The sequence below is a fragment of the Petromyzon marinus genome, unplaced genomic scaffold (assembly GCF_048934315.1).
Source record: "Petromyzon marinus isolate PM22_M1 ecotype Great Lakes invasive population unplaced genomic scaffold, UKy_Petmar_22M1.pri1.0 PM_G_Scaffold_2, whole genome shotgun sequence".
Classification (NCBI taxonomy): Eukaryota; Metazoa; Chordata; class Hyperoartia; order Petromyzontiformes; family Petromyzontidae; genus Petromyzon; species Petromyzon marinus.
In genome coordinates, this window is record NW_027422761.1 from 3,431,613 (window position 1) to 3,575,791 (window position 144,179).

Consider the following 144,179-nt stretch of genomic DNA (forward strand, 5'->3'; position numbering starts at 1 on the left):
CTTATGTTAATGGTCGATAAGAGTGAAGTACAGTACGTCATAACCCACTCATTTCAAATGCTTGCCACATAATTCGTCGCTATTGGTCACATAAAGAACTTGGAATTGCTAATGATGTGCCACCTCAGGTTCTAAGGCAAAGTGAAATGTCTGCTCTGGGCCGGTCAAGGACACCATTTCTGGGATGAAACGATCACATTCACGACACGTGATAAAGCATTTAAGCAGTATGCACTGCTGTAACCTTAGCAGGTACCCACCACAGTCAGTATGCACTGTTGTAGTGAAAGCAGGTACCACCACAGTATGCCCTGATGTAATTATAGCAGGTACCACTAGTCAGTATACCTGCTGTAATTATAGCAGGTACCACTAGTCAGTATACCTGCTGTAATCATAGCAGGTACCACTAGCCAGTATGTACTGCTGTTATCATAGCAGGTACCACCACAGTATGCACTGATGTAATTATAGCAGGTACCTCTAGTCAGTATGCCTGCTGTTATCATAGCAGGTACCACCACAGTCAGTATACCTGCTGTATTCATAGCAGGTACCATTACGTTCAGTATGTACTGCTGTAGTGAAAGCAGGTATCACCACAGTATGTACTGCTGTAATCATATCAGGTACCACCACAGTCAGTATGTACTGCTGTTATCATAGCAGGTACCACCACAGTATACCTGCTGTAATCATAGCAGGTACCACCACAGTGAGTGTGCATTGCTGTTATCATAGCATAAAAAAATATAACGATACTATCATAGAATGTTAACTAAACGAGCATACATTTTTAAACTAATTTAGGATAAACATTAAACTTAATGAGTATGGATAAATAAACTACATTAGCATACAGATTAAAACTAATTAGCATACCAAAATTAGCATAGGACAACCGTTGACCACTCGCTGCGCACCACCGCCGGAGACGCGCCCAGGTTTGCCTCTCGACCAATCGGATCGTTGGCCCTCCCCCCTCCCCACTTTGGCACGCGGCGACCAATCAGATCGCGGGAGGACGCTACCATTTTTAATGTCCTACACGCTGAACGTCGCGCGCCCATGTGCGTGTGAGTGTTTAGTTTTGTTTTAATTATTTTAATCATTATAGTTCGCGAGTGTCAAGGTAAGCTACGTTGACTTTATTTTTCAAAGCATTTTCTCAAGAGAACCGTTGTTGCTGCTGCTGCTGCTGTTGTGAAAGGCCCGGTACACCCTGAGGCCTTGCCTAGACTAGGACAGCCTTGATGTCACGTGGGTCCACACTCTTTGCGTCTTTCGGTAAAGTCACGGAGGTAGAAAATGAAATTTATTTAATTCATGATTTGATTTAATTTAATTTTATACCTACGTTAAATTTGATTTTAATTTTTAATTAAGTTGATTGAAACTTATTTTATACCTACGTATTTTTTTATAAATGAATATTTTTTATAATTTAAATTAAATGTATTTTATGTTATACCTACGTTAAATTAAATTTAGATTTGTAATAAACTAAATTTTATTTAAATTTATTTTATTTCATACCTACGTTAAATTAAATAGAAATTTTTAATAAATTAAATGTATTTTATTTAAATTACATTTATTTTATTTAATACCTACGTTTAATTTTTTAATTAATTTTATTTTATAGCTACGTTAAATTACATTTTTAATAAATTAAATTTATTTTATTTAAATTAAATTTATTTTATTTCATACTTACACATGTACAGTCATTTTAACTGCTCTGACTGCTACAAGCTAAGTGCGGCCTGGAAGCGTATTATTAAGTAATACATTTTACAATTACAATTCCTTATAGAGGAACCCCATACTAATGAACTGACTACGTATCTATACAATTAAAAGACCGCACGCAGATACCGCAAAAGCGGACCCCGTTGTCAATGATATAATTTGATGTACGTACAGATGTACGTACAGCAGTCATCATGAATAGGGGTACAATGATTTTTATGACAATAGGAATGTGGTTTTGAATCAGAATCAGAATCAGAAAGGGTTTTATTCGCCATGTAAGTTCACACCGACACGGAATTTACTTTGGCAGGATGGTGCATACATTCAACATATAGGAATCTAAAATCTTAAATAAGTTTTAAACAAGTCTTACTATAATAAGGGTTAAAAGTCTAACACTAAGGGGCTGAAGTATATAAAATTAAATAAATATCGAATATAAAATAGCTTTAAGATATAATTTAAAAATACAAATAGGGAAACATAGTTAATATCAGCAACGTGTCGTTATGTAGATCAAATGTTAAAAACAGTGTTAGCCCTTGGCCTTGTTTAACAGGCCAGCAGCAGATGGGAAGAAACTGTTTTTATGGCGTGAGGTTTTGGTCCTGATGGACCGAAGCCTTCTGCCGGAGGGGAGTAGCTGAAACAGAGAGTGTCCAGGGTGGGAGAAATCGGCCATAATCTTCCTCGCTCGCCTCATAGACCTTGTCGTGTGCAGGTCCTCGAGGGTCGGTAGATTGCAGGCAATTACCTTCTCAGCAGTGTGGATGATACGCTGCAGTCTGCTCTTGTCCTTGGCAGTGGCAGCAGCGTACCAGACGGTTATGGAGGAGGTGAGGATGGATTCAATGATCGCTGTATAGAATTGCACCATCATTGTCTTTGGCAGGTTGAATTTCTTCAGCTGCCGTAGAAAGTACATCCTCTGTTGAGCTTTCTTGGTGAGGGAGCTGATGTTCAATTCCCACTTGAGGTCCCGGGAGAGAATAGTGCCCAGGAAGCGGAAGGACTCTACAATTTTTACTGGGGAGTCTAACAGGGTGATGGGGGTGAGTGGTGCTGTATTCTTCCTGAAGTCCACAACCATCTCAACTGTCTTTAGAGCATTTAGCTCTAAGTTGTTCTGGCTACACCAGGTCACCAGATTGTCAGCTTCCCACCTATAGTCAGACTCATCCCCACCAGAGATCAGCCCAATGAGGGTGGTGTCATCCGCAAACTTCAATAGTTTGACGGACAGATGATTGGAGGTGCAGCTGTTGGTATACAGGGAGAAGAGCAGAGGGGAAAGGACGCAGCCCTGAGGAGTTCCGGTGCTGATGGACCTGGAGCCAGAGACTTGTGTTCCCAGCTTAACGCACTGCTTCCTGTCAGACAGGAAGTCTGTGATCCATTTACAGGTGGTGTATGGCACGTTCAGCTGGAAGAGCTTGTCCTGAAGCAGGGCAGGGATGATGGTGTTGAAGGCAGAGCTGAAGTCCACAAACAGGATCCTGGCGTAGGATGCTGGGGCGTCCAGATGCTGTAGGGTGAAGTGGAGGGCCATGTTAACTGCATCGTCCACAGACCTGTTGGCTCTGTAGGCAAACTGAAGGGGGTCCAGGAGAGGGTCTGTGATGGCTTTGAGGTGTGCCAGGACCAGGCGCTCAAAAGACTTCATTACCACAGATGTAAGGGCGACCGGTCTGTAATCATTTAGTCCTGTTGGCCTTAGCTTTTTGGGCACAGGGATGATGGTGGAGGACTTGAGACAGGCTGGTACATGGCATGTCTCCAGGGAGGTGTTAAAGATGTTGGTGAACACCGGAGACAGCTGGTCAGCGCAGTGCCTGAGGGTGGCTGGAGAGACAGAGTCCGGCCCGGCTGCTTTGCGTGGATTCTGCCTCTTGAAAAGTCTATTAACTTCTCCCTCCTGAAAGGAGATAGTCGTCTCTGTAGTATTGGTGGGGGATGGGGCCTCTTGGGTTGGAAGGGGTGGTTCAGGACAGTCCAATTGTCTTTCAAATCTACAGTAGAACTCGTTCAGGTCGTTGGCTAGGCGGGAGTCGTTAGTGGTGTGGGGGGCTCTGGGTTTGTAGTTGGTGATCTGCCTGAGCCCTCTCCAGACAGAAGCAGCGTCGTTTGTAGAGAACTGGTGTTTTAGTCTCTCTGAGTACAGTCGTTTAGCCTCTCTCACCGCTTTGCTAAACCTGTTCTTCGACTCCTTGAATCTGTCTCTATCTCCACTCCTAAACGCTTCCTCCTTCTCCAACCTCAACCTTCTGAGCTTTGCTGAGAACCAGGGCTTATTGTTGTTAAAGTTCACCCTGGTACGTGTTGGGATACAGCAGTCCTCACAGAAGCTGATGTAGGACGTCACAGCCTCTGTGAGTTCATCTAGACTATTGGTAGCAGTCGTGAACATATCCCAGTCAGTACAGTCTAAGCACGCCCGCAAATCTTCCACAGCCTCACTGGTCCACTGTTTAGATGTCCTCACAGCAGGTTTACAGAGTTTTAGTTTCTGCCTGTATGCAGGAATCAGGTGGACCATGGCATGGTCAGAGTGTCCTAGTGCTGCTCGGGGGACGGCGTGGTAGGCTCTACTGACTGTAGTGTAACAGTGATCCAGAGTGTTCCCTTCTCTGGTTGGGCATTTAATGAATTGTATGTATTTGGGGAGTTCGTGGCTGAGATTACCTTTGTTAAAGTCGCCAAGTACGATAACCAACGAATCTGCACAGTTAACGCGATCAGCAGTTGCTGTACGTACATCATTAAAATTACACCGATTGCAATACGTCACCAAAGACAATTTTTATTTGACCCCCGGGTCTGATCGCGTTAACTGTGCAGGTGGCGGGGGTCGAGAGGTTACTTGCACGTGTGCAGCTTGTTGAATATTGACGTGCGATGACTTGTGGAGAGAAAGAATGATGATGGCGATGCAAGTCTTGAAGTCTGACGTTGTTCTCCGAGTCGTGTAGCCTACCGCGTGCTACTTTGGGGATTGCTGCGTAATGTCATTTTAGTTTCCTCTGTGGAACTTTTTATTTTGTTGATCATAACGATGTAACTAACGTACGGCGGGCTTGGGAGCGGCGTTGACGATTTGTTTTGGCGTTACACCAACCAGCACCTTTGCATTCAGAAGTTGGAGGTGCTTTGATTGTTACAGCGAGAGGTGGAATCGTCACCGCCATAGGTTTTAAGTGGGCACGGAGCCCGTCAACGGAATGGGTAGGTAGAGGAATGGGGTTGGAGAGTATACACAACTTGCATTTCTAGTAATTTCAACAATTTATGGGCATGCGCATCATTAACAGTATCCTGATTGATGAGCAAAACAAAATCGCAATTTAATCGTGAATCTATTGTCATGAATGAGTCCGAAATATCAATAGTCATGCTCAAAACCACATTCCTATTGTCATAAAAATCATTGTACCCCTATTCATGATGACAATTCCTATATGGTCATTATGATGCTCAGAATTACACTTATATTCTCAGAATCATGAACATTTATTAAACAGCAGTGTGCTCAAAATGTTCATTTAACAATTTCAACATGTACACAATCAATTCCAAGATTTTAATCAAAGCAAGTCCTATGTATCGTGGTGTTTTCATGCTTATACATTATTACGCGCCCCCCCCAAAAAATATACAAAAGTGTATTTTTATAATGTTTGCACGGTGTACAGTCTGGAAATTACCCACATGGCAAATTTCAAGCTTGGTGCGTGTCGGGAAGTACGCTAAACATTTTGAACAGACACACATTCACAACTTTGCCTTTGGTATATATGTAGATTAGTAATAAATTGTTAATTTAACTACTTTCATGTTGACGGATTGGAACTACGAATAGTACTGGCTCACCACGGGGCTTATCGCGTGGTATCTGGGCACTTTATTTGAAACGTAAACCCCACAGTTTGTGGGTACAATTCCTCGCAAGTTGCGTCCACAGAGACAGACAGACAGACAATGACGTTTCTAGGTAAGAGTAAGAAATGAATCTACGTGTCGAGGAGAGACGAGAGAGCCAAGAGGTCACCTCGGGAGACGGGGTGGTGCGTCAACCTTAGTCACGTGACTGAAGGAGTGTGGGCGTGCCGTGCGTACGTGTGTGTGTACCGTGTGTGTGTACTGTGTGTGTGTGTACCGTGTGTGTGTACTGTGCGTGTGTGTGTACCGTGCGTGTGTCGTGTGTGTGTGTGTACCGTGTGTGTGTACTGTGCGTGTGTGTGTGTACTGTGCGTCTGTACTGTGCGTGTGTGTGTACCGTGTGTGTGTGTACCGTGCGTGTGTGTGTACCGTGCGTGTGTGTGTGTACCGTGCGTGTGTGTGTGTACTGTGCGTGCGTGTGTACTGTGTGTGTGTACTGTGCTTGTGTGTGTATTGTGTGTGTGTGTACCGTGTGTGTGTACACTGTGTGTGTGTGTACTGTGTGTGTGTAACGTGTGTGGCGGTAGTCTAGCGGTTAGTGCGCTGCTCTACAAACATGACGACCCGAGTTTGATTCCCGCTTACAGCCAACACCCAGTGACGATTCTTTAGGATATGTTCTTCAAACGAACGGTTGTTTGGGTTGCGTTGTGTTCATTAAAGTTACTTGCAATTCAAATACAGGTGTGTTGTTGGTGGTTGTGTTGCCAGACGATAACATTGTGAGGAGCAATGCCTGAAACCTTACCCTTGGGGTTCCTCTAGAAATGGGAAAAAGTCACTGAGAGTGGCTACGTGGAGGATAGGTTGCTACTCTGTACAGAGCTGGACCGGTACCGCCTGGATCTCTGTGGCATTCAGAAGATCCAGTGGACTGGCTCTGACTCCAATCATCATGAGGGGTGCAGAGTCCTCCACTCGGGGCAGGAGACTGCCAAACAACAAGGAGTGGCTCTTATTCTGAAAAAAAGAATGAAGGCGGCGTGGGAAGGTGGCGGCGAGGTGTGGGAAGCTGTAAGCCCCAGGCTACTTTGGGCTAGCCTCCTCATCAACAGGAGGCAGAGAATGGTGGTGGTGGTGGTGGCTGCTTACGCCCCCACCGAAGATGAACATCAGTGGAGGGATGCAGGCAAGCCTGAGGATTCAGATTCCTTCTATGACCTCCTGTCACAGGTGTTAGCTAAAAGTGGCCCCTCGGGATAGAGTCATCATGTTGGGTGACTTTAATGCCCGAGTTGGTGATGATGCTGGCACCTGGTCTGGAGAGATTGGAAGGCATGGGCCAGATCAACTCAATAACAACGGTAGGAGGCTGTTAGACTTCTGTGCAGCATTTGGGCTTGTCATTGCCAACACGCTGTTCTGGCATCTGTGCATCCAGACAGCATCATGGATTCACGCCGGGTCCAAGCAAGAACATCCGCTGGACTATATAGCAGTGGCCCAGCGAATGCAGGCCCATGTCCTTGACACCAGAACCTACAGTGCTGCTGACCTCACTGACCATTAGCTTTTCATATGTAAGATCTGTGGGCTGGGTAAATCTGTGAGCAGGAGCAAGAGATAATTAAGCTCCCAAGCATTCACTACGTTATAAACAACATATTTTCACTCATAAGTCGCTTGCCTAATTGCCTCAGCAACTCGGTGTTTCGTATCGAACCTCATCTCAAACAATCGAAGGGCGCCCCCTAGTGGCAGCTGCCCCTGTGTGGCACAAGGTGGCCCTGCACCGGCCTGCACGTGGACATGAGTCTGTCGGTAGGGGGCGATCATTGACGCGTCATCTCCGTTGTACAGTTTCCGGATAATGTCTGGAATTAACCACAATTTTGACCGTGACACCAACATGCAATGACCTGTGCGTTGTGAGTGACACAATACTCTGTTTGACATCCGCCGTGAAGCAGAACAGCGCATAATGTGGTGAATGTTACTGGGGTGGCCAGGTGTGCCTGTCGGATTTGAACTTTGAATCTCTGCAACAAATAGAGAATGCGCTACCATATTCCTGGTTCTTTCGGTAAAGTCACATAGAAAACAAAAAATGAACAAAATAAAAGATAAAAAAATGAAAAAATGTAATACAAATAACAAATAAAAATAATAAATTTTAAAAAATTAATTGATGATAAGATGCCATGGGTCGACTGACTCAGATGACTGGCCAATGCACCGCCTTTGCCCTCCATTACACACACACTGTGTGTGTGTAGTGGAGGGCAAAGGCGGTGCATTGTGTGTGTACATACACACACACTGTGTGTGTGTGTATGTACACACTGTGTGTGCATGTACGTACACTGTGTGTACGTACATACACAGTGTGTACACACAGTGTGTATGTACGTACACTGTGTGTGTGTACGTACACTGTGTGTACGGACACACACACAGTGTGTGCACACACACACTGTACACACAATAATGTCCACGTTGTTGTTGCTGAGTTCACGCACCCAAGTGAGGGGGCAATGGAAAATGAATCTAAATCAACTTAAAGTCCATCCCCGCTCTGTGACGTCACCACTCAGCATGACCTCATCGGCATGAAGTGCCAGCGGGAGGTGTACCTCGTTAGTGACGTCATGTCACCAAGGTATTCACACTCCCCCAACCCCGTTCACGGCGCTCTTGAGCGTGACGTCACCTCCGCTTGGGTCACTGCCGATATCAATCCAGTGCCAATCCTTATTTGGGCAAAGGTACGCCAAGTGACTGGCGGTTCATTAACATAATGTCTTCGTTGTAGCCATCGAGAGTTTATTGCGACGGGTTCAGCAGCCACGCCCCATTCCTCGACATATGGCTAGTACATTAACATAATTTATTCAGTTACAGAGCCGCTCATTGTGGGAGGGGCGTGTCTCTTACCCCGGAAGTGATGTCATGTTACCTGCTTACCCGCGTGACGTCGCGAGGTAACAGGAGGCTGCCGATCCGCGCTTGCACTGAAATCCGAGGTGAGAAATTCTCATGGTGGTCGTGGTCGTGGTGGTTGTTGTTTACCAAGGTAGAGCCTCTCTCGTAGGGATGTCAGTTGAGTAGCAGCGATCATGGGAATCGATGTCCAGGTTGGAACTTTACAACGCGGGGCCTAGCCACGCGGGGCCTTGCCTCCTGCCCTCGCCTGATTGCATTCACTTTAATTATCTCGCTTAAGTTTAATTTGTCTTCACCCGGCTCGCCACTTTGTAACTTTGTTTTATTGTAAATATTCACGCAGTTTTTTTCGTTCTTTTGTTACCAGGCCAAGCACGCTTGAGCTGCTATACCGCTCTTGTTATCAGAAGCGACCTGCCCACAACAACACAAGGTGAGGCTTTGTCAACGTGTGTGAATGTTTTGACTTAAAACTTTGGTGACTGCAGGAATTCATATTCTTGGTTCTTTCGGTAAAGTCACGTAAATAGAAAATAAAATAATAAAATTAAATGGAAAATAAAAAAATTGAAAATAAAGCAAAAAACCCACGACGTTTAGATCGCAGCACAAGTGGTCTTTATCTTGTTGAATTTAATCTGTTATTTTTATTTTCTATCTACGTGACTTTACCGAAAGAACCAACAATACGTGTGTCAATGTCTATCGGTCAAAGATGCTAAGCGCGTGCCGCTGTTGACTCTGAATGTGTGGAGGGGAACACCTTCACCACGGGGAGAGAGAGACAGAGACACGGATAGCCTCGGCTATGTTGATTGATCATAATAAAGGTTTTTGGGTTAGATCGCGATTATTTATAAATGTGTCGTAACCCTCCACCACCCGACACGGCCAATCAGCAAAAAAAGTGTCACGTTGACAAAAGACAAATAATGCACTACTTTAGCCCACCGGTGTGTTGAAGAGTGAATCCACATTTACAGTTTGAGTACGACGTTTCGCTGGTAAATACATCCAGCATCATCGGGCAATTCGCCAGAATGGTAAAGCCCTCGCTTGCTTCCGGTCTTAAATAGAGCAGCAGGGTGATGTCATCACTTAACTCATATCAGGTGCAGTGATTAGAGGCGGGGGGGGGGTATTGTAATTATATAATCGATTAGTAATCAGTCATTGGTTATGATTAGTAATGAGTTGTAGATTAGTAATTCTTTAAATCAAAATGTAATGTGTATTATTTACTAATAAGCTTACAGGCCGCACTAAGCCTGTAGCTGTCAGAGCGATTAAAGTTATTCTTATTCCTCTCAATTTCAATGGATTCTCTAATTAGTCTTTGCCAGTAATAATTAGTTTTACACAACACTGCAACATTGTCAAAATCAATTGAGTGTCCTTGTTGTGTGGTCACCACCTGGCTAGCTACACTAGTCACTTGATAACTAGTATACTAAACTATACACTACACTATACACTACACTATACACTACTATACACTACACTATAAACTACACTATACACTACAATAAACACAATTATACATTACACTATACACTACAGTACTATACACTACACTACTATACACTACACCAGGGGTGTCCAAAGTTTTTTTAGTGAGGGCCAAATACAGAAAAATAAACAAAAGGCCGGGCCACACACTAGAGGTGACATATTGACACATGAATACTGTGTGTATTTCTAACTCACCTATAATGTGAAGAACATTGCACTCAGTGGGAGCAGTGATGCTGTCCTTTGGATTGAAGGATGGCTGACATGTCTGGAGAAAGTTTGGTGGTTGAGACACGAAGGACTTCACAGAGATGGCTGTCAGTCATTCTGGTTCTCAGTCTGCTTTTGTTCTGATTTAACAGAGAAAATATTTGTTCACATATGTATGTTGAGCCGAACAGGCTCATCATTCTTTTTGCGTGGCGTCTCATCAGAGGAAACTTGGCATTATCCAAACTCTGATAGAAGTCAGGGAGGGAGAGAAGCTGATGTTGACTCTTCAGAGAATCATCACATTGCATTTCAATCGGTTCTAACTGCAGACTCTCTTCCACTTCTGCATCCACCAGGAAGGGGGTCGAGAACAGCTTGATTTGTTTTTCAATGACAGAAAAATCTTGGAAACGCTGGTTGAATTCTGTCACGAGAGATACAATCACAGACACATTTCTCCTTTTTAGCAGAAAGGTCGGCCTTTGGAAAAGCAGACTTGATTTCAGACAGCGCAGGGAAGTGTGCAGCATTAAAGCTTCGTAGTTGTCTCTCAAACAGGCGTAACTTTACACAGAAGGCTTTCATGTGCGCATACAGGTGTGGCACCAGCTGTTCTTTGCCTTGTAGGTTCTTGTTCAGTGTATTCAGATGATGAGTAAGATCAACTAAAAATGCCAGGTCTGCCAGCCACAGAGGGTCACTCAGTTCATGAAGAGGTCGGCCCTTCTCTTTCAAAAACTGGTCGATTTCTGATCTCAGCGAATAAAACCGCTGCAGCACAGAGCCGCGGCTGAGCCAGCGCACATCAGAGTGGTAGAGTACATCCCCGTATTCAGCATCCACATCAGATAGGAAAGCTTGAAATTCTCTGGTACAGTCCTCTAGCTCGAATTATGTTGACAGTTTTTACAACAGTGTTCATCACATCGCCCAGCTGGACAGTCTTGGCACGCAGTGCTTCTTGGTGGATTATACAGTGCATCCTAAAAGCCTCACCTACGCTCTCTTTTACCTTGGCGCACACCATCGATGCCATTCCTTTGCGCTCACCCGTCATGGCCGGAGCTCCATCCGTTGTTACTCCACAGAGCTTGTCCCATTTAAGCCCCATCTTTTCAACTGCCTCTGACACAGCTTCAAAAATATCTCTACCCGTCGTTGTGCCTTTTAGGCTCATCGTATCAAGCAGTTCCTCCATACAGCAAAAAATTATCATCTACTCCCCGCAAAAAAATTAACAGCTGCGCGGTGTCTGTGGCATCTGTGCTCTCGTCGCATGCTATCGAGTAAAAATCAAAAGCACAAGCTTTGTCTCTCAGCTGAAGTTTCAAGTTAGCTGACAAGTCCTCGATTCTCCGCATCACTGTATTTCTGGATTTGCTCACGCTGTTGAAATCCTGCACTTTTTCCGGGCACATTTCTGTGACTTTGATGAGGCACTGCTTTATGAAATCACCGGGGGGGGGGGGGGGAGGGGCTTGATCATATATTCGATTAATACAAATATGGTGTACATTTAGATGCATGTCTGGATTAGAGATTAAATATAATTAAGTCTGGCGATTATGTTTAATGCAATGGGCAGTTGGAATAAACATGTTGGTGCTGGTGGATTAATGAGTGATGGACGCACGCATGAGTGGGCAAACAAGCGAGTGAGTGGGCTTGAAGGCAACTGGCAGGGAAGTGATTGGATTGGTACAGTGAGTGGTCAAATATATAATAATTGAGAGGATCAGTGATTCAAAGTGTTGCTAAATCCGAGCGCTGTTCCAACCTCCCCAGACCATCCAACTTCAAACAGAATCTACTCCTTCGTAACAACATGGATGGACAAATCAAGTGGGCTGAGATCTTGGATGACTATGAGGGTAAGTTCCCTGATACCTGCATCACGTGGCTTATATGCAGAGAAGGAGGCTCCTTGATCAATTACTTTTAGTAGACATGGCTTGGTGGTGATGGGAAGACGTAATGATCGAGTGTGGCAGAGACAATGGGTTTAGATCTGAGTTTCAGCCATCCTTGTTTAAACATGTCTCAAGCTTATGCATTTAATAGTCTCAGCATGCCCACAAAAAAATGACTTGTAAAGTTTTACTGCTACGTGATGAATATTTCTCAATAGCAGGTCCTGTTGTGTGCTAAGAGGTAATTACAGGGATCTTAAAATTAGTTCTGTGAAACTCCATGTCCTTCGTTCTCTAATTTATTACTCGTCCTTTGAATGAATTTTCTGTTCTTCGTAGGCCGGGAGTCGTCTTGCCAGTCGACCTCATGGGGGGACATAATGGATAAAGTGGACCCTTTCCCAGGCCAAAGTTACAAGCATCGCTCCCCAAAGGTATGTATGGGGTTTGTGGGGTCAAACACAACATTCTCTCCAAAACTAGCACACTGTGTCATCACACCATCACACCAAAATATCACTGCACCATCTCTCCACATCACCTTTCTCATCACACCACACCACCACCATTTAAATACTCCATCATAGAGCCTCATCATGTCTCTATACCATCACAAGACACCATCTCTCTAGAACATTCCACTTCTTCACTTCTCCATAAAACAACACCATCTCCCGACACCATCACCCAATCTCTCGACCATCCCACTCATGCAAGCACTTGAAGTGGTCATTTATTAACAATGAAGACAGAATGATATAAATCAGTCACATTAATTATTTATGTTAGTTGATTGGAAGTTGCCATTCCAGTTGCCCACTATGGGCACTGCAGTGAAATTTGTCGTCATTATGGGCTTCCAGATTGTTAAACTGGAACATGTGGAAACTATTGCCAGTGATGATTGTTGCCAACATATATCAAATCTTCACAGTCGATCACAGCCTTAAGTGCATGTATGGGGTTTGTAAGAATATTTGAGCATGTAACATGGATTTTGATTCTGTAGGGGTTTGGGATATTTAGACGTTAGGGCTACACGTACAATGTGATCAAAGTATTGATGGATAAGGCCTTATGTTAACATCAGGTGATTGTGTATATTCATGTGTGTGCTAAGCAAGTTTAAATGAGTGAACGTGGATGTCTGCATCTGTACACAGATGTGTGAGTATGCATTTGTATTTGCATGTGCATGTCTGAATATTCCTGTGGTTATCTTTGCTTGAACAGAGGATAATTGGGGAGTTTAAAGACTTCCGCGGGGTGAAGCATCTCCAGGAGGAGAAGGACCTTGCAACGGAGAAACGCCTCATGGTAGAGGAGCGCCTATTTGAGGTGCAGCGGCTTGCCAGGGTGAAGTGCCGCACAGAGGAGAAGTGCTTCCGAGACGTGCTTCACGGATGCGAAGCGTCTTTGCGAAATGAAGCGTCTTGAAGAGAATCGTTTGGAGGAGGAGGAGAAGTGTCTCACCAACATGAAGAGCGTCAAAGAGGAGAAGCACCTCATAGAGGAAAAGCACCTTGAGGAGGAACAGTGCCACGTCAGGACTGCTACCACCACCGCCGCCACCAACACCACCGCCACCACTGCTGCCACCACCGCTGCCGCGACCGCTGACACCACCACCACCGCCACCACCACCGCCACCACTGCTATTGACACCACCGCCACTACCGCCACTACCGCCAGTGACATCACCACCACCGCCACTACCGCCATCACCGCCACCTCCACTGCCGCCACTGAAACCACTGCCACCATCACTGCCACCACCGCGGCAACCACCACTTCTGCTACCACCACCGCTACTGACACCACTGCCAACCCCACCACCACCACCACTGTCACCGATAGACCGACACTACCAACACAACCAACACCCCTGCCGCTACTGCCACCACAGCTGCCACCGCCACCACTGCAGCAACCACCAGCTCTGCCGCTACCACCGCAACTGACACTACCGCCACCTCTGCCACTGCCACCTCTGCCACCACCACCACCGCCATCACCGCCACCGCCGTGGCAAACACCACCACCGTGGCAAACACCACCACCACGGCTACCACCGCTATCACCTTCACCACCTCCGCCACCACTGCTGTCACCGCCACCACCGAGGACCAGGAGGTTGAGGAGGATGAGAAGGAGAGAATGGAGAAAACAGAGAAGGGGGAGAAGATGTTGGTGGAGGATGAAGAGGAGTTGGAGGAGGACGAGATAAAGGAGGAGATGGAGGAGGTGCAGATGGTGGAGGTGGTGATGCAATTAAAGAAGAGGAAGCGAGGGGGCCTCGCTCGCGTGGCACAACACTGCCACTCTACTCCACTGCGCCACTAATCCACTCATCCTCTGCCCCACTGCTCGACTGACCCATTGCCCCTCTGGCCCTTTGGCCAACTGCCCCTTTACTCCACTGCCCTACTGCCCTACTACACATTTAGCCCACTGCTCTTCTGCTCTGCTGTCCCACTGCCCCACTGCCACTTTGCCCCATTGACCCACTGCTCCTCAACTCCAATACTCCACTGTCCTGCTCCACTGCACCTCTGCACCACTGCACCTCTGACCCTCTGCCCCTCTACCTGTCTGCCCCACTGCCCATCTGTTGCCCTTCTGCCACAGCAGTTGAAACAAATGTTTGAGTTTCTTAAACCCCCCTGCCTCTGTTCACCAAGCAGTAGAAATGGGTACGCCACCATCGAGCAGCAAGGTGCGTGTGGTGTGTTAAAGTGTGCGTACTCCTTCCTCTTCTAAAACATCTGCCCAGTGTGGAAGAGTAGACCAAAACATCGTGTAAAGGGGCTCTCTAGAACTCGCTCTTGTAGAATGTTTTCCTGCCACCAGAGGTATGAGAAAGCAATTGGGGAATTGTGCCACCACTCCACAATTCAAATAATTTTGGCAGAGTATTCATAGAATGCTGCCGCTCACGATACAGGTTGCTACTTATGTATTTGACAGGGGGGGTGTTTAGAGGCGGCCCAGTGACCGAGAGGTCAGAGCACTGAAGTGGCACCACGGAGTACCTGGGTTTGAATCCAGGCACCCGCCTGTGATCAAAGTGGGCTCTCAAGTCAAGCAAGCTAATGATCTCAGCCTGGTCGTCATTGACTGTGAAAAATAAACCATCACATGGCTGTAATGTGGTTCTGTACTTAATTAGGTGTGAGGACGCCCTCATAAAACCATGGATTTACAAGGAGGTCTGCAATGTGCACGCAGCGTCACCCTGAGGATACGGCGAATCGGAGCGACCGCCCAGGGCCGCGAGCATTGGGAGGCCCTGCGCTTCAATGTTACGGGGGTGTCAGATGTAATGCTTCCAGTGGAATTTGAAGGCGGTGGGGGCCCACATGCGGGGATTTACCCCTGGGCTCGCACCCCTATGGACGGTCCTGTGTGTAAATTTTACTCGCCTTTGCCACACACAATAAGGACACTAAAATAAAACGCATAACAGAACTGTGAATTACATGGCATGTGAGCCCAGTACCTCTCCAAAGTGCTTGTGGGTTGAACCGCGTGTTGTTCGGCAGGAATTCAGTGTTTTTGAAGGGAGAATGAGGTGAGACAGTGAGACAGCCCCAGGTGATTATGTGTGGTAGAGAGGTGAGTGTGACAGTGAGACAGACCCAGGAGAGTGTGGGTAGAGGTGAGTGTGACAGTGAGACAGACCCAGGTGAGTGAGTGTGGGTAGAGGTGAGTGTGACAGTGAGACAGACCCAGGTGAGTCGGTGTCGGTAGAGGTGAGTGTGACAGTGAGACAGACCCAGGTGAGCCCGGTCGTCATTGATTGCAAAAAATAAACCATCACATGGCTGTCTTGTGGTTCTGTACTACTTTGGATAAATTCCATCGATTAGAAGAACATTGTTACGACCAACATTACTCCTACTTTATGAACAGGAGGGAGGGTCCTGCTCTTTACTATGTGGACCAGAGGGCACTTGAATTGTACTCAGAAGTAGCTCTGTGATATCAGCTTCATTGGGCCATTCTCTAACACAAGGCTTGCAATTGTCTGCTAGAGACACGAATTAATAATTGTTTCCATGGGAGGATGGCGAAATCCCAACCCAAGTTAAAATTGGTGAAAAATTAGAAAATGCGGGCTTTTGAATAAAATACGTTCCATTTGTGTTACCACTGCAGTGGCATTTCGGCATGAAGCATGGGGATAGGGTAGACGTGAAGTTTAACGTCATTGTGTAACTCGTCCTGTTTAACGACAAAGTAAATACTCAGAGTGAGCGTACATCCACTGTCGTTACAATCCACGTGTAGTGATACACTCAGCGACACTAGGAGTAGGAGGCAATCTTTATTATAGCCTGCACAGGGTACAAGGGGTAACTACACTTTCAGTCAAGACAGCTAACAGACTGCCTGACTGACAACGCCGAGAAGGTGAAGATGGCGACGAAGACTCCAGCAGCCCGACAGGATTCCACTCCAAGCAACAGCGATGAACCTTCGCTAGGGGTCCCCTTTTATCCTCCCAGCGTGGCCTCGCTCCGCTCACGGCCATGCCCCCCTACTAAAAACTACTCGCAGGTTCCTGGGCTTACCTCACATGCCCCCTCTATCACCTTTCCCCTACATCCCTCTGTCTGCCTATCACGTGACCTGCAGCGAGACTGGGCTGCTGCAACTGCAGATCCCCTTCTCTGTCAGCAACCCGCGCCATGCTACATAGTGACCCATTCCATGTCACTACACATGAACAGGACAGCTGACATGTTATCATGTAAAGCAACCATAAACACATGAAAATACCTAGGTTTACAATTTTTGAGGAAACCACTATAGACACACTATACATAGACGTCAAATGTTGGGAACAGGAGACAATCAGTTGTTTTAATTGTCATATTTGAATTCAGCACGTCAAAATCCATAACAAACAGCACATTTCATCTCTGAAATAAATGACGTCTAAAAAACAAGTGGACCAGTGTGATCATCAACACCCATCATCAGCATCAATACCCATCATCACAAACACCCATCACCAGTCTTCATCACCACCACCACCACCCAGCCATCATTACCACCACACATCATCATCACAGCCCACCAAAATCGCCACCCATCATAATACTCACCACCCATAATCACCACCACCCATTATCATTACCACCACCCATCACCATCATCACACACCATCACCCATCATCACCACCACTACCCAACCATCATAACCAAAATCCATTACTTGTGTAGTGGGTTCACGGAACACGGAGACGGTGGAGTAGAGGCAGCACTGTTTTATTCAACTTAACGGGTTTCACAGGAAGGGGTAACGGCCCCTTCACCCGTATACACTCGGGGACATCCCCTAGGCTATCTAGCCTAATTCCTATACTCCCAGTTCCTCCAGCTACAGGCGCTAGAGGAGGCTATCTGATCTGGCCCTGGTCAAGCAAGGTCACGGCACACCACCAACCAGACCGGACCCTAAAAGGGCTCTGGCTCTGAGGCTCTGGGGCCGCACCACTGGCTTTCCCTGCCAGCCCTCAAAAGGACAGCGATCAGGGAAGTCCCAGGGTCTATCTAGTCGGTCTTCCTTCTTCACTGGTTCTTCATTCTTGGCCCCAACACACTGCCCCGAGCTCTCTGGTTCCCCGCCCTTAATACCCATACACCACTGAGGGCGGGGCTATAGAGGACGTGGTTGTAGCCACCAATGTGTGGCTGTGTGTTACCTTCCCACACTGTGTGTTTCCTTCCCACAACACCCCTACATCTGCAAGTGCTGCCTGGGTTGATTCAATGTGCCGTGGCTCGGGTATGCGGTTTTCCAGATGTGTGTGTGGTGGTACAAGGACAAATATATAATGAGAGTCGTTTTGGGAAATGGTTCTTCTTCAGACCACATACAAATGTTGGAGAGACAAGATATTCAGGTGTTTTATTCTTAGCTCTTTCGGTAAAGTCACGTTGAAGGGAAACAATAAAATGATAAAATATATAAAACAGTAAAATTTCTCACGACGTTTCAACCATAATACAAACGGTCGTCATCAGGTATGTCGGTTCGCATTAAATTATATATTTTCAAACGGTGTATTTATTTATATATATAAAAGAAAAACGTCAGCGCCACGCCCAGCGATTTGGCAGTTTATTTAGAAGGACTAGTCCATCTATGTTCTGAAAAGAGGAGGGGGGAGACGAAAAATTAATGTATGCTGTCTGAAAGCCACCGTAAGCGTGAACAATCAATTAAGACCTGAAATGGTTTATCAAATATTTCCAATGATTGCTAAGCCAGAATCCATCTTCTCGGTTGAAATTGTCTCTGTGCTTGTATATGTGGATAGCCTCATGAACGAATCTCTCATGGTAGCCAGATGGCTTACAAAGAACCTCTGTCTTGGAAAAGTCAATGTCATGTGAGCCTACTGAATTATAACAATGATCTGCCACGGCCGAGGTGTTGGTCCTACCGTGTTTAAGGTCTGCTTTGTGTTCACGAATGCGGTCCGAGACATGGCGTTTGGTTTCTCCAATGTAACTACTACCACAGAGGCAACTTAGTTTGTAGACACCAGGGTACTGTATGTCCGGAATCACATCTTTTACAGACGGAACCAGATCACGGATTTTATGTAATGTGTTGAAACGGACCTGGATCTTGTGTTTATTCAAGATTTTGGAGATCTTTTTTGTGATCCCCACAATGTAGGGTAAAGTGATGGTTTTGAAAGGCTCCTCAAGAGGGTCCTTCTTCATGGTTTGAGTGATAGCTTTGCGGATTGTATAGTCGGAGTAACTATTAGCATTAAGAGCTTGGTGTACGTGCTTGAGTTCACTGCCTATGTGTTCCTGGTCGGATATGCATTGGGCTCTATGATACAGAGCCTTGATGAGAGAATTCTTCTGTGATGGATGGTGGTGGGAATCCGGTTTCAGATAAGCATCCGTATGGGTAGCTTTCCTGTAGACAGAGTGGCTCATTGAACCATCAGGTCTCTTTTTTATCAGGACATCCAAAAAAGGTAGTTTTTTCGACTTCCATGGTAAATCTGATGGCTGGGTGTATGGAATTGATGTGGTCGAAGAATTGGTCTAGAGCAGGTCGGCCATGTGGCCAGATGACAAAAGTGTCATCCACGTACCTCTTCCATAAAGTTGGGCACAGAGTGGCAGTCTGGATGGCGTCAGTCTCACATTTCTCCATGAAAATCTTAGCTATAACCGGAGATAGGGGGGAGCCCATTGGGGTGCCCTCAGTTTGTTTGTAGAAAGTTCCATTCCAAGTGAAGTATGTATTGGTTAAACTGTGTCTCACCAGGGGGGATACCTCAGTGTTTAGTCCTTGATGAACCAAGTCTTCAATGATTGTGATGGTGTCAGGTACAGGAACCTTGGTGAATAAGGAAACTACATCAAAACTGACAAGCAGGTCGTCTGGGGACAGGGAAATACCTTTGATTGTCGATACCAGGTGAGTAGAATTTTGTACCGCAGAGGTGGTTTTTCCAGTGAAAGGATGCAGGATTTCAGACAAAAAACGAGCCAGTTTGTAGGTGGGGGAGTTGATAGTAGAGACAATGGAACGAAGGGGTGTATCTACTTTATGTATTTTTGGTAAGCCGTATAATCTTGGTGAGCCACTCTGTCTACAGGAAAGCTACCCATACGGATGCCATATCTGAAACCGGATTCCCACCACCATCCATCACAGAAGAATTCTCTCATCAAGACTCTGTACCATAGAGCCCAATGCATATCCGACCAGGAACACATAGGTAGTGAACTCAAGCACGTACACCAAGCTCTTAAGGCTAATGGTTACTCCGACTATACAATCTGCAAAGCTATCACTCAAACCATGAAGAAGGACCCTCTTGAGGAGCCTTTCAAAACCATCACTTTACCCTACATTGCTGGGATCACAAAAAAGATCTCCAAAATCTTGAATAAACGCAAGATCCAGGTCCGTTTCAACACATTACATAAAATCCGTGATCTGGTTCCGTCTCTTAAAGATGTGATTCTGGACATACAGTACCCTGGTGTCTACAAACTAAGTTGCCTTTGTGGTAGTAGTTACATTGGAGAAACCAAACGCCATGTCTCGGACCGCATTCGTGAACACAAAGCAGACCTTAAACACGGTAGGACCAACACCTCGGCCGTGGCAGATCATTGTTATAATTCAGTAGGCTCACATGACATTGACTTTTCCAAGACAGAGGTTCTTTGTAAGCCATCTGGCTACCATGAGCGATTCGTTCATGAGGCTATCCACATTTACAAGCACAGAGACAATTTCAACCGAGAAGATGAATTCTGGCTTAGCAACCATTGGAAAGATTTGATAAACCATTTCAGGTCTTAATTGATTGTTCACGCTTACGGTGACTTTCAGACAGCATACATAAATTTTTCGTCTCCCCCTCCTCTTTTCAGAACATAGATGGACTAGTCCTTCTAAATAAACTGCCAAATTGCTGCGCGTGGCGCTGACGTTTTTTTATTTTTATAAATAAATACACCGTTAAAAATAAATAAATTAATGCAAACCGATACACCTGATGACGACCGTTTGTGTTATGGTCGAAACGTCGTGATAATTTTTATTGTTTTATAGATTTTTTATTATTTTATTGTTTCCCTTCAACGTGACTTTACCAAAAGAGCTAAGCATATGGATTACTGCAGTCACGAAAGCTTTAAATCAAAAGATATTCAGGTGATTTGCCTCCTTAACAACACTGCCATTCTACTCTACTGCCCCAATGATCCAGTGTGATCATCAACACCCATCATCAGGATCAATACCCATCTTCATCGCCAACCATCATGATCACCATCATCACCACCCATCATCAAAATCACTCATCACCAGCCTTCACCACCACAACCCATCACCAGTCATCATCACCACCACCCATCATCATTATGATCACCACCAATCAACATCATCACACATCATCACTCATCATCACCACCACCACCACCCAGCCATCATAACCACCATACATCATCACAACCCACCACAATCACCACCCATCATAATACTTACCACCACCCGTCACCATCATCACACACCATTACGCATCATCACCACCAATACCCAACCATCATAACCAACACCCATTACTAATCATCATCACCACTACCGCCCATCATAATCACCACCACCCATCATAATCACCACCACCCATCATCATCACAATCCCTCATAATCACCACCCATTACCATCATCACACACCATCACCCATCATCAACACCACCACCCACCAATCACCACCACCACCACCACCCACCACCACTACCCACCAACCACCCACCAACCACCACTAACAACAACCACCCACCAACCACCACCAACCAACCACCACCAACCACAAACACCACCCACCAAGCCCCACCACCCACCAACCACCATCACCTACCAACCACCACCACCCACCAACCACCACTACCCACCAACCACCACCAACAACCACTACCCACCAACCACCACCAACCACCACCACCAACCACTAACACCACCCACCAACCCCCACGACCCACCAACCACCACCATCCACAACCACCACCTACCAACCACCACCACCCACCAACCACCACTACTCACCAACCACCCACCAACCACCACCACCAGCAACCACCACCCACCAACCACCACCAGCCAACCACAGCCACTAACCACCAACACCACGCAGCAACCAACACCACTACCAACCACAAGCACCCACCAACCACCACCCACCAACCACTACCACCCCCCATCAACCAACAACCACCGCCCATCAACCACCACCGCCAACCAACCACAACCACCACCCACCACCACTATCTACCAACCACCACCATAACCAACCACCCCCACTACAACCAAAACCCGCCAACCAATCACCACCACCCACCAATCTCCACCACCCACCCAAAAGCCACCACCACCACCCAACAACCAACACCACCACCCACCATCCACCACCACCAACCAACCACCACCACTCATCACCACCCACCAACCAACAACAACACAAATCACCACCACCCACAAACCTCGACAACCACCCACAACCCACAAGCACCCACCAACCACCACCACTAACCACCAAGCACCACCACTAACCACCAACCACCACCCACTAACCCCCACCACCACCCACCCACCAAACATCCACCATCACCACCAACCACCACAACCCACCATCCACCACCGCCACCCACCAACTATCACCACCACCACCACCACTAACCAACCACCACCGATTATCACCCACTACCCACTAACCCCCACCACCAACCACAACCACCCAACAACCACCACAACCGACCAACCACCACCATCGCCCACCAACCACCACAACCACTACCACCCACCAACCACCACCACCCACCAACTGCCACCAACCCGAAACCAACCACCACCCACCACCAACACCACCACCTACCAACAAACACAAACCAAACACCATCACCCACCAACCACAACCAACCACAACTACCCACCAAGGACAACCACCCACCACAACCAACCAACCACCCCCACTACAACCAAAACCCGCCAAACAATCACCACCACCCACCAATCTCCACCACCCACCCAAAAACCACCACCCCCACCACCACCAAACAACCAACACCACCACCCATCACCACCCACCAACCAACAACAACACAAATCACCACCACCCACAAACCTCGACCACCACCCACAAACCACAAGCACCCACCAACCACCATCACTAACCACCAACCACCACCCACTAACCCCCACCAACACCCACCAACCCCCACCACCACCCACCAACCAAAAGCACCCACCAACCACCATCCACCATGCACCAACCACCACCACCCACCACCACCCACCACCACCCACTAACCAACACCAACCACAACCAATCAACCACCCACCAACGAACACCACCACCACCCACAAACCACCACCACCCACCAACCATCATCCACCAACGACCACCACCACAACCAACCACCACTCATCAACCACCACCAACCACCACACAACCACCCACAAACCACCACCCACTAACCACCACCACCACCCACAAACCACCACCACCAACCATTACCACCCAATAACCACGAACCATCACCCACCAACCCCCACCACCACCCACCAACCACCACCACCCAACAACCACCACCAACCACAACCACCACCAACCACAACCACCACCAACCACCCACCAACCAACAACAACACAAATCACCACCACCCACAAACCTCGATTGGAGGGCATGGGCCAGATCAGCTCAATAACAACGGTAGGAGGCTGTTAGATTTTTGTGCAGCCCATGGGCTTGTAATTACCAACACGCTGTTCCGGCATCGGCGCATCCACACAACATCATGGATGCATGCCGGGTCCAAGCAAGAACATCTGCTGGACTACATAGTGACGGACCAGCGGATGCAAGCCCATGTCCTTGACACCAGGACCTACCGTGGAGCTGATCTGCCCTCTGAATCATCGACTAGTCATCTGTAAGATGCGCCTGCCATTCTTCCACTCCGGTGGTGGGTGTACACCCAGGACACCATTCCAACCTAAAGTGGCCTGGTCTCAGTTATCTGATGAAAGTTGCAAGCGAGAATTTCATTATCGCTTGCGGCTGGGATTGGCATCGTCCCCGACTCCTCCTGATGTCGAGGGTAAATGGGCGAGGTTTAGGACTGTGACTCATGCAGCTGCAATGGCTGCTTTGGGTACGCGGTCCAGACCTCCCCAGAGACCCTGGCTGACAGAGGAGGTGTTCAGGATGGTTGAGAAAAAGCGACAGGCCCACTGTCATCGGCTACAGAATCCCACGTCAGAGAATGAGGAGGCTTACCGCAGCCTTCGCTCGGAGGTTCGGAGAGCCGTGAGGCGCTGCAAGGATGGGTGGTGGTCGCGGGTTGCTGAGGAGATGGAGTCTGCCTCAGTGGCCCGTGATCACAAATCTCTATTTAACTCCATCAAAAAAGTAACCTGAAGCGCCACACCTATTATCATCATTAGGGGAAAAACGGTGATCCAATCTCCGACCCCCAGGAACAGGTTTGCAGATTTGCTGAGCATTTCTGTGAGGTCCTGGGGGAGGGAAAATCGCTCAGCCAGGAAAACATCGTGGCACAAAGTGAGGATGACCCTGCTGAGGCTGCGGTGCCTCAAATATTGGAAGAAGTCACCCCCTGTGAGTGGCTGGCTGCGTTGCCTTCTGTTGAGGAAGTACTGAAGGCAATCTGGAGGCTGAGACCAGGAAAGGCAGCGGGCAGAGATGATCTCCCAAGCGAAATGCTGAGGGAGAGTGGCGTTTGTGTACAGACTGCCCTATATGACATCATAACAACGGTCTGGACCACTGGACGGGTTCCGCAGGATTGGAAGGATGCCCTGGTGGTCCCCCTTTTTAAGAAGGGGGACCACACAGACTGTAACAACTACAGGGGCATCTCACTCCTCAGTGTGCCGGGAAAGGTCCTGGCAAGGATTATTCAGCATCGCCTTGCCAGGCACGCTGAGGAGAGGCTTGCGGAGCCCCAATACGGTTTCAGAAAAGGGCGGTCCTGCACAGATGCCATATTTTCTGTCCGTCTGCTACAGCAGAGGTGTAGGGAATTCCAACAAGACCTACATCTCTGCTTTATTGACCTGGTCAAGGCCTATGATACCATCAGTAGGCCTGGGCTTTGGGTTGTTCTTCGTGCTTTTGGAGTACCTGACCCTCTGCTCACGATCATTAAGGACCTTCATGATGGTGAGCGGGCCCGGGTAAAACTACGTGGCCGGGAGTCAGAGCCATTCCCTGTACACCTTGGGGTGTGACAGGGATGTCCTCTGGCTCCCACATTGTTTAACATCTATTTTGACCATGTAGTTCGTGAAGCCTTCAATAGCTGTACCGGGGGAATCTCCATATGGTACAGATATAATGGGAGGCTGATCGATGCCCGGGTGCGGTCAAGGGATGGCTCCCTATTGCTCAACCACGTTATGTATGCTGATGATTTGGTAATAGCTGCTCATTCAGAGGAGGAGTTGGAGACGCTGCTGCTGAGACTGGAGCATGCCACTAAGAGGTGGAGCCTTACCATCAGCCCCACCAAAACTAAGCACCTGCCTGGGTATTTTGTACCAACGGACACTCCACCCCCACAACTCCCAATCGGTGATGGGGCAGTTGTGGAGAGAGTGGAGAGTTTCCCATACCTGGGCAGTGTGCTTATGACCGGCTCCAGGTTAACAGCAGAGGTCTCACTCCGAATCAGTCGAGCGGCAATCTTTTCATCGGTTGCGTAACGCTGTGTGGAAGCTACCTGGTCTGTCGCTCCGCACTAAGCTTCAGGTCTTCTCAGCCACGGTCATTCCCTCCCTTCTCTACGCTTGCGAAACGTGGACCCCCCTAATGGAACATCTTCGCCGGTTAGAAACATTTAGGCTGGCCTGCCTACGATCCATCCTGGGTTTAACCAGACTGGATTGTGTGAGGAGCTCACAAATCCTTGAAAGATCTGGGCAAGGTACCATCGGTGAGCTCCTCCGGCGGGCAAGGCTGCGTTGGCTGGGTCATGTAGCCCGCATGCCCAGCCACCGCGTGCCGAAACAGCTTTTTTTCGACCGGATTGAGGGGGCTAAGCGGGCGCGGCACAGGCTAGAGAAGAGATGGAGTGATGTGGTACAGGAGGACGTGGAGCTGAGTGGACTTGCCGATGACCGGTACCAGCGGTGTCAAGATCGGCCTCTGTGGAGGAGGCTCGTGAAGGACGCTACTGGGCAGTTGGAGGTAGTCGCCCTCCAACAACGGAGGGCGGAGGAGCGACGCTCACAACGAGCGGAGCGCCGGGTGGCTAAAGCACAGTAGGTTGGCACAGTAGGGGGCACAGGTGGTGCATCAGCCAGTCATCTCAGTCAGTCGACCCGTGGCACCTGGGTCTACCCCGTGACCTCCTGCCAGCGGGCGTTCAACACTTCACGTGGCCTCAGGGTGCACATAGCCTGGCACAAGCGTCGTGGTGACGTCACCGCCACTTAGTGGCGAATAGCGGTTGTTGTTGTTGTGTGGAAGCGTAACGCATTGTAGTGTAGCGGTTAGCGCTACGCTGCGCTACGAACCTGGCGACCCGAGTTCGATTCCCGCTCACGGCCCCCACCGGTGACGATTATTTCAACCGGTCCTGGGCCTCCCCTAGGTCGACTCAGCCTCAAACGAGTAACTGTTGTGGTGTGAACATCGGGAGACAAAGGCGGCCGGGTGTGGTGAATCCAAGTCCCGGGCGAAGCCGGGTAGTTAAAGGTCGTGCTGTTATATTCATAATCAGATGTTTTTTATTTCGACTCGAGGAAAATCGGTGAAATCGGAAGCCAACGATAGGCCCCAGTTGTGGGCCCTTCTTAACCTGGTAACAAAATATTATTCTTCGTCAGTGATGTCCTCACCTAAGCGTGTGAGACGAGACGCACAAGACTCTAGTCTCCCTTTGCTGTACATCACTCACAGAGCACCACAGCGCCCACCCCCCCCCCACCCCCCCGGGATCCACAACAGCGTTCGCCCCGCAAGACTCTGGCACCTTCTCCCTGCCTCAGCTGGACCATCAACAACGGCAACATTTGTGTCAACAACAGCAGCAACAGCTAACTTGGCGCCTTTATGATTACGTCTTCAGCACGGCAGCAGCAGCACGGAACAACTTCAGGGTATGACTCAGTCGCAACTCGCGTTTAAAATCGTCACGCAAGACGGCTCTCCGCGAGACGTCGCGGGCACACGGCGCGTTACTTTTCTCCCCCAATAAAACTCAGACAACGTGAATGCGTGGAAACGAAAAACGATGTCGGAACGCAACGGGGCATCGCAAATCGTGAAGCTTTTTGCGAGAGCGGGAAAGAAAAGCTTCCTTCTAGACGTCGCCGCCGCAGCGCCACGACTGCACCAGCGTGAGCAGAAGCGCCGTGGGCCAAGCGGCACCGGGACAGCAAGACGCCTTGCTGGTGGCGGACGCCCGCCCCGCTGACGTCGTCGCCGCTGATGTCGTCACCGCTGATGTCACCGCCGCTGACGTCGTCGCTGATGATGTCGTCGCTGCAAAGGGGCAAGCGGAGAAACGAGACGTCAGTCGCCATCGCTACGATGAGAGCGATGTACGAGTACCGGGGGGACTCTTACCCCCTCCGGCTCCTCCTCCATCTCCACCACCAACAACACCAACACCACCACCACCAACACCACCAACACCACCACCAACACCACCACCAACACCACCAACACCACCACCAACATCACCATCAACACCACCAAGACCACCAACATCACCAACATCACCAACATCACCACCAACACCACCAACACCACCAACACCACTAACACCACCACCACCAACACCACCAACACCAACACCACCAACACCACCAACACCACCACCAACACCACCAACACAACCAACACCACTAACACCACCAACACCACCAACACCACCACCACCACCACCAACACCACCAACACCACCACCGCCACCACCTCCTAAGGGATGGAAGATTTGTTGGAGGTTGTTGGTAGTTGAGACTGAAACCTCTTCCTCACTTGTTCACTCAGCCACTCACCCACCCACCCAATCACTCATTCAGAGAGACGATCCATCACTTTACGTTTAAAACTATTTGGTAAATTAAAACGCCGACTGTCACATCATCGACGTCGGGTGCCCGATTGTAACTCCTCTGCGGTGAGCGGTGTACCACCATCACCACCCCCCGCATGTCAACAACGCTCTTTGCCAAAACAGCAAACCCCTGCCCAGAGTTGCGATGCTGAGATTCTTTTTATTGTCAAATTGTTCTTTTATCTCCGTTTGACCGCAACTTTGTTGACTGCCCTCGATGTGTGCACCTCCGTGAGTCTATGGGAGCCTTTAACATTGAAGTCTATGGGAGCCTTTAACATTGAAGTATATGGGAGCCTTTTACATTGAAGTCTATGGGAGCCTTTAACATTGAAATCTATGGGAGCCATCTTCTTTGGTTCTTTCGGTAAAGTCACGTAGAATGAGAATAAAATACTAAATAGAAAAAATAAAATAACACAATAATATTCTCACGACGTTTCGGCCACAACACAAGCGGCCTTCATCAGGTGAAGGGGACGAGACTGGAGGACAGCGCTGGAGTGACTTTACCGAAAGAACCAAAGAAGATGAATCCTTGCAGTCACGAAAGCTTTAAATCGAAATCTATGGGAGCCTTTAACATTGAAGTCTATGGGAGCCTTTAACATTGAAGTCTATGGGAGCCTTTAACATTGAAGTCTATGGGAGCCTTTGACATTGAAGTCTATGGGAGCCTGTAACATTTAAGTCTATGGGAGCCTGTAACATTGAAGTCTATGGGAGCCTTTAACATTGAAGACTAGGAGCCTTTAACATTGAAGTCTATGGGAGCCTTTAACATTGAAGTCTATGGGAGCCTTTAACATTGAAGTATATGGGAGCCTTTTACATTGAAGTCTATGGGAGCCTTTTACATTGAAGTCTATGGGAGCCTTTAAAATTGAAGTCTATGGGAGACTTTAACATTGAAGTCTATGGGAGACTTTAACATTGAAGTCTATGGGAGCCTTTAACATTGAAGTCTATGGGAGCCTTTAACATTGAAGTCTATGGGAACCATCTTCTTTGGTTCTTTCGGTAAAGTCACGTAGAATGAGAATAAAACAATAAATAGAAAAAATAAAATAACACAATAATATTCTCACGACGTTTCGGCCACAACACAATCGGCCTTCATCAGGTGAAGGGGACGAGACTGGAGGACAGCGCTGGAGTGACTTTACCGAAAGAACCAAAGAAGATGAATCCTTGCAGTCACGAAAGCTTTAAATCGAAATCTATGGGAGCCTTTAACATTGAAGTCTATGGGAGCCTTTAACATTGAAGTCTATGGGAGCCTTTAACATTGAAGTCTAAGGGAGCCTTTGACATTGAAGTCTATGGGAGCCTGTAACATTTAAGTCTATGGGAGCCTGTAGCATTGAAGTCTATGGGAGCCTTTAACATTGAAGACTGGGAGCCTTTAACATTGAAGTCTATGGGAGCCTTTAACATTGAAGTCTATGGGAGCCTTTAACATTGAAGTCTGTGGGAGCCTTTAACATTGAAGTCTATGGGAGCCTTTAACATTGACGTCTATGGGAGCCTGTAACATTGAAGTCTATGGGAGCCTGTAACATTGAAGTCTATGGGAGCCTTTAACATTGAAGTCTATGGGAGCCTTTAACATTGAAGCCTATGGGAGCCTTTAACATTGAATCCAAGCATAAATGGAGCAAGCACTTGGGAACCCGAGCAGCCAATGGAGATTCACGGGGTGGCCGAAACCCAGGTTTTTTTAAACCCAGGACTTTCCGCGCCGCCGACCTCATTGGGCTGACCACGGCCATTTGCATCGTCAGGGTGGTCAGACGATCCAAGCCGCCGCCCTCCCGCGTACCTATAGAGGTAGCTAACAGCTCGTCGTCGTCATCCTCGCCCTCGTCAGCACCGCCGTCACGGCCGCTACCGGCGTTGGGGGCCGATGGCGAGGACGTAGAGGCCTCCTTGCCATCGTCCTGGCCCTCCTCCTCGTCCTCCTCCTCCTCGTCCTCCTCCTCGTCCTCCTTGTCCTCGTCCTCCTCCTCGTCCTCCTCCTCGTCCTCCCCGTCCTCGTCCTCCTCCTCACCGCCCGGCGCCACTGTGGGGGTGGTTGTGGGGGTGATGGTGGTGGTAGTTAATGGTGGCGGTGGTGGCGGCGGCAGGTGTAGCGGTCTACGCCGCGCTACACCGCGCTACGAACCCGGCCGAACCCGAGTTCGATTCCCGCTCACGGCCACCAACACGCGGTGACGATTATCTGAACCGGTCTTGGGCCTCCCCTAGGTCGACTCGGCCTCAAACGAGCACCCGGCGCGGTGTGTGGCGAACATCGCCAGCACCGGGGAGACAAAGGCGGTCGGGCGTGGCGCTGGCCACCCACCCCCTCGTGCGCCGTGCCGGCCTTCACAGGTGCTACTTGCTAACAGCGCTTGCCCCCGCGGCCTGTTGAGGCTACACCAGACGTGGGCAAAGTACGGCCCCCGGGCAGTATACGGCCCGTTGGGCTTTTTAATCTGGCCCGCCGAACTTGTCCAAATATTATTATTATTAAATTAAATTTTACCTTTCTCCTGTAATTGCCCCCATTTCCCCATTAGATGGCGATGTTTTCACGATGTTTGATCAGTCACGTTACGACATGTTTTTGTATTGTTCATGTTCGTGCAATTTGTTAAATTGCCTTGCAAATGAATGCTTTGCTACCTGTTAAAGGCCAAATCCTTTCACGTCATGATTTTTAACACGTCATTTATATTTAGTTCACACAAACACTCCATCCATCTGTTCCTGGCCCGGCCCCTCTGTCAAATTTTAGAATCCACTGTGGCCCGCGAGTAAAACATTTGCCCACCCCTGGGCTACACGGTGGGGGATCTTCGTCTTCGATGGCGGCGGTTGCGGTACGGCGGCGGTTAACGGCTCGGCGCCGGATCGGAGAGGGATTCCGGCTGACGGGTTTGTTGCCGGCGGCGACTTTGCTCACCTTCGACGGAGAGGTGCGCCCGCAGCTGGCCGGTGTTCAGGTTGTTGGTGGCGAAGCAGGTGTAAGTGTCCGAGTCCTCGCGCCGCAAGTCCACGATGTGAAGGGTGCCGTTCTCGAAGATCTGGAAGCGCTCGCCCTCAACATTCAAGCTCCGGTAGTTCCTGAACCTGGCGGTGCGCGGGAAAGCGTGGGGGGGGGGGCAGGCGGGGGGCGTGAACCGTTGAGGTTTGACGGCGATGCCGTCGGGGGATTTGAGATCCGGGGTCGGCGGCTTCGGGAGACGCGGAGGCGAACGTCCCGGGGGACGTTGGAGCGGCGAGGTTCACGCGGCCCTCCGCCGCGTTGAGTGCCCCTCTCTCGCTCTCTCGCTCTGAGCCACGTCCGCGTGGCGGCCATCGACAGTCGCCGTACCCCGCCCCCGCGCGCGCGAAATTATAAATGTTAGCCTATGGGAGCCTTTAACATTGAAGCCTATGGGAGCCTTTAACATTGAAGTCTATGGGAGTCTTTAACATTGAAGTCTATGGGAGCCTTTAACACTGAAGTCTATGGCAGCCTTTAACATTGAAGTCTATGGGAGCCTTTAACATTGAAGTCTATGGGAGCCTTTAACATTGAAGTCTATGGGAGCCTTTAACATTTAAGTCTACGGGAGCCTTCAACATTGAAGTCTATGGGAGCCCGTAACATTGAAGTCTATGGGAGCCTTTAACATTGAAGACTAGGAGCCTTTAACATTGAAGTCTATGGGAGCCTTTAACATTGAAGTCTATGGGAGCCTTTAACATTGAAGTATATGGGAGCCTTTTACATTGAAGTCTATGGGAGCCTTTTACATTGAAGTCTATGGGAGCCTTTAAAATTGAAGTCTATGGGAGACTTTAACATTGAAGTCTATGGGAGACTTTAACATTGAAGTCTATGGGAGCCTTTAACATTGAAGTCTATGGGAGCCTTTAACATTGAAGTCTATGGGAACCATCTTCTTTGGTTCTTTCGGTAAAGTCACGTAGAATGAGAATAAAACAATAAATAGAAAAAATAAAATAACACAATAATATTCTCACGACGTTTCGGCCACAACACAATCGGCCTTCATCAGGTGAAGGGGACGAGACTGGAGGACAGCGCTGGAGTGACTTTACCGAAAGAACCAAAGAAGATGAATCCTTGCAGTCACGAAAGCTTTAAATCAAAATCTATGGGAGCCTTTAACATTGAAGTCTATGGGAGCCTTTAACATTGAAGTCTATGGGAGCCTTTAACATTGAAGTCTATGGGAGCCTTTGACATTGAAGTCTATGGGAGCCTGTAACATTTAAGTCTATGGGAGCCTGTAGCATTGAAGTCTATGGGAGCCTTTAACATTGAAGACTGGGAGCCTTTAACATTGAAGTCTATGGGAGCCTTTAACATTGAAGTCTATGGGAGCCTTTAACATTGAAGTCTGTGGGAGCATTTAACATTGAAGTCTATGGGAGCCTTTAACATTGACGTCTATGGGAGCCTGTAACATTGAAGTCTATGGGAGCCTGTAACATTGAAGTCTATGGGAGCCTTTAACATTGAAGTCTATGGGAGCCTTTAACATTGAAGCCTATGGGAGCCTTTAATATTGAAGTCTATGGGAGCCTTTAACATTGAAGTCTATGGGAGCCTTTAACATTGAAGTCTATGGGAGTGTTCTATGTTGAACTTCTTTCGCTCCGCACGTGGCCAGCCATGCAAACCCGCTGGCGGCATTCACAAAACAGACTCAGCTCCCGTGCCTCTGATTAGCACGGTTGGCCACGTAGGGTGCGAAAGAAGTTAAGGGCACGTACACATACAGAGAGACCCACGGACACCCAGGTCCACGGAGGCACAGATTAGCACGGTTGGCCACGTAGGGTGCGAAAGAAGTTCAGGGCACGTACAGCCCTCACGACAGGGAGCGTCGAGGCGCGATGACGGCGTGCCGAATGAACGAGGAGCCTCTTCGTCGTCAGGGCCGTCGTTTGCGACATGGCCGGGTAGCTTCTGAAAAACAGCTGCACGGCTCGGTGGGCATCAGGCGGTGAAATAAACAAAAAGAGTCTCCAGCGAGCGGAGAGCGAGAGGAGAGGCGGAGAGGGACGGACGCTCTGGCGCGGCGTTCGGTCTCACCACAGGATGGTGGCGGGCGGCCACGCCAACACCGAGCACTCCATGTACACCGCCTCTCCCTCTCTCGCCCTGTATATCCTGTCTGGCTCCGACAGCATCTGCGGGGCGCTGGCTGTGTGAGGCGGTCGTCGGGGGGCTGCCGCGTCCCCCCCTACGAGTCGTAGAGGGGGGGGGGTCGTAGAAGGCGATTCGCACAAAGTGGGTTTTTAAAAAATATTAAAAAAATCGATTTTCAGAACCCTCTCTCTCTCTCTCCCTCTCGCCTGCGAGGTTCTGCGGCTCGGAGTGGTTGTTTCTCGCGTTGGCCTCTCGTCACCGTGGCGGTCGCGTGGATTTCTCCCTCCGGGTCCTTCCGGGCGTCTCTCCCCCCGCGCCGCGCTCAGAATCGACTACTCACAGAGAGACCCACAGACTACTCACACAGAGACCCACACACTGCTCACAGAGAGACCTACACACTACTCACAGAGAGACCCATACACTACTAACAGAGAGACCCACACACTACTCACACAGAGACCCACAGACTACTCACAGAGAGACCCACACACTACTCACACAGAGACCCACAGACTACTCACAGAGAGACCCATACACTACTAACAGAGAGACCCACACACTACTCACACAGAGACCCACACACTACTCACACAGAGACCCACACACTACTCACACAGAGACCCACACACTACTCACACAGAGACCCATACACTACTCACACAGAGACCCACAGACTATGTTAGGGTCGCCGGCCCCCGGGATCTCCCCTGCCTGCGACCCTGTCCGCGAAGTACCGACGCTCCCAGACTCTCCACTAGTGTGGGAGCTGCCGCCGCCGCACTCCTCCCCTGGCGGGGAAAGGTCGTCGCGCTCCTGTTCCCCCCCCGGTGCCGTCCCCCCCCGAGTCCGGGTCTGCTGCCGGTGGGACATCCCACTCGACCCCCCTGGGACCCGCTAGCGCTTCGCCGGCACCCAAACGCGACGCTCCCCGCCCGCGCAGTCCCACGCACCAATCACACGCGGGTAACAGGGGGTCAAAGGTCGGAGGGTAAGCGACGTCGTTCGTGCTCACTCCGACGCTTGGGGGGATTGGTTTAAACGGGTTTAAAGGGCTATGCGATGGGCATGCGTGCGAGACGGGTATCCGCTCGCAACGCAGGAGTCCGCAGCCGACGGTTCGTAGCGCACACAATCCACGCGGCGCCGCTCCACACACGCGGCGACCACCGAGAACAGCAAGCGAACCCACGCTTCCACTCTCTTTCCACACCCTCGCAAAAACCACCACACCAGCCTGTTATGTAACGACCACCGCGACAGCAAGCGCACCCACGCTTCCGCAATAACCACACCAGTCTGTTACGTAACGACCACCGCGACAGCAAGCGCACCCACGCTTCCACAAAAACCACACCAGTCCGTTATGTAACCGCCGACGATTTATTCCACCACGTCGGCGAGCCCTTATTTAACCGAGTCAGTCGGGATCAGCGGGGCAGGACCGATCTATCTCTCGATAGTCGGCACTACACTCTACCTGTCCTTCTCCCCTTTACCCTCTCCGGTTTTGCTCTTAAGCTAAGTCCCAACTCCCTCTCTCTCTTACTCACGGTTCGTCGTCACTGCTGTCTGGTCCTCGCGGCGCGTCGATACGTCCCACGGACGTTCGCGCGGCTGGACTCGGGAGTTCACGGGCCTGGGCTTGACTCGAGTAGCCAGAGACCCTTTTTCCTTCGCCCTGACCCGCTTTATTCTTTCTACATCAAAGGGGCTACCTGGTGCCGACTCGCGGGCCAATCAGCTCGCTGGGATCACCCGCCAATCGGTAGGCCCATCTGTATCCCAGCATCCCCTGGGCCGTTGCTTTCAGCGACGTCCGCATCTAAATTTACCTGCTCAGCGACCCTCCAGCCAGAGGGCGACCCTGCTTTCCCGCCGCTCGTGGCTCTGCCCTCCTACCTGCCTGCTGACCCGTGTGTGTTGTGTGTGCTGTCTACCCGCGGTGGCTCGGCAGCCCCGTCGCGACCATGTAATTACAACCAAAGTCACGGCGCCGCGGTGGGTGTTAGCGTCGGGGGAGACCGTCCAATTCCCTGGCTGCAGGAAACCGTGAAGATTATCCCTTTACGAGGGCTTCTGGGTGAAAACCTGTCGGCCAGGGTGTCTCCCCACGCGCTCTAATGGTGGGGGGGAGTGCGTGCGTGTGTGTTCCGGTGGGGGGGGGGGTGGGGAGGTGGTGGGGTGGAGCAATGTCGGCCTCGCCGCTCGGAGCGGCGAGATCGCAGGTGGGCCACCCGCCGATCGGCTCCGTGGCGGCGGCATCACATAGCCCCCCGAGGTGCCAGTCCCCGTCCCGGGTTGACTGGAGCACCTCGCCTGGGCCGCGCCCACGAGGTAGCGCTGCGGGGTCCGGGGGATCCGCCCGGATCTCGTGGCTGGCCTCGGGGGAGGTGGCTCCGTCCTCGGGGTTTCCTGCAGCGGTCTCCTTCTCCACTCCAGTGGCTCCTCCGATCCCTCGGCACCTGGGGGCTGGGGGACAAACTCCGCGGCAGCGGGGTTTAAGGGGCGGCGTCCCCGCCGTCCTCTGGCGGGGCCGGGACGCCTCGGGGCTGGGGGTACGGCGGGGCCCATGTAGTGCGCGAGGCCCCCGAGCACGGGTGGCGCAGGGGCACCGGGATTTCGCGGTACCCGGGCAGCGAGGTTCTCCCCCGCCGGGGCTGCCCTCCATGGTTTTAAGCGGCGGACGTTAACCACCGTTTCTCGGCCCCTCTCTCCACCCTGGATTAGTACCGTCCAGGGAGAGATCTGCCGTACCACGGTCCAGGGTCCCCGCCAGTAGGTGGTCAGCTTCCCCACCTGTCCGGCCCCGACGCGAGGGGTGTGTAGCCACACCTTGGTACCTGTCAAGAAAAGGGGGGGCTCCACGCGGGGTCGGGTGCTCTGTTCCTGTCGCCGATGCGCGGCCTCCCCTTGCGGGTAGGCCCGGTCCCGGACCCCTCGTAGGGTCTCCATCAGATGTTCCACGGGGCGACTTCCTTCCTCCGTTTGGGGCGGAGGAATGCCGAACAGCAAGTCTGCGGGTAGACGAGACTCACGACCGAACATCATTAGGAACGGGGTTTGGCCCGTCGATGTGTGCACCGTGGTGGCGTAGGCGAACAGGGCGTAGGGGAGGTGTTCGTCCCAATCCCGTTGGTTTGCGGCCGCCATACGCTTGAGCTTTCCGGCCAGAGTCTGATTCATACGTTCAACCATACCGTTCGCCTGGGGGTGGTACGCCGTGGTTCGGTCTTTCTGGATCCCGAACTCCCGGCACAGCGCCTGAAACAACTCGGCCTCGAACTCGCTACCCTGGTCGGTAAGGACTCGCTCCGGGATCCCGTGCTTAAGTACATAGTGCTCCACGAACGCCCGGGCTACTACCAGGGCCGTTTTATCGGGGATGGCCACCGCCACGGGGTAGCGGGTGAAGTATTCCACCGCTACGAGGATATAGCGGTTGCCCCGGTGGGATCGTGGGAATGGCCCCTGGAGATCGATGCCGACCAGCTGGTTAGTCCGACTGACGCGGAACGGCCTTAGGGGTACTTGGTATCGTGCCGGTTTCGGCCCGCACTGCTGACAAGCGCGGCAGCCCTGTACCCAGGCGGCCACATCTTGCGTCAATTTGGGCCAGAGATACTGGCGACGCAGAGTCTCCCGAGTGCGACGTTCCCCGTCATGGCCCCCGAGCGGGTGGTCGTGTACCAGCCGTAGCAGCTGGGGTCGCACCTGGGCGGGAACACAGATGCACCCCGGCTGGCCGGCCTCGGTTAACTCCCGTACCACCCCGTTCTGCATACACAACCGGGCATACAAACCGCTCCAGGGCCCTGGTAGGGTGCTTTTCCCCTCCCGCAGGGCCGCTTCCACCGCCGCCAGATCCGGATCCCGCTGCTGGGTCTGCCTCAGCTGCTCGTCGCTCAGGCCCGGGAAGGCGCAGCCGACGTCCTCCTGGATCCGTCCGATCGGGGCGGGGTGGTCAACGGGGTCCCGAGTCGTGGGCCCTGCGCTCGCCGGGCGGCCGACTGGGTCCGCGCCTCCACCTGTGGGGGTCTCTGTGGCGCATACCGCACTCTCTCTCGCCGGGGGGGGGTTAGGTTCAGCGGGTTCCCGGGGGTCCGTTGCCTGTCGGCAATGTCCCCCCGTGAAGCACGGGCAGGCCTCCTCCGCCCTCGTCTCGGCACACACCGCGGGTCGCCGTGATAATGCGTCCGCGTTTGCATGCGTCCGCCCCGCCCGGTATTCGATCTGCAGGTTGTACTCCTGCAGCTGCGCCAGCCATCGGGCCATCTGCCCCCGCGGTTCCTTGAAGGTGAGGAGGAACTGCAGAGCATAATGGTCCGTGCGCACTCGACATTTCCTGCCGTATAAATACGGCCGAAACTGTTTACACGCGAAGATCACAGCGTACAATTCCTGACGGGTCACACAGTAGTTCAGCTCGGCCCCGCTCAGGGTCCGGCTGGCGTACGCAATCACCCGTTCCACCCCTTCCTGCACCTGCGACAACACCGCACCCAGCCCGCTGCTGCAGGCGTCGGTGTCCAAAATAAAGTCGGTGGTAAAATCGGGGAAAGCCAGTGTGGGGGTGTGTGTGAGGTGGTCTTTGAGGGTGGTGAAGGCCGTCTGGCAGGCCTCCGTCCACTGATAGGGGTTCTTGGGGGAAGTGAGTTGGGTGAGGGGGCGTGCAATCTCGCTGAATCCCTTTACAAATCGACGGTAATAGGTGGCGAGCCCCAAGAATGACCTTATCTCCGACAGGTTTCTTGGCTGTGGCCAATCCACTACGGCGCGTACCTTGTCCGGATCGGTGCGCACCCCCGCCTCGCTGATGCGATGTCCGAGGTACCCCACCTCGCGCTGTGCGATGTAACACTTACGCGGCTTGAGCTTGAGATGAGCCGCTCGCAGTCGCTGGAACACCTCCCGTAACCTGGACCAGTGCTCAGACAGAGATCTACTGAACACGATCACATCATCCAGGTAAATCAGGCATTGCTCCCACTGCAAGCCCCGCATCACCAACTCCATCAGCCGCTGGAACGTCGCGGGCGCGTTGGTGAGCCCGAACGGGAGTACTCGAAACTCGAATAGCCCCATCGGGGTGGTGAATGCGGTTTTTGGCCGATCCTCCTCCGTCATCTCCACCTGCCAGTACCCGGACGCGAGATCGAGGGTGGAAAAATACCGCGCTCCGGCGAGGCTGTCAAAGGTGTCGTCGATGCGCGGTATGGGGAAGGCGTCGCCGAGGGTGACTGCGTTTAGTTTGCGGTAATCGACGCAAAACCGGGTCGACCCGTCCTTTTTTGTTACTAGCACCACCGGGGCAGACCAGGGGCTCGCCGAGGGCTGAATTATGTTATCGCGGAGCATGTCCCTGACCGCCTCTTTGATCTGGGCGCGTTCGGGTGCGCCCACGCGGTACGCGGGGAGTTTTATGGGTCGGGCGGCCCCGGTGTCGATTTGGTGCTTAACGAGATCTGTGCGACCCACGTCTGAATCGTGTTCGCTGAACACGTCGGCGTACTCCCGCAGTAACCCGCGTAGCTGATCGGCCTCTCCCTTGGGTAAATCTGCCCAAGGTACGTGTACCGCGTCAAGAAGGGGGACGACCTCGGCGTGGGGAGTCGGGCCGACTCGCCAGGCCAGGTCTTGTTGGTCCTCGGGGCGACCGGGGTCCTCCGCCCAGAGTACGAATACCGAGTCGCTGGAGTGGCGCGCGTGTAGGGGGTGCACGGTGGCTACTGTGGTGCGCCGTCGTAGTATTGCTGGGGTGCCGTGGGGGTTAAACACACGCATGAACAATCGGCCCCCATCGGCGTTTACCAACGTGGCTGACCCCACAACCCCGTATCGTTTTGCCAACTCCGGGTGAGGAGTTAGCATTACCTCCCCCGATGGTCGGTGCGCGGGGTCGGTGGAGGGTGTCGCCACAGGTACCAGCATCTCGGCGAGCGGCCCGATGGTGACGGCCGTCGTCAGGGTAGCGGCCACAGGTGTGAAGCGGGGGCGATTCGGCTCCCGTCCCAGGAATGGAATCCGTTCCCCGCTGCCTTCCACGGTGGCGCACCGCTGTCGGGGCTGCACGTTGAGCCCCAGCTTTTCCAGGAGGTCGGTACCTGCGATACACTCGTGGCACAGCACACTCGAGACGTAGAACTCCTGAGTGCACACCTGGTTTCCGAGACGGACCTCGAGGGAGATCCTTCCCAGCAACCCCATCCCGGCTCCGCTCGCCGTGTGCAGCGCGCAATCCGGGGCCGGCAGGCGGCTCACGTCAACCCCGAGCACGCTGCAGTGCGCGGCGCTCACGAGTGAGGCCACGGCCCCCGTGTCCAGTAGGATCCGGGTGCGCTGCCCGTTCACCTGTCCTTCCACCAGTGACGTGGCCCCCGTGATTCCTGCCACCAGCTCCCGTAGCCAGTCGCCCGTCCTCACCGCGTCCTTGGGTGTTGTGGCCGTGACCTGTGTGGGTGTCACTTGCTTACCATTATTATTATCGTCGTTTTGTTTCGGGACCTCGGTGATTGCACCCCTAGGTGGTCCACTCTCTAGGGGGCGTTGGCGTTTAACCCTTCGGTATATCTAGCGCGGGCGATCTGTGGGCAGTCTCTCATGAGATGCCCCTGACGGCCGCACATATAACACGCCCGGGGGGGGGTGGCGGCTCCATAGTGGGCACCCTGCCCGCTCCCTCTCCCCCCCGTGCGCCGCTGCCCAGACTCTGCTTCTAGTCGGGCTACCCTCCCAGCTAGCCCTCCCAACTCGGTCTGAATCGTCTCTACCGTAGTCTGCAGCGTAGTCACATGTGCCCGTACTTGGGTTACGTTGTTGTCCACTTGGGTTACTTTGTTGTCGATCCCCCCGATGCCCGCCTGTATCCCCGCTACCCATCCCGGGGTGGTCTCGCGGGATACCGGAGGCCCCCTTTCCCGACCCCCTACCATCCTGGTGAGCTCCTGTTCCTCCTCTTCCTCCTCGGTGGACAGACTTGCGATGGTGCGCTCCCGTCCCAGTCCTCGGAGCTGTGCGCGTTTGCTAGAAATTCTTTCACATTTGCGCGCGCGCTCGACAAGGGCATCAAAGGAGAGGCGCGTACAGTTCACGTCTGGCTGCCACCACGCCGTGCGCATTAAGTATCGCTGGATCTTCTCTGTGGCCAGCTCCTCAATCGCTTCCGTGGTGTGCCTCGGGCGTGCGATCTTTGTTAGCTCACGCACATCCTCGGCATAATCGCGCAGGTCCTCGCCGGGTTGGCGACGGCGTGCCTCTAAGGCCGCTTTTGCCTCCTCCTCATCGCGCGTACCGAAGCGCAGATCAAGTCGGCGCATCAGCTCCTCTAGCTGTGTCTGCGCGCTTGCGGGTAGGGCTTCCACAAAATCGGCTGCCCGCCCATCCAGATTCATATTAAGTTGACGTAGCGTCTGCGCGTCCGTCCACCCATTAATTTCCTTAGCCCCTAGGACGTTGCGGGCAAATGCTCTCCACGAAGGTGTACCCCGGCCAGTGAATATATGCCTTATTTTCGCGTGGGGTAACGCGGGGGTTCGTACCGCTTCTGACACCATATTGTTAGGGTCGCCGGCCCCCGGGATCTCCCCTGCCTGCGACCCTGTCCGCGAAGTACCGACGCTCCCAGACTCTCCACTAGTGTGGGAGCTGCCGCCGCCGCACTCCTCCCCTGGCGGGGAAAGGTCGTCGCGCTCCTGTTCCCCCCCCGGTGCCGTCCCCCCCCGAGTCCGGGTCTGCTGCCGGTGGGACATCCCACTCGACCCCCCTGGGACCCGCTAGCGCTTCGCCGGCACCCAAACGCGACGCTCCCCGCCCGCGCAGTCCCACGCACCAATCACACGCGGGTAACAGGGGGTCAAAGGTCGGAGGGTAAGCGACGTCGTTCGTGCTCACTCCGACGCTTGGGGGGATTGGTTTAAACGGGTTTAAAGGGCTATGCGATGGGCATGCGTGCGAGACGGGTATCCGCTCGCAACGCAGGAGTCCGCAGCCGACGGTTCGTAGCGCACACAATCCACGCGGCGCCGCTCCACACACGCGGCGACCACCGAGAACAGCAAGCGAACCCACGCTTCCACTCTCTTTCCACACCCTCGCAAAAACCACCACACCAGCCTGTTATGTAACGACCACCGCGACAGCAAGCGCACCCACGCTTCCGCAATAACCACACCAGTCTGTTACGTAACGACCACCGCGACAGCAAGCGCACCCACGCTTCCACAAAAACCACACCAGTCCGTTATGTAACCGCCGACGATTTATTCCACCACGTCGGCGAGCCCTTATTTAACCGAGTCAGTCGGGATCAGCGGGGCAGGACCGATCTATCTCTCGATAGTCGGCACTACACTCTACCTGTCCTTCTCCCCTTTACCCTCTCCGGTTTTGCTCTTAAGCTAAGTCCCAACTCCCTCTCTCTCTTACTCACGGTTCGTCGTCACTGCTGTCTGGTCCTCGCGGCGCGTCGATACGTCCCACGGACGTTCGCGCGGCTGGACTCGGGAGTTCACGGGCCTGGGCTTGACTCGAGTAGCCAGAGACCCTTTTTCCTTCGCCCTGACCCGCTTTATTCTTTCTACATCAAAGGGGCTACCTGGTGCCGACTCGCGGGCCAATCAGCTCGCTGGGATCACCCGCCAATCGGTAGGCCCATCTGTATCCCAGCATCCCCTGGGCCGTTGCTTTCAGCGACGTCCGCATCTAAATTTACCTGCTCAGCGACCCTCCAGCCAGAGGGCGACCCTGCTTTCCCGCCGCTCGTGGCTCTGCCCTCCTACCTGCCTGCTGACCCGTGTGTGTTGTGTGTGCTGTCTACCCGCGGTGGCTCGGCAGCCCCGTCGCGACCATGTAATTACAACCAAAGTCACGGCGCCGCGGTGGGTGTTAGCGTCGGGGGAGACCGTCCAATTCCCTGGCTGCAGGAAACCGTGAAGATTATCCCTTTACGAGGGCTTCTGGGTGAAAACCTGTCGGCCAGGGTGTCTCCCCACGCGCTCTAATGGTGGGGGGGAGTGCGTGCGTGTGTGTTCCGGTGGGGGGGGGGGTGGGGAGGTGGTGGGGTGGAGCAATGTCGGCCTCGCCGCTCGGAGCGGCGAGATCGCAGGTGGGCCACCCGCCGATCGGCTCCGTGGCGGCGGCATCACAACTACTCACACAGAGAGACCCACACACTACTCACACAGAGACCCACACACTACTCACACAGAGACCCACACACTACTCACACAGATACCCACACACTACTCACACAGATACCCACAAGTGTTTCGAGTACTCGGCCCCGCTTGAACGTCGAAGCTCAGTGGGCATTGCCTAGTGAAGTCAAAAGAGTCGAGTTTAGTCGATGGCCTTTAGTGGGAGTAGCGTTGAGAGGGGGCATCGTCTCAAGTGGGGTAGCGGCGCTGTTTGCTACTCACGGTCAAGGGGCAGGGCGAAGGGGTTGTGACGGTCGCCCAGCACAACGACCAGCAAGGCCACTAAACGGGTGGTGGTGTGGAAAGTCTCCATTGGGGGGGGGGGTGGCAGATGGTCGGCCTGGCGGCTTCCTTCACTTGGCTAGGAGGGGTGAAGGGGAGGGAGTAGGAGGAGCAGTGGGAATGATATTTATTTAGACTGCAAGAGGAGGAATCCAAAGCGCTACGAAGCTCTTTTTTTCACAGATGTCCAGTTGTGGCGCTGAGTCAGAACATGACAACAAACACAAAACAAAAACACGGCGTGAGTGCAGAGTTACAGGAAGAGTAAAACAAATCACTCAAAAAATATATATACTAATAAAACTAACCAATGTTTAATCTTGCCACGCGAAGCACACCACCGTGCTACATAGCTCTTTTTAAGAAGAGACATTGGCCCATAAACGGTGGGCTGATATCAAGTGGACATTCAGGGCAAAATACTCTAAACGTGTGGCGTTTATGAATGTGCAGGAGAAAAAACCGGAGGACTCTGGGAGAGAAATCCACGCGGCTGCGGGGCGCAAGAAACGTCAACTCCAAAGATAGAGCAGGGAGTGTCAGAGTCGGTATCAAACCCCACGACCTCCTGTACACCAGGTGACAACCATGCCGGGTTAAAGACCTCCTCCTTCACAACGGGACAATTGGATGCATGCCTAAGGCTCCCTCACTGATGGACACGTTCCTCCTGCGTTGAGCAAAATATTTAGGTTCTCATCGTTTCGCAGAGGCTGCATTTTTTGCCACCGCAGAAAACGAACGTTGGGGGAAACGCCTCCTCGCATTGGACTCTTTGTTTTTTTTTTGCTAAAGTCACGTAGGTAAAAAAATCTATAAAATAAATAAGTGGAAAAAAACTCAATTAAAATCACGACGTTTCGGAGGCAGCAGCACAAGCTTCCGTCTTGAGGTGGAAACCGTCACGGCAAAATTGCTGCATCAGGTGAAGAGAACTCTAAGACACCCGAGATTGTATACAGGTTAAGGGGGGGGGAGATAAGAAGGGCCGTGGGGGGGGGCTAATGTTAAGCCGCCTTCTGTTATGCTGCAGGGGGTTGGGGACGGAGAGATGGCCGTGTGCAGGTTGAAGAGCGTTACACACGTGAACCAGAGGCAGGAGGCAGTAGTTAAGCTGACAAACTGGTTGCCTTGCAGAGTATACTGCTGTAAACTATAAGGCTGCTAAAGTTTAACTTGGGTTTAACTTGATTTTTTTTAACCTCCGCGGCTTTACCGAAAAAAATCCAAAGAGTATGAATCCTTGCACATCGCGAGAGCTTCAAATCTAGCGCCTCACATCGTGTTAGTTTGGCACCGATGTTCGTGCTGATGTTTTAAACTAGATCAATAAAACAACATTGATTACAGCCCCAGCTCAGGTTTTTTTTCCCATCAATGAAACAGCCCCTGGAGTGAGAGCACCTTCCAGGATAGAAACCAACACTGCCGCACGTCTGTCCAAGAGCTGTGTAAAAAAACAATTGAGTTGAAAAAAATGTCAAGCCGACAGGGAAAGGGGCTCCTGGCAACTGTGACCACCAGCCAGGTCGATGTATTGGTAATGAGAATGTGCAATTTTTTTAATCCTTGGAAACACGGAGAATGAATAAAACGAGATATTCTTAGCTCTTTCGGTAAAGTCACGTTGAAGGGAAACAATAAAATATATAAAATATATATAAAACAATAAAAATTCTCACGACGTTTCGACCATAACACAAACGGTTGTCATCAGGTTGAAACGTCGCGAGAATTTTTATTGTTTTATATACATTTTATTATTTAATTGTTTCCCTTCAACGTGACTTTACCGAAAGAGCTAAGAATATGAATTACTGCAGTCACGAAAGCTTCACATCAAGATTCAAAACGAGATACTCGCAGAGTTTACGCTTCTGAATGTGCACTTGTTCAAGCGATTCACTCGGGTCTAAGAGGCAGATGCACGTTAAATTATTGGGCGGCACTTTGTAAGCTCCTAAGGTAGACAAAGCGAGCTTGAACACGACGCGCTCGAGTGAAGTCTTTGAGCGACGCATAGTTCATAGTTCATTTATTTGGTATAGCCCTGTGAGCCATTCGGCTCTTGAATCGGGTGCAACCGCAACAAACAAAAAACATGAACAAGAAAACATCTTAAAGTGATTATGTGACTGTGCAAACAGAAAATACAGGAAAAAAATATCAAAATATTCCTGAAATAGCACCGTACACCAACGCTGTGTGCAAAAATCCCAGTGGGATGCAAGTCAAATAACAACAACAACCACAAGACAACTAAGATTAAAGCCATCAGTCTAACTCCGTACTACAATAAACAAAAACATGGCCAAAACAAAAAAAACTTTTCGAAATCACCAAAATAAAAGCCATAAATCCAATGTAACAGTGATCATAGGGACTGTGACCGAATTTTTTACAATAAACTACATAAATTATAACACCAAAATCTAGAGCCATAATTTAGGCCACTGAATAGCAGTGGCAGCTAGGGTTGTACAACTCCTCTAGAGCACATTGACACGCGTGCATTGCAAATAATTCAAGTTTAAAACACGCAGCAAAGATTCGTTACAAAAGCCTAGCGGCAGCCTTCACGCATCCTTTGGAAGCTTGCTAACCCACAACATAACCTAGAGACCATCTTTCAGGTCTCTATGGAGACCATCGCATGACAGCGGCATCTGTAGCCGGCCAAAGTGCCGCCTCGGCCGGCTGGGCAATCTAGCCGAGACCGGTGACACTCCCGGAATAGGCCTCAACGCGGCACTCACCAGCGCAACGCTGCGTAGGTGTCGGGGGGGGGGGGGTCTTGAGCTATATCCTCCTTCGTGGTGAGGTTATAAACAAAACAATGTCCTCGTGTGGTCGTGGTGGAGGAGGAGATTCGACGTTCCGTGCCTCGAATCACGGGCAGGCGACTCGGCGGGGCTGTTATCACGTGAGGCCTTAGCAGGGCACTTTTATAAATCGTAGTGCGGATAGGCGAACACGCAGTGCGAGCGAGGCTCAGATTCTGTAGAATTGATAAACACTGCCCATAGACTCAACACTGCCCATAGACTCAGCACTGCCCATAGACTCAACACTGCCCATAGACTCAGCACTGCCCATAGACTCAGCACTGCCCATAGACTCAACACTGCCCATAGACTCAACACTGCACCATAGACTCAACACTACACCATAATAGACTCAGCACTGCCCATAGACTCAACACTGCCCGTAGACTCAACACTGCCCGTAGACTCAACACTGCCCATATACTCAACACTGCACCATAGACTCAACACTGCCCGTAGACTCAACACTGCCCATAGACTCAACACTGCCCATAGACTCAACACTGCCCATAGACTCAACACTGCCCCATAGACTCACCACTGTGATCTCTACATTGGGTCAAACTTAACATCTCTTAATGTTCGACTGCTTGTGCACCAGATCTTATTTATTCACGATGTACTTACGAAAAATTCCGCAGACTACCTACTGGATCTCCTCTCTGTTTCAAAGAACAAATTTGACCTCAGGTCTTCGCTCATTTACCAGCTTTACATTCCATATTGCCGTACAAAAACTGGAGGAAGGGCCTTTGCTATTCATGACCCCAGGGTCTGGAATGCTATTGCCAATAAACTGCAACTTGAATCACTACCTATGAGATCTTCACTCAAAACTGCTCTAGAGGAGTTGTACACCCCTAGCTGCCACTGCTATTCAGTGGCCTAAAATATGGCTCTAGATTTTGGTGTTATAATTTATTTATGTAGTTTATTGTAAAAAATTCGGTCACACTCCCTATGATCACTGTTACATTGCATTTATGGCTTTTATTTTGGTGATTTCGAAAAGTTTTTTTGGTTTTGGCCATGTTAATGTTTATTGTAGTACGGAGTTAGACTGATGGCCTTAATCTTAGTTGTATTGTGGTTGTTGTTGTTATTTGACTTGCATCCCACTGGGATTTTTGCACACAGAGTTGGTGTACGGTGCTATTTCAGGAATATTTTGATATTTTTTTCCTGTATTTTCTGTTTGCACAGTCAAATAATCACTTTAAGATGTTTTCTTGTTCATGTTTTTTGTTTGTTGCGGTTGCACCCGATTCAAGAGCCGAATGGCTCACAGGGCTATACCAAATAAATGAACTAATGAACTAAAATGAACTAATATCGAAAGTACATTAACATAATTTATTCATACTATAATTTATTTATTTACGGAGACGCTCATTGTGGGAGGAGCGTGTCTCGCACCCCGAAAGTGACGTCATGTCACCTGCTTCCGCGTGACGTCACGAGATAACAGGAAGCTATCGCTTCCTGCACTGAAATCCGAGGTGAGAAATTCTCATTGCGATTGTGGTTGTTGTGGTGGTGGTTGTGGTGGTGGTTGTTGTTGTTTACCAAGGTAGAGCCTCTCTCTCGTAGGGATGTCAGTTGAGTAGCAGCGAGCGTGGGAATCGATGTCCAGGTTGGAACTTTACAACGCGGGGCCTAGCCACGCGGGGCCTTGCCTCCTGCCCTCGCCTGATTGCGTTCACTTTAATTATCTCGCTTAAGTTTAATTTGTCTTCACCCGGCTCGCCACTTTGTAACTTTGTTTTATTGTAAATATTCACGCAGTTTTTATTTTCTTTTGTTAGCAGGCCAAGCCCGCTTGAGCTGCTATACCGCTCTTGTTATCAGAAGCGACCTGCCCACAACAACACAAGGTGAGGCTTTGTCAACGTGTGTGAATGTTTTGACTTAAAACTTTGGTGACTGCAGGAATTAATATTCTTGGTTCTTTCGGTAAAGTCACGTAGATGGAAAATAAAATTAAAATAACAGATAATAATTTTTCTTTCTTTAAATGAAGCAAAACACCCCACAACGTTTCTATGGCAACATTAATGTTGAAGATGCGAGGGCTTACAGGAATATTTATGACATTTGCCCTCTCATTGCGTGCCATGACAGTGCTGTTTGCACAGTCACACATAGTCACTGTAAGATGATTTTCTTGGTCGTGTTTTTGTTTTGTTGCTTGTTGTGGTTGCACCCGATTCAAGAGCCGAATGGCTCACGGGACTATAACCAAAATAAATCAAACTGAAAATCAAAAAACTGAAACCGCGTGATGAATTTTGGGAAAGTTTTTCACTGCATCTCCAAATATATATAAGGCAAAGTTGTGATTGTGTGTGTCTGTTCAAAATGTTTAGTGTACTTCCCGACATGCAACAAACTGGAAATTTACCATGTGGGTACTTTCCAGACTGTACACCATACAAACATTATACAAATACACTTTTGTGGTTTTTTTTTGGGGGGGGGGAGCTCAATAATGTATAGATTTTTTGCACGGCTAGTGAGCTGTGACGTCAAATCTGTCACGTGACCCGCGCATGTGGAAGCGTCACGCATTGTAGTGTAGCGGTTAGCGTTGTCTGTGTGTGTGTCTGTGTGCGTGTGTCTGTGTGTGTATCTGTGTCTGTGTGTGTGTCTGTGTGTGTATGTGTCTGTGTGTGTCTGTGTGTGTCTGTGTGTGTGTGTCTGTGTGTGTGTCTGTGTGTGTGTGTGTGTGGAAGCGTAACGCATTGTAGTGTATCGGTTAGCGCTACGCCGCGCTATGAACCCGGCGATCCGAGTTCGATTCCCGCTCACGGCCACCACCGGTGACGATTATTTGAACCGCTTCTGGGCCTCCCCTAGGTCGACTCAGCCTCAAACGAGTAACTGTTGTGGTGTGAACATCGCCACTGGGGAGACAAAGGCGGCCGGACGTGGTGGATCCAAGTCCCGGGTGAAGCCGGGTAGTACAGCTAGTCGTGAATGCATGAATGAATATAGACGTGTAAGTCACGTGTGACTGTATATATTCATTCCTCCATGGCTCGATACTGACGTGTAGATGGTGTGGATATTCTTATTTTCTGTCTGCAGCTGACGCTGGTCTGATGGAGCAAAGGCAGTCAGCGCAGCAGCTCGGTACGACAAGTCAACAATGCGACCAGCGTGCATACAGCACGGATCGGACTGGAAATTTGACACAGCACCAGAGAACTCACACAGGAGAGAAACCCTTCAAGTGCACTGTGTGTGACAAGGCATTTGCATGGCCATCAGTTCTTGAGACACACCAGAGAACACACACAGGAGAGAAACCCTTCAAGTGCACTGTGTGTGGGAAGGCATTTTCACAGTCATCTGCTTTTAAAATACACCAGAGAACACACACGGGAGAGAAACCCTTCAGGTGCAGTGTGTGTGGGAAGACATTTTCAGATTCATCTACTCTTAAAAAACACCAGAGAACACACACGGGAGAGAAATTCTTCAAGTGCAGTGTGTGTAGGAAGGCATTTTCAGATTCATTTGCTCTTAAAACACACCAGAGAACACACACCGGAGAGAAACCCTTAAAGTGCAATGTGTGTGGGAAGGCATTTTCAGATTCATCTCATCTTCAAAGACACCAGAGAACACACACGAGAGAGAAACCCTTCAAGTGCAGTGTGTGTGTGAAGACATTTTCACAGTCATTTGCTCTTAAAAAACACCAGAGAACACACACGGGAGAGAAACCCTTCAAATACACTGTGTGTGGGAAGACTTTTTCAGATTCATCTACTCTTAAAACACACCAGAGAACACACACGGGAGAGAAACTCTTCAAGTGCACTGTGTGTGGGAAGGCATTTTCAGATTCATCTACTCTTAAAAAACACCAGAGAACACACACGGGAGAGAAACCCTTCAGGTGCAGTGTGTGTCAGAAGACATTTTCAGGTTCATTTGCTCTTAAAACACACCAGAGAACACACACGGGAGAGAAACCCTTCAGGTGCAGTGTGTGTGGGAAGACATTTTCATGGTCATCTGCTCTTAAAACACACCAGAGAACACACACGGGAGAGAAACCCTTCAGGTGCAGTGTGTGTCGGAAGACATTTTCAGGTTCATTTGCTCTTAAAACACACCAGAGAACACACACGGGAGAGAAACCCTTCAAGTGCAGTGTGTGTGGGAAGGCATTTTCAGATTCATCTCATCTTCAAAGACACCAGAGAACGCACACGGGAGAGAAACCCTTCAAGTGCAGTGTGTGTGGGAAGGCATTTTCAGATTCGTCTCATCTTCAAAGACACCAGAGAACACACACGGGAGAGAAACCCTTCAAGTGCAGTGTGTGTGGAAAGGCATTTTCAGATTCATCTACTCTTAAAAAACACCAGAGAACACACACGGGAGAGAAACCCTTCAGGTGCAGTGTGTGTGGGAAGACATTTTCATGGTCATCTGCTCTTAAAACACACCAGAGAACACACACGGGAGAGAAACCCTTCAGGTGCAGTGTGTGTCGGAAGACATTTTCAGGTTCATTTGCTCTTAAAACACACCAGAGAACACACACGGGAGAGAAACCCTTCAAGTGCAGTGTGTGTGGGAAGGCATTTTCAGATTCATCTCATCTTCAAAGACACCAAAGAACGCACACGGGAGAGAAACCCTTCAAGTGCAGTGTGTGTGGGAAGACATTTTCAGATTCATTTGCTCTTAAAACACACCAGAGAACACACACGGGAGAGAAACCCTTCAAGTGCAGTGTGTGTGGAAAGGCATTTTCACAGTCATTTGCTCTTCAAAGACACCAGAGAACACACACGGGAGAGAAACCCTTCAAATGCACTGTGTGTGGGAAGACTTTTTCAGTTTCATCTGCTCTTAAAACACACCAGAGAATACACACGGGAGAGAAACCCTTCAAGTGCAGTGTGTGTGGGAAGGCATTTTCACGGTCATCTGCTCTTAAAACACACCAGAGAACACACACGGGAGAGAAACCCTTCAAGTGCAGTGTGTGTGGGAAGGCATTTTCACGGTCATCTGTTCTAAAAAAACACCAGAGAACACACATGGGAGAGAAACCCTTCAAGTGCAGTGTGTGTGGGAAGGCATTTGCAAATTCATCAAATCTTCAAGTACACCAGAGAACACAGAAGCATCAGAAGATCCACAAGCAGTGGAGTCTGAAATCAGCTTGTGAAAGTCAAAGTGCCGCAAATAGCCCATCCCTCATGAAACAGGAACCGGAAGAAAATCCCAGCTTGGACACTTTTAAAGGTATCGAGGTGAAATATGAAGAGGTGATGGTGAAATGTGAAGAAGTGATGGTGAAGAGCGAAGAAGTGAAGGTAAAATGTGAAGATGAAGATTCAACTCCAAAATGGGACCTGCACATCGATGGAGGCAACGTGAAGCAGGAGGAGAATTCTGACTGAGGCAGAGCGAGGCAACTCCCAGCAGTTTGTGGAAGTGGAGGTGTGGGTGGACGTGATCCTAAACAACACAAAGACAAGTGGAGACCCGGTAGATGTGTAAGCCAGAGACGATGTCACTACAATAGATGCACCTTTGTCACAGGCCTTTAATGACAAGAATGTGAAGTTGAACACTCATTTCCTAGGTTCAACCTGCAGAGTAAGAGCGGCCAGTCTTTGTGGACCTGTGGGTTGGGTAGATCTCTAACCAGGAGCGAGAGACAAGCCCCCAAGCATTCACTATATTATAATAATTGCATTTACACGGTGCTTGCTTAACCGCCTCAGCAACTCGGAGTTTTGTATCTCGTCTGAAGCACTCGAAGAGCATCCCCAAGTAGCAGCTGCCCCTGTGTGGCACAAGGTGGTGGCCCTGCACCAGCTTGCACGTGGACAAGAGCCTGTCAGTAGGGGGCGATGATTGATGCGTAATCTCAGTTGTGTAGTTTGTAGGCAATCTTGATTCGAAGCTTTCGTGACTGCAGGAATCCACACTCTTGAGTTATTTCGGTAAAGTCACCACGTGGGTAGAAACATAACAGATCACGGCGTTTAGATCACAACACAAGCAATCGTCATCAGGTGGGACAGCCACAGCAAGAGAAACTGCTGAAGTAGTAGGCGCCTACTCCAGTAGTTTCTTCTTGCTGCTGTGCTTGTCCCACCTGATGACGATTGCTTGTGTTGCCATCAAAACGCGGTGATCTATTATTTGTAGGTAATGTTTAGAATTTGCTACATTTTGACCCAGACGCCAGCATGCAACGGCCTACTCGTTTTGAATGCCACAATAGTACGTTGTACATACACTTTTGATTTAAAGCTTTCGTGACTGCAGGGATTCATATTCTTGTTTTTTTTGGTAAAGTCACGTAGAAGGGAAACAATAAAATAATAAAAATATAAAACAATAGAATTATATTCTACATGACTACCGAAAGAACCAAGATTATGTACATACACTGTTAAGCAGACGGTGCGTATTTTTAAAAATAGCTTCTTGTTAATACGATGTAACCTGATGCATATTTCACTGCAGTAATTCAATTTTGTTAATATGCCTGTCAATAATTAAGAATGAATACTTGTCTGATTGTGCGTGTACATGTAACATTTTTTCTATGAGTGTCAAACATTGATTAAGTGTTCAAATCTAGATTAAGTGATGTTAGGACAAAGTGTGTGTGTTTGAAAGTAACCTGTACAGATATCTCAAGTGAGACACGTTGTTCTTGTGATACAGGTCAAAGGGTACTTTTGTGTTTCACGAAGCGTCGGCCTCTGCAGCAACTCATTGTCTTTGAAATAGGGAGCACGCTCGGATCATTCATCAGTTACAAGGCATATCACTTGAAAGTTACATGTAGCGGAGGAGGTACATTCTCTACAACACGAATTGTAGTTTTGTCTTACGTGTTGACGTAGATTTTGTCTAACTGGGACTAGAAGTGCTCCATGCTGATTCACGTCTGGATGTTCGTACCTATCGGTTGAAGCAAACCCCACTGCTGTTGTTGAGACGCTGTGCACCAATAATGGTCCAACACATTGACGGCCTTTAGGCCAGGAAAGTCGCAACATTTGCACACGAAGGACGCATTCATGCAAGCACCCCATGCTCCGTTTTGAAGTTTTAAAATGAAACATCTTTGAATTGTGTTGTGTTTTGAATTAGATGATTTTATTTCTTCATTAAAAGCTTGTATAAATTTACATCTGGAAGACTTCATTGAAAAGGACATTTCGTGTGAATTTTCTCTCGTCATTAAGTAGATGGCCTTGCCGGGGGTTCGGTTGGATGCGGACACACACAGTGTACACACACAGTGTACACACACACAGTGTATACACACATAGTGTACACACAGTGTACACACACACAGTGTATACACACATAGTGTACACACACAGTGTACACACACACAGTGTACACACACACAGTATACACAGTGTACACACACAGTGTATACACACAGTGTACACACACAGTGTACACACACAGTGTATACACAATAATGTCCACGTTGTTGTAGCTGAGCCCACGCACCCAAGGGAGGGAGCAATGGAAAATGAATCTAAATCAACTTAAACTCCAACCCCGCTCTGTGACGTCACCACTCAGCATTACTTCATCGGTGTGAAACGCCAGGGGGAGGTGTACCTCGCTAGTGACGTCATGTCACCCAGTTATTCCACCACGCTCTTGAACACGACGTCACATACGCTGGGGTCACTGCCGATATCGGTCCAGTGTCACTCCTTATATGGGCAAAGCCACGCCCAGTGACTGGCGGCTCATTAACATAATGTGTTCGTTAAAGCCGTCGCGAGTTTATTGCCACGGGTTCAGCACTCACGACATTTGGGCGGAACATTAACATAATTTATTCATTTTCTAATTTATTTAGTTACAGAGACGCTCATTGTGGGAGGAGCGTGTCTCGTACCCCGGATGTGACGTCACGTCACCTGCTGCTGCGTGACGTCACGAGGTAACAGGAAGCTATCGCTTCCTGCACTGGAATCCGAGGTGAGAAATTCTCATCGTTGTGGTTGTGGTGGTTGTTGTGGTGGTTGTTGTTTACCAAGGTAGAGCCTCGCTCTCTCGTAGGGATGTCAGTTGAGTAGCAGCGAGCATGGGAATCGATGTCCAGGTTGGAACTTTACAACGCGGGGCCTAGCCACGCGGGGCCTTGCCTCCTGCCCTCGCCTGATTGCGTTTACTTTAATAATCTCGCTTAAGTTTAATTTGTCTTCACCCGGCTCGCCACTTTGTAACTTTGTTTTATTGTAAATATTCACGCAGTTTTATTTTCTTTTGTTAGCAGGCCAAGCCCGCTTGAGCTGCTATACCGCTCTTGTTATCAGAAGCGACCTGCCCACAACAACACAAGGTGAGGCTTTGTCAACGTGTGTGAATGTTTTGACTTAAAACTTTGGTGACTGCAGGAATTAATATTCTTGGTTCTTTCGGTAAAGTCACGTAGATAGGAAATAAAATTAAAATAACATAATGAAAATAAATGAAAATTGTAAATAAAGTAAATAAACTCACTTTTTGATCGCAGCACAAGTGGCCTTTATTTAATGTAATTGCATTATCAGTTATTGTTATTTTCTATCTACGTAACTTTACCGAAAGAAACAAGAATACGTGTGTCAATGTCTATCGGTCAAAGACGATAGACGGAGAGACGCGCAAACTCCAAATATACAGCAGGCGTCAGGGTTGTGATCGAACGCACGACTCCCTGTATACCAGGTGAGGTAGTTAACATCTCACCAGTTAGCCTCGGCTATGTTAATTAATCCTCAATTAATTACTTGGTGGAGTGAGGAAGCATTCATGCCAAGCAGATGAAGGTGGCCAGGCGTGATTCTAGACACGCCACCGCCTGTTTACCCAGTGACGGTGTACAGTTTTTTTTTTAGTAACGTCTATTAACTCTGTTGAACACGGAGGTTATAGCGTAACAGTAGTTTACTTTTGTTTTCCTCTGGAACTCTTTATATGAAGGAAACAGGAAGTCAACACAGCACACACATTCAGCTGAAGTCGGAACTGTTCATCCCAGCATTCAAGGACATCTGAGCCTGGATTCACACCTCTAAGTTGTGATTGAACATTAATTTATGCATTTCTGCCTAACACAAATAGTATTGTTTTCAACACCCTTTGCTATGTCAGCTGAATTTAGCTCTCATAAAAAAATGAATGGGTGAACATTCATTTTGAAGATACGAGGGCTTCCAGGCATATTTATAACCATTTGCCCTCTCATTCTGTGCCATCACAGCCCTGTGATGAATTTGGGAAACGTTTTTATTACATCCTGAATATATGAATAAGTATAGACGTGTAAGTCACATGTGACTATATATGCATTCCTCTGTGCCTCGATACTGTCGTGTAGATGGTGTGGATATTATTTTTTTCTGTCTGCAGCTGACGATTCCTCTGACGCTTCCTCCGCAGAATTGGTCTGATGGAGCAAATGCACTCAGCGCAGCTCGGTATGACAAGTCAACAATGCGACCAACGTGCGTACAGCTCGGATCGGACTGGAAATTTGACACGGCACCAGAGAACTCACACACAAGAGAAACCCTTCAAGTGCACTTTGTGTGGGAAGGCATTTACTTGGCCATCTGTTCTTCAGACCCACCAGAGAACACACACAGGAGAGAAACCCTTCAAGTGCACTGTGTGTGGGAAGGCATTTTCACAGTCATCTGTTGTTAAAAAACACCAGAGAACACACACGGGAGAGAAACCCTTCAGGTGTACTCTGTGCGGGAAGGCGTTTGCACAGTCATCACATCTTCAAGTACACCAGAGAACACACACGGGAGAGAAACCCTTCAAGTGCAGTGTGTGTGGGAAGGCATTTGCACGGCCATTAGTTCTTCAGACCCACCAAAGAACACACACAGGAGAGAAACCCTTCAAGTGCATCGTGTGTGGGAAGGCATTTGCATGCCCATCAGTTCTTAAAAAACACCAGAGAACACACAAAGGAGAGAAACCCTTCAAGTGCACTGTGTGTGGGAACGCATTTTCAGATTCATGTAATCTTGTAACACACCAGAGAACACACACGGGAGTGAAACCCTTCAGGTGTATGATGTGCGGGAAGGCGTTTGCACATTCATCAAATCTGCAAAGACACCAGAGTACACACACGGGAGAGAAACCATTCAAGTGCACTGTGTGTGGGAAGGAATTTTCACGGTCATCTGCTCTTAAAAAACACCAGAGAACACACACAGGAGAGAAACCCTTCAGGTGCTTTTTGTGCGGGATGATGTTTTCGCAGTCACCACATCTTCAAGTACACCAGAGAACACACATGGGAGAGAAACCCTTCAGGTGCACTCTGCAGGAAGGCGTTTGCACATTCATAAAATCTTCAAGTACACCAGAGAACACAAAAGCATCAGAAGATCTGTAAGGAGTGGAGTCTGAAATCAGCTTGTGAAAGTCAAAGTGCCACAATAAGCCCATCCCTCGTGAAACACAAACCGGAAACAATCCCAGCTTTAACACTTTTAAAGTATCGAGGTGAAATATGAAGAGGTGATGGTGAAGAGGGAAGAAGTGATGGTGAATAGCGAAGAAGTGAAGGTGAAATGTGAAGATGAAGATTCAACTCCAAAATCGTACCTTCACATTGATGGAGGCAACGTGAAGCAGGAGGAGAATTCTGACTGTGTGGCAGAGCGAGGCAACTCCCAGCAGTTTGTGGAAGTGGAGGTGTGGGTGGACTTGTTCCTAGACAATACAAAGTCAAGTGGAGACCCGGTAGATGTGTAAGCCAGAGACGATGTCGCTCCAATAGATGCACCTTTGTCACAGGCCTTTAATGACAAGAATGTGAAGTTGAACACTCAGTTCCTAGGTTCATCCTGCAGAGTAAGGGCGGCTAATCTTTGTGGGCCCGTGGGTTGGATAGATCTCTAACCAGGAACGAGAGACAATAAACCCCCAAGCATTCACTATGTTATCATAATAATTGCATTTACACGGTGCTTGCTTAACCGCCTCAGCAACTCGGGAGTTTTGTATCTCGTCTGAAGCACTCGAAGAGCATCCCCAAGTAGCAGCTGCCCCTGTGTGGCACAAGGTGGTGGCCCTGCACCGGCCTGCATGTGGACAAGAGCCTGTCAGTAGGGGGCGATGATTGATGCGTCATCTCAGTTGTGTAGTTTGTAGGTAATGTTTAGAATTTGCTACATTTTCACTCAGACGCCAGCATGCAATGGCCTACTCGTTTTGAATGACACAATAGTATGTTTTACATTCACTGTGAAGCAGACTGTGCAACTTTTTTTAAAAGCTTCTTGGTAATACGATGTAACGTGATGCAGTATATTTCACTGCAGTAATCCAATTTTGTTAATATGCCTGTCAATAATTTAGAATGTATGCTTGTCTGGTTTTGTGCATACTTGTAACATTTGATCTGTAAGGGTCAACCATTGAATAAGTGATGTTAGGACAAAGTGTGTGTGTGTGTTTGAAAGTAACCTGTACAGAGAACTCAGGTGAGACCCGTTGTTCTTGTGATACAGGTCAAACGGTGTTTTTGTGTCCCACGAAGCATCTGGAGCAACTCATTGTCTTTGAAATAGGTGGCACACTCGGATCATTCATCAGTTACAAGGCATACCACTTAAAAGTTACACGTATAGGAGGAGGTACATTCTCTACAACACGAATTGTAGTTTTGTCTTACGTGTTGAGGCCACGTGATGTGTCGAAGGCTCTCTGCCAGCTCACAGGACGGACCCAAGTTGCCATGTGCTCAATAAGATGACTGACAGAGGCACCACTGCACCGGCTTGGTGTGGCCGACGCTCCGCTCGTTGTCGTGAGCGTCGCTCATCCGCCCTCCGTTGTTACTGGAGGGCGACTGCCTCCAATTGCCCAGCAGCGTGCTTCACGAGCCTCCTCCACAGAGGCCGATCTTGACACCGCTGGTACCGGTCATCGGCAAGTCCACTCAGCTTCACATCCTCCTGTACAGCATCAGTCCATACATCTTTAAGAGGGTTATCGAAATGCCATGCTACAGACAGATGGGCAGATATGAACGAACAGAGCTAATGCATTAACATCTCAACCTTGGTTGGAAAGTGTTAAAAAGGAATGTCTTATTTGACCTGAACTGCATATTGTTTGTTGCAGTGGTGTGTAAAACTAATTATTACTGGCAAAGACTAATTAGAGAATCCATTGAAATTGAGAGGAACAAGAATAACTTTAATCGCTCTGACAGCTACCGGCTTAGTGCGGCCTGGAAGCATATTATTAAATAATACACATTACATTTTGATTTAAAGAATTACTAATCTACAACTCATTACTAATCATAACCAATGACTGATTACTAATCGATTATATAATTACAATACCCCCCCCTCCGCCTCTAATCACTGCACCTGATATGAGTTAAGTGATGACGTCACCCTGCTGATCTATATAAAACCGGGAGCAAGCGAGGGCTTTACCATTCTGGCGAATTGCCCGATGATGCTGGATGTATTTACCAGCGAAACGTCGTACTCAAACTGTAAATGTGGATTCACTCTTCAACACACCGGTGGGCTAAAGTAGTGAATTATTTGTCTTTTGTCAACGTGACACTTTTTTTATTTGCTGATTGGCCGTGTCGGGTGGTGGAGGGTTACAACACATTTATAAATAAACGCGATCTAACCCAAAAACCTTTATTATGAATTGTTTGATTTGAGTTAAGGACAATAAAAAAACTAATACAGAGATCGTGCACTCACATCAGTCTGGGATAACGCGTGAGAGGACCTCCTGTAATACTTTGATCTTACCAGATACGGAGACAAATTGGCATTAATGCAGATTTGAGGCTATGCGGATGACTTTGAACCCAATGCACCCTTCAATGGTAATGGACATAATAGAGACATGCTTTGTTCACTTTTCTAAACCCATGCTTTTAAAATAATCTCAAGCAATTTTCTCTGCCAGTCATGTTGCCTGATCTTATTGCACTCACACACAAAGATCCCCCATATAGCCTTAACAGACTGTAGGGGCAAGTGCTGTTAGCGAGCACCTATGAAGGCCGGAACAGTACACGAGGGGGTAGGTGGCCAGCACAACGCCCGACCGCCTTTGTCTCTCTAGTGGCCATGTTTACACACCGTACCAGGTACTCACACACTCACACACAAAGATCCCCCGTATAGCCTTCAACAGACTGCTGGGGCAAGTGCTGTTGGTGAGCTCCTATAAACGCCGGCACGCACGGCACTCGAGGGGGAGAGTGGCCAACACCGCACCGGGCCGCCTTTGTCTCCCCTGGTATTTACACACCACACTAGGAAGTCATTCAAGACTACATCGGTGTAGGGAAAACCCAGGACTGGTTTAAATATCTGCCACTGTTGTGTGTCATGAGCAGGAATCCAATTTGGGTCACCGGGTTACGGAGTGCAGTGCTATAGCCACTAAATTACCGCTCCCCACTCGTACACAACAACAAGAACAAAGATCCCCGGTAGAGCATTAACAGACTCTAGGGGCAAGTGCTGTTAGCGAGCACTTATGAAGGCTGGCACGGCACACGGGGTGGGTAGCCAGCACCGCGCCCGGCCGCCTTTGTATCCCGAGTGGCGATGCTCACATCACACTGGGTACTCATCTTTAGGCTGAGTCGACCTAGGGAAGGCCCAGGACCGGTTCAGATAATCGTCACTGGCGGTGTTGGCCGTGAGCGGGAAACGAACCCGGGTCTCCGGGTTCGTAGCGCAGCGTAGCGCTAACCGCTGCCCTACCGCTCGTACAAAGATATGTTTAAACACGCGCACGCAAATACACATTCTGTTTGACTAACACTTCTTTCAAACCGTACGTAACCAAACATTTCCGTTGTAGAGTTTCTGGATAATGTTTGGAATTTCCACAATTTTGACCGTGACACCAACATGCAATGTGCGTTGTGAGTGACACAATACTCTGTTTTACATCCGCTGTGAAGCAGAACAGCGCATATTGTGGTGAATGTTACTGGGGTAGCCAGATGTGCCTGTCGGATTTGAACTTTGAACCTCTGCAACAAATAGAGAATGCGCTACCATATTCCTGTTTCTTCCGGTAAAGTCACGTAGATAGAAAACAAAAAATAAACAAAATAAAAGATTAAAAAATGAAAAAATGTAATACAAATAACAAATAAAAATAATACATTTAAAAAAATTAATTGATGATAAGATGCCATGGGTCTACTGACTCAGATGACTGGCCAATGCACCGCCTTTGCCCTCCACTACACACACACATACATACACACACAGTGTGTGTGTATGTACAGACACACACAGTGTGTACGTACACACACACCGTGTGTGTACGTACACACACAGTGTATACACAATAATGTCCACGTTGTTGTTGCTGAGCTCACGCACCCAAGGGAGGGGGCAATGGAAAATGAAGCTAAATCAACTTAAACTCCATCCCCACTCTGTGACGTCACCACTTCGCATGACCTCATCGGCATGAAGTGCCAGCGGGAGGTGTACCTCGCTAGTGACGTCATGTCACCAAGGTATTCACACTCCCCCAACCCCGTCCACAGCGCTCTTGAGCGTGACGTCACCTCCGCTTGGGTCACTGCCGATATCAACCCAGTGGCAATCCTTATTTGGGCAAAGCTACTCCCAGTGACTGGCGGTTCATTAACATAATGTGTCCGTTGAAGCCGTCGAGAGTTTATTGCGACGGGTTCAGCAGCCACGCCCCATCCCTCGACATATGGGCCGGGCTCATTTACATAATTTATTCAGTTACGGAGCTGCTCATGGGAGGGGCGTGTCTCCTACCCTGGAAGTGACGTCATGTTACCTGCTACCACGTGATGTCGCGAGGTAACAGGAGGCTGCCGATCCGCGCTTGCACTGAAATCCGAGGTGAGAAATTCTCATGGTGGTAGTGGTTGTTGTTTACCAAGGTAGAGCCTCTCTCTCCCTCTCGTAGGGATGTCAGTTGAGTAGCAGCGAGCATGGGAATCGATGTCCAGGTTGGAACTTTACAACGCGGGGCCTAGCCACGCGGGGCCTTGCCTCCTGCCCTCGCCTGATTGCATTCACTTTAATTATCTCGCTTAAGTTTAATTTGTCTTCACCCGGCTCGCTACTTTGTAACTTTGTTTTATTGTAAATATTCACGCAGTTTTTATTTTCTTTTGTTAGGCCAAGCCCGCTTGAGCTGCTATACCGCTCTTGTTATCAGAAGCGACCTGCCCACAACAACACAAGGTGGGGCTTTGTCAACGTGTGTGAATGTTTTGACTTAAAACTTTGGTGACTGCAGGAATTAATATTCTTGGTTCGTTCGGTGAAGTCACGTAGATAGAAAATAAAATAAAAAATAACAGATAATAATTTTTCTTTTTTTAAATGAAGCAAAAAACCCCACAACGTGTCTATGGCAACATTAATGTTGAAGATGCGAGGGCTTACAGGAATATTTATGACATTTGCCCTCTCATTGCGTGCCATGACAGTGCTGTTTGCACAGTCACACATAGTCACTGTAAGATGTTTTTCTTGGTCGTGTTTTTGTTTTTTTGCTTGTTGTGGTTGCACCCGATTCAAGAGCCGAATGGCTCACGGGACTATAACCAAAATAAATCAAACTGAAAATAAAAAAACTGAAACCGTGTGATGAATTTTGGGAAAGTTTTTCACTGCATCTCCAAATATATATAAAAGGCAAAGTTGTGATTGTGTGTGTTGTCTGTTCAAAATGTTTAGTGTACTTCCTGACATGCAACAAACTGGAAATTTGTCATGTGGGTACTTTCCAGACTGTACACCGTGCAAACATTATACAAATACACTTTTGGTTTTTATTGGGGGGGGGGAGCTCAATAATGTATAGATTTTTTGCACGGCAAGTGAGCTGTGACGTCAAATCTGTCACGTGACCCTCGCATGTGGAAGAGTAACGCATTGTAGTGTAGCGGTTAGCGTTGTCTGTGTGTTTGTGTCTGTGTGTGTCTGTGTGTCTGTGTGTGTGTCTGTGTGTGTCTGTGTGTGTGTGGAAAAGTAACGCATTGTAGTGTAGCGGTTAGCGCTACGCTACGCTACAAACCCGGCGACCCGAGTTCGATTCCCGCTCACGGCCACCACCGGCGACGATTATTTAAACCGCTTCTGGGCCTCCCCTACGTCGACTCAGCCTCAAACGAGTAACTGTTGTGGTGTGAACATCGCCACTGGGGAGACATAGGCGGCCGGACGTGGTGGATCAAAGTCCCGGGCGAAGCCGGGTAGTACAGCTAGTCGTGAATATATGAATGAATATAGACGTGTAAGTCACGTGTGACTGTATATAGTAATTCCTCCATGGCTGGATTCTGACGTGTAGATGGTGTGGATAATCTATATTTCTGTCTGCAGCTGACGCTGGTCTGATGGAGCAAAGGCCCTCAGCACACCAGCGCGGTACTACAATTCAACAATGCGACCAGCGTGCATACAGCACGGATCGGACTGGAAATTTGACACAGCACCAGAGAACTCACACAGGAGAGAAACCCTTCAAGTGCACTGTGTGTAACAAGCCATTTGCATGGCCATCAGTTGTTGAGGCCCACCAGAGAACACACACAGGAGAGAAACCCTTCAAGTGCACTGTGTGTGGGAAGGCATTTTCACAGTCATCTACTCTTAAAAAACACCAGAGAACACACACGGGAGAGAAACCCTTCAAGTGCACTGTGTGTGGGAAGACTTTTTCAGATTCATCTACTCTTAAAACACACCAGAGAACACACACGGGAGAGAAACCCTTCAAGTGCACTGTGTGTGGGAAGGCATTTGCACAGTCATCTGTTCTTAAAAAACACCAGAGAACACACACGGGAGAGAAACCCTTCAAGTGCACTGTGTGTGGGAAGACATTTTCAGATTCATCTGCTCTTAAAACACACCAGAGAACACACACGGGAGAGAAACCCTTCAGGTGCAGTGTGTGTGGGAAGACATTTTCAGATTCATCTACTCTTAAAAAACACCAGAGAACACACACGGGAGAGAAACCCTTTAGGTGCAGTGTGTGTGGGAAGGCATTTTCACAGTCATCTGCTGTTAAAACACACCAGAGAACACACACGGGAGAGAAACCTTTCAAGTGCAGTGTGTGTGGGAAGACATTTTCAGATTCATCTGCTCTTAAAACACACCAGAGTACACACACGGGAGAGAAACCCTTCAGGTGCAGTGTGTGTGGGAAGACATTTTCAGATTCATCTACTCTTAAAACACACCAGAGAACACACACGGGAGAGAAACCCTTTAGGTGCAGTGTGTGTGGGAAGGCATTTTCACAGTCATCTGCTCTTAAAACACACCAGAGAACACACACGGGAGAGAAACCTTTCAAGTGCAGTGTGTGTGGGAAGACATTTTCAGATTCATCTGCTCTTAAAACACACCAGAGTACACACACGGGAGAGAAACCCTTCAAGTGCAGTGTGTGCGGGAAGGCATTTGCACATTCATCAAATCTTCAAGTACACCAGAGAACACAGAAGCATCAGAAGATCCACAAGGAGCGGAGTCAGAGTCTGAAATCAGCTTGTGAAAGTCAAAGTGCCGCAATGAGCCCATCCCTCATGAAACACGAACCGGAAGAAAATCCCAGCTTGGACACTTGTAAAGGTATCGAGGTGAAATGTGAAGAGGTGATGGTGAAATGTGAAGAAATGATGGTGAAGAGTGAAGAAGTGATGGTGAAGAGCGAAGAAGTGATGGTGAAGAGCGAAGAAGTGATGGTGAAATGTGAAGAAGTGATGGTGAAGAGTGAAGAAGTGAAGGTGAAATGTGAAGAAGTGATGGTGAAGAGCGAAGAAGTGAAGGTAAAATGTGAAGATGAAGATTCAACTCCAAAATGGGACCTTCACATCGATGGAGGCAACGTGAAGCAGGAGGAGAATTCTGACTGTGAGGCAGAGCGAGGCAACTCCCAGCAGTTTGTGGAAGTGGAGGTGTGGGTGGACTTCTTCCGAGACAATACAAAGTCAAGTGGAGACCCGTTAGATGTGTAAGCTTGAGACAATGTCGCTCCAATAGATGCACCTTTGTCATAGGCCTTTAATTACAAGAATGTAATTAGTTGTAATGTGTGTTAGTGATTATATGCTATGTTAGTAATCCGTTAATTAGTATGTGTTTCCCCTATAAGGAATTGTAATGTGCATTAATATTCTTAGCTTCCTCGGCAAAGCCACGCCAAAGGGAAACAACAAAACAACACACATAGATATTCTATTATTTTATTGCTTCCCCCCCAACGTGACTCCACCGAAAGAGCCAAGAACATGAATCACTGCAGTCACGAAAGCTTTAAATCAAAGTGTAATGTGTATTATTTAATAATACGCTTCCAGGCCGCACTAAGCCTGTAGCTGTCAGAGCGATTAAAGTTATTCTTATTCCTCTCAATTTCAATGGATTCTCTAATTAGTCTTTCCCAGTAATAATTAGTTTTACACAACACTGCAACATTGTCAAAATCAATTGAGTGTCCTTGTTGACAAGCATGTTCTGCCACTGCCGACAGTTGTGTTTGAGATAATTTAATATTTCTCTGATGTTCTTTTAGTCTTACGCTGATGTTACATCCCGTCTGTCCAATGTAGCATCTGCCACATAAACAATCCGATATACACCTGTTGATAATTTAGGTAATGCTTCTTTAGTGCAAGATACTAGTTTTTGAATTTTGTGTACTGTACCAAATCTTACTGTAATGTTTTGCTTTTGCAAAACACGGACTAATTTGTCAGTTACTCCTGAGATATATGGAATTTTTATTGTTTTAACAATCTGGTCGCTTTCAGCAGTATTGCTTTGCGATCGTGATTTGGCATTCAGTGCTCTGTTAATTTGAGCATTATTGTAGCCATTCTGTCGTAGTGCGTCTTTAACGTGTTTAATCTCTCTCACTAGACTCTCACCATCTGACACTGTTTTAGCCCGATGTATGAGCGTCTTGATAAGAGAGGATTTCTGAGCTGGATGATGATGTGATTCTGCATTCAGATAGGCATCAGTGTGCGTTTGCTTTCTGTAAACGCTGTGTGTTATTTTACCGTTTAGGCCATGTCCAAGCAAAATATCTAGGAATGGGAGTGTGTTATTCACCTCCATTTCCATGGTGAACTGGATGGCCGGGTTTTGTGCATTGAGATGATTTAGAAAATCATTAAGTGTATCTTTACCATGTGGCCAGACAACCAAAGTGTCATCCACATATCTAAACCAAAAGGATGGTTTTAATGTGCTCGAGGCAAGTGCTCTTATTTCAAAGTTTTCCATGTACAAATTTGCTATAGCAGGGGATAATGGAGAACCCATTGCTGCTCCTTACTTTTGTTTAAAGAAATCCCCTCTCCATAAGAAGTAAGTGTTATTTAAACAATGGGCAGCAAGTTTCGGAATATCTTTTGGTAAACTGGTATTCTTTACTAGTGTATCAAGTAATTTAAGCGATTCGTCCACTGGAACCTTAGTGAATAGAGAAATCACATCAAAACTTACCAGAATATCATCAGGAGTAAGTTTAATATCTTTAATCACATTCACAAGATGTTCTGAATTTTTTATGAATGAAGATGTCCTACCGATGTAGGGCTGTATTTGTTTGGTTATATATTTTGCTAATTGATATGTGGAAGAGCCAATTGTACTGACTATGGGTCGTAATGGGATGCCGATTTTATGAATCTTTGGTAGCCCATAGAGTCTAAGTGGTTTTGAGGCCCTTGGCTTAATTTGGTATTGCTCATTTTTAGGGATTAATGAATTTGCAATTATTGCAGTGGTCTTACATTCTAAAGTATTAGTTGGATCTCGTTTAATTTTAATGAGGTACTTTCCTCTAGTAAATTTCTAATTTTATTATCATCGGCTCGTGACATCACTACAGTAGTGCGGCCTTTATCAGCTGCTAGGATTTGGATATCCTTGTTTACACGCAGCTCTATTAAGGCTTTTGCCTCGTTAGAGCTAATATTTACTTTTGGAACTTTGCTATTCTCAATTATTTTAGCAACCTCATGTCTAGTCATATCTGCCTCATTATGTTGAAGGAGTCTAACTGCTGATTCTACCTCAGTAATTATCTCATCCACTGGAATTGTGCGTGGGGTAATGGCAAAGTTAAGGCCTTTAGAAAGGACAGAGACCATGTCACCGGTTAATACAGTGTTAGTCAAGTTCAGTACGGTTTTGTTTTTTAAATTTTTGGTTTTTAGTAGGGATTTGTTTATTATGTAGTCTAGAAAATGTATTAATTGGGTTAGTTTTTGTTAGTTGAAACACATTATCAGCCGATTGTTGTGTTATGTTATCGATTATATTCCAATAATGCATAGATACACTATTGCTTATATCTAAGTGTAACTGCTTTAGCGATTCCGAAATGTAAGATAATTTACTCCTATTGTGCTGTATTTTCTCTATTAATAATTCGCTAGCTTTGTGTAGTATTTGGTTAGCTTTAGAAGACTTTATGTGATGTGTTATTTTAACTGCGTTTGGTCGCGAAAGCCTACGTGTTAAACTGAATGAATACTTGTCTGATTGTGCATGTAACATTTTATCTGAGGGTCACACATTGAATATGTGATGTTAGGACAAAGTGTGTGTGTCTTGGAAGCAGCCTGTACAGAGAACTCGGGTGAGACCCGTTGTTCTTGTGATACAGGTCAAAGACTACTTTTGTGTTTCACGAAGCGGCTGCCTCTGGAGCAACTCATCGTCTTTGAAATAGGTAGCACACTCGGATCATTCATCAGTCACAAGGCAAACCACTTAAAAGTTACACGTATAGGAGGAGGTACATTCTTTACAACACGAATTGTAGTTTTGTCTTACGTGTTGACGTAGATTTTGTCTAACTGGGACTAGAAGTGCTCCTTGCTGATTGACGTCTGGATGTTCGTACCTATTGAAGCAAACCCCACTGCTGTTGTTGAGACATTGTGCACCAATAAGGGTCCAACACATTGATGGCCTTCAGGCCAGGAAAGTCACAACATTTGCACACGAAGGACGCATTCACGCAAATACCCCATGCTCCGTTTTGAAGTTTTAAAATGAAACATCTTTGAATTGTGTTGTGTTTTGAATTAGATGATTTTATTTCTTCATTAAAAGCTTGTATCAATTTACATGTGGAAGACTTCATTGAAAAGGACATTTCGTGTGAATTTTCTCTCGTCATTAAATAGATGGCCTTGCCGGGGGTTCGGTTCAATGTGGACACAAACAGTGTACGCACAGTATACACACAGTGTATACTGTGTTAAATCTCTCTCGTAACGTTGAGCGTAGGGGATCAAACCGGCCTGCAACCACAGTCACCTGGGGTGGTTTACTCTCCCCCCACCCCCCGGTTGTTGCAGCCTTTCCAGAATTCCTGCCTAAATTAAAACGTCGAGTTTAAATTTCGCTTTAAAGCTTTCGTGACTGCAAGGATTCATCTTCTTTGGTTCTTTCGGTAAGGTCACGTAGACTGAGAATAAAATAATAAAATAACACAATAAAATTATCACGACGTTTCGGCCACAACGCAAGCGCCCGTCTTCAGGTGAAAGGTGCAGACCTGTCGGGACAACAGAGCTTCAATGTCTGTCATCCCGTTAGGTCTGTACCTTTCACCAGAAGACGGCCGCTTGCGTTGTGGCCGAAACGTCGTGAGACTTTTATTGTGTTATTTTGTTGTCGAGTTTGCATGCTAAGATTGGTCCACAGCCACACACCAAGATCCTACAGGGACGTCTCTCTCTTTAATGTGGAACACCGGAATGGAGTGAAATCACAGCTGACGCATCTGAAGGCATTCCTGTATTCCCCCGGGGAACGTTTCACCCCACACGTACGTGTGTGCGTATATACGTCACTTTATAAAATGAGTGCAAACCTGCAAGGGAGGAAATATTAATATAATTATGTGTAAGTTGAAATGGATTTTTGTTGTTGTCAAGGACAATGTATGCCATTTGAGCCTCTGATGCAGCCGGACGTCATCAGTAAATGTCAAAGCAGCCAGACGAACTTCCCTCAACACGAGCAGCAGAGAGATTGTCAACACCGCTGGCGTTTCCCTTCGTACCCCAACTCCCATCGCTCGCCTCTTTTATTTTTACGCACAATTAAAGAGTCATTGCCTGAAACGCCGCCGACTGCATACACGTTTAAACATTTTGATTTAAAGCTTTCGTGACTGCAGTGATTCATATTCTTAGCTCTTTCGGTAAAGTCACATAGAAGGGAAACAATAAAATAATAAAATAATATATCTTCTTTGGTTCTTTCGGTAAAGTCACGTAGAATGAGAATAAAATAATAAATTAATAAAATAACGCAATAAAATTATCATATATTTTATTATTTTGTTTCCCTTCAACGTGACTTTACCGAAAGAGCTAAGAATATATACGTTTAAACATTCTAAGGCCACGGTGTTGTTAAACGTTTTGCTGTCGTGGGTAATTATAACCGTCATCAGGTTGCGAGTTTGACATTTAAAATGTTTATTGCCGCATGAGCCGAGTGGAGCGGAGGCGCAGTGGTTAGCACACCGCCCAGGTTCGATTCACCGCCCACGGCGGCGCGCATCAGTGGCAATATTCGAACCGGTCCTGGACCGACCCACCTACCCTTCACTCCCCACACTTCACCAGCCCCCACTGGCCAGAGTGGTCAAATATGGTGAATCACCCCCCCACCACCACCATCACGACCGACAACAACGGCGTGCGGAAGGGGTGAAGTGACCGTGACCACCATCCAGCAGTGGGTCAATCAAGGACTGACTTCAATCTTTATTTAAAGATTTCGTGACTGCAGGAATCCATACGTAGTAGGTAGAAAATAAAAAATATATATTTTATTTTATACGTACGTATAAAATAAAATGTTCATTCGGTAAAGTCACGTAGTAGGTATAAAATAAAAAATATATGTTATTTTATACCTACGTATAAAATAAAATCTTCTTTCGGTAAAGTCACGTGGCTTTTCCGAAAGAACCAAAGCGTAAGGACTGACTTGGTCCTTACATTACGGAACACGTGACAAGCCACAGCAATGAGCATCACCCCCCCTGTCCCCCCCACCCCACACACACTTCCGCTCACACACATCACTTCCGCCCACGCCCCTCACTTTCACTTCCTGCCCACGCCCGTCACTTTCTGCCCACGCCTCACTTCCTGCCCACGCCTCACTTCCGCCCATTTACGTCACTTCCGCCCACGCCCATCAACTTTCACTTCCTGCCCATGCCTCACTTCCTGCCCACGCCTCACTTCCGCCCATGCCTCACTTCCTGCCCACGCCTCACTTCCTGCCCACGCCTCACTTCCTGCCCACGCCTCACTTCCTGCCCACGCCCGTCACTTCCGCCCACGCCCCTTGGCTCTGCTGTTCGGTGGCTGAGCACGTGGGTGGGGTGGGGGTGGTGGTGGGGATGGGGAGTTTCCCACAAGTCGACGAGAAGCGAGCGAGTGGCGAGCGGCACATCCGAAGGGCGACTCCACTCACAGTCGCCCGGGGCTCCGCACCGCCTCCACGCCCCCCGAGGTAAGAGACGGGACGCGGCGAGGATGGAGCGGTGGGGACGCCCGCGCCGTTCCTGGCCGTGCCCCCCGGTGGTCGACTCGGCCTCGAGTGAGCTCCTCGTCGGGTGCGGCCCTGGCGCTTGGTCCGCCCTCCCACCTCGTGCAACCTTTCCCCGGCCTTCGCGGCCCTGCTCGCCGGCAGCGCTTTGCCCCCGGCGGTCTTGCCGGAGGCTACCCGTGGGATCTTTGTCTTTGGGTACATCGAGCGTGACCTGAGACAGTGGGGGCCGAAGTTTGACTCCCTGCCGCGGTGAACGCGACGAGCGGAGAGAGCCTCGTGGCGTGTACACAAATCGATTAAAAAGCACCATATTCTTAGTTTTTTCGGTAAAGTCACGTTGAAGAGAAACAACAAAATAAAATAACAAAATATATATATTTTCTCTTCAACGTGACTTTACCGAAAAAACTAAGAATATGAATTACTGCAGTCACGAAAGCTTTAAATCAAAATTTAAAAAGCACCAGTCGGAATTTCGATTTAAAGCTTTCGTGACTGCAAGGATTCATCTTCTTTGGTTCTTTCGGTAAAGTCACCAACACGTAGAATGAGAATAAAAATAATAAATTGATTAAATAAAATAACACAATAAAATTCTCACGACGTTTCGGCCACAACACAAGCCGTTTCAATGCTAAATCCTATGCTAATTCCTTTGTCAAGGCGCTCTGTTTCTTCTCACACAGCTTAAAGGTCGCGGTCTGAGCTTGGCTTTGTTCGCTCCAGCGCTGTCCTCCAGACAGTCTCGTCCCTTCACCTGATGAAGGCCACTTGTGTTGTGGCCAAAACGTCGTGAGAATTTTATTGTGTTATTTTATTTTATCAATTTATTATTTTATTCTCATTCTACGTGGTGACTTTACACAATACCTCCAGTCAAAATGTAAACAAAAAACATACTATGATAATATATAATGCATTGACCTTGAAACTGGTTGGTCCACACCAAGGGACGGCTTTCTTTCTAAGGGACAATGCCACATATATTATCATAGTATGTTTTTTGTTTGCATTTTGGCTGCAGGTATTGTGGTTAATGCAGTAGACATGATTCCTTGTTAAAAGGTTTCAGTTTTGTTGCCAGAAAAAAAGGGGAAAAACCCTATTATTATTACAAATCGTGCGATTGATAAAGAGTTGGAGCCGTGATTGGAATACGTGATTGTAGCGTTTCGCCAAGGCGAAATGCCAAAGTCGCTCGCGACACTGCCCCAGGCTTGGGGCTTGAGTCCCCTGCTGATGTCTCTCTGTGCGGCAGGATGTGGCGATCCACTCGGCATACAACCTCGCACTCCCCACCAAACATTCCCCGTATCCCTCCCCCCACCTCGATGTCCCAAGATCCCCGTCCTCTCATCCACCCCCCCCACCACCACCACCACGATCCGATTGTGTCGAGAAGATTCCAGAAGAATGGATTATTTAATAAAGAATTAAAGCTTTCGTGACTGCATAAATTAGTTGCTGTTTTTTTCGGTAAAGTCACGTATGTAGGAATACCATAACGTTATATTAAAATAAATCAATCACGACGTAAAGGTAACTTCCCCGTAGAAGTGTGTTAATAAAGAATTAAAGCTTCTGTGACTGCATAAATTACTCATTGGTTTTTTCGGTAAAGTCACGTATGTAGGAATACCATAACGTTATATTAAAACAAATAAATCACGACGTTTCCTCCTGCCCCGTCCTTTCTCTCTGGCCCCTCCCCCAACCTTCACTTCTTATTTAAGGCTTCCGTTTCATCCGACCTCACTTCTCTGTCCGTCCTTGCCTCTTGGTGTCTCTCTATTTCTGACTTGTACCTCGTATTTGTTCACTCTGTCTATGCTGGTATGTTCAATCCAGAGGTTGAACACGAAATTTAACACTCTTCTGAAATTCGTGGTCCGCCAGGTAAGTGTCTGTGTTGTTGACCTGACTGGTTGTGTATCACGTAATTTTCCTTAGGTTTGTTGAATTCTCGTCTCTCCTTGTTGTATTTGCCTCCGTGATTCGTTTCTTACGCCTGATGAGGATCGCTTGTGTTGCGGTCGAAACGTGATTGATTTGTTTTAATATAATGTTATGGTATTCCTACACACGTGACTTTACCGAAAAAACACAATGAGTAATGTATAATTTGTCTCATTGTTTTATCCCCGTTGTCTGTGAACTTGCGTTTGAACTCTGCGGTTTTCCCTTTGTCTCGTTGCGCCCCCGCGCGGTCCGTCTCTTTGCCGAACAACAATTGTGGTGATCGCATCGGTGCCCATCGAATGGTCGGCGATGATACCGCCCCCCCCGCCTTGCTGATCTCGATGCGGCGGTCATCGTTGTCGTCAGCCACGCGGTCATCGTTGTCGTCAGCCACGCTCGATCCTTGGCGGAGATGAAGACCCTCCCGCCAACCCACGGCCGTCTCTCACCGGTCGCTGGTGACGACGCACCAGCGATGTAACGCGACGCACGGCATCTCCCGCCCGCCTGTGCTTAAACACAAAACGTGCGCGCTCCTCCCGCACCCCCCCCCCCTCGCAGATCGCATCGGGGCTACGCTAGCGATGACAATGATGACGACGATGACGACGACGATGTTGCTGCTGCTGCTGGTGGTGATGACGGGGGCGGCGGCGTCGGCAGACGTCTCGCCGATGCCTTCACCGTCCCAGCCGCCGTGCGGGCTGTGTCCCCCGGGCCACCACGTCTCGCTGCCGTGTTCCACCAAGGCCAGCGAGCAGCAGCAGCAACAGCTCCTCCTGGAGGACGCGTCCGACGTGGAGGCGCGTTGCACGCCGTGCCCGCCGCGCCACTACACGCAGTTCTGGAACTCCCTGGACCGGTGTCTCTACTGCGGCCCGCCGTGTAAGGAGGGCCAGCGGCTCGCAAAGGAGTGCAGCCCCACGCACGACCGCGTGTGCGAGTGCGAGCCGGGCACCTTCCTGATGCTGCCGCAGGAGTTCTGCGAGCGGCACAGCGGCTGTGCCGCCGGGCACGGCGTCGTCACCAAAGGCACGCGCGGGGTGGGGGGGCGGGGCGGGGTGGGCGGGGAGGGGCTGGGCTACACCACGTGTGTCGTTGCCATTCGTCCGGCGATCGATTCGCCCGTGACCAAAGACGCCGCTCAATCGTTGCGTCCGATTTAATTAGTTGAATCGATAAGGGTTCGTTCCGCGTGGCCTCCCCCGTCAACAGATCCCTGCGGCGAAAAACGCATGAACGCCCAAACTCCCCGTTCATGCATTCTTCATTCATTGGCTAGAGGTTAAATCGTTCGCGCATTATTCCTGTTGGGCGCTGGAGATTGGAACAATCTCGGGATAGAGCTCCTTCGCGCGCAGCGCGAGATTTCTACCCCACTCAGAAATCAATTGGTTCCTACTTTCACTCCTTTGATGATCATTCATTTGTAAACGTATTTACTGTGCCCCGCCGGCCAGTGCTCGTCAAGTCGGGGGGAATCTTATCTCCACTCTCCTATCTCCCAGTTATCTCCCAGCACCAATTTATGCCTATTCTTCTTCTTTCGTTCTTTCGGTAAAGTCACGTAGAAAGAGAATAAAATGATAAAATAACACAATAAAATTCTCACAACGTTTCGGCCACAACGCAAGTGGCCTTCAGGTGAAAGGAACAAACCTGTCGGGACGACAGAGCTACAATGAAGAAGGCCACTTGTGTTGTGGCCGAAGCGTCGTGAGAATTTTATTGTGTTATTTTATTATTTTATTCTCATTCTACGTGGTGACTTTACCGAAAGAACCAAAGAAGATGAATCCTTGCAGTCACGAAAGCTTTAAATCGAAATCTATGCCTATTCTCTTCTCATCTTTCTCTCTCTCTACGCATCTCTACATTTTGTCCCGCGTCTCTGCCCGCCCGTGCGCCCCCCCCCCCCGTCTCGCGTCTCCGTTGTTCCGCAGGATCCCCGCGCGAAGACACGCGCTGCGCCCCATGCCCTCGGGGATTCTTCTCCCCCGAGGCGTCGGCGGACGCCCCGTGCCGCCCACACACAAACTGCTCCGGCCCGGGCTCCATGGAGCTGCTGCCCGGGGCCTCCACGCACGACGCGCTCTGCTGGTCGGGCGCCCGCGTGGAGTCGCGAGCGTGGGGACGCGGGGCCGGCAGGTGACCGCTCTCTCGCTCGCTTTTTTTTCCACACGGACGCGTCGTTTTAGCGGCAACCGTAGATCGACGGCGTCAAATGTTGATTTAAAGCTTTCGTGACGGCAGTGGATTCATATTCTTGATTCTTTCGGTAAAGTCACCACGTAGAAGGGAAACAATAAAATAATAAAATATATATTAAACAATAAAATTCTCACGACGTTTCGACCGTAACGCAAGCGGTCATCATCAGGTGTGAAAAAACCAACGGTCGTGAGAATTGTATTGTTTTATATATATTTTATTACTTTATTGTTTCCCTTCAACGTGGTGACTTTACCGAAAGAACCAACAATATCAACGGCATCGTCGGAGGACCGCGCTACTGGCCTCGGAGGGCAGCCGGTGCGGATGCCGCACGTGCCCACTGGGGAGAGTGCTCCGGGCTGGACACGCGTTCGCAATCTGGTCCACGGTCACGTATTTATCCGTTTAAAAAGACTACTACAACCGCAGTACATTTTGGATGTGTGTGTGCGTGTACGTCTTTGAGAAATTGTAACGTAATTGTGAAGAGGTCGCCGGTGCATTCTCCACGTTGCAGGAATAGAAAACGATAGGAATGTTCGCCACTTGAACGAGACGCTAAATTCCACGCGATGGCGCGTGACCGACCGGTAGCACAGCGAGAGGTACGCTGACGCGGTCTCGCTGGCTACAGAAGCATTTTCTGAGTCCATACTCTTTGGTTCTATTCGGTAAAGTCACGTAGGTAAAAATAAAACAACAAAAATCACGACGTTTCGGCCACAACACAAGCGGCCTTCATCAGGTGAAGGGACCGGGCTGTCTCGAGGACAGCGCTGGAGTGAAACACAGCCACGCTCAGACCGCGGACCTTTAAGCTGAGTATGGATCCTTGCAGTCACGAAAGCTTTAAATCTAGAATGTTCTGAGTCGCCAACCCGGAACGGATCTCGGTTGCCTGACTGCAAGCTGGCACGACGCCCGCGCCTCCCAATTAGCGAACGAGCTGGCTACGTGCAGTGCGAAATAAGTACGGTGAAAAGTCCACCTTGCGAAAGGTGATCCCGGAACAACGCGCTTTACATCTCCTTCCCTTCCTTCCGCTGCAGAGCCTCCGTCGCCGCCGCCGCCTCGTCCGCCGCCCCGGCCAGAGGGCCCGTGCGACGCCGCGACCCTGCGGTTCGCGGGCGGCGTCCGCCGCCTGCCTCTGTCGTGCCTGGCCCACCGCGGCGCAGGGAAGGCCGCCCACGTCCGGGAGCTGCTGCTCGGCGCCATGGGCGACGCGGGGCGGCGGCGCGGGCGCGGGCGCGGGAAGCAGGGGGGGGAGGAGGCTGGAGAAGCACGTGAAGCTGCTGCTGCTGCTCCGGGTTTGCGCGAGGAGACCGCCCCGCCGGGTGGAGGGTCGGTGAGGATGCACGGTTCGCCGTTGCGGAGAAAGACGTGGTCGAACAAGATGGGGGTGGGGGGGGGAAGGGCCTTTTAAATGGTCGTGTTGTAGTAGTCACGAACCGAGCGTGAGGGCTCAGAAACATTGGTATAGCAACCATTTAAATCAATGTTTCAGCTGCCCAGCCGTGATTATATTGGGTTAAGTTCGGCGAGTTGACCGCGCAAAATTGCCATCTTAAAAGGTGATTTGTTCGAATAATTCTGGGTTTCAGAATTTAAAATGTTGGTTTGATCGCCATGCGCGTAGGGAAGCCGTGGCTCCTGGTGGTAGTTCCGCGTGACATGCTGCTGTGGGCCGTTGGGCAAACTGCAGAAACATTTTTGGGAAAGAGATGACAGTTTTATATAAGCTGTAGCCGGAGTCTTTCAAGCCCGTCGATTGAAGCCCTCTAAATTATCCAATATAGAACACTCATCGCATTAATGAAATCGACTGTAGAGGGTTAAATAATTACACGATGAGTGGTGATGATGAGGTATGATTAATTAAATTACATTCCATAGCTTGTAACAGAGGACACACATTAAGGTTATCGCATGCCACAAACTGCTTTGGGGGCAACATAACAGTGACTAACTTTAATAAGCCCACATTATTAACAAACGCTTCCTCACGACTGAAACCTTTAATCGCTGAACATTTCAGACAATTTGCCCTGTTATAAGGTGCAGAAGAGTACGGCGTAGTTACGAACAGCGACCACCGTGACAGCTAAAATGTTACAAAAATCTCCGATTTGAAGAAGGTTCATCGATAAACACATTCTCCTGCGGAGGGAGCTGGTAGGAACGTTGGGTTGCTCGGTCAATGGCCAGGGTCAACGGCAGTGTGGTGTATTCCACAAATAGGTCCGACTGTGAGGGCGGGCACAAGCCGGCGTGAGTAGGTTAAACGTTGAGTTTTATAAGGGCACCACGGGGTGACCAGTCCCTCCCCACCCAGCCCCACCCCTCCCACCCCCCACCCAGCCCCTCCCCACCCTCCCCTCCTCACCCTCCCCACCCAGCCCCTCCCCTCCCATTTTTGGATGCACGACGGACGGACACAACAATAATCCCCTGTGGGCTGGTGGTGTAATAACCAGGAGGTTCCTGCCAGTACAAGCATGTGTTTTTCACGTGAAGAGAGAATGGAAATATATTTCAGCAGTATTCACAATCTCTCCTACAAGCAGGGCTCTCAACGTTTCCCTAGAATGCGTGCTGGCTTGGAGTTAGGAATTATTAGCAGAAGGCACTGCACCCAGAGAGTGTGAGATACACCCATCGTAAGAGTCCATGTTGTTGTGTAGGCCAATTAGTTTAAAGGGCAATGCATTACCGAAGGATATTTGTTTGAACAGTTTACCGCAAGTATGTGTGGTTAATGCAGACTGGATGCCTTGTAACAGGGGTCCGTTTCGTGTTTGAACATCTTAACACCTGCCGCCTTATTGCCAGTAAGGGTAAATCCTCCTTTTTGTATTATTCCATCGCTATGTTTATTGCTCCAAGTATCCTTACAATCAATCCAATGAGAGCTTTATACAAGAACAATAAGGATACACGAGGATATGGTTTGTCAAAGTTCCCAGAAGAGTGTTGATGTGAACAAAAATAACAAAAAAAGATTTCGTTGGTGAGATTTCTAGAGAAACATTTCTGGAGCAGAGCGTAATGTACCTCTAAGTACTGGGGGACTGGTTAACGCAGTTCCTCCACATGTTTGTTGACAGCACAGTATGTTTATAGTTGCGTGTGCACGCGCGTCACATGACGTGTGCACGCATGACTTTTTTGGAATGTTCAATGTGTTTTTGTAATTGTCACGGATGGTTACGTGTCGACTGTTGAAACCTATGAATAAAAGTTGCACGAAATGTCCGCGCGTTCAAAATTCCTCGCCAATTCGGAGCGGATCCGAAATCCGCAAATACGTCGTCAGCTACGATCTGTCGTTTGCCGGCTGAATGCCTCCCTTCAATCGTGGCTGCGGTGGCAAAAAAGCCACCGAGCTTTTTCTGCCCGTGAGCTGTGATCTTACCGCCCCGTCTGCGTTCATCGGTTATCGCCCCCTTATCGCCGTGCCGCCCTGAACAAACTCAACAGAAGGCCTCCACGGTAATATTATATTGTCCTGAGAGGAGTTACGGTCGTCCTGAAGCCAACTCTACCAGAGCGAGAGAGAGAGAGAGGAGGCAGTGTGCGTAGAGTTGTGGTGGGCCCCCGAAAGTTCACCGCGACAAGTCAGGGGCCCCGATGCTGATGGGAAGATCGCCAGTTGGGGTAGACACGTGGCTGCGCCTCACCACGTGACCTCTTGACCCGCACGACTGAATCCGCATTCCTAAGGCTACGCGAGCACCCCGCACCCTTCCCGTGCGCTTACAAGAACAGAACCCACATCCCCCAGTAGCCCCCCCCCCCCCAGCCTTAACAGCATGTTAGGGCAAATACTAATAGGAATCCACTGGAGACAGAGCCGGATTAAGATTGTGTAAGCCCCCTGGGCTACAGGTACCGTGAGGCCCTCTGGTAAAAACTGTTGAAAAGGAAAACAAAGTTAAAGAAAAATAAAATGTTTTTTTTTTACAAGGCTAACAACGAATAAAATTCGGCATGCGCAACTGAAATCACTTTTCATTTCGTCTCTGGAGGCGCTTCAGCTGGACGAGGCCCCTGGGCTGCAGCCCCTGAAGCCCCCTGCCCCCACGCCCGAATCTGGCCCCGATGTTGGATGTTGGTGGATGAGTGAGCGAGTGAGGACGAGTGAGTGAGAGAGAGAGAGAGGGGAGTGTGAGTGTGGACGAGTGAGTGATGTAAGCGCTATCGGTTCATCCGGCGGTTGTTTATTTTAGCGTTTCGGCGGCAAACGTGCGACCGGGGCGACAAGCTCGTACGTGCGGAACGTTGCAAATTACGCGGCTGTGGAAACTTTAGCTGACGTGGAAATAAGTCGATAATCATTAACATTATGAGACCTCCTTTGCCAAAAACAAGATATAGGAATAGGTTTTACCCTTTTAACTGGCACAAAAACTGACACCTTTATTCAAGGCATCATGTTTGCAATGACCACAACACAAGCAGTCAAAATGCAAACAAAAAAGACAACTCTGATAATAATATGCACTGTCCTTGAATTTGATTGGTCCACACCCGAGACAGCTTTTCTTAGAGCCTAGTCTCCATTGGTGTTGGACCAGAAGACGCCAAAAGGCGTACAACTCAAAAACAGCGCACTATCAGAGTATTGAGGGCTCGGGGTGAGCATTAACATTACGAGACCTCCTTTGCCAGAAACAAGATATAGGAATAGGTTTTACCCTTTTAACTGGCACAAAAACTGACACCTTTATTCAAGGCATCATGTTTGCAATGCATTTCTGAAATGATCGTCTGATGATGAAAACTAATTCACTTACAACTGATTTAAAGCTTTCGTGACTGCAGTAATTCATATTCTTAGCTCTTTCGGTAAAGTCACGTTGAAAGGAAACAATAAAATAATAAATATATTATTGTTATATATTTTATTATTTTATTGTTTCCCTTCAACGTGACTTGACTGAAAGAGCTAAGAATATAATATTACTTAGAACTGTTTTTGTCCTTCCCCCCCCCCGCTCCCGCATCTCCGACTAGCGCACGGTTGGCATCGTGCTCACGCGCACCTACGTGTACGCACCTGGCCGAGTCGGTGGGACACCCTTCACCAAACACACACTGCTGCATTCCGAGGTGGGTTGACCGCCGCTCCCCCCTCCCTCCCCGCGCTGTCACACGCCACGCGGGGAGGAGCCGCGTGCCGCGGCGGTCTCCGCCAGCACGGCCTGCAGCAGGCCGATGTAGCGAACCGTCGCGCGCAGTGTCGCCGCCCGCGACGGCCGGAGGCGGTCCGGCGGCAGCAGGCGATGCAGGAGCAGGAACGCGCGGTTCAGGTTTCGCACCTGAGGGCACGGACACGCAGACGGACGGACGCGCGCGGACACGCCGTCAGTGCCGGGGATGGACGCCGCTTGGCCCTTGAGCGGCGGCGCTCGAGGGCCAAGCGGCGTCGAATTTAACTCGCTCCGCCACCCGTGGGCGAGGACTCGGTTCGACCAGACTTCAACCGTCTCGCGTCACCCCGTGCCGCGTTCCAACAACCGCATGGCAGGCCACGATAACGCAAAGTCATAGTAATAGGTTTTACCCTTTTAACTGGCACAAAAACTGACACCTTTATTCAAGGCATCATGTTTGCAATAACCACAACACAAGCAGTCAAAATGCAAACAAAAGAGACAACTCTGATAATAATATTATGCACTGTCCTTGAATTTGATTGGTCCACACGCGAGACGGCTTTTCTTAGAGCCTAGTCTCCACTGGTGTTGGACCAGATGACGCCAAAAGGCGTACAAGGGTAAAACCTATTACTATATCTTGTTACTGGCATAGGAGGTCTCATAATGTAAACGCGAAGTCACTCAAAAGCACGGGGAGAGAAACGGACGCATGGGAGGATGGGCACACGGACGGACGGATCCGAGTTTTAAGTTAAAAAATTATTTGTTTTACGCGGCGTCCTCGTCGCGGGCCATCTCTTCGCGCGACGATGAGCGACTTTACGTTTTACACCTCAGACGTTTGAAAGGGCACCCGCCAGCTCTCCCAGTGGCAGCTATCCTCGTGCTGCACCACGTGACGCCCGGCCTGCAAGTGGGGGCCAGTCGGGAGGAGACTGTTGCTGCTACGTGTGGTCCCAACTGATGTAGGTGCAGTGTCAATGTTTAAAACGTCACCCACATGGACCACGATGGGCTACTCTATTCACGTAATCGCTGGTGTGGCCTTCGAGATCCGAACTGAATCTGGAACGTGCCACCACTGGGCCATATCACCCCCCCTCCCCTCCCCCCCCAAGTTTTGTTTTAGTCTGAGTCAACCTAAGGGGATCGTGGCTTCTCACCCGGATCCTTTCGCGCACGTTCGCTTTGCTCTTCCGAGCTAACGCGGCAGCAGCCGCTGTCCTCGGGGAGGCGGAGGAGCTCCAGCGGGAGGAGCGCGAGGAGGTGGAGCAGACGGCGGTGGAGGAGGTGGAGCAGACGGCGGTGGAGGTGGTGGAGCAGACGGCGGTGGAGGTGGTGGAGCAGACGGCGGTGGAGGTGGTGGAGCAGACGGCGGTGGTGGAGCAGACGGCGGTGGAGGTGGTGGAGCAGACGACGGTGGAGGTGGTGGAGCAGACGGCGGTGGAGGTGGTGGAGCAGACGGCGGTGGAGGTGGTGGAGCAGACGGCGGTGGAGGTGGTGGAGGTGCTGGAGGTGCTGGAGGGACCCGTGAGAGTCCTGCAGAGCCCAGCTGGAATCTGAGACCCCTTGAGAACCACGCTGGACGACCCCCCTTGCAGCATCCGCTGCTGCTGTGGCTGCTGGTGGTGGTGGACCTGCTGCTGGTGGTGGACCTGCTGCTGCTGGTGGACCTGCTGCTGCTGGTGGTGGTGGACCTGCTGCTGGTGGTGGTGGTGGACCTGCTGCTGCTGGTGGTGGTGGACCTGCTGCTGCTGCTGCTGCTGGTGGTGGTGGTGGACCTGCTGCTGCTGCTGCTGTTGGGGGTAGTGGACCTGCTGCTGCTGGTGGTGGTGGTGGTGGACCTGCTGCTGCTGCTGGTGGTGGTAGTCGACCTGCTGCTGCTGCTGCTGGTGGAGGAGGACCTGCTGCTGCTGGTGGTAGTGGACCTGCTGCTGCTGGTGGTAGTGGTGCTGCAGGAGGACGATATCGACGAGACTTGGCTGGGAGTTGTCTCGCAGCTCGCCGCGCTGCACGGCAGAGAAGAGCTCCGGTGCCGGGGTGCGGAACAACCGGGGTGGCGGCGCCGGGGTGCCCCCCCGGTGGCCCGGTGCTCGGCGCTGCGGAAGGAGAAGCGCAGGGCGAGAGCGAGCGACCCCCTCTCGATGGGGGGGGGGGGTAAATTCGTTGGCCTGCTCTTCCACGCTGGCCAAGACGACTCGGGGAGAGGCGGCGGCCACCCCCACGCCTCGGCCCGCCGCACGCGACCTGCCCCGTTGGGCTTCGACTGCCGCACCACAGAGACCGCCACAGAGACCGCGAGTCTCGTGGCAAACAGCAAATACAACACAGCCAACACAATGAACACAGCACAGCGAACACAGCGAACACAACACAGCGAACACAGCCAACACAGTGAACACAGCACAGCGAACACAACACAGCCAACACAGCAAACACAGCGAACACAGTGAACACAACACAGCGAACACAGCACAGCCAACACAGCACAGCGAACACAGCACAGCCAACACAGCAAACACAGCGAACACAGCGAACACAACACAGCCAACACAGCACAACACAGCCAACACAGCGAACACAACACAGCCAACATAGCACAGCGAACACAGCGAACACAACACAGCCAAAACAGCACAACACAGCGAACACAGCCAACACAACACAGCGAACACAACACAGCGAACACAGCACAGCCAACACAACACAGCGAACACAGCACAGCCAACACAACACAGCCAACACAGCGAACACAGCACAGCGAACACAACACAGCGATCACAGCACAGCGAACACAGCACAGTGAACACAGCACAGCGAACACAGCACAGTGAACACAACACAGCGAACACAACACAGCCAACACAGCACAGCGAACACAACACAGCGAACACAGCACAGCGAACACAGCACAGTGAACACAACACAGCGAACACAACACAGCCAACACAGCACAGCGAACACAACACAGCCAACACAATACAGCGAACACAACACAGCGAACACAGCACAGCCAACACAGCGAACACAGCACAGCGAACACAGCACAGCCAACACAGCACAGCGAACACAACACAGCGAACACAACACAGCGAACACAACACAGCCAACACAGCACAGCGAACACAACACAGCCAACACAACACAGCGAACACAACACAGCCAACACAACACAGCGAACACAACACAGCCAACACAACACAGCGAACACAACACAGCCAACACAGCACAGCGAACAGCACAGCGAACACAGCACAGTGAACACAACACAGCGAACACAACACAGCCAACACAGCACAGCGAACACAACACAGCCAACACAACACAGCGAACACAACACAGCGAACACAGCACAGCCAACACAACACAGCGAACACAGCACAGCGAACACAACACAGCCAACACAGCACAGCCAACACAGCACAGCGAACACAACACAGCCAACACAACACAGCGAACACAACACAGCCAACACAACACAGCGAACACAACACAGCCAACACAACACAACACAGCGAACACAACACAGCCAACACAACACAGCGAACACAGCACAACCAACACAACACAGCGAACACAGCACAGCCAACACAACACAGCAAATACAACACAGCCCACACAGCACAGCGAACACAACACAGCCAACACAACACAGCGAACACAACACAGCCAACACAGCGAACACAGCACAGCGAACACAACACAGCGATCACAGCACAGCGAACACAGCACAGTGAACACAGCACAGCGAACACAGCACAGTGAACACAACACAGCGAACACAACACAGCCAACACAGCACAGCGAACACAACACAGCGAACACAGCACAGCGAACACAGCACAGTGAACACAACACAGCGAACACAACACAGCCAACACAGCACAGCGAACACAACACAGCCAACACAACACAGCGAACACAACACAGCGAACACAGCACAGCCAACACAGCGAACACAGCACAGTGAACACAGCACAGCCAACACAGCACAGCGAACACAACACAGCGAACACAACACAGCGAACACAACACAGCCAACACAGCACAGCGAACACAACACAGCCAACACAACACAGCGAACACAACACAGCCAACACAACACAGCGAACACAACACAGCCAACACAACACAGCGAACACAACACAGCCAACACAGCACAGCGAACAGCACAGCGAACACAGCACAGTGAACACAACACAGCGAACACAACACAGCCAACACAGCACAGCGAACACAACACAGCCAACACAACACAGCGAACACAACACAGCGAACACAGCACAGCCAACACAACACAGCGAACACAGCACAGCGAACACAACACAGCCAACACAGCACAGCCAACACAGCACAGCGAACACAACACAGCCAACACAACACAGCGAACACAACACAGCCAACACAACACAGCGAACACAACACAGCCAACACAACACAACACAGCGAACACAACACAGCCAACACAACACAGCGAACACAGCACAACCAACACAACACAGCGAACACAGCACAGCCAACACAACACAGCAAATACAACACAGCCCACACAACACAGCACAGCGAACACAACACAGCCAACACAACACAGCGAACACAACACAGCCAACACAACACAGCCAACACAACACAGCCAACACAGCACAGCGAACACAACACAGCCAACACAACACAGCGAACACAGCACAGCGAACACAACACAGCCAACACAACACAGCGAACACAGCACAGCGAACACAACACAGCCAACACAGCACAGCGAACACAACACAGCCAACACAACACAGCGAATACAACACAGCCAACACAACACAGCACAGCGAACACAACACAGCCAACACAACACAGCGAACACAACACAGCCAACACAGCACAGCGAACACAACACAGCCAACATAACACAGCGAACACAACACAGCCAACACAACACAGCACAGCGAACACAACACAGCCAACACAGCACAGCCAACACAACACAGCCAACACAACACAGCGAACACAGCACAGCCAACACAACACAGCGAACACAGCACAGCGAACACAACACAGTGAACACAACACAGCGAACACAACACAGCAAACACAGTGAACACAACACAGCCAATACAACACAGCGAACACAACACAGCGAACACAGCACAGCCAACACAACACAGCGAACACAACACAGCCAACACAACACAGCGAACACAGCACAGCGAACACAGCACAGCCAACACAACACAGCCAACACAACACAGCGAACACAGCGAACACAACACAGCCAACACAACACAGCCAACACAACACAGCGAACACAACACAGCCAACACAACACAGCCAAAACAGCACAGCCAACACAACACAGCCAACACAACACAGCGAACACAACACAGCCAACACAACACAGCGAACACAACACAGCCAACACAACACAGCGAACACAACACAGCCAACACAACACAGCGAACACAGCACAGCCAACACAACACAGCGAACACAGCACAGCCAACACCGCCCCTCACCGGCTGGCCAGGCCAGGGGTGCCCCGGGGGTCGACCCGGCTCCAAAGGCCCCGCGGGTCCCGGAGGCCACTGCCGGAGTCTCGCCGGGTCCGCGGAGGCCACGGGTCCCGGAGTGGTCACGGGGCCCCATGGGTCACGTGACCCCCGGGAGCCGGCGTGCAGCCGCTCCGTGGCGCAGGGGGCGACGGGGCTCTGTGGTGCATCAGAGACGTTCACAAGGCACTGTGGTGCATCAGAGGCGTTCACAAGGCACTGTGGTGCATCAGAGGCGTTCACAAGGCACTTTGGTGCATCAGAGGCGTTCACAAGGCACTGTAGTACATCAGAGGCGTTCACAAGGCACCGTGGCGCATCAGAGGCGTTCACAAGGCACGTCACGTGCATCAGAGGCGTTCACAAGGCACTGTGGTGCATCAGAGGCGTTCACAAGGCACCGTGGTGCATCAGAGGCGTTCACAATGCACGTCACGTGCATCAGAGGCGTTCACAAGGCACCGTGGTGCATCAGAGACGTTCACAAGGCACGTCACGTGCATCAGACGCGTTCACAAGGCACAGTGGCGCATCAGAGGCGTTCACAAGGCACGTGGTGCATCAGAGGCGTTCACAATGCACTGTGGTGCATCAGAGGCGTTCACAAGGCACCGTGGTGCATCAGAGGCGTTCACAAGGTACTGTGGTGCATCAGAGGCGTTCACAAGGCACGGCACGTGCATCAGAGGCGTTCACAGGGCACGTGGTGCATCAGAGGCGTTCACAAGGCTCTGTGGTGCATCAGAGGCGTTCACAAAGCACTGTGGTGCATCAGAGGCGTTCACAAGGCACTGTGGTGCATCAGAGGCGTTCACAAGGCACTGTGGTGCATCAGAGGCGTTCACAAGGCACCGTGGTGCATCAGAGGCGTTCACAGGGCACGTCACGTGCATCAGAGGCGTTCACAAGGCACTGTGGTGCATCAGAGGCGTTCACAGGGCACGTGGCGCATCAGAGGCGTTCACAAGGCACTGTGGTGCATCAGAGACGTTCACAAGGCACTGTGGTGCATCAGAGGCGTTCACAAGGCACGTCACGTGATTTTGTTTCTGCTGAAGGTCAACTCGAGGTCAAAGTGATTTGCCGATCAGGTGAGCGGCGGTGCTCATGTCCGGTTTCACAGCCCTGAGCCGATGGTGGAAATTCCATATTCCTCTGGCGGGGGCGATCCCTTTCAACTCCTCCCCCCCCCCCCTAACAAAGTGGTCGTTATTTTATCGACCCTGGCAGGACTGGAAAGGCGGCGGAATTAATCTCCTGAAATGTCGGAGATAGGCGCACGCGAATGAAGATGCATACACACACACACGTGCATTCATTCGTTTGCACTACAGATCGGTGAAATAAATGTGCGGTCTTAATGAGGACCTACTGTGCAATGTGTGTTGACGTTCGCGACATCGCGGGGGGGGGGAGGGAGGGGGGGTGGCGAGGGAGCTCCGTTACCTGTGAGCGTTGTGGGATGGCACGGCCGTGCGAGGCGTTGCGCGCCGCCACGCAGCAGATCACCCCGGCCGGGGGTGCCGGCGGGGCGCGCCTGGTGCCTGCCTGGCTCACAGCGGCAGCAGCAGCAGCGCCAAGGGCTTTCACGCCATGCCACAACACCCCACTGCTACCACCACCACCACCACCACCGTCACTACCGCTACTACCATCGCCACCATCGCCACCATCAATATTACAACCAGCACTATCACTACCAACACCACCGTCAATACCACTACTACCATCGTCACCATTGCCACCATCAATATTACAACCAGCACTACCACTACCAACACCACCGTCACTACCACTACTACCATCACCACCATCGCCACCGTCAATATTACAACCAGCACTACCACTACCAGCACCACCGTCACTACCACTACTACCATCACCACCATTGCCACCATCAATATTACAACCAGCACTACCACTACCAACACCACCGTCAATACCACCACTATCATCACCACCATTGCCACCATCAATATTACAACCAGCACTATCACTACCAACACCACCGTCAATACCACTACCATTGCCACCATCAATATTACAACCAGCACTACCAACACCACCACTACCACCACCACCATCATCAATACAACCACTACCATCACCACCAATGTCATAACCACCACTGCCACCGTAATCAATACCACCACTGCCATCACCGCCGCCGGCACGTGGAATAAGCCGCCCTACCTGCGGCACGCCCGCACGACTCGCAGCGCCTGGCTGGGGCTCACCGGACCGAGTCTCACCTGGAGGACTCGGGTCTACCCGTGCGGCGACTCGCACCTGGGCTGCCGACACTTGTGTGAGAGGCGCCCCGCAGATTGGCGTCCGACCGTGGCACGCCAGACCGCGCCTCCGCGTCGCCTCCGCTCCTCGCGCCCGCACGAGTCCCGGCGGCGTCTTCGCCGTCGCCCGCACCGCGACCCGCGAGCTCGCCGCCCGCCCGCCCGGCTTGCCAACCGGGCGAACGCGACTCCGGCTTCGGGCGGGGCGCCCGCCGCTCGCCCGCCGCCCACGCCGGCGTCGACACCGGCCGCACGCCCGTCGTGAACCTCCAACGAGCGTGGCCCTTCTGAGAGCCTGGCTGGCACTCAGCCACGCCTGGCTGGCACTCAGACACACCTGGCTGGTATTCACCCACACCTGGCTGATACACAGCCACACCTGGCTGGTACTTATCTACACCTGGCCGATACACAGACACACCTGGCTGATACACAGACACACCTGGCTGATACACAGACACACCTGGCTGATACACAGACACACCTGGCTGATACACAGACACACCTGGCCGATACTCAGCCATGCCTGGCCGATACACAGACACACCTGGCTGATACACAGGCACACCTGGCTGATACACAGGCACACCTGGCTGGTATTCACCCACACCTGGCTGGTACACAGACACACCTGGCTGATACACAGGGACACCTGGCTGTCACTCACCCACACCTGGCCGATACACAGGCACACCTGGCTGGTACACAGACACACCTGGCTGGTACACAGGCACACCTGGCTGGTACACAGACACACCTGGCTGATACACAGACACACCTGGCTGATACACAGACACACCTGGCCAAGGCACATCTAGAGCTACGCGCAGGTAACCCTGCGATAGTGAGACTAGCCCGGTGCCGACACCACGTGACGCAGCGCCTGCGAGTGGCCACGTGGTGCTCGCGGCTGCGGCCTCTCCTCCTCCTCCTCCTGCTAAGGAGTTGGAGTTGGGAAGAGTCTCGCTGGCAGCGCTGCACTGCATGGCGGTCGTGACGCTGCTGCTGCTGCCTCTGTTGCCGATGATGATGCTGTCAGATAGCGACAAGGGCAGTGATGATGATGCTGCTGCTGCTGTTGAGGGCCGATGATGATGCTGCTGCTGATGATGATTGAACTGATGATGCCACTTAATGCTATCGCAGCTGATGATGATGATTGACAAACATGATTGTTATATTCTTTGGGTCTTTCTGTAAAGCCACGTAGATAAAAAATATATATAAAAATAATAACAATATCATATAGCGGGAGAGCTGCTGAGGCAGTAAACATAAATGTGATTCCTGCAGTCACGAAAGCTTTAAGTCATTAATATTATGGTCATCGCAAAAAATCCAAACGGCTCGGCATTGTACGAAATGCATAACGTAACCCAAGAGCTACAGTATTATTACTACTACCACTGCTTAACGCGGTGTTTGTTGTTGTTGTTGAAATTAAGAATTGTCACATTCTCCAGAAAGTGCGTCTATGAATCTGGAGACTACGGTAGAGAACGCACAGAGTTGGGGGTCTGCCACGCGTCCACACCCCACCCCCCACTCGGCTATTTGTAGCTCGAATAACAAACGTAAACGCGAGACAACAGACCGTCCTGCTGGCCTGGTGAAGCTTCACTTTGTGCCCCAACTCCTTACAACATCACCACCACCACCAATGTCGAGTCCAGTGAACGATCATTAACAAGCCCTCCACAGCGCCGGCGGTAGCCACCGCTCCACACACGCACCGAGTGAACAATTCACTATTCACTAGGCGCACTCCTCCTTCAGCCTGCCCGCCTTGATTCATCAATCAGTGGGATTGCGACACTAATTTGCATAATTGATTGGCCGATGCCTTGACGGCCACGTGACGCTGGGAAGCCACGCGCGTGGATGTCAATGATTGCCAATCGGGTTAATGAGTTAATTGCGAGAGCACGTGACGTAGACGCGTGTTTACAATGCATTATTGGCACTTATCTATTATATTCATCACTCGCACGAGTGGGTGGAGGTTTATACATTGTGTCCGTGTGTGTGTGTCTGTGTGTGTGTCTGTGTGTGTGTCTGTGTGTGTTTGTGTGTGTCTGTGTGTGTGTGTGTCTGTGTGTGTGTCTGTGTGTGACTGTCTGTGTGTGTGTGTCTGTGTGTGTGTCTGTGTGTGTGACTGTGTGTGACTGTGTGTGTGTCTGTGTGTGTGTCTGTGTGTGACTGTCTGTGTGTGTATGTCTGTGTGTGTCTGTGTGTGTGTGTCTGTGTGTGTGTCTGTGTCTGTGTGTGTGTCTCTGTGTGTGTCTGTGTGTCCGTGTGTCCGTGTGTGTCTGTGTGTGTGTATGCGTGTGTGCGTGTCTGTGTGTCTGTGTGTGTGTCTGTATGTGTGTCTGTGTGTGACTGTGTGTGTGTCTATGTGTGCGTGTCTGTGTGTGTCTGTGTGTGTGTCTGTGTGTCTGTGTGTGTGTCCGTGTGTGTGTCTGTGTGTGTCCATGTGTGTGTGTCTGTGTGTGTGTCTGTGTGTGTGTCTGTGTGTGTGTGGAAGCGTAACACATTGTAGTGTAGTGGTTAGCGCTACGCTGCGCTACGAACCCGGCGACCCGAGTTCGATTCCCGCTCACGGCCACCACCGGTGACGATTATTTTAACCGGTCCTGGGCCTCCCCTAGGTCGTCTCAGCCTCAAACGAGTAACTGCTGTGGTGTGTGAACATCCCCACTGGGGAGACAAAGGCGGCCGGGCGTTGTGGATCCAAGTCCTGGGCGAAGCCGGGTAGTACAGCTAGTATTTTATAATCAAGGCCATCTGTCACACTTATAACGTACTCGGTACATGCTGTCAGCTCCACTGAAACAAATTACGTAATTATCTTCATTATGAAAATCATGCAGGTCAATCACCGTGGCGTCAATTATTTTGAAAAATATTGCAGAGCATTAATGTAATGGACGATGCCCATTTATTAACGACGTTAACGAACCTATTTGTTATTGATGTTTTAGTTTTTCCCGGTCAGGAAATAAAACAAATTTAAACCAGCTACAACAATCACGGGGATATGACGGTATCTAGCAGATGGATTGTACGATCATCACGGATCGTACGATTGTCGTTGATACGGCGTAGTATCACCACGTCGCGAGGACCCTGTGTAGCGTCGGACATACACAGCACGTGCTGCCCGGTGTCTACTTACCTGTGGTTGGGGGCACAGTCAAATTGGGGGTGCCACCCTGCGCTGGGGAGAGACAGGGAGCCGGGACGTTGAGGGGCCGGGTTCTCCCCCCACCGACCCCGGGTGAGGGGTTGGGGATTTCTTCCAGAGCCATGATGATAAACAAAGGCAGGCCAAGCCCACTTTACCACGCCATTTGCTTAATCGGGACAGTTGCACGCACGCCTCTTAACTATGCTCAGATATATTATTGGTTCTTTCGGTAAAGTCACGTTGAAGGGAAACAATAAAATAATAGAATATATATAAAACAATAAAATTCTCACGACGTTTCGACCGCAACACAAGCAATCATCATCAGGTGTGAAAACCTGATGATGACTGCTCGTGTTGCGGTCGAAACGTCGTGAGAATTTATTGTTTTATATATTTGATTATTTGATTGTTTCCCTTCTACGTGGTGACTTTACCGAAAGAACCAAGAATATGAATCACTGCAGTCACGAAAGCTTCAAATCAAAATTCATGCTCAGATGTGTTTTTGGCATCTTTTTTTCCCCCCAAACGTTATTCCAGAAACGTGCGTTCCGTATGACGTCACGTGACGAAGTGTCCGTCTGGAACTCTCGCGAAGCGGAGCGGCGGCCTCCACCACCCCTCCCCCCGCTCGCGAGGCGGATTTCGCAAGCGTTTCTGAGATTCCCTTCAAATGACCTTCGATTGACACACACACCCACCAGGAGGAGGGGGCACAACACTTCACGTCGATGCCCTGCGACGAGGCGAACAAACAGCATGTTGATTGGACGAGTCGAATTATGGTGAGAAAAAAAATATTTATTTGTGTAGAGCTGGAACTTGGCCCAAATTAAGTGAGAACTATTTTTAGCATGATGGTTAGCGTAGTCGTTGGTGATTTGGCCGACATCAAATGTACACATTTAAGGGTACGGTTTAAACATTAGGCGGTTGTTGCTTGGATTCAAACCCAGGGTCTCGGCGATTCTGGCTCAATGCCCTCGCTGCAGATCCGTCCATCCGTCCGTCCCAACGACACTCAAGATAAACAACTGGAGCTGCTCAGAAATCCATCAGCAAAAAAAGGCATTTTGAGATGAAATTGGGTTTCAAATAGATTTCAGTGAGGAGCCTAAAGGATATCAGTCCATTGTACAACGTCAGTCTCTTAGAAACTCAACCGCATCGGCTTGAAAACAGTAATTGAGGTGCTGCTCAGTTAGTCCTGAAATTTGCGGATAAAATAAAAACCAAACAGACGAATACATGATCATAGGGGTTTTCCCCTTTTCTTCTGGCAACGAAACAGCAGCGTTAAGATGTTAAAACACCAAAACTGAAACCTTTTAACAAGGAATCACGTTGCTGCATTAACCACAATGCTTGTGGTCAGAATGCAAACAAAAACAACACACTCTGATAATATTTGATGATGCATTGTCTTTGAAAACTGATTGGCCCACACCAGAGACAGCTTTCTTAGGAGCCTCGTCTCAGACGGTGTTAGACCAGAGGACGCCAAAAGGCCAAAAATGCGTCTCTGGTGTAGACCCAAGCAGTTTCAAAGACAATGCATCATCATATATGATCAGAGTACGTTTTTTGTTTGCATTTTGACCACAAGCATTGTGGTGAATGCAGCAACGTGATTCCTTGTAAAAGGTTTCAGTTTGGCGTTTTAACATCTTGACGCCGCTGTTTCGTTGCCAGACAAAAAGGTGGACAAACCTACCATCACTTTTTGGCGCTGGCAACAGGAGGTCCCAGGATAAAGACAAATGTTGTCTGACCATTGTCGCGCGTGGCAGGACTTGTAACACACAAACTACATTCCGCTGCAAATCATGAATTACCTCCGTGATAGAGGTGTTTTTTGTGTTAGATCGCGTAAATATATAAATGTGTCGTTAAACCCGCCACCACCCGACGCAGCCAGTTAGTTTGTCCCGTGAACAGAACGTGGCCCAATTCGTCACTAGCACGGCAACAGCGGTGCGCTGGAGAGCAAAGCCCAAACATGAACAACGTGAACACGACGTTTCGTCAGTAATCACAACAAGCAGCTTCACCGACGTTCGGTGCTTCTCGGCTATCGGCCGTCAGAGGGGCCTGGCCGGATTTCCCTTGCCGCCCCTCTGGGCATCACCGACCGAGACCCCCAGCCGACGTGACTCTTGCGTCACGTGCTGCGCCGCCCCCGGCCGTTCGTTCGTCCGGCCCGGGGAATGAATCTCGTCACTTGGGGACCGCGACAGTCACCAGGGGCCCTTCTTGATGACGGAGTGGCCTTGGCAAATCCCCCCAAGCCTCTACAATCAGCGGTGCAGATTTGTTGTGTGGTAACACCGCAGTGCCGCTGCAATGCCAGCGCTTTTAAAGCGTAGGCCGATCAATGATTTTACTTTCGTCGGAGGATGTCTCTGTTTAAGACAACATCATGGTTTATAATGGCTGCTGTGAATTATACGAAGCATTTCTGAACGGTTTAACACGTAGCAGGCTGTAACGAACATTATCATCCACGAGAGGTTTTTGTGGGGTCAGATCGCGTACAAATATAAATGTTGTGTCGTTAAAACCCGCCACCACCCGACACAGCCAACCAGTAAGGGTTGTCACATGAACAGAACGTGGCCGATTCGTCACTAGCACAGCACGAGTGTGTAGTGTAGTGTATAGTGTAGTGTATATTAGTGTATAGTGTAGTGTATAGGGTAGTGTATATTAGTTTATAGTGTAGTGTATATTAGTGTATAGTGTAGTGTATAGTGTAGTGTGTACTAGTGTATAGCGCAGTGTATAGTGTAGTGTATAGTAGTGTATAGTGTAGTGTATAGTGTAGTGTATAGTGTAGTGTATAATAGTGCAGTGTATAGTGTAGTGTATAGTAGTGTATATTAGTGTATAGTGTAGTGTATATTAGTGTATAGTGTAGTGTATAGTGTAGTGTATAGTAGTGTATAGTGTAGTGTATTGTGTAGTGTATATTAGTGTATAGTGTCGTGTATGTCAGTGTATAGTGCAGTGTATAGTGTAGTGTATAGTAGTGTATAGTGTAGTGTATATTAGTGCATAGTGTAGTGTATAGTGTAGTGTATAGTGTAGTGTATAGTGTAGTGTATATTGGTGTATAGTAGTGTATAGTAGTGTATAGTGTAGTGTATAGTAGTGTATAGTGTAGTGTATATTAGTGTATAGTGTAGTGTATAGTGTAGTGTATAGTGTAGTGTATATTAGTGTATAGTAGTGTAGTGTATAGTGTAGTGTATAGTGTAGTGTATAGTGTAGTATACTAGTACAGAACACCGGTTGTGTGTTGGACAGCCAAGCCACGACATTAACAAACTGAGTACCATGACGTTTCGCCATTAATCACAACGAGCTTCAGGTGACAGCTAGCCAGCTCTCCAACACACAACCGGCGTGCTGTACCAGTGACGAATTGGCCACGTTCTGTTTACGTGACAACCCTCACTGGTTGGCTGTCTCGGGTGGCGGCGGGTTCAACAACACAACATTTACACATTTACGCGATCTGACCCCAAAAAACCTCCGTTATTGATGAATTTGTTAACACATTCGCGGGCTTCCGTTGACTTCTGTTCTTCACCGTATGGCTCTGCCTTGAATAACTCACCCACGAGCGAGGAGGGCCTTTGACAGACCGCGCGGTGTTGTACGGTAGAGCGTAGTGACCCGTGAGAGTGCAGCGATCACTCAACATAGACGTTGGACTTCTTTCGCGCCGTACGTGGCAATCCAAACAATTCCTTACATGGGAAAAAAACCAATGAATAACGATTGAATGATTACCAATCTATTATATAATTACAATACCCGCTCCGCCTCAAATCACCGCACCAGACTGGGTTAAATGATGACGTCACCCTGCTGCTGCTCTATTTAAGACCGGGAGCAAGTGGAGAGGGCTTCACCATTCTGGCAAATCGCCCGTTGATACTGAATGTAATTACCAGCGAAACGTCGTACTACTCAAAAAATGTAAATGATGTTGATTCACTCTTCAACACACCGATTGGCTAAAGCAGTGAACTATTTGTCTTTTTTAAACGTGACACTTTTTTTACTGTTTGGCCGTGTCGGGTGGTGGAGAGTTAAAACACATTAAATAACACGATCTAACCCAAAAACCTTGATTGTGAATAATATTGGTCGCGAAAGCCTACGTGTTAAACTCAACATAAATAATATGTCGAGAAAACCACGTTTACGCATCTGCGTGAACGTGGACACAACGTTGCGGACATAACCCACCCCCCAAGTCTATCACTGTGGCAGTCAGAGTGATGGCGTTGGGGGCAGGGTGTCTCTTGATTGATGAGGAGCGAGGGACGCACGTGGGGAGGGGGGCAGGGCTTTGTGGAAAGTGGCTGCAGGTGTGTGTGGGATGAGATCATCTCGGGAGCACGTGGACTCGTGATGAGCACGCCGTGATGACTAATTTGACAAACAACAAGATCTATAAAAGGGCCCTCCGCTGACACTGCGGGGGTGTGGATTCCACTGCCTGCCTGCCCGCCTACCTGCCCGCCTGCCTGCCTGCCTACCCGCCTGCCTGCCTGCCCCACCTGCCTGCCCTGCCTTCCTGCCTGCCAGCCTACCTACCTGCCTGCCAGGCTGTGTACCTGCCTGTGCACCTGCCAGGTGAGACTGCCGACGACGGGGAAACTCGTCCACGGCCCGTGGAGCACGTCCCGAAGTGTCGCACCGTTTGCAATCGGAATGGCGCCACATTGCGGGCGAGTTTTTTTTCGTCTTCACGCGAAAGGATTTCGCTCCTTAGCCGCTTCGCCCCGAAGGGAGCGAGCGAGTGGTCAAACTTCCGGCCTTAAAAATATAAATCTGATGAACGTAGGTGGAGTCAATTCTTGACCCGATTTCAGTTCCCTCGCTCACGGCCAACGCCAGTGACGATTATCTGAACCGGTCCTGGGCCTCCCCTAGGTATACTCGGCCTCAAATGAGCACACCTGGTGCGATGGGTAGACCTCGCCACAGGGGAGACAAAGGCGGCCGAGCGTGGCGCCGCTACTCGCTAACGGTACTTGCCTCGACGGTCTAAGGCTTGCACGGGGGACCTTTGTCTTTGTGTGTGCGTGTGCAAGTGTTTCACGGTGGGGAGCATGAAACTCCCCGGCCCATCGCGCTCTTCAGACGATACCGGGGAGACTCATCATCCTCACATGCCCTCACCCCCCTCCACCAGCAGCCACGCTCCATTGAGACTACCGTAGTTTCAAGCATGTAACCCGCAGAAATTCAGATAGCCCGCACCTCCATATACCCCGCATGCATTCATAGATTTAACGTCGTTACCGCAGCTTAATTCCATCGTACCCACCAGAGTGACGGCAGTCGAGTTGGTCACGATCACTGTGGCTAGGAGATGTTAACTCCCTCGCCTGGTACGCAAGCGGTCGTGGGTTCGATCCCGCGTACCACGCGAGGTAATGAACATCTCCCAGCCACCATGGTGGTGATGATGATGATGAGCGAGACGTGAAAACTCAAAACATACGGCAGCGGGCATCGTCAGGGTCGAACCCACGACCTCTTGTGTACCAGGCGAGGGAGTTAACATCGTCACCACCGGGCCGCTTCTCTTCTGCGCAGCGCCGCTGACCACGAGGATTTCGATGGATCCCCTGCGACGTGTGGACTGGTTCCCGCTGGGGCTCTGCGCCTTGGCACAGCTGTGGGCAGTCGCCAGCGCCTCCTTGTGGTGACCGCAAGCCGCCGCCACTGCCGCTGTCTTCGTCCTCACTGCTGCGATGAGAGCTCACAAGTTTCGACGTCGATTTGAGCACCCTTCTTACCTTGCCTCTATTTTGCACACTCAATACGGTTGTTGTACGGGATTTTTTTTATCGTGTGCGTGTATATACATCACATATACAGTATCTAGCGCGGTATATTGGGGCACCATGGTGGCTAGGAGATGTTGACGACCTCGGCTGTTATGCAGGAGGTCGTGGGTTCAATCGCGACCTTGACACATGCCGTATATTTGGAGTTGCTATATTTTCCCCGTGGTCGTCTTAAGAATTTTTATTCCGGGGTCCTCCGATTATTCCCTCCACATTTAGAAGCACGCGTTGAGAGTGTTTGCCTACTGCTGTAAGTGTCAGCGTGATGATCGCCAGGTCGCCGCTGAGGAAAGAGTCACTTGGCTCGGCCGGGGTCTTGCGCGCTAAAAGACAATCGCTTGTTTCCCATCCTGCGCCCATGTAGCGGCCTCCTCCGGCGTGCGGCACGCACACGCACAGTCGGAGACGATGCAGTCGCAGGAGGCACCGTCTCTTATTTCCGTTACACCAACTCCGGCCTCTCTCTCTCGACCACGCTGCCGTACAGCCGCAGCCCAGACACGACCCTGAACCGCGTTGCGTCGACCGAGACGACCAACCGCTGTCCGGCCGCACAATTACCGGTGAAGGCGACAATGAGAAGAAGAGTCCATTCCCAGTACCGGCAGCCCGGAGCGCTCTCACCGCTGCTTTTATATTGCCCCTGGCCCCTGGCCTGGCCTGGCCCCGCCCCTGGCCCTGCCCTGGCCCCGCCCCTGGCCCCACCTCCCTTCTCAAACCAACCAGAGGGTTCCAGGGGCCTCCCTCCCTGTGAGGTCTTCCGTGACCCTTGCCCCGGTTCCTCCGCCCTGCCGGCACGCAGCGGCCGTGTGTAGACTCTCGACGGCGTGAGTGCACTTGCTGTCCACAGCAGTTGCCGCCGCTGGACAGCGGTCGGCGCTGTGTCACTACACAACTTCAGAGAAGAATAACTCGTGTGTGTGTGTGTACATCGTGTAATATTCAAATTTACAAACCTGTAGAAATTCCACAGATATTTGCTCTATTTAACTTTTTATCATGTAGCACTTTTTCAGGAGAGGCCTGGCTATCGCACTTTATAGCTCAAGAAAGTGGCCGATATCATCATCACGTGCTGATTTATAGCAGCAGCCAAATCACTCCAAACGCGTAGAGACGTTGATTCTAAACCAGAGGGACCTGGAGATGAATCCACGCAACCACGGGGAGAGACATGCAAACTCAAAACGTACATGCAGCAGCAGGCATTTTTTAAGGGGTTGGGATCGAACCCACAACTGCCTGCGTACCAGGCGAGGTAGTCAACATCCCCCGGCCACCGTGACTTCCGCCCCCATCCCTCTGCAGGTCGCTCGCACTGTGGGCCCCCAACTTTGACCCCTCCGAGTATCGGCCGCTGTGCATTTGGGTGCCGGGGCTGTCTCCCGCACAGTGCAGAATATGCCTGCGGCACCGGGACCACGTGGCGCACGTGGCCGAGGGCGTCCACCTGGCGCTGTCCGAGTGCCGGCACCAGTTCCAGGGCAAACGGTGGAACTGCACCGTGCCTGGCGCGGAGGACGCACTGGACCTCGTGGCCGAGTCGGGTAAGGGGTCAGAGCGAGCCCGCCACATCCACTCGCACCTAAGGTGCCCGACCGCTTCCCCGAGACACGCACACAGAAGCTTTTTTTGGGGGGGAAAGGGGGTGGGGTCGCCCACCTCCCACCCCTACGCGACTCTGCTTCGGAGTTCCCGCGTTCCTCCTCCAGGGGTTTCCCCCTCCCCTACGCGACTCTGCTTCGCAGAGTTCCCGTCCTCGGGCAGCGGGAGATGTCCGCGGGCGGCCCAAGCGGCCGCCCCGTTATCCCGATGGCAACCGCCTTCGCTCTGGGCCAGTGCCAGGCTGCGGCTCGCTCGCTTCACTGCTCCTGACGCTCCTGGCACGCCTCTTGGGGGTCCCGGACGTCCCACCGGCCCTAGTTCGCTCCCCAGGTTGGCCGCTGTAAAAGCAGCGATCGTAATACCCGTCACCTGATCGTTTCCCTGTCCCGAGATCTATTCCGCGGAGTTGGAGACGGCGCTCGGCTCCTACCCGCGGCGACGATCCCCCTGGTCCCCACTCGTGTCGGTCCTTGAGGGTGGGAGCTCTCCCCAGCCGCTCGTGCTGCTGCCGCTTCTGAGCTGCGCGCCCCCACGCCGCCGATTCGGGGGCTCTCCTTTCGCAGGGCCGCGGAGCCCATTGTTCAGTCCCCGGGCAAATCCCGTGAGAGGGGTCTGTCTCTAAATAGGCGACGTTTTCCCTACCACCTGCTTGGCGTGTTCTCCCCCAAAACCCCTTCCCACACCGGTCTGGCCGCACCGTCTCCAGCTGACGAGAGGCTTCACGCACGACGCCCCCCTGGGAGTCTCCCCAGGCTCGCGCGAGGCCGCGTTCGTCTCCGCCGTCACCGCTGCCGGAGTGGCCCACGTGGTGGCGCGCGCCTGCCGCCAGGGGGCCCTGCAGGGTGCTTGCTCCTGGGTCGTTCCCCACGCCATGAAGCTACCGCCGGATGCTCGGCGGGGCGGCTCCGGAGACGACGTCGAATACGGATACCAATTCGCCAAGTGGTTCGTGGATGCGGGCGATCACAATCGTGGCAGCGGGCAAGGAGGGGAGTCTTTGGCGATGAATTTGCACAACAACGAGGCCGGCCGGCTGGTGAGTGGGTGAACGGGTGGGTTGTGCATGTGTGTGTATTGTCATTAAAAAAACAAATGTAATGGAAAAAAGTTATTTTATGCGATCAATGCAAATTAGGTTCGGCTTTGTCGGCTCGGGTTGTATTACCAATCGTGATTGATGCAATGATTCTCGCTTTAACTTTCACCGGTTATATTCTTGGTTCTTTCGGTGAAGTCATGTAGAAGGGAAACAATAAAATAATAAAATAATAAAAATATGAACATTAAAATTCTCACGACGTTTCGACTGCAACACAAACAATCATCATCAAAATTTGAAGAAAAAAACACAACTTTTTTCAAATTTTCTTGCTGTGGTTTTCACACCTGATGATTGCTTGTGTTGCAGTCAAAACATCGTGAGAATTGAATTGGCTTATATATTTATTTATTATTTCATTTTTCCCTTCTACGTGACTTTACCGAAAAAACCAAGAATATGAATCCCTGCAATCACGAAAGCTTTAAATCAAAATTTTACCGGTTTATGTTTCAAGTACAATAACGTCTGGTCGCAGGATACAGTTCTTACATTTAAGATTATTGTTATGCATGAATCTTGATTTGAAGCTTTCGCGACTGCAGGAATCCACACCCCTTTGGGTTCTTTCGGTAAAGTCATCACGGAGGTAGAAAAAATAAAACGTCCACGCTGCTTTGATCGCAACACCACAAAGCGGTCGTCTTTAGGGCGAAAAAGCATACCCCAGCAGTTGAACTGCTGGAGCAGCGAGAGAGCCGTTACACACAGCAAGAGGTATTGTTGTGGTGAAGGGCACGCTGGGTCTGAGCTGGAAAGGAATTCCATCCCCGGACGCAGGCACAGGTGCCGTCGTGACGTCACCGCCACTTGTTAGCGAACGGCGGTTGGTAGTGGCGATTATGATGGTGGCGGTGAGTGTGGTGGTGGTGGTGGTGACGATGATGACGGTGGTGGTGGTGGTGCTGCAGGCGGTGTACAATCTGGCGTACATGGGCTGCAAGTGCCACGTGTTATTTGGCACCTGCATGCTGAAAATCTGCTGGCAGCAGCTCGCCGACTTTCGCAGCGTTGGGAACTTTCTGAAGGTGAGCTCACGGCTGCAGGTGATGAGACTGCACCCAGAGGAGGTGAGTGTGGGGTGGGAGTGACGAGGATGAAGCCTTCTAGATTTGAAGTTTCATGACCGCAAGGATATTTCGGTAAAGTCACGGAGGTAAAGAAAATAAAAAATAAAAATATTTAAAAAATCACGACGTTTCGATTGCAACACAAGCAATCGTCATCAGGTGTGACAACCACAGCAAGAAATTTTGCTGAAGTGGGAAAGAAGCCGGAGTCAAGGGGTTTATACTGGGCATGGTGGGGGTGGGGGAACCATCACGTCACCATACATAGCAGGCGTTACCAAAAAGATTTCCAAAATCTTAAAAACAAGCACAAGATCCAGGTCCGATTCAGTACAGTACACAACCCCTGATCTAATCCCATCTGTGAAGGATGTCATTCCTGACATGCAATACCCTGGAGTTTACAAACTGAGTTGCATTTGTTTCGATTGTTACATTGGGGAAATGAAATGTCATGTCTCAGACCGTATCCGCGAGATTTGAAATACGGCAGGACTAAATTTTCCGCCGTGGCTGATCACTGCTACAACGCCGTGGGCTCCCATGATATTGTTTTCTCCGAGACCAAAGTGCTCTGCAAGCCGTCTGGCTACCATCAAAGATTTGTTCATGAAGCCATCCAAATATACAAACACAGACATAACTTCAACCCAGAGGACAGATACAAACTGAGCAATCATTAAAATGTGTTATTAACCAAGTAAAATTGAACAGTTCATAGTTGTTCCCTCTTATTTACCGGATACTAGTTTATTTTACAGAGTTAATTACATCGTCAGCGCTTGGCAGTGCGGCTATTTTGTTGCGAGTGCCACCATCCGTGTTGGCGGCAATCGTTGTAGATGCGTGGCTCTCTCCCCACTGGCCCCTCTTCCTGCACCTACAGCCCCGCCCACTCCCCCCCCCCTACCATGGCCAGTATAAACCCCTTGACTCCGGTTTCTCTCCCACTTCAGTAAAATGTTCTTGCTGTGTTTGTCACACCTGATGATGATTGCTTGTGTTGCAATCGAAACGTCGTGATTACATTTTTTTATCTTTTATTTTCTTTACCTACGTGACTTTACCGAAAGAACCAAGAGTGAGGATGAATCCATAGGAGGGTTACAGACGGGGGTGGGGGGTGGGGGAGGGGGGGGTCCCTCACAGCTAAGGGAGCTCCCCGCATTCACTCAACAACCACCACATCCCCTGATGACGACGATTATGGTTGCCGCAGGAAAAGTACGACAGAAGTTCCGCCGTGCAGCTGGTAAGCCACAACGGTGGGGGCAGTGCCGGAGGCGCCAACGGCGGCAGGGGCGGCGCCGCCCGCTGGCCCCGCCGGCGTCTGGAGGCGGTGAACGAGCGGTTGACGGCGCCCACGGCGAGCGACCTGGTTCACGTGAACGCCAGCCCGGAGTATTGCGAGCGCGACGAGACTCACGGCGTCCCCGGCACGGTGGGGCCGCAGTACAGCATCACCTCGGAGGGGGCCACCGAGGGACGCTCCGTCACGTGCTGTGACAGAGGATACGACACCTCTCAAGGTGCACACCTCACCCCACCCACCCCCCCTCCCCTCCCCGAAAATAAACTAAAACTATTCATTAAAAAGCGGCAACTATTTCATATTACATAAAATCCGTGATCTAATCCCATCTGTGAAGGATGTCATTCCTGACCTGCAATGCCCTGGAGTCTACAAACGAAGTTGCACATGTGGTGATTGTTACGTTGGGTAAACGAAACATCACGTCTCTGACCAGATCCGCGAGCACAAGGCAGATCTGAAACGCTCCAAACATACAACAGCGGTCATTGTCAGAGTTGGGATTGAACCCACGACCCCTGCATATCAGGCGAGATAGTTAACATCTACTAGCCACCGTGATGATGATGAGACGCAGACTCCAAATATGCAGCAGCAGGGGCAGGCATCGAACCCACAACCTCTGATGTCTCTCTCTACATGTGTGTCACATTTCAGTGAAAGGACATTTTCGGAATTTTTCTAATCTGGTATCGAGCAAAAATGTACAACTCAAACGTAGCAGCATTTATTGTTGAAATTACGGACGGCCGAAACACGGAATTGGGAGCCCGCGATCTGAAACGGAGTCAGCCATTTTGATTCCGCTCAGCCACTCGGCTTTCCACAAATAAACCACGGTAAAAAAAATGATCTCGTCCAGGAGCGTGAACCGTTGGAACAAACTCCGGTCATCTTGGTAGCAACGGCTTTTTGGCTCGGCCATCGAACAAAGGCGGTGGTCACTGCATCATTGCGCAGCGCTCTCGGATGTGCTTCTGTGGCCGTCTGGAATGCTCTTCCGATATTAGAAGGCGCTTAGATTTAAAGCTCTTCTTTAGAAGCACTTTTAGTGTTTGCCCTTCCCCCGCACCTCCTGAGCATGGTTAGCTACGTACGGTGTGAAGAAGTTCAGCACGCACACTATACACTGCAATGCACGACTACACATCACACACTATACCAGTGGTTCTTAACCTTGTTGGAGGTACCAAACCCCACCAGTTTCATATGCGCATTCACCGAACCCCTCTTTAGTGAAAAATAAAATGTGATTTTTTTCAAATTCAAGACATAGATATATTTTTTACTGGTACACAAAATGAGCCGTGCATGAACATTACCTTGTTCAAAGAATAAAACCAACACAATGCATAAACTCACAACAAATTACATACCTGGAAATCAATGTGACTTCTGCTGTTGCCTTTGAGAGATCAGTTCAGATATGCGTGGCTTCACCTTGGCAAGTGCCACTCTCATGTCATTTTCACAGCAAAGTCTGTTCCTTTTCTTCGTTTTTATGTCCAGCATCCTCGAAAAGGATTGCTCACAAAGATATGTTGTAACAAATGGTATAAAAAATCCAGGGCTTTCTTAGCAATAACTGGATACTTGTTCATTTGTCGACACCAAAACGTTGAGAGCGTTGTTGTTCTGAAGAGTTGCTGTTGAACCTGGCTCTGCTGAATTTCAATGATTTCGTCGAGGAATTCATCATTGACATCTGCTGTTTCAACAGCAAACGTGAACGGCTGTCTCACCCATGCTGGATATGACTCTCTTGTAGGGAAATATCCGTCGAGAGACTTTGCAAGCTCATCTAAGTGCGTGGCAATTGTTTGCTTCAGTTCCGTGGATACAGAAATATCTCCGATTCCAGACACATCTTCGATCTTACTTGCACAGTCGTCCAGAAGCGGGAAGTTTGCGAAGTTATTGTTCTATGTTCGTCGTTTCCATAACGGTAGCTTTTTTTGAAAAGCCTTCAGGTGTTCTTCCGCTTCCATGATATTGACTCCACCACCCTGCATCTGCTGATTGAGATGATTGAGAGCTGCGAATATATCAGCCATGTACGCTAAAATGAGAATGAACTCAGGATTTTTGAAGCAATCTGCATGGCAGTGTTGGTGCTCTTGCAAAAACAGGGCTAATTCCACACGCATGGCAAAAACACGATTCAGCACCTGTCCCCGGGATAACCACCGAATATTAGAATGGAGCAGAAGTACCTCAAATTCAGAGCCCATTTCTTTACACAGCTCACTGAAGATGCGGTGCCTCAGAGCACTTTTTCGCACATAGTTCACACATTCCACCACAGTTTTTAATACTTCTGCCATTTTTGGAGGTAAGTTTTTTGTTGCCAACGCATGCCTGTGCAGAATACAATGCGTCACAATGATGTGTGGTGCATCGGCCTTTACTAGCGCACCAAAACCAGACTTTCTTCCCAGCATGACTGGAGCTCCGTCCGTACAAACTGCAGAAACCATATCCCATGAAAGATTGTTGTCTCTGAAGAAGTCATCCACAAGCTTCTTCACATCGGCTGCCTTCGTTGTTGTTGTAAGAGGCTTACAAAATAAAAACTCTTCTTTAATCATGTCGTCTTTCACATAGCGTACAAAAACAGCAAGCTGGCTTAGATCAGAAACGTCTGTGGTTTCGTCGAGTTGAAGGCTGAATTTTGCCGGGCTTGAAATCAGATCCGCGACTACTTGAGCCAAGATGTCTTTACTCATGTCTTCTATTCTGTCACTGATGGTGTCATTTGAAAGGGGAATTTGGGATAATTTACCTTCGGCCGCTGTTCCGAGTATCAGATTCGCCATCTTTAATGCAGCTGGTTTCACAAGTGTTTCACCAATGGTGTGTGGCTTGCCCTGCTTTGCGATCAGGTAAGCAACTTCGTACGATGCTGTCAGGATCGGTTTGTTAACAGGTACAAATCCAAGAGCAGGCAGAGAGGCCCTTTCATCGAATCTGGCTCTCTTCACCCTGAATTCAGCAAGTGTTGTGTTCTTGTATTCCCCGTCTCCATGCAGCTTCAAGAAGTGTTCCTTTAGTTTTGCCGGTGCAAGACTAGAGTTGCTCAACTTGGCGTTGCAAATCATGCAGATAGGACGCTCACTCCCATCACGTTCCGTGATACATGAGAATCCATGTTGTACATATTCGTCCGACCACTTTCTTCTTTTGCCCGACATAGTATGGATAAAATATTAAAGAAATCACACGACGTACGACAACAACAGTCACATGTTGACTACTGAGTACGCACTAAATTCCCCGCAGCGCTGATTGGCCAAGCAGTGTTGCATGATCATCTGCAGCCAGTGATGGCCAAGCGGGCCGTGTGTGTCATCACAAATTTACACAATAATTCAAGTGTGTCCGGACCTCCGTGGCGGGGGCTCTGCCGAACCCCTGAGATCGACTCACCGAACCCCTGGGGTTCGATCGAACCCAGGTTAAGAACCACTGCACTATACACTACGCTGCATGCTACACTATACAACTATACACCAATCTACACTATTCTACACTACTGTAATGTCCCTCGGAAAACTTGCCTTTGTTCTTTTTTTTATTAGGGCGCATCGTGCAGATAACATACTTTCATATCCTACGGTACTTCGCTATGACCAGCATATACAGCGCTTGGGCTAGGATAGAAACAAATACTTGGGCTAGGATAGAAACAAAAACTTGGGCTAGGACAGCCACCCAAGCAACGCCGGCACGGAGACGGCGGCGTCAACGGCGATCGCAAGATTGCGATGAAAAAAATCTCGCGGTCAAAAAAAAATATCTCGCGGTCAAAACGACGACGCTTCTCGCGTTCGTTTCGCACTCTCGCCCCATGCTGTTCCCCCCCCCCCCCCCAGTCACGGTGGAGAAGCAATGCGGATGCAAGGAACAACTCCACTGGAACGTCGATTGCGAGCTGTGCCCATGGACCGATCAATTCTTGTGCAAGTAGCCTCAAGCCGCAGCCTAGGGGTGGCCTCGGCTGAAATCGGACTCCATCTGGTTTCAGCCCCAGGTCCTGCGGGTGTTTGGTGACCCCCACGAAGTTTGTTTGGGGCACCACGGCATCCAGCATGCCCATCGCTACGAGCCGCGTCACACTATACATTACACTACTACAAACGCTACACGTTGATACGCTACACTTCACTACCCTACTATACACTTGTCAACATCCGCACATGGTGAATTTCCACAATGCAGAAGCACCGTTGTTTTTGACCGTCACCACTTGAATGCGGTTAGTGACTAAGTGGCCTTGTTGTTCCTTTTAACTCCGTTCTTGTTAACGCCGCGTTTTGCCAAATGTTAGAAACATTCACTCGGTACACTGAGGGTTCACAGTGCGGTTCGGTGACCCCTACAAAGTTGTTTAGGGAGCCGCCCCTGCAGCATCCGTCATACCCTTCACTGAGCCGCGTTGCACTGTATACACTTCACGCTACACTTGTAGACAACCTTGCCTATAAAAGTAATTTTCTGTGTGTCTATCTGTGTGTGTGGACGTCGGGGATGCGTTCCTGAGTATCGAAACGGCGTTATACCGAAGCGATTGATAGTGTGATGGTGGTGGTGGTAGTGGTAGTAGTAGGTGGTGGTGGTAGTGGTGGTAGTAGTAAGTGGTGATGGTGGTAGTAGGTGGTGGTGGTGGAGGCGAAGGGGCTGAGAGGCGATGGATAACGAGAGAGGACGAACGGTGATGCTGTCAGCGACGTGAGTGTGGGGGTTGAGGCGACGCAAATCGGGTGGCGAGGTTAATAAAGTGACCACGTAATTTGTGAAGCGACGTTAAATCAGAGTATCACTGTAATTTCTGTGCGTTTTGGATCTCGATTAAGTCGGCTGTAGTGTTCATGATGGCGTATAGTGGTGCACTAGTTCTGCATTGATTGCAAATGATTACCAAGGGGGGGGGGGGGGGAGAGTGGGCGTCATGATGGATACCGTAACGCTCTCCAGCAACGCCTTATCCCACTGGAACAGTTTCATTATCGATAAACTAGAATCGCGCAACATTCACGAGTTTCCGCTCCATCTGTCCACACGCGCAGGGGCGGAGCCATGATTTTGACTTTGGGGGGTTGCTGACTTCAACATTCTGCGATATCCAGTTTATGTTTTCCAATGGGCGCCACAAATGTATGAAACACATTTTATTGGATTTGAACGCGGAGTTTATTATTAGGTCGGAGCCGCTGACGTGGCCGATAAGTTCGAAAGGCTGCCGCTCAAGCAGCCTGCAGGGCAGCACACAGGGTGGCAGCACAAGGTGGCAGCCTGCAGGGCAGCACGAGGTGGTAGCCTGCAGGGCAGCACTAGGTGGCAGCCTGCAGGGCAGCACAAGATGGCAGCACAAGGTGGCAGCCTGCAGCATTTTGCAGCAGCCAGATATCGGGTTATCCCGATTACCGACTTTCCCAAAATTTCAGGGGGGGCTAAGCCCCCCCCCAGCCCCCCCCCCTGTGGCTCTGCCCCTGCACGCGCGTGATGCCTCCCCAAATCGGTACATCAGATGACAGCAAAAATAACAACTGGGTGCGGAGTGTAAATGATGATAATTTAATTATCCAGGAAGTTACACAGAATGAGCAATGCCTGAATCCTTACCCTTGGGGTTCCTCTAGAAATGGCAAAAAGCCACTGAGAGTGGCCACGTGGAGGAGAGGCTGCTACTCTGTACAGAGCTGGACCGGTACCGCCTGGATCTCTGTGGCATTCGGGAGATCCAGTGGACTGGCTCTGACTCCAATCATCATGAGGGGTGCAGAGTCCTCCACTCAGGGCAGGAGAATGCCAAACAACAAGGAGTGGCTCTTATTCTGAAAAAAAGAATGAAGGCGGCGTGGGAAGGTGGCGGCGAGGTGTGGGAAGCTGTAAGCCCCAGGCTACTTTGGGCTCGCCTCCCCATCAACAGGAGGCAGAGAATGGTGGTGGTGGTGGTGGTTGCTTACGCCCCCACCGAAGATGAACATCAGTGGAGGGATGCATGCAAGCCCGTGGATTCAGATTCCTTCTATGACCTCCTGTCACAGGTGTTAGCTAAAAGTGGCCCCTCCTGATAGAGTCATCCTGTTGGGTGACTTCAATGCCCGAGTTGGTGATGATGCTGGCACCTGGTTTGGAGCCATTGGAAGGCATGGGCCAGATCAACTCAATAACAATGGTAGGAGGCTGTTAGACTTCTGTGCAGCCTTTGGGCTTCTCATTTCCAACAGGCTGTTCTGGCATCTGTGCATCCAGACAACATCGTGGATTCACGCCGGGTCCAAGCAAGAACATCCGCTGGACTATATAGCAGTGGACCAGCTAATGCAGGCCCATGTCCTTGACACCAGAACCTACAGTGCTGCTGACCTCACTGACCATTAGCTTTTCATATGTAAGATCTGTGGGCTGGGTAAATCTGTGAGGAGGAGCGAGGTACAATTAAGCTCCCAAGCATTCACTACGTTATAAACAACATTTGCACTCATAAGTCGCTTGCCTAATTGCCTCAGCAACTCGGTGTTTCGTATTGAATTTCAAACAATCGAAGGGTGCCCCTAAGTGGCAGCTGCCCCTGTGTAGCACAAGGTGGCCCTCCACCGGCCTGCACGTGGCATAATTCTGTCTGTAGGGGGCGATCATTGACGCGTCATTTCCGTTGTAGAGTTTCCGAATGTTTTGGAATTAACCACAATTTTGACCGTGACACCAACATGCAATGACCTGTGCGTTGTGAGTGACACAATACTCTGTTTGACATCCGCCGTGAAGCAGAACAGCGCATATTGTGGTGAATGTTACTGGGGTAGCCAGGTGTGCCTGTCGGATTTGAACTTTGAACCTCTGCAACAAATAGAGAATGCGCTACCATATTCCTGGTTCTTTCGGTAAAGTCACGTAGATAGAAAACAAAAACATAAACAAAATAAAATATTAAAAAAATAAAAAATGTAATGCAAATAACAAATAAAAATACATTTTAAAAAATAAATTGATGAGAAGATGCCATGGGTCGACTGACTGAGATGACTGGCCAATACACCGCCTTTGCTCCCCACTACACGCACACACAGTGTGTACGTACACACAGTGTACACACACACAGTGTGTACGTACACACACAGTGTGTACATACACACTGTGTGTGGGGAGCAAAGGCGGTGTACACACACACTGTACACACAATAATGTTCACGTTGTTGTTGCTGAGTTCACGCACCCAAGGGAGGGGGCAATGGAAAATGAATCTAAATCAACTTAAAATCCATCCCCGTTCTGTGCCGTCACCACTCAGCATGACCTCATCGGCATGAAGTGCCAGCGGGAGGTGTACCTCGCTAGTGATGTCATGTCACCAAGGTATTCACACTCGTTACAGAGCCGCTCATTATGGGAGGGGCGTGTCTCTTGCCCCGGAAGTGACGTCACGTTACCTGCTTACCCGCGTGACGTCGCGAGGTAACAGGAGGCTGCCGATCCACGCTTGCACTGAAATCCGAGGTGAGAAATTCTCATGGTGGTAGTGGTGGTCGTTGTGGTGGTTGTTGTGGTGGTGGTTGTTGTTGTTTACCAAGGTAGAGCCTCTCTCTCTCTCTCAGGGATGTCAGTTGAGTAGCAGCGAGCATGGGAATCGATGTCCAGGTTGGAACTTTACAACGCGGGGCCTAGCCACGCGGGGCCTTGCCTCCTGCCCTCGCCTGATTGCATTCACTTTATCTCGCTTAAGTTTAATTTGTCTTCACCCGGCTCGCCACTTTGTAACTTTGTTTTATTGTAAATATTCACGCAGTTTTTATTTTCTTTTGTTAGCAGGCCAAGCCCGCTTGAGCTGCTATACCGCTCTTGTTATCAGAAGCGACCTGCCCACAACAACACAAGGTGAGGCTTTGTCAACGTGTGTGAATGTTTTGACTTAAAACTTTGGTGACTGCAGGAATTAATATTCTTGGTTCTTTCCGTAAAGTCACGTAGATAGAAAATAAAATGAAAATAACAGATACTAATTTTTTTAAATGAAGCAAAAAACCCCACAACGTTTCTATGGCAACATTAATGTTGAAGATGCGAGGGCTTACAGGAATATTTATGACATTTGCCCTCTCATTGCGTGCCATGACAGTGCTGTTTGCACAGTCACACATAGTCACTGTAAGATGATTTTCTTGGTCGTGTTTTTGTTTTGTTGCTTGTTGTGGTTGCACCCGATTCAAGAGCCGAATGGCTCACGGGACTATAACCAAAATAAATCAAACTGAAAATCAAAAAACTGAAACCGCGTGATGAATTTTGGGAAAGTTTTTCACTGCATCTCCAAATATATATAAAAGGCAAAGTTGTGATTGTGTGTGTTGTCTGTTCAAAATGTTTAGCGTACTTCCCGACATGCAACAAACTGGAAATTTGCCATGTGGGTACTTTCCAGACTGTACACCGTGCAAACATTATACAAATACACTTTTGTGTTTTCATGGGGGGAAGGGAGCTCAATAATGTATAGATTTTTTGGACGGCAAGTGAGCTGTGACGTCAAATCTGTCACGTGACCCTCGCATGTGGAAGAGTTACGCATTGTAGTGTAGCGGTTAGCGTTGTCTGTGTGTTTGCGTGTGTGTATGTGTGTCTGTGTGTGTGTATCTGTGTGTGTGTGTGTGTCTGTGTGTGTGTCTGTGTGTGTGTGTCTGTGTGTCCGGCAAAACAACCCCCTACCTCCTCGCGGTGCCGGACGGGCAACTCTGTCGTGGACAGCGCTGTGGGGGGAGATCCAATTTTGATTGGCTCCTCCCCTCATGGCATATGCGTCCACCACAGGGGCTAAACGGGGGCTCTGGACGGGTGCGAGGGGCTGGTAACCCCTCCACCTTCAATTAATTACCACGAAACTACGAATTAAACTGAAATATGTAACAACTAAGCTTGTGCCGGAGGCCCCGGGGGGCCAGGCGTCTATGACGTCTCCTGGCCAAACCCCAATTGGCGGAGCCAGGAGATTGAATAACTACCCTCGGGGCTACTCCAGAAACAACGAAAAGCCACTACGGTTGGCCACGTGGAATGTTCGAACGCTCACTGCAGAGGAGAGGCTGCCACTCCTCTGTCGGGAGCTGGACCGGTACCGCCTGGATCTATGCGGCATTCAGGAGGTCCGGTGGACCGGCTCTGGCTCCTGCCACCATGAGGGGTGGACAGTCCTCTACTCGGGGCAGCAGACTGCCAAACAACAGGGTGTGGGTCTTCTTTTGAACAAAAGAATGAAGGGGGCGTGGAAGCGTGGCGGTGAGGTGTGGGAAGCTGTAAGCCCCAGGCTACTTTGGGCTCGCCTTCCCATCAACCGGAGGCGAGGAATGGTGGTCGTGGTTACTTATGCCCCCACCGAAGATGAACATCCGTGGAGGGATGCAGGCAAAGCCGATGAGTCAGATGCCTTCTATGACCTCCTGTCACAGGTGCTGGCTAAAGTGGCCCCTCGGGATAGAGTCATGTTGGGTGACTTCAATGCCCGAGTTGGTCATGATACTGGCACCTGGTCTGGAGTGATTGGAGGGCATGGGCCAGATCAGCTCAATAACAACGGTAGGAGGCTGCTAGATTTTTGTGCAGCCCATGGGCTTGTAATTACCAACACGCTGTTCCGGCATCGGCGCATCCACACAACATCATGGATGCATGCCGGGTCCAAGCAAGAACATCTGCTGGACTACATAGTGACGGACCAGCGAATGCGAGCCCATGTCCTTGACACCAGGACCTACCGTGGAGCTGATCTGCCCTCTGACCATCGACTAGTCATCTGTAAGATGCGCCTGCCATTCTTCCACTCCGGTGGTGGGTGTACACCCAGGACCCCATTCCAACCTAAAGTGGCCTGGTCTCAGTTATCTGATGAAAGTTGCAAGCGAGAATTTCATCATCGCTTGCGGCTGGGATTGGCATCGTCCCCGACTCCTCCTGATGTCGAGGGTAAATGGGCGAGGTTTAGGACTGTGACTCATGCAGCTGCAATGGCTGCTTTGGGTACGCGGTCCAGACCTCCCCAGACACCCTGGATGACAGAGGAGTTGTTCACGATGGTTGAGAAAAAGCGACAGGCCCACTGTCATCGGCTACAGAATCCCACGTCAGAGAATGAGGAGGCTTACCGCATCCTTCGCTCGGAGGTTCGGAGAGCCGTGAGGCGCTGCAAGGATGGGTGGTGGTCGCGGGTTGCTGAGGAGATGGAGTCTGCCTCAGTGGCCCGTGATCACAAATCTCTATTTAACTCCATCAAAAAAGTAACCTGCATCGCCACACCTATTACCATCATTAGGGGAAAAAACGGTGATCCAATTTCCGACCCCCAGGAACAGGTTCGCAGATTTGCTGAGCATTTCTGTGAGGTCCTGGGGGAGGGAAAATCCCTCAGCCAGGAAAACATCGTGGCACAAAGTGAGGATGACCCTGCTGAGGCTGCGGTGCCTCAAATATTGGATGAAGTCACCCCCTGTGAGTGGCTGGCTGAGGCGCCATCTGCTGAGGAAGTATTGAAGGCGATCCGGAGTCTGAGACCAGGAAAGGCAGCGGGCAGAGATGATCTCCCAAGCGAAATGCTGAGGGAGGGTGGCGTTTGTGCACAGACTGCCCTATATGACATCATAACAACAGTCTGGACCACTGGACGGGTTCTGCAGGATTGGAAGGATGCCCTGGTGGTCCCCCTTTTTAAGAAGGGGGACCGCACAGACTGTAACAACTACAGGGGCATCTCACTCCTCAGTGTGCCGGGAAAGGTCCTGGCAAGGATTATTCAGCATCGCCTTGCCAGGCACGCTGAGGAGAGGCTTGCGGAGCCCCAATGCGGTTTCAGGAAAGGGCGGTCCTGCACAGATGCCATATTTTCTGTCCGTCTGCTACAGCAGAGGTGTAGGGAATTCCAACAAGACCTACATCTCTGCTTTATTGACCTGGTCAAGGGCTATGATACCATCAGTAGGCCTGGGCTCTGGGTCGTTCTTCGTGCTTTTGGAGTACCTGACCCTCTGCTCACGATCATTAAGGACCTTCATGATGGTGAGCGGGCCCGGGTAAAACTACGTGGCCGGGAGTCAGAGCCATTCCCTGTACACCTTGGGGTGCGACAGGGATGTCCTCTGGCTCCCACATTATTTAACATCTATTTTGACTACGTAGTTCGTGAAGCCTTCAATAGCTGTACCGGGGGAATCTCCATATGGTACAGATATAATGGGAGGCTAATCGATGCCCGGGTGCGGTCAAGGGATGGCTCCCTATTGCTCAACCACGTTATGTATGCTGATGACTTGGTAATAGCTGCTCAGTCAGAGGAGGAGTTGGAGACGCTGCTGCTGAGACTGGAGCGTGCCACTAAGAGGTGGGGCCTTACCATCAGCCCCACCAAAACTAAGCACCTGCCTGGGTATTTTGTACCATCGGACACTCCACCCCCACAACTCCGAATCGGTGATGGGGCAGTTGTGGAGAGAGTGGAGAGTTTCCCATACCTGGGCAGTGTGCTTATGACTGGCTCCAGTTTAACAGCAGAGGTCTCACTCCGAATCAGTCGAGCGGCAATATCTTTTCATCGGTTGCGTAACGCTGTGTGGAAGCTACCTGGTCTGTCGCTCCGCACTAAGCTTCAGGTCTTCTCGGCCACGGTCATTCCCTCCCTTCTCTACGCTTGCGAAACGTGGACCCCCCTAATGGAACATCTTCGCCGGTTAGAAACATTTAGGCTGGCCTGCCTACGATCCATCCTGGGTTTAACCAGACTGGATTGTGTGAGGAGCTCACAAATCCTTGAAAGATCTGGGCAGGGTCCCATCGGTGAGCTCCTCCGGCAGGCAAGGCTGCGATGGCTGGGTCATGTAGCCCGCATGCCCAGCCACCGCATGCCGAAACAGCTTTTGTTTGGCCGGATTGAGGGGGCTAAGTGGGCGCGGCACGGGCTAGAGAAGAGATGGAGTGATGTGGTACAGGAGGACGTGGAGCTGAGTGGACTTGCCGATGACTGGTACCAGCGGTGTCAAGATCGGCCTCTGTGGAGGAGGCTCGTGAAGGATGCTACTGGGCAGTTGGAGGCAGTCGCCCTCCAACCACAACGGAGGGCGGAGGAGCGACACTCACAACAGCGAGCGGAGCGCCGGGTGGCTAAAGCACAGCAGGTTGGCACAGTCGGGGGCACAGGTGGTGCATCAGCCAGTCATCTCAGTCAGTCGACCCGTGGCACCTGGGTCTGCCCCGTGACCTCCTGCCAGCGGGCGTTCGACACTTCACGTGGCCTCAGGGTGCACATAGCCTGGCACAAGCGTCGTGGTGACGTCACCGCCACTTAGTGGCGAATGGCGGTTGTTGTTGTTGTGTCTGTGTGTGTGTCTGTGTGTGTCTGTGTGTGTGTGTGTAAGCGTAACGCATTGTAGTGTAGCGGTTAGCGCTACGCTGCGCAACGAACCCGGTGACCCGAGTTCGATTCCCGCTCACGGCCACCACCGGTGATGATTATTTGAACCGCTTCTGGGCCTCCCCTAGGTCGACTCAGCCTCAAACGAGTAACTGTTGTGGTGTGAACATCGCCACTGGGGAGATATAGGCGGCCGGACGTGGTAGATCCAAGTCCCGGGCGAAGCCGGGTAGTACAGCTAGTGATGAATACATGAATGAATATAGACGTGTAAGTCACATGTGACTGTATATATTCATTCCTCCATGGCTTGATACTGACGTGTAGATGGTGTGGATATTCTTATTTTCTGTGTGCAGCTGACGCTGGTCTGATGGAGCAAAGGCCCTCAGCACAGCATCTCGGTACGACAAGTCAACAATGTGACCAGCGTGCATACAGCACGGATCGGACTGGAAATTTGACACAGCACCAGAGAAGTCACACAGGAGAGAAACCCTTCAAGTGCAGTGTGTGTGGGAAGACATTTTCAGATTCATCTACTCTTAAAACACACCAGAGAACACACACGGGAGAGAAACCCTTCAAGTGCACTGTGTGTGGGAAGAAATTTTCAGGTTCATTTGCTCTTAAAACACACCAGAGAACACACACGGGAGAGAAAGCCTTCAGGTGCAGTGTGTGTGGGAAGACATTTTCAGATTCATCTACTCTTAGAACACACCAGAGAACACACACGGGAGAGAAACCCTTCAAGTGCACTGTGTGTGGGAAGAAATTTTCAGGTTCATTTGCTCTTAAAACACACCAGAGAACACACACCGGAGAGAAACCCTTCAGGTGCAGTGTGTGTGGGAAGACATTTTCAGATTCATCTACTCTTAGAACACACCAGAGAACACACACGGGAGAGAAACCCTTCAGGTGCAGTGTGTGTGGGAAGACATTTTCATGGTCATCCGCTCTTAAAACACACCAGAGAACACACACAGGAGAGAAACCCTTCAAGTGCAGTGTGTGTGGGAAGACATTTTCAGATTCATCTACTCTTAAAAGACACCAGAGAACACACACAGGAGAGAAACCCTTCAGGTGCAGTGTGTGTCGGAAGACATTTTCACAGTCATTTGCTCTTAAAAAACACCAGAGAACTGTTGTATATATAGGTGTTATGAAAATTGATGAAAATAATGAAAATTAAATGAAATTTGAGATTTGCATAATTTATCCGAAATTATGTTAATTAGTGTAATTATGTGCATAAATTATGCTGATTCGAGAGATAATCGTATTAATTTATGCGAGTGGGCGTGGTTATGATAACGCAGGTCGTTATGGATTATCAGGTCGAGCCTCGGTGACGAGGATTGTGTTATGAATTGGAATAACGCAATTAATCGTATGCAGTGACGCAGGCGTTGTGAGCGTGAATGAGAGAGAGACGATTCGACTCTGCTCTTCAATTCCGTATTATCGATAAGGATACGATTACTCTCGATTGAACATTACGGATTATGTGTGTTATGGATCATGTGGTGATAGTGTGCTTATGATAGGTCCCCAGGATTCGGATCTCATACGCAGAACAATATTATGCAGAATTTCAGGAAGAATCACACACAAACCTTCTGCTTTAATCAATTTTATTTCTAGCTAACTTTAATTTTTGGATAATATGAAAACTCAATCTCGGGATTTTGGAATTTCAACACAGCGTTAACATGATACCATCACGATTGCGTTGTTTCACCTCGATAGCGGCACCTGTGGTTAATTCCTGACGTGTAACGCAATCGATCGGTTGTTGAGAGAGAGATTAAAAACAAGTGAACTATTCTATCAAAACCTTAACCTTATAATGTAAATTCGTATTTAAACATTGCCCACAGAGTACCACATCCATTCATAGACCTTCAAGTCAATTCTTATCACGTTTTTAACAGTAGGACGATTGGTTATTATGCAACTCAATGACAGCAGTATTTTTCGTTATGAATTGATTTTTAATGCCGCACCTTGGAGTGGCAACCCTTCTTGATTATCCCGATATGCGTATCGTGTCTTCGTTATCACTGGTTCAATTCTTTGCGTAAAGCAGACGCCGAGGTTAGCATCTCGTGTGTCCAAAATGTGTTTCCTGTGTGTTGCGGCGCGGTGGGGGAGTGAGGGGAAGAGTGTGGGGGAGGGGTTGGGGCATACGAACGGCTGCCAGTTTCTGTCCACTGCTGGCTGGAAGAGTCAGCACGACGCTCGCCGTCGTCGCGCCGATGGGCGTTGAGTGCGGGGCCGCTTCCCTCTCAGCCCTGGTGACGCGAAGTTGCGCGCTGTAGCACGCTGGTGGCACGCTGTTGGCACGCGCTGGTGCTGATGCAGGTGCTGATGGCCCGCTGGTGGCGCGCGCTCCCTCTCCTTGAAGATGCGCGAACGCGCCCGTGCTGATTCGCTGATAGCAGTTTCTCTCCACTGCTGGCTGAGCTGCTGCACGCTCTTGCTTGGCGTTGCTGGCCGCGCTCTTTCTCCTTGAAGATGCGCGAACGCGCCCGTGCTGATTCGCTGATAGCAGTTTCTCTCCACTGCTGGCTGAGCTGCTGCACGCTCTTGCTTGGCGTTGCTGGCCGCGCTCTTTCTCCTTGAAGATGCGCGAACGCGCCCGTGCTGATTCGCTGACAGCAGTTTCCTCCACTGCTGGATGAGCTACGCCGGCACGCGCTCTTTCCGCTGCTGTAGTAGCTGACGCTGCGCTCGCGAGCGACAGGTCAAGTTTTCTTCTGCTGAGTTGAGTTGAGATGAGTCTTCTTCTGTTGAGCTGAGTTGAGATGAGTCTTCTTCTGTTGAGCTGCCCCCGAGGGCTGATAAGTTGGCCCCGAGGGCTGATGAGCTGGTTTCAATGCTGAAACGGCTCCTTTTTATGCCAAAAATCTCTCCCCTTCTCGGCTCCCCCTCACGAGGTGGAGCTATCTTTGATCTGATCGTATGTCGGTGGGGGGGTTCGTGTGTCGGTGGTGGGGGGGGGGTTCGTGTGTCAGTGTGTATGTTTGTGTGTGTGTCATTTATGACATGGCCCTGTTGGGGTCTTTCCTCAAGCCATAAACATCAAGACAACAGACACCTCGATTCATCTTGGTGGCGTCTGGTTGTCTAATCCCTCCACCCAGAGAGAGGGGCGGGTTCCCCCCCCCTTTTCCGTACGCGTTCCGACGCACAAAGAAATGGTTAAGATTTTTTTTAAGTTTAACATTTCACATCACAGTTGGTATCTTATCATACACAGTTATGATCCTGCTTGTGATTCATAGTATTTGATTTATTTCCAAGTGAAGATGCTCTTCCGAGCGTATGCATTTTATCACGTGCTGCAGGGAAAGACAAAGGTGGTCGGGAGAGACAAAGGTGGTCGGGAGCACCTCTTTATACTTTCGACTTATTTTTCTCAAATACCATTTGGTCCCATGTTCGCCAAGACTCGTGTTTGTAACTACGTCTTCCCGACACCTCTCGGTTTTACCGAGGTTCGAATTGTTATGATGGAATTATTAAAAAGAAAAATAATTATCATCCTGAGTTTAAGAGGTCCATTTCTTGATTGTTGGAATCCATATCCCTTGGTTCTGTAAGGTTCTATAATGGAATGTCATGTAAGGTTAACACGTTGTTATTATTAATATTATTTTGCAATTTTCTTTAAAACTTTCTTTGCCTGGTTGCCGTGTGTGGGGTGGGTGTGTCTCCTCATCAAACCCGGCTGGCTTTTCCAGATGGCCCCTTGTGATAAGGTGTAATTCCTGCTTCTCCGCGCTGTGAGAGAGACAAAGGTGGTCGGGGTTGCTTGGAATATTGTTTAAACTCTTTCGCAAGTTTGCTCGTTGTCTCATTCCTTCTCGATAACCTTTGATGTGACTCGGTATTCTTGCTCCAAGCTTTGTTTTAACAGTAAAAGTATTAAAGGTGAAAATCATTTGATAGCGAATTAATCATTGGATAATAATTCACTGATGTGTCTGGTGGCCTGTTCTTAATTGGAGTGAGCGTTAGGCTCGCTACTTTTATCTTATTCTTGTTGTTGCCTTTTAATTTTTTTGTTGCTTTACTGGAAAATAAGGAAAAGAATATGTATACGATTTACCCTGTTGGCGTCTGGTGTCTGCTCTCTTGGTGTTCTGACCTCGGAGGGACCTTTCCTAAGGGGCCCATCAAACTCTTGTTCATCTGGAGATTTTCGCCGATAGCTGTTACATCCTCGCCTTGAGAGTTTTATTATTCCTTTATTCTTTAATGGTCTGGTTATGACCGACATCTGGTTTTTCGTGTTTCTGGCTTACTGGTTTGATTCATTAAAAAAATATATATATTGTTTGTCACGAAAGAAAGGAAAAAGAAATCTAGGTGTATGCATCCGTAAATATTCTTATGGATATTAATTGTGGAAAAAGGGCCGTATACAACATTCCGCCCTTTTAAAAATGATCGGTGGTCTGCCACCGGTTATTTTTAATATTAAAGAAAAATGCCTTTTTCCACCATGAACTATCGATTGTCTTCAAGTTTGTGATTTTTCCTTACAACGCGCGCGTACGTGTCACAACTTAGCATGATTACATTTGAAATAAGAAAATAAAAGAACAGGAAAAAGAGAAATTAAGGCAACATGTTACATCGGGTCTTATCAATTATTGCTTTGATTTTTGTTTCAGTTCCTGGGAAACACTGGATAGCGGTTTCGAGCCCGGTGGTACACCGTTTCCCTCCTGGCATCTCTTTGTTTAATGTTTACCAAGTTATTGGCAACCTTACTGCCACGTTTGGTCAAAAGTACAGAATAATTTTTCTCATGACCAGGTATTTTCGAGTAACCTGTGACCTTTCCATGCAACATCATCACATCGTCGTTTTGGTTCATCGTCGGTATGGCTTTAGCCAAATGAGCACGGTTCCTTGGTTCGTATCGGTAATTTTTTTTATCCCTCGCCTTCCCTGTGGGTTTATGTGGCGTGAAGCCATGTCGAGCGCCACCAGGATTAGTACACAACACGAGTTTCCGTGCTCGACTGTTGGGGTCATTTGCCTTCTCCGCAGCCATGTGCAGATTTGCTGACTCCGTACCACGATCCGATTCCGTGCCTCGATTCGATTCCATGTTTTTGCGTGTGCTGGATTTCCACACATTCCCCAATCCATCATGGATTTTTGTCTCCGTAACGCGTTTCCCTGGCACTTTTACTGTACTCTCACGCAATTTTGCGACACAATTGATCGCGTTTCCATTTACCAAACAAGCATGTTTCTCCTCCCGATCCTGTTGGTTATCATTTCCTGTTAGATCACGCTTCATGGTTAATTTTCCTTGTTCAATAGGTGTGTTCACCACGGGAGCGACTCTCGCGTTCCCCACCACATCAAAGCGTGTGCATGGCGCATTTAGTTTTCCACAATCATGGTTCCCCTCCTGGTTCTGTTTGTAACCTCCAGCCTGCTTGATTTTTTCCAAGGGCTGTGATTTTTTTTTCAGATCAGCGGACACCTCTTTCCCTGTCATTTTCCTCTCAACCAGTGTGAGCGATTTATCACGTGCCCATGTCACCCTCTTTGTTACAGCCAAGCCATGTGTGCCCCTTGTGTATCGTGGAATGGGGAATCGGCGTGATTCTGCTCTTGGCCTATATACGCCGTGATTCTCGCGATTATGTGTCTTTGTGTGTCGTGGCCGCCCATTCTCTATGTGCCACTGTCGACCGTAATTGTTATCTCGACATCTGTGTGGGTAATTTTGGCCGGCTGTGTGCCGCTGCATTGGGTGAAGATATGGTCCTGCTCTTTGCTTCCACCCGTGGCGATTGTCGCAAATACGCGTCTCTGCACGCTGCGAACGCTCTCGGTCTGTGTGCCGTGGAATTGAGCACTGGTCTGACTTTGCTCGTGGTCTCCACACGTTGCGATTCTCGCAAATACGCGTCCCTGCATGCTGCGATCGCTCTCGGTCTGTGTGCCGTGGAATTGAGCACTGGTCTGACTTTGCTCGTGGTCTCCACACGTTGCGATTCTCGCAAATACGCGTCCCTGCATGCTGCGATCGCTCCTGGTCTGCGTGCCATTGTCTCGTGTAATTGTTATTTGACCACCCGTGTATGTAATTATGTTGGTAATCCGTGGGTGCTTTTTGTTTCCTGCACTGTGGGCCTGCGTGCATCAAATGCCTCACATGTTTTTTATTTTCGTCTGATAGGCTGGTTGCCTTGTCCCGTTCACTGTGTGCTGTGAAATCATTGTTTTTAGCCCGGTACAGCCAAGCCATGTGTGCCCGATCCACTATGTGGTCTAAGGAGGCTGTCTCTGGATTCAAGACCATTCCCACAATTTCTGTAATCTCCGGACTCAAAGATCCAAAAAACATAATTTTGAACCTTTTGTCACCTTCGTGATACTGATCCACATCGCCCGCATAGTACGCTCTTTTAAATCGCATGAGGTAATCCCGAGGATCCTCGTCTGCACACTGGGTCATAGATTTTGCAGCGTTAAATCCCTCAGACAGTGTTAAATATTCTCCAAACTTCCGAATCACTGCCAGGCTCAGCTTTTTAAAATCGTTCCGAACCTCGTATGGTAGCGACTTTACCCATGATATGGACTGTCCATGCAAGCTGCGTTTCAGCAAACTCGCTTTTTCATCCGTTTTCCTCAGACCCCTGATCATTGCTTCTGCTTCTACCGTTGCGATGTGAGTGTGAATGTCCCTGTTCTTATTGTGTGGATCAAAATAGGGAATTCTGACGAGAGCTTTGTCCATCAAGTTCAGAGTGTTACTACTGAACGAGTATTCGGAAAGTTGATCATCGTCATCCGAGTCAGATTCGGATGAGTCATTAACATCACGGTGGCGTTGCTTAACATGATTTTTGTAGTGTATTTTGCGCCTGTAACGTGGGTCAACTTTGCCCGGTGACTCCTGTTTTCCCCATGGCTCATACTTAGGTGGTTTTTGTGGGGTGTTTGATTTATTTTTGTCTGGTGCGTCGTGCCTGTCGCGATGTTTGTGTCGGCCGTCTGTGCGTGGTGTGCGTTTTCCTGGAGAGTTGCCTCGGAGCTTCGGCTCCGCCCTTTCTCGCGTTATTAGTACATAATCTCCTGGTGATTTAGTTTTAATATTCTGTCTCACTCTGACTTCGGGGTTATCAGTCCCACCTGTTTCTTTTCCGAAATTTTCCTCATCCCATAATCTCTGTTTGTCTGTCTGTGCGAGAGGGTCTGAGTTCAGCGTAGCTATTCCTGATGTTTTTACATCGTGTTCGCTTTTCTCCCATTTTATCCAGTTCTTAAGCAGTGTCCCAATGTCATCAATACAGCTCACCTTCCATGTGTCTCCCTGATTTGTTTGCTCTGTAGCAGATCGGCCTGACCTTTTTGGTACAAGTTCCCAATATCCCGCAATCCACTCAAAAATTACTCTTAATACGAGCATCTCTGGAATTTCACTTCAGAGTGCATATCAAAACAGTTGTATCCAGAATGCATCAGTTCGACTCATGTGACTCTGGTATTCCCTTCAGAGCACGTATAAAAACACTTGTATCACAGGATGTGGTCAGTTTGACTCGAGCAAATAATCTTACTTCAATTGTCTTTGTTATACCCTGCTACTCTGGAATTTCCCTTCAGAGTGCGTTTTTTTGTTTGCTTTACACCCGTTACAGTCACAGGGTAACGTTAGATCATAAAACCTTGGTTAATACAACAGTGATTTGTTCCTTAATTCAAGCATAAACTGTCTGCGAGAGATCCCGGACGACGCGCCCAATATGTTGTATATATAGGTGTTATGAAAATTGATGAAAATAATGAAAATTAAATGAAATTTGAGATTTGCATAATTTATCCGAAATTATGTTAATTAGTGTAATTATGTGCATAAATTATGCTGATTCGAGAGATAATCGTATTAATTTATGCGAGTGGGCGTGGTTATGATAACGCAGGTCGTTATGGATTATCAGGTCGAGCCTCGGTGACGAGGATTGTGTTATGAATTGGAATAACGCAATTCATCGTATGCAGTGACGCAGGCGTTGTGAGCGTGAATGAGAGAGAGACGATTCGACTCTGCTCTTCAATTCCGTATTATCGATAAGGATACGATTACTCTCGATTGAACATTACGGATTATGTGTGTTATGGATCATGTGGTGATAGTGTGCTTATGATAGGTCCCCAGGATTCGGATCTCATACGCAGAACAATATTATGCAGAATTTCAGGAAGAATCACACACAAACCTTCTGCTTTAATCAATTTTATTTCTAGCTAACTTTAATTTTTGGATAATATGAAAACTCAATCTCGGGATTTTGGAATTTCAACACAGCGTTAACATGATACCATCACGATTGCGTTGTTTCACCTCGATAGCGGCACCTGTGGTTAATTCCTGACGTGTAACGCAATCGATCGGTTGTTGAGAGAGAGATTAAAAACAAGTGAACTATTCTATCAAAACCTTAACCTTATAATGTAAATTCGTATTTAAACATTGCCCACAGAGTACCACATCCATTCATAGACCTTCAAGTCAATTCTTATCACGTTTTTAACAGTAGGACGATTGGTTATTATGCAACTCAATGACAGCAGTATTTTTCGTTATGAATTGATTTTTAATGCCGCACCTTGGAGTGGCAACCCTTCTTGATTATCCCGATATGCGTATCGTGTCTTCGTTATCACTGGTTCAATTCTTTGCGTAAAGCAGACGCCGAGGTTAGCATCTCGTGTGTCCAAAATGTGTTTCCTGTGTGTTGCGGCGCGGTGGGGGAGTGAGGGGAAGAGTGTGGGGGAGGGGTTGGGGCATACGAACGGCTGCCAGTTTCTGTCCACTGCTGGCTGGAAGAGTCAGCACGACGCTCGCCGTCGTCGCGCCGATGGGCGTTGAGTGCGGGGCCGCTTCCCTCTCAGCCCTGGTGACGCGAAGTTGCGCGCTGTAGCACGCTGGTGGCACGCTGTTGGCACGCGCTGGTGCTGATGCAGGTGCTGATGGCCCGCTGGTGGCGCGCGCTCCCTCTCCTTGAAGATGCGCGAACGCGCCCGTGCTGATTCGCTGATAGCAGTTTCTCTCCACTGCTGGCTGAGCTGCTGCACGCTCTTGCTTGGCGTTGCTGGCCGCGCTCTTTCTCCTTGAAGATGCGCGAACGCGCCCGTGCTGATTCGCTGATAGCAGTTTCTCTCCACTGCTGGCTGAGCTGCTGCACGCTCTTGCTTGGCGTTGCTGGCCGCGCTCTTTCTCCTTGAAGATGCGCGAACGCGCCCGTGCTGATTCGCTGACAGCAGTTTCCTCCACTGCTGGATGAGCTACGCCGGCACGCGCTCTTTCCGCTGCTGTAGTAGCTGACGCTGCGCTCGCGAGCGACAGGTCAAGTTTTCTTCTGCTGAGTTGAGTTGAGATGAGTCTTCTTCTGTTGAGCTGAGTTGAGATGAGTCTTCTTCTGTTGAGCTGCCCCCGAGGGCTGATGAGTTGGCCCCGAGGGCTGATGAGCTGGTTTCAATGCTGAAACGGCTCCTTTTTATGCCAAAAATCTCTCCCCTTCTCGGCTCCCCCTCACGAGGTGGAGCTATCTTTGATCTGATCGTATGTCGGTGGGGGGGTTCGTGTGTCGGTGGTGGGGGGGGGGGTTCGTGTGTCAGTGTGTATGTTTGTGTGTGTGTCATTTATGACATGGCCCTGTTGGGGTCTTTCCTCAAGCCATAAACATCAAGACAACAGACACCTCGATTCATCTTGGTGGCGTCTGGTTGTCTAATCCCTCCACCCAGAGAGAGGGGCGGGTTCCCCCCCCCCTTTTCCGTACGCGTTCCGACGCACAAAGAAATGGTTAAGATTTTTTTTAAGTTTAACATTTCACATCACAGTTGGTATCTTATCATACACAGTTATGATCCTGCTTGTGATTCATAGTATTTGATTTATTTCCAAGTGAAGATGCTCTTCCGAGCGTATGCATTTTATCACGTGCTGCAGGGAAAGACAAAGGTGGTCGGGAGAGACAAAGGTGGTCGGGAGCACCTCTTTATACTTTCGACTTATTTTTCTCAAATACCATTTGGTCCCATGTTCGCCAAGACTCGTGTTTGTAACTACGTCTTCCCGACACCTCTCGGTTTTACCGAGGTTCGAATTGTTATGATGGAATTATTAAAAAGAAAAATAATTATCATCCTGAGTTTAAGAGGTCCATTTCTTGATTGTTGGAATCCATATCCCTTGGTTCTGTAAGGTTCTATAATGGAATGTCGTGTAAGGTTAACACGTTGTTATTATTAATATTATTTTGCAATTTTCTTTAAAACTTTCTTTGCCTGGTTGCCGTGTGTGGGGTGGGTGTGTCTCCTCATCAAACCCGGCTGGCTTTTCCAGATGGCCCCTTGTGATAAGGTGTAATTCCTGCTTCTCCGCGCTGTGAGAGAGACAAAGGTGGTCGGGGTTGCTTGGAATATTGTTTAAACTCTTTCGCAAGTTTGCTCGTTGTCTCATTCCTTCTCGATAACCTTTGATGTGACTCGGTATTCTTGCTCCAAGCTTTGTTTTAACAGTAAAAGTATTAAAGGTGAAAATCATTTGATAGCGAATTAATCATTGGATAATAATTCACTGATGTGTCTGGTGGCCTGTTCTTAATTGGAGTGAGCGTTAGGCTCGCTACTTTTATCTTATTCTTGTTGTTGCCTTTTAATTTTTTTGTTGCTTTACTGGAAAATAAGGAAAAGAATATGTATACGATTTACCCTGTTGGCGTCTGGTGTCTGCTCTCTTGGTGTTCTGACCTCGGAGGGACCTTTCCTAAGGGGCCCATCAAACTCTTGTTCATCTGGAGATTTTCGCCGATAGCTGTTACATCCTCGCCTTGAGAGTTTTATTATTCCTTTATTCTTTAATGGTCTGTTTATGACCGACATCTGGTTTTTCGTGTTTCTGGCTTACTGGTTTGATTCATTAAAAAAATATATATTGTTTGTCACGAAAGAAAGGAAAAAGAAATCTAGGTGTATGCATCCGTAAATATTCTTATGGATATTAATTGTGGAAAAAGGGCCGTATACAACAGAACACACACGGGAGAGAAACCTTTCAAGTGCAGTGTGTGCGTGAAGGCATTTGCACAGTCATCTGATCTTGTAAAACACCAGAGAACACACACAGGAGAGAAACCCTTCAAGTGTGCTCTGTGCAGGAAGCCGTTTGCAGATTCATCAAATCTTCGAAGACACCAGAGAACACAAAAGCATCACAAGGAGCGGAGTCGGCGTCTGAAATCAGCTTGTGAAAGTCAAAGTCCCGCAATGAGCCCATCATGAAACAAGAACCGGACGAAAATCCCAGCTTGGACACTTTTAAAGGTATAAAGGTGAAATATGAAGAGGTGAAGGTGAAATATGAAGAAGTGATGAGCGAAGAAGTGAAGGTAAAATGTGAAGATGACGATTCAACTCCAAAATGGGACCTTCACATCGTAAAGCAGGAGGAGAATTCTGACTGTGAATCAGAGTGAGGCAACTCCCAGCAGTTTGTGGAAGTGGAGGTGTGGGTGGACGTGCTCCTAGACAATACAAAGTCAAGTGGAGACCCGGTAGATGTGTAAGCCAGAGACGATGTCGCTACAATAGATGCACCTTTGTCACAGGCCTTTAATGACAAGAATGTGAAGTTGAACACTCAGCTCCTAGGTTCAACCTGCAGAGTAAGAGCGAGCGGCCAGTCTTTGTGGACCTGTGGATTGGGGAGATCTCTGACCAGGAGCGAGAGCCAAGAAACCCCCAAGCATTCACTATGTTACAATAATTGCTTTTACACGGTGCTCACTTAATCGCCTCAGCAACTCGGAGTTTCGTATCTCGTCTGAAACACTCGAAGAGCATCCCCAAGTAGCAGCGGCCCCTGTGTGGCACAGGGTGGTGGCCCTGCACCGGCCTGCATTTATTATTTTTTCCGCCTGACGACGACCGCTTGTGTTACGATCGAAACGTCGTGATCTATTATTATTTTGTCTACCTACGTGACTTTACTAAAAGAACCAAAGAGTATGTGAACAAGAGGCTGTCAGTAGGGGGCGATGATTGATGTTTCATCTCAGTTTTGTAATTTGTCGCTAATGTTTAGAATTCGCCAGCATGCAATGGCCTACAAGTTTTGAATGACACAATAGTATTTTTTACATCCACTTTTAAGCAGACCATGCGTATTTTTAAAATAGCTTCTTGTTAATACGATGTAACCTGATGCAGGATATTTCACTGCAGTAAATCAATTTTGTTAATATGCCTGTCAATAATTAAGAATGAATACTTGTCTGATTGTGCATGTACATGTAACATTTTGTCTATGAGGGTCAAACATTGATTAAGTGTTCAAATCGAGATTGATTAAGTGATGTTAGGACAAAGTGTGTGTGTGTGTGTTTGGAAGTAACCTGTATAGATATCTCGGGTGAGACACGTTCCATGTGATACAGGTCAAAGGGTACTTTTGTGTTTCACGAAGCGTCTGGAGCAACTCATCGTCTTTGAAATAGGGAGCACCCTCGGATCATTCATCAGTTACAAGGCATACCACTTAAAAGTTACACGTATAGGAGGAGGTACATTCTCTACAACACGAATTATAGTTTTGTGTTACGTGTTGACGTAGATTTTGTCTAACTGGGACTAGAAATGCACCTTGCTGATTCGCGTCTGGATGTTCGTATCTATTGGTTGAAGCAAGCCCCACTTCTGTTGTTGAGACGCTGTGCACCAATGAGGGTCCAAGCATTTTAGGGCCTTCGGCCAGGAAAGTCACAACATTTACGGCACACGAAGGACGCATTCACGCCAGCGCCCCGTGCTCCGTTTTGAAGTTTTAAAATGAAACATCTTTGAATCGTGTTGTGTTTTGAATTAGATGATTGTTATTTCTTCATTAAAAGCTTATTTCATATTACATCCAGAAGGCTTCGTTGAGAAGGATATTTCGCGTGAATTTTCTCTCGTCGTTAAGTAGGCGGCCTTGCCGGGGGTTCGGTTCGATGCGGACTTTCACCTGTTTGGGATTGCGGGATCGAGATAAGGTGACACGGAGCTGCTGGCCGTCTGCAGATCGATTCCAACGTAATCGAACGTCTGTCCCTGCGCCTCCGTCGTTGGTACAGGGGGTGCTCGATAATGATTGGAATTACCCCAATTTTGACCGTGACACCAACATGCGTTGTGAATGACGCAACGTTATGTTTTACATCTGCCGTTTAGCAGACTGCGCATATTGTGGTGAATGTTACTGGGGTAGCCAGGTGTGCCTGTCCGTCGTTCGCATGCAGGGGGTGCGTGTAGGTTTACAGCGCCCCCTGCGTGAAAACGACGGAAAGGGCAGCGTTCGTCACGGTTAAAGTTGTGCGCTTTTATTTTAAATGTTATTCTTTTATAAGGTGATGTTGATATCGAAAACTGACACATAGCTGGCATGCCATAAATAGGAAATTAACTCTGCTTATTCGAATCAATGTATTCATATATGTTGATGAACTGTTTTCAAGCAGATTGTCTCTAACGGCGACTACAGGGACCACGTGATTGTTTAAAAATGTCTTTGATTATAACTATAATTGCCTACAATTCGTCATGTGTAGCTTATTTAGACTATAATTTATTCACTACCCAAAATGTATTTACTTGAAAACATAGAGCTGATATTTATTCTTGTTCTTTCGGTAAAGTCACGTAGAAGGGAAACAATAAAATAACAAAAATATAAAACAATTACATTCTCACGACAATTCGACTGCAACACAAGCAATCATCATCAGGTGTCACACACAGGCACACACACAGAGACACAGGCACACACAGATACAGGCACACAGTGTGTACACACACACAGTGTACACACATAGTGTACACACACACAGTGTAGACACACAGTGTACACACACACACTGTACACACACAGTGTATACACAGTGTGTGTACACACACACTGTGTACACACACAGTGTATACACATAGTGTACACACAGAAACAGTGTGTACACACAGTAATGTCCACGTTGTAGTTGCTGAGCTCACGCACCCAAGGGGTCTCTGTTCAAGAGATGGAGCAATGGAAAATGAATCTAAATCAACTTAAACTCCATTCCCGCTCTGTGACGTCACCACTCAGCATGACCTCATCGCTGTGAAACGCCAGGGGGAGGTGTGCCTCGCTAGTAACGTCATGTCACTAAGGTATTCACCCCACCCCCGTCCACCGCGCCCTTGAGCGTGACATCACCTCTGCTTGGTCACTGCCGATATGTTCCGGTACAATCCTTATTTGGGCAAAGCTACGCCCAGTGACTGGCGGCTCATTAACATAATGTGTTCGTGAAAGCCGTCGCGAGTTTATTGGGACGGGTTCAGCACCCACGCCCCCATCCCTCGACATATGGCCCGGCCTCATTAACATAATTTATTCAGTTAGAGAGCCGCTCGTGGGAGGGAAGTGACGTCATACTACTTCCTGCTGTCGCGAGGTAACAGGAAGCTGCCGTGTGCGCGCTTGCACTGAAATCCGAGGTGAGAAATTCTCATCGTTGTGGTGGTGGTTGTTGTTGTTTACCAAGGTAGAGCCTCTCTCTCTCGTAGGGATGTCAGTTGAGTAGCAGCGAGCATGGGAATCGATGTCCAGGTTGGAACTTTACAACGCGGGGCCTAGCCACGCGGGGCCTTGCCTCCTGCCCTCGCCTGATTGCATTCACTTTAATTATCTCGCTTAAGTTTTATTTGTCTTCACCCGGCTCGCCACTTTGTAACTTTGTTTTATTGTAAATATTCACGCAGTTTTTTTTCTTTTGTTAGCAGGCCAAGCCCGCTTGAGCTGCTATACCGCTCTTGTTATCAGAAGCGACCTGCCCACAACAACACAAGGTGAGGCTTTGTCAACGTGTGTGAATGTTTTGACTTAAAACTTTGGTGACTGCAGGAATTAATATTCTTGGTTCTTTCGGTAAAGTCACGTAGATAGAAAATAAAATAAAAATAACAATAAAAAAAATTGTAAATAAAGCAAAAAAACTCACTTTTTGATCGCAACACAAGTGGTCTTTATTTAATGTAATTGTATTATCTGTTATTATTATTTTCTATCTACGTAACTTTACAGAAAGAACCAAGAATACGTGTGTCAATGTCTATCGGTCAAAGACGCGCAAACTCCAAATATACAGCAGGCGTCAGGGTCGGGATCGAACCCACGACTTCCTGTATACCAGGTGAGGTAGTTAACATCTCACCACGGAGAGAGACACGCAAACTCCAGTTAGCCTCGGCTATGTTCGTTGATCCTCAATTACTTGGTGGAGTGAGGAAGCATTCATGCCAAGCAGATGAAGGTGGCCCGGCATGATTCTAGACATGCCACCGCCTGTTTACCAAGTGACAGTGTACAGTTTGTGTTTGCAGTAAAGTCTATTAACTCTGTTGAACACGGAGGTTATAGCGTAACAATAGTTTACTTTTGTTTTCCTCTGGAACTCTTTATAAAAATGGAAACAGGAGGTTAACAGCACACACATGCAGCTGAAGTCGGAACTGTTCATCCCAGCATTTAAGGACATCTGAGCCTGGATTCACACCTCTAAGTTGCGATTGAACATGAATTTATGAATTTCTGCATAACACAAATAGTATTATTTTAAACACCCTTTGCTATGTCAGCTGAATTTAGCTCTCATAAATATTCCTTTTGAAGCCAGACAGTTGAAATTGTGTGCTCGGAGTTTTGGGTGAACATTCATTTTGAAGATACGAGGGCTTCCAGACATGTTTATAACCATTTGCCCTCTCATTGTGTGCCATAACAGCCCGTGTGATGAAGTTGGGACACTTTTCCACTATATCATGAATTTATGAATAAGTATAGACGTGTAAGTCATGTGTTACTGTGTATATATGCTTTCCTCTGTGCATCGATACTGACGTGTAGATGGTGTGGATATTCTTTTTTTATGTCTGCAGCTGACGCTTCCTCTGCAGAATTGGTCTGATGGAGCAAAGGCACTCAGCGCAGCTCGGTACGACAAGTCAACAATGCGACCAGCGTGCATACAGCATGGACCGGACTGGAAATCTGACACGGCACCAGAGAAGTCACACAGGAGAGAAACCCTTCAAATGTACTGTGTGTAACAAGGCATTTGCATGGCCATCAGTTTTTCAGAACCACCAGAGAACACACATGGGAGAGAAACCCTTCAGGTGCACGATGTGCGGGATGGCGTTTACACAGTCATGTAATCTTGTAACACACCAGAGAACACACATGGGAGAGAAACCCTTCAAGTGCAGTGTTTGTGGGAAGACATTTTCAGGTTCATTTGTTCTTAAAACACACCAGAGAACACACACGGGAGAGAAACCCTTCAAGTGCAGTGTGTTAGGGAAGGCATTTTCATGGTCATCTGCTCTTAAAAAACACCAGAGAACACACACAGGAGAGAAACCCTTCAAGTGTACTCTGTGCGGCAAGGCGTTTTCAGATTCATGTCATCTTGTAACACACCAGAGAACACACACGGGAGAGAAACCCTTCAAGTGCAGTGTGTGTGGGAAGGCATTTGCACAGTCATCTGCTCTTGTAGAACACCAGAGAACACACACGGGAGAGAAACCCTTCAAGTGCAGTGTTTGTGGGAAGGCGTTTTCATGGTCATCTACTCTTAAAACACACCAGAGAACACACACGGGAGAGAACCCTTTCAGGTGCACTCTGTGCAGGAAGGCGTTTGCACGTTCATCAAATCTTGAAGTACACCAGAGAACACACACAGGAGAGAAACCCTTCAAGTGCAGTGTGTGTGGGAAGGCATTTGCACGTTCATCAACTCTTCAAGTACACCAGAGAACACAGAAGCATCAGAAGATCCACAAGGAGCGGAGTCGGAGTCTGAAATCAGCTTGTGAAAGTCAAAGTACTGCAATGAGCCCATCCCTCATGAAACACGAACCGGAAGAAAATCCCAGCTTGGACACTTTTAAAGGTATCGAGGTGAAATATGAAGAGGTGATGGTGAAATGTGAAGAGGTGATGGTGAAATGTGAAGAAGTGATGAGCGAAGAAGTGAAGGTAAAATGTGAAGATGAAGGTTCAACTCCAAAATGGGACCTTCACATCGTAAAGCAGGAGGAGAATTCTGACTGAGGCAGAGCGAGGCAACTCCCAGCAGTTTGTGGAAGTGGAGGTGTGGGTGGACTTGCTCCTAGACAATACAAAGTCAAGTGGAGACCCGGTAGATGTGTAAGCTTGATATGATGTTGCTCCAATAGATGCACCTTTGTCACAGGCCTTTAATGACAGGAATGTGAAGTTGAACACTTTGTGGGCCCGTGGGTTGGGTAGATCTCTAACCAGGAGCAAGAGCCAATAAGCTCCCAAGCATTCACTGTGTTATAATAATTGCTTTTACATGGTGCTTGCTTAATCGCCTCAGCAACTCGGAGTTTTGTATCTCATCTCAAACACTCGAAGAGCATCCCCAAGTAGCAGCTGCCCCTGTGTGGCACAAGGTGGTGGCCCTGCACCGGCCTGCATGTGGACAAGAGCCTGTCAGTAGGGGGCGATGATTGATGCGTCATCTCAGTTGTGTAGTTTGTAGGTAATGTTTAGAATTTGCTACATTTTCACTCAGACGCCAGCATGCAATGGCCTACTCGTTTTGAATGACACAATAGTATGTTTTACATACACTGTGAAGCAGACTGTGCAACTTTTTTTAAAAGCTTCTTGTTAATACGATGTAACGAGATGCAGTATATTTCACTGCAGTAATCGAATTTTGTTAATATGCCTGTCAATAATTTAGAATGTATACTTGTCTGGTTTTGTGCATACTTGTAACATTTGATCTGTGAGGGTCAAACATTGAACAAGTGATGTTAGGACAAAGTGTGTGTGTGTGTTTGAAAGTAACCTGTACAGAGAACTCAGGTGAGACCCGTTGTTCTTGTGATACAGGTCAAACGGTGTTTTTGTGTTCCATGAAGCATCTGGAGCAACTCATTGTCTTTGAAATAGGGAGCACGCTCGGATCATTCATCAGTTACAAGGCATACCACTTAAAAGTTAGACGTATAGGAGGAGGTACATTCTCTACAACACGAATTGTAGTTTTGTCTTACGTGTTGACGTAGATTTTGTCTAACAAGGACTAGAAATGCTCCTTGCTGATTCACGTCTGGATGTTCGTAACCATCGGTTGAAGCAAACCCCACTGCTGTTGTTGAAACGCTGTGCACCAATAATAGTCCATCACATTGACGGCCTTCAGGCCAGGAAAGTCACAACATTTGCACACGAAGGACGCATTCACGCAAGTACCCCATGCTCCGTTTTGAAGTTTTAAAATGAAACATCTTTGAATTGTGTTGTGTTTTGAATTAGATTATTTTATTTCTTCATTAAAAGCTTGTATCAATTTACATCTGGAAGACTTCATTGAAAAGGACATTTCGTGTGAATTTTCTGTCAAGTAGATGGCCTTGCCGGGGGTTCGGTTCGATGCGGACTTTCACCTGTTTGGGATTGCGGGATCGAGATAAGGCGACACGGAGCTGGCCGTGCGAGAAGACCGCCGTCTGCAGATCGATTCCAACGTAATCGAACGTCTGTCCCTGTGCCTCCGTCGTCCATGCAGGGGGTGCGTAGGTTTGCAGCGCTCCCTGCATGAAAACAACGGAAAGTGCAGCGCTCATCACAGATAGATAAAGTTGTGCACTTATATTTAAAATGTTATTCTTTTATAAGGTGATGTTGAAATCGAAAAGTGTTTGGCCAGTTGATGATTTCAATCAGATTGATTCATTTATTATGAACCACATATCTGAGCTTTTGTGGTCCTGTTGAGCTAAAATTGGAAAGAGTCCGTGACTATAACTTCGCTCAATATTGTAAACGTGTTTCTATTATTTAGTTATTGTTTAATACAAACTACTTCAGATAATGGGTTTCAAGATGTATTTGAATGGCACGTTCGTTGTTCCGGTGTTTAATGGCTTGGACGTCATGGCAAATGGCTTCCATCGATGTGGAAGTCAATGGTGGATGATAATTTGACATTTCGGTGTTGATTTGGAGTAGATTGTTTAACTGTTGAATACCGGGTGGTGAAATGCTTTGCCGAGTACCTGAACTGTTGGACCAACTGAATTCACGAAGAGTTTGATACGAGTTTGAGCGTTAATATTCTTGCGGAACAACAAAGGTCTGATATTTTAAAGATTCCTGATCTTACGTTTATTGCGACAATGTTCAAGGGGAACACGTGTGGAGGAGAGTTCCGGGTGAAGTCTCCCCTTACCTGGCAACCATGGTGGCTGTCCGCTGATCACTCTCACTCCGTCACAGCTACGAGCTGTAGGGACAGGATTCTCCACCCTGGCGCTGTTTTAATTCACAGCACCAAGACTGGAGAGCCTCATCCCTGCAGTTCCCTCCTGTTGTGCCGCAGCATTTACCGCGTAACGAGGCAACGTTTTCATGAGCAGTGCGTTCCACTACACACCCACACGAGCGAACCATGTGCAACAGTGTGCGTACATACAGACACGAACAAACACGCGGGTGCACATACACACGTGAACGCTTACTTGCAGACACGGACGAGTGGAGATGCACGCACGAGTGTGGTTACCACCTGGCTAGCTACACTAGTCACGTGATAACTAGTATACTAAACTATACACTACACTATACACTACACTATACACTACTATACACTACACTATACACTACGCTACTATACACTACACTATATACTACTATACACTACACTATACACTACAATATTCACTACTATATACTACACTATACACTACACTATACACTACTATACACTACAATATACACTACAATATGTACTACTATACACTACTATACACTACACTACTATACACTACACTATACACTACACTATACACTACACTACACACTAGTGCTGCACTAGTCCCCAAACTGCAAAGACAAAGGCTCCCCAATGTAGACTGACGCATCCACAGACCCACACCTGGACCCACGGACTCGCACAGAAACCCACGGACTCATCGACTCCCACTGGGCGTGCGCTGTTAGCGAGCACCGGTGAGGGTCGCAATGGAACAACACCAGGGGCTGGTGTGGACAGAACCACGGCTGGCCGCTCGTCTCTCCAATTCTGATGTTAGCACCCCCACCCACCTCACCACCTCCTTAATTATGGCTGAGTCCACCTAAGTGACGCTCGGGACTGCTTCAGGTAAGGGGCCGACCTTAAATGACGTCACGCGATTTTAGAGGATTTTTGACCCCCCCATCGTCGCACGACGTCACAAAAAGTCAGACCCCCCTCAAATATGACGTCACAAAGCTCGTTAATTTGGCGCTGCACTCTGATGTAGGTAGAAAACATCACAAAGTCTAATTAAGTAGAACGTGTTTATTTTTATTTAAAGTTGCCCAATTTGATGTGACGTCACTTTTCTCAAACCCCCCCCCCCTTGTCACATATCGTCACAAACGTCTGACTCCACCCCCCCCCCCCCCCTATAGGTGCGTGACGTCATTCACGGACGGCCAATAATTGTCGCTGGTATTGGCCGTGAGCGAGAATGGCGCAGCGCCGCTAACCGCTACGCCATGATGGTGCCCTTACCTGAATGAACGGAGACGCGGTCAGACGATGGGTGAGCCGCTGGTGCGGGCAGGAGGAAAGATCTCGGGCGTACCTCCTGACGTGGAAGGCGAGGGAGGTCGGAGTGCGCGTGTGAAGAGAGACGGCAAGGGGCGGGAGGAGAGGGGGGCGATCGGACGGAGCGGAAGCAGGAGGACGAGGGCAGGAGAGGCAGCGGAGCCGTGGAGGAGTCTGGGCGCGCTTGATGGTGAAAGTTGACGTGGACGCACGCTGCAGAAGAGAAGAAAATCTTCACGCTCGGTGCCACACACAGCCAGACGTAGCTCACCTCATCCGTCTTGCTGACGATGTGTAGGACGACTAAACTCTGATTGTCTTGTAGCTCTGTGGAAAGATGGAGAGGTGTCTTGGGTCCAACAAGGCCCTCTGCCACCAGTGGTGGGGGGGGGGGGTACCCTAGTGGAGGGCTGAGCGTGGGAGTGAGTCGAGGGGAGGGTGAGTGGTGGTTGACATGAATTTGAATTCTTATACATGCTAAGTATTGTAAAGTTGTATGGGTTTACATATGGTAGAACATATAGCCTATTAGACGAGGACCAATTCAGTGCTAACATCGTTAACACGGACCCAGATCGTCATCAGGGACCAACATCGTCAACAGGGATGCTCGCCTTGTCAATAGAGACCCATATCAAAAGGGACGCTCACCTCTTTAATCTGGACCCATATCTTCAATCGGGACCCACATCGTCAACAGTGACCCACAACATGAATATGGACACTCACCTCGTCAGTAGGAACCCACATCGTCAACAGAAATTTAAATTAAACTGAAGACGACGTCTCGCCAGCATGCATCTATCCTCCACGCGTGGTTTCTGTCACGCGACTTCCACGATTTCGCCTGAGAGTCTCCCGCCGCGTGCCCCCATAGGTCTTCTCCATCGGTCGCTCGACTCGCGTAGACCATTCATCCGCGTGGGCCACGTGGTCAAAGAAGAAGTTGGTACCGGCCAAGGCAGCACAACGCCAGTAACACAGACTTATGTTAGTGGTCGATAAGAGTGAAGTACAGTACGTCACAACCCACTCATTTCAAATGCCACGTAATTCGTCGCTATTGGTCACATAAAGAACTTGGAATTGCTAATGCTGTGCCACCTCAGGTTCGAAGGCAAAGTGAGATGTCTGCTCTGGGCCGGTCAAGGACACCATTTCTGGGATGAAACTATCTCACATTCACGACACGTGATAAAAAATATAAGCAGTATGCACTGCTGTAACCTTAGCAGGTCCCACCACAGTCAGTATGCACTGATGTAGTGAAAGCAGGTACCACCACAGTATACACTGATGTAATTATAGCAGGTACCACCACAGTATACACTGATGTAATTATAGCAGGTACCACCACAGTATACCTGCTGTAATCATAGCAGGTACCACCACAGTCAGTATGCACTGCTGTAATCATAGCAGGTACCACCACAGCCAGTATGCACTGCTGTTATAGCATAAAAAAATATAACGATACTATCATAGAATGTTAACTAAACGAGCATACATTTTTAACTAATTTAGGATAAACATTAAACTTAATGAGTATGGATAAATAAACTACATTAGCATACAGATTAAAACTAATTAGCATACCAAAATTAGCATAGGACAACCGTTGACCAATCGCTGCGCACCACCGCCGGAGACGCGCCCAGGTTTGCCTATCGACCAATCGGATCGCTGGCCCTCCCCCCTCCCCACTTTGGCACGCGGCGACCAATCAGATCGCGGGAGGACGCTACCATTTTTAATGCCCACACGCTGAACGCCGCGCGCCCATGTGCGTGTGAGTGTTTAGTTTTGTTTTAATTATTTTAATCATTAAAGTTCGCGAGTGTCAAGGTAAGCTACGTTGACTTTCTTTTTTAAAACATTTTCTCTAGAGAACCGTTGTTGCTGCTGCTGCTGTTGTGAAAGGCCCGGTACACCCTGAGGCCTTGCCTAGACTAGGACAGCTTTGATGTCACGTGGGTCCACACTCTTTGTTTCTTTTGGTAAAGTCACGGAGGTAGAAAATAAAACTTATTGATTATTTATTTTAATTACATTTTATTTTATACCTACGTAATTTTTTATAAATGAATATTTTTTTTATAATTTAAATTAATTTTATTTTTTACTTACGTTAAATTTAATTCAAATTTGTAATAAATACAATTTTATTTCATACATACGTTACATTAAATTGAATGTTTTAATAAAATAAATAAGAAATAAATTTATTTACACTTATTTTATACCTACGTTTAATACATTTTTAATGAATTACATTTATTTAAATTAAATTAATTTTATTTTATATTTACATTAAATTAAATTAATTAGTAAATAAAATTTATTTTATTTAAATTTATTTTATACCTACGTTAAATTAAATGCTTTAATAAATAAAATTTATTGAATTTTAATTAAATGTATTTTCTTTCATACCTACACATGTACAGTCATTTTAACTGCTCTGACTAAGTGCGGCCTGGAAGCGTATTATTAAGTAATACATTTTACAATTACAATTCCTTATAGAGGAACCCCCTACTAATGAACTGACTACGTATCTATATAATTAAAAGACCGCACGCAGATATCGCAAAAGCGGACCCCGTTGTCAATGATATAATTCGATGTACGTACACCAGTTGCTGTACGTACATCATTAAAATCACACCGATTGCAATACGTCACCAAAGACGACAATTTTAATTTGACCCCCGGGTCTGATCGCGTTAACTGTGCAGGTGGCGGGTCGAGAGGTTACTTGCACGTGTATGCAGCTTATTGAATATTGACGTGCGATGACTTGTGGAGAGGAAGAATGATGATGATGGCGATGCAAGTCTTGAAGTCTGACGTTGTTCTCCGAGTCGTGTAGCCTACCGCGTGCCACTTTGGGGATTGCGTAATGTCATTTTAGTTTCCTCTGTGGAACTTTTTATTTTGTTGATCCTAACGATGTAACTAACGTAGGGCGGGCTTGGGAGCGGCGTTGACGATGTGTTTTGGCGTTGCACCAACCAGCACCTTTGCATTCAGAAGTTGGAGGTGCTTTGATTGTTACAGCGAGAGGTGGAATCATCACCGCCATCGTCATGGGGTTTAAGTGGGCACGGAGCCCGTCAAGGGAATGGGTAGGTAGAGGAATGGGGTTGGAGAGTATACACAACTTGCATTTCTAGTCATTTCAACAATTTATGGGCATGCGCATCATTAACAGTGTCCTGATTGATGAGCAAAACAAAATCGCAATTTAATCATCAATCTATTGTCATTAATGAGTCCGAAATATCAATAGTCATGCTCAAAACCGCATTCCTATTATAAAAAATAATTGAACCCCCATTCATGATGACAATTCCAATATGGTCATTATGATGCTCAGAATTACAGTTATATTCTCAGAATCATGACCATTTATTAAAACAGCAGTGTGCTCAAAATGCAAATTTACCAATTTCAACATGTACACAATCAATTCCAAGAGTCTTATCAAAGTAAGTCCTATGTATCGTGGTGTTTTCATGCTTATCCATTATTGCGTGCCCCCTCCAAAAAATATACAAAAGTCTATTTTTATAATGTTTGCACGGTGTACAGTCTGGAAATTACCCACATGGCAAATTTAAAGCTTGGTGCGTGTCGGGAAGTACGCTAAAAATTTTGAACAGACGCACACATTCACAACTTTGCCTTTGATATATATGGAGATTGGTAATAAATTGTTAATTTAACTACTTTCAAGCTGACTGATTGGAAATAGGAATAGCACTGGCTCACCACGGGGCTTGTCGCATGGTATCTGGGCACTTTATTTGAAACGTAAACCCCACAGTGTGTGAGTTAAATTCCTCGCAAGTTGCGTCCACAGAGACAGACTGACAATGACGTTTCTAGGTAAGAGTAAGAAATGAATCTACGTGTCGAGGAGAGACGAGAGAGCCAAGAGGTCACCTCGTTAGACGGGGCGGCGCGTCAACCTTAGTCATGTGACTGAAGGAGTGTGGGCGTGCCGTGCGTGTGTGTCGTGTACTGTGTGTGTGTGTACCGTGTGTGTGTGTACTGTGCGTGTGTACTGTGTGTGTGTACCGTGCATGTACCGTGCGTGTGTGTGTACTGTGCGTGTGTACTGTGCGTGTGTGTGTACTGTGCGTGTGTGTGTACTGTGCGTGTGTACCGTGTGTGTGTACTGTGCGTGTGTGTGTACTGTGCGTGTGTACCGTGCATGTGTGTGTACCGTGCGTGTGTGTGTGTACTGTGCGTGTGTACTGTGCATGTGTGTGTACCGTGCGTGTGTGTGTGTACCATGCGTGTGTGTGTGTAGTGTGTGTGTGTACACTGTGTGTGTGTACCGTGTGTAACGTGTGTGGCGGTAGTCTAGCGGTTAGTACGCTGCTCTACAAACATGACGACCCGAGTTTGATTCTCGCTCACAGCCAACACCCAGTGACGATTCTTTAGGATATGTTTGTCAAACGAACGGTTGTTTGGGTTGCGTTGTGTTCTTTAAAGTTACTTGCAATTCAAATACAGGTGTGTTGCTGGTGGTTGTGATGCCAGACGATAACATTGTGAGGAGCAATGCCTGAATCCTTACCCTTGGGGTTCCTCTAGAAATGGCAAAAAGCCACTGAGAGTGGCCACGTGGAGGAGAGCCTGCTACTCTGTACAGAGCTGGACCGGTACCGCCTGGATCTCTGTGGCATTCAGGAGATCCAGTGGACTGGCTCTGGCTCCAATCATCATGAGGGTGCAGAGTCCTCCACTCGGGGCAGGAGACTGCCAAACAACAAGGAGTGGCTCTTATTCTGAATAAAAGAATGAAGGCGGCGTGGGAAGGTGGCGGCGAGGTGTGGGAAGCTGTAAGCCCCAGGCTACTTTGGGCTTGCCTCCCCATCAACAGGAGGCAGAGAATGGTGGTGGTGGTGGCTGCTTACGCCCCCACCGAAGATGAACATCAGTGGAGGGATGCAGGCAAGGCCGTGGATTCAGATTCCTTCTATAACCTCCTGTGACAGGTGTTAGCTAAAAGTGGCCCCTCGGGATAGCGTCATCCTGTTGGGTGACTTCAATGCCCGAGTTGGTCATGATGCTGGCACCTGGTCTGGAGCGATTGGAAGGCATGGGCCAGATCAACTCAATAACAACGGTAGGAGGCTGTTAGACTTCTGTGCAGCCTGGGGGCTTGTCATTGCCAACTCGCTGTTCTGGCATCTGTGCATCCAGACAACATCATGGATTCACGCCGGGTCCAAGCAAGAACATCCGCTGGACTATATGTAAGATCTGTGGGCTGGGTAAATCTGTGAGGAGGAGCGAGGTACAATTAAGCTCCCAAGCATTCACTACGTTATAAACAACATATTTGCACTCATAAGTCACTTGCCTAATTGCCTCAGCAACTCGGTGTTTCGTATCGAATCTCATCTCAAACAATGGAAGGGCGCCCCTAAGTGGCAGCTGCCCCTGTGTGGCACAAGGTGGCCCTCCACCGGCCTGCCTATCTAATAAGTCTAAGTTGCAGAAATAAGAATATTTCATAAGCCTATTTAATGAGCCTAAGTTGCTGAAATGTCTATTTAACTAGTCGATTTAATAAGTCTAAGTTGCTAAAATAAGCCTATTTAATAAGGCTATTTAATAAGCCTAAGTTGCTGAAATAAGCCTATTTAATAAGGCTATTTAATGAGCCTAAGTTGCTGAAATAAGCCTATTTAAAAAGCCTAAGTTTCTGAACTGAGCCTATTTAAAAAGGTATATTTAATAAGTCTAAGTTTCTGAAATAAACCTATTTAAAAATGCTATTTAATAAGCCTAAGTTGCTGAAATAAACCTGTTTAATAACGCTATTTAATAAGCATAAGTTGCTGAAATAAGCTTATTTAATAAGCCTAAGTTGCTGAAATAAGCCGATTTAATAAGGCTATTTAATAAGTCTAAGTTGCTGAAATAAACCTATTTAATAAGCCTAAGTTGCTAAAATAAGCCTATTTAATAGGGCTATTTAATAAGTCCATTTAACAAGCCTATTTAATAAGCCTATTTAATACGCCTATTTAATACGCCTATTTAATAAGTATTTAATGAGCCAATTTATTAAGTCTATTTAATAAGCCTTTTTAATAAGCCTATTTAATAAAGTCTATTTAATAAGCCTATTTAATAAGTCTATTTAAAAAGTCTATTTAATAAGCCTATTTAATAAGTATTAAATGAGCCTATTTAATAAGCCTATTTATTGAGCCTATTTAATAAGCCTATTTAATAAGCCTATTTGATAAGCCTATTTAATAAGCCTATTTAATAAGCATATTTATTGAGCCTATTTAATAGGTCTATTTAATAAGCCTATTTAATAAGCCTATTTAATAAGTATTTAATGAGCCTATTTAATAAGTCTATTTAATAATCCTATTTAATACGCCTATTTAATAAGTCTAAGTTGCTGAAATAAGCTTATTTAATAAGCCTAAGTTGCTGAAATAAGCCTATATAATAAGGCTATTTAATAAGCATAAGTTGCTGAATTAAGCCTATTTAATAAGCCTAAGTTGCTAAAATAAGCCTATTTAATGAGGCTATTTAATAAGTCTATTTAATAAGCCTATTTAATAAGCTATTTAATAAGCCTATTTAATGAGCCTATTTAATACGCCTATTTAACAAACCTATTTATTAAGTATTTAATGAGCCTATTTAATAAATCTATTTAATAAGCCTATTTAATAAGTCTATTTAATAAGTCTAATTAATAAGCCTATTTAATAAGTATTTAATGAGCCTATTTAATAAGCCTATTTATTGAGCCTATTTAATGAGCCTATTTATTGAGCCTATTTAATAAGCCTATTTATTGAGCCTATTTAATAAGCCTATTTATTGAGCCCATTTCATACGCCTATTTAATAAGTCTATTTAATAAGCCTATTTAATAAGCCTATTTAATAAGTCTAAGTTGCTGAAATAAGCCTATTTAATAAGCCCAAGTTGCTGAAATAAGCCTATTTAATAAGTCTGTTTAATAAGCCTAAGTTGCTGAAATAAGCCTATTTAATAAGTCTACGTTGCTGAAATAAGGCTATTTAATAAGCCTAAGTTGCTGAAATGAGCCTTTTTAATAAGCCTAAGTTGCTGAAATAAGGCTATTTAATAAGTCTAAGTTGCTGAAATAAGCCTATTTAAAAAGCATAAGTTGCTAAAATAAGCCTATTTAATGAGGCTATTTAATAAGTCTATTTAATAAGCCTATTTAATAAGCCTATTTAATAAGCCTATTTAATATGCCTATTTAATAAGTCTATTTAATAAGTCTATTTAATACGCCTATTTAATAAGTATTTAATGAGCCTATTTAATAAGCCTATTTATTGAGCCTATTTAATAAACCTATTTATTAAGCCTATTTAATAAGCCTATTTAATAAGCCTATTTAATAAGTCTATTTAATAAGCCTATTTAATAAGCCTATTTAATAAGCCTATTTAATAAGCCTATTTATTAAGCATATTTAATTAGCCTATTTAATAAGCCTATTTATTGAGCCTATTTAATAAGTATTTAATGAGCCTATTTAATAAGCCTAAGTTGCTGAATAAGCCTATTTAATAAGCCTGAGTTGCTGAAATAAGCCTATTTAATAAGCCTATTTAATAAGCCTAAGTTGCTGAATAAGCCTATTTAATAAGCCTGAGTTGCTGAAATAAGCCTATTTAATAAGCCTATTTAATAAGCCTAAGTTGCTGAATAAGCCTATTTAATAAGCCTGAGTTGCTGAAATAAGCCTATTTAATAAGGCTATTTAATAAGTCTAAGTTGCTGAAATAAGCCTATTTAAAAAGCCTAAGTTGCTAAAATAAGCCTATTTAATGAGGCTATTTAATAAGCCTATTTAATAAGCCTATTTAATAAGCCTATTTAATAAGTCTATTTAATAAGTCTATTTAATAAGCCTATTTAAAGAGTATTCAATGAGCCTATTTATTAAGCCTATTTATTGAGCCTATTTAATAAGCCTATTTAATAAGCCTATTTAATGAGCCTATTTAATAAGTTTATTTAATAAGCCTATTTAATAAGCCTATTTAAAAACATATTTAATAAGCCTATTTATTAAGCCGATTTAATGAGCCTATTTAATAAGCCTATTTATTGAGCCTATTTAATAAGTCTATTTAATAAGCCTGTTTAATAAGCCTATTTAATAAGTATTTAATGAGCCTATTTAATAAGCCTAAGTTGCTGAATAAGCCTATTTAATAAGCCTAAGTTGCTGAAATAAGTATATTTAATAAGCCTATTTAATAAGCCTAAGTTGCTGAATAAGCCTATTTTTATTAAGCCTAAGTTGCTCAAATAAGCCTATTTAATAAGCCCAAGTTGCTGAAATAAGCCTATTTAATAAGGCTATGTAATAAGCCTAAGTTGCTGAAATAAGCCTATTTAATAAGCGTAAGTTGCTGAAATAAGGCTATTTAATAAGTCTAAGTTGCTGAATTAAGCCTATTTAATAAGCCTAAGTTGCTGAAATAAGGCTATTTAATAAGCCTAAGTTGCTGAAATAAGCCTATTTAATAAGCCTATCTAATAAGTCTAAGTTGCAGAAATAAGCATATTTCATAAGCCTATTTAATAAGCCTAAGTTGCTGAAATGTCTAATTAACTAGTCGATTTAATAAGTCTAAGTTGCTAAAATAAGCCTATTTAATAAGGCTATTTAATAAGCCTAAGTTGCTGAAATAAGCCTATTTAATAAGGCTATTTAATGAGCCTAAGTTGCTGAAATAAGCCTGTTTAAAAAGCCTAAGTTTCTGAACTAAGCCTATTTAAAAAGGTATATTTAATAAGTCTAAGTTTCTGAAATAAACCATTTTAAAAATGCTATTTAAAAAGCCTAAGTTGCTGAAATAAACCTGTTTAATAAGGTTATTTAATAAGCATAAGTTGCTGAAATGAGCTTATTTAATAAGCCTAAGTTGCTGAAATAATCCTATTTAATAAGGCTATTTAATAAGTCTAAGTTGCTGAAATAAACCTATTTAATAAGCCTAAGTTGCTAAAATAAGCCTATTTAATAGGGCTATTTAATAAGTCCATTTAACAAGCCTATTTAATAAGCCTATTTAATACGCCTATTTAATATGCCTATTTAATACGCCTATTTAATAAGTATTTAATGAGCCTATTTATTAAGTCTATTTAATAAGCCTTTTTAATAAGCCTATTTAATAAAGTCTATTTAATAAGCCTATTTAATAAGTCTATTTAATTAGCCTATTTAATAAGTATTTAATGAGCCGATTCAATAAGCCTATTTATTGAGCCTATTTAATAAGCCTATTTAATAAGCCTATTTAATAAGCCTATTTAATAAGCCTATTTAATAAGCCTATTTAATAAGCCTATTTATTGAGCCTATTTAATAGGTCTATTTAATAAGCCTATTTAATAAGCCTATGTAATAAGTATTTAATGAGCCTATTTAATAAGTCTATTTAATAAGCCTATTTCACAGGCCTATTTAATAAGTCTAAGTTGCTGAAATAAGCTTATTTAATAAGCCTAAGTTGCTGAAATAAGCCTATATAATAAGGCTATTTAATAAGCATAAGTTGCTGAATTAAGCCTATTTAATCCGCCTAAGTTGCTAAAATAAGCCTATTTAATGAGGCTATTTAATAAGTCTATTTAATAAGCCTATTTAATAAGCGTATTTAATAAGCCTATTTAATGAGCCTATTTAATATTCCTATTTAACAAACCTATTTAATAAATATTTAATGAGCCTATTTAATAAGTCTATTTAATAAGCCTTTTTAATAAGCCTATTTAATAAGTCTATTTAATAAGCCTATTCAATAAGTCTATTTAATAAGTCTAATTAATTAGCCTATTTAATAAGTATTTAATGAGCCTATTTAATAAGCCTATTTATTGAGCCTATTTAATGAGCCTATTTATTGAGCCTATTTAATAAGCCTATTTATTGAGCCTATTTAATAAGCCTATTTATTGAGCCCATTTCATACGCCTATTTAATAAGTCTATTTAATAAGCCTATTTAATAAGCCTATTTAATAAGTCTAAGTTGCTGAAATAAGCCTATTTAAGAAGCCCAAGTTGCTGAAATAAGCCTATTTAATAAGGCTGTTTAATAAGCCTAAGTTGCTGAAATAAGCCTATTTCATAAGCCTAAGTTGCTGAAGTAAGCCTATTTAATAAGCCTAAGTTGCTAACATAAGCCTATTTAATAAGGCTATTTAATAAACCTAAGTTGCTGAATAAGAATATTTAATACGTCTACGTTGCTGAAATAAGGCTATTTAATAAGCCTAAGTTGCTGAAATGAGCCTTTTTAATAAGCCTAAGTTGCTAAAATAAGCCTATTTAATGAGGCTATTTAATAAGTCTATTTAATAAGCCTATTTAATAAGCCTATTTAATAAGCCTATTTAATATGCCTATTCAATAAGTATATTTAATAAGTCTATTTAATACGCCTATTTAATAAGTATTTAATGAGCCTATTTAATAAGCCTATTTATTGAGCCTATTTAATAAGCCTATTTATTAGGCCGATTTAATGAGCCTATTTAATAAGCCTATTTATTGAGCCTATTTAATAAGTCTATTTAATAAGCCTGTTTAATAAGCCTATTTAATAAGTATTTAATGAGCCTATTTAATAAGCCTAAGTTGCTGAATAAGCCTATTTAATAAGCCTAAGTTGCTGAAATAAGTCTATTTAATAAGCCTATTTAATAAGCCTAAGTTGCTGAATAAGCCTATTTTTATTAAGCCTAAGTTGCTGAAATAAGCTTATTTAATAAGCCCAAGTTGCTGAA

At 48.3% G+C, this 144,179-nt stretch overlaps 4 protein-coding genes across 4 annotated transcripts; 3 read left to right on the plus strand and 1 right to left on the minus strand.

Moving 5' to 3' along the window:
• Positions 1-49,325: 49,325 nt before the first annotated feature.
• On the plus strand, positions 49,326-52,475 carry LOC142912357 (uncharacterized; the record flags this gene model as incomplete). The annotated part of the gene is made up of 1 exon (XM_076060526.1): positions 49,326-52,475. A coding segment is annotated over one exon (1,398 nt), but the record flags the coding sequence as incomplete, so codon positions are not given.
• A 16,315-nt stretch (positions 52,476-68,790) lies between these two features.
• LOC142912359 (tumor necrosis factor receptor superfamily member 5-like) lies at positions 68,791-74,399 on the plus strand. Its single transcript, XM_076060527.1, has 4 exons — positions 68,791-68,900; positions 71,460-71,930; positions 72,842-73,046; positions 74,162-74,399. The coding sequence occupies exons 2-4, from the start codon at positions 71,483-71,485 to the stop codon at positions 74,397-74,399; spliced, it is 891 nt and encodes a 296-aa protein (XP_075916642.1). The 5' UTR covers positions 68,791-68,900; positions 71,460-71,482.
• Positions 74,400-78,134: 3,735 nt separating this feature from the next.
• LOC142912360 (uncharacterized) lies at positions 78,135-89,407 on the minus strand. The gene is made up of 5 exons (XM_076060528.1): positions 89,275-89,407; positions 86,111-86,415; positions 83,776-83,967; positions 79,435-80,370; positions 78,135-78,430 (listed from the first exon to the last, which is right to left on the minus strand). Exons 1-5 carry the CDS (start codon positions 89,405-89,407, stop codon positions 78,260-78,262), a joined length of 1,737 nt encoding a protein of 578 aa, XP_075916643.1. The 3' UTR covers positions 78,135-78,259.
• Positions 89,408-90,266: 859 nt separating this feature from the next.
• Positions 90,267-104,750, plus strand: LOC116937873 (protein Wnt-5b-like). Its single transcript, XM_076060529.1, has 8 exons — positions 90,267-90,357; positions 93,889-93,936; positions 94,922-95,014; positions 96,468-96,706; positions 97,471-97,800; positions 98,775-98,891; positions 100,153-100,462; positions 104,118-104,750. Exons 1-8 carry the CDS (start codon positions 90,267-90,269, stop codon positions 104,210-104,212), a joined length of 1,323 nt encoding a protein of 440 aa, XP_075916644.1. The 3' UTR covers positions 104,213-104,750.
• The last annotated feature ends 39,429 nt before the right edge of the window (positions 104,751-144,179 follow it).

Excerpts from the sequence above, each read along its gene's own strand:
- LOC142912359 (XM_076060527.1), top strand. The coding sequence starts at position 71,483 with ATGACAATGATGACGACGATGACGACGACGATGTTGCTGCTGCTGCTG. Across the intron at positions 71,931-72,841 it reads GCACGGCGTCGTCACCAAAG|GATCCCCGCGCGAAGACACG; the intron begins GCACGCGCGGGG and ends GTTGTTCCGCAG. Across the intron at positions 73,047-74,161 it reads TGGGGACGCGGGGCCGGCAG|AGCCTCCGTCGCCGCCGCCG; the intron begins GTGACCGCTCTC and ends CTTCCGCTGCAG.
- LOC142912360 (XM_076060528.1), bottom strand. The coding sequence starts at position 89,407 with ATGGCTCTGGAAGAAATCCCCAACCCCTCACCCGGGGTCGGTGGGGGG. Across the intron at positions 83,968-86,110 it reads GGGGCGCCTCTCACACAAGT|AGCCCCGTCGCCCCCTGCGC; the intron begins GTCGGCAGCCCA and ends GATGCACCACAG. Across the intron at positions 78,431-79,434 it reads ACGTGCGCGAAAGGATCCGG|GTGCGAAACCTGAACCGCGC; the intron begins GTGAGAAGCCAC and ends CCGTGCCCTCAG.
- LOC116937873 (XM_076060529.1), top strand. The coding sequence starts at position 90,267 with ATGCCCTCGCTGCAGATCCGTCCATCCGTCCGTCCCAACGACACTCAA. Across the intron at positions 95,015-96,467 it reads GTCGCCAGCGCCTCCTTGTG|GTCGCTCGCACTGTGGGCCC; the intron begins GTGACCGCAAGC and ends ATCCCTCTGCAG. Across the intron at positions 98,892-100,152 it reads GCGTTGGGAACTTTCTGAAG|GAAAAGTACGACAGAAGTTC; the intron begins GTGAGCTCACGG and ends TGGTTGCCGCAG.